The sequence below is a fragment of the Rattus rattus genome, chromosome 11 (assembly GCF_011064425.1).
Source record: "Rattus rattus isolate New Zealand chromosome 11, Rrattus_CSIRO_v1, whole genome shotgun sequence".
Classification (NCBI taxonomy): domain Eukaryota; kingdom Metazoa; phylum Chordata; class Mammalia; order Rodentia; family Muridae; genus Rattus; species Rattus rattus.
This window is the reverse complement of record NC_046164.1, coordinates 32,886,323-33,030,501: the sequence shown is the minus strand read 5'-3', so window position 1 is coordinate 33,030,501 and position 144,179 is coordinate 32,886,323. Positions and strand designations below refer to the sequence as shown.

Below are 144,179 nucleotides of genomic sequence, written 5' to 3'. Positions count from 1 at the left end.
AGGCAGTCTCAAATCTGCTTTGAAACGAGATCGTTGTGCTTATTTTCAGAACAATTGTGGGAAGATATAAAAAAGTTGACTATCATACTAGATAATAAAACTTCAGTGTATTACAAAAGTAATAATAACATGTGGCTGTCCCTGTTAGTGTAGTAGCTGTTAGTCATGTGTGTATAAATTTAAAGTAAGATTTGATACTCAGTTTTTTCCTCTCATTAGCCCCATTCAAATGTTCAGTGAGATCAATTGCCTGAAGTTGATTGCCTTTAGAACAGGAAGGAAGAAAGCCAGTTGAAGACTGAGTCAGCTGCGCCTGTACTCTTACAGCCGAGAGTCAACATACATATACGTTTTCATTCATTCATTTTTAACTGATACACAAACCTTAAAGTTACACATATTAATGGGGTACCATATAATGTCTAGTATGTGTGTATATCACATAGTATTTAATATATATATATGTATTATATATATTATATATGTATATATTCAAACTTTGTTTATGGTGGAAACATGAGATCTTTTTTGCAGCTTTTAGAATTAGTAATACCTAATTGATACCTGTAGTGATGAGTACTATAGCACCCCAGGGCTTCTTCCTGTCTAAACAGTAAATTGGTACCCGATAAATGAGCCCTTCTTCCTTCTTTCCCTGTTTCCTTAACCTACCCTAAGCCTCTGGTAGCCACTCTTATAGTCTGAACTATGAGATCAACTCTTAGATTCCATATAAGTGTGAAATCATGTAATACTTGTCTTTCTGTGCCTAGCTAAATCCAGTAACACCTGTATTAGAACAGATGAAAGGGTTTCTTTGTTATGGCTGAGATAGAGTCTAAGGATTCATGTATATCTTTTAAAAATCTATCTGTTTGTGGACATAATTATTTCCACTTATTGGTTAATATGGAATGAATATATATATATATTCATAGAAACATAGGTTTTTCTTTATCATGTCTGTGGTTCTTTTATATATAGTGAGAAATTAATGGATTATTGTTAATGTTTTGAGGACTATCCATACTGTTTTCTATAATGGCTGTACTAATTTATGTTACTGCCAACAGGGTATGAGAATTCTCTTTTCTCTGTTCCCTATCAGCACTTCTTAACTTCTCTTTTGATATTATTCACTTTTAATACAGTGAAGAGATATTTAATTGTGGTTTTGACTTATATTTCCTAATGAGTAGTGATGTTGAGCATTTTTCTATACCAGTTAGTCATCTGTATAGTTTACTTTTTTCTTCTCTATTTCTTTCTCTTCTCCTCGTGTGTGTGTGTGTGTGTGTGTGTGTGTGCGTGCGCACTCGCGTGTGTCTGAACCTAGGCTTCATACAAAAGAGGTGAGTGCTCTATCACTGAGCCATCCCGTCAGCCCTCATATCTTTTGACAAATGTGTTTGCTCTACTGCTTCTGTGTGGGTATGTGTTGAAGTTCATGTACTCTTGTGTCCCCATGCATGCTAAAATCAAAGGTTGGCACTGAGTGTCTTCCTCACTTACTTTCTACCTTACTCCTTTTTTCTTTTTTTCTTTTTTTTTCTTTTTCTTTTTTCCTTTTCTCGGAGCTGGGGACCGAACCCAGGGCCTTGTGCTTGCTAGGCAAGCGCTCTACCACTGAGCTAAATCCCCAACCCCTCCTTTTTTCTTTTTTATTGAACATTTTTATCCATTATATTTTGATCTTCCCCACCCCCCAAGTTCCTTGCAGATCCTCCCCATCTCTACCCACCCAACTTTGGTTCTTTCTCTTTTAAACATAAAACAAAACAAATTTTCAACAACACTTGCAAAAGCAAAAGACTAATAAGACACACACACCAAAAAAAAAAAAAAAAAAAAAAAGAAAAAGGAAAAAGCCAGAAAAACAAAATGAAACAGAAGGTCCACTCAGAAAAACCGAGTTCCTTTTGTGTTAACTAAGTACTCCTGGTGGGGTCTGCCCTGAAGTATGGTTGATATGCCCAGAGAGACTGCATCGGAGAACCTGACTCTCCCTCGACTGCAGACAGCTTCTTGGTAGGATAGGGCCCTGTTACCACACTGTCCTCTCAGTGCTGGGGTCGTCAGACTTGCACCTGTGGCAGTCTTATGTATTCTGCCGGTCTCCATCACTTCGTATGGCCTCAGTCCCGTTGGACCTGGAAGACACTGTTTCCTTGGAGTCATCCACCATCCGTGCCGTTTGAAGTCTTTCTACCTTCTCTTCCTCCTAGATCATTAAGCACCCAGGGAGGGCTTTGATGAAGTCGTCCCATTTAGGGCTGAGTATTCCAAAGTCTCTCACTCTCTGTGTTAATTCACACTACAAGAACTTGGAATTTGAGAATATACTGCCTTGGAAGTAAAATTAGTCCAAACTTCTGTGATTATTCTTAAGTCAAGCACAGAATGCTCCCTGAAGTACAGAAATGTAGCACTTGCTGAACGAGCTTAGGACACATCACACACTTCCTTTTCAATAAACACTTGATACTTGTTGCTTGCCTGTGTCTCTAAAGATTAGTGCATGGTTTAAAAGTCTAATAGTAGTTGTTTGACATTTAGCCCAAGTTAAATCTACACTGTAGGTACCAGCATTCACAGTCACTTTAAGGATTTGGGTTTAGTATTTGATGAGTCAGTGAGGCGTAATTGGAACACCTGGTAGAAGGACTTATTCCATTCTGACTGTTACCATCTTCTCCTCGTGCTCTAAAGAAGCTCATCTGTCTTCCCTTAGGTCCTCTCTACTCGTTATCTTTTGTTAAAAGCCTTGAGATTCTTCCCTAAAGAAGTTACTGGAGGGTTGGGGATTTAGCTCAGCGGTAGAGCCTGGGTTCGATCCCCAGCTCCGGAAAAAAAAAAGAAGTTACTAGAGTGCTTTCTCTAGTTACAAAAGTAAAGTGAAGTATGTGCCAGTCATAAGGGGCTTGGTTTTATCGACTTATAGACTCAATTCCTAAAATAGTTCCTGGCCATAGGATATATTCAATAATAATTTATATAAGTTATAAAAGTTTATAATTTATATAAGTAATTGTCCATATTAATTTTTCATTAATATTAATAAATTTATTGGCCTGTGGTTTTCTTATTTGTCTGGTTCTGATGGGGTAGTTCTGATCTTTCTAGAATGAATTTTTAAGACTCATTTTAAAGTGTCCTCTCTTCAGGGCTCTGAAAATTTGAGGAGAACTGGTAGATAATTCTTAGAAGTAGACCGATGTGGCACTGTGTCTTCTTTGTTGAAATCTACTGTTTTTTCTTGATATAATAATTTTGAATTATGTCTGTTTTACCTCCTATGAAAGTGAGACTTCATTTCGTCCACCATCATTCTTTGCTGTTGTTGGCGTCAGCTGCTATTTAACAGTCTCCTGAGTTCTGTGAATGGTGCCTCGGCCTTAATAATGGATTACTCACATTGCCCAGCACTGCATTTTAAGTCCTCTGTTTTGTAAGAGGGAGTAATGGGACGACTTTGCATTTCTTCATTTTATCTCTTTTCCTTCTCCACCTCAATTTTCTGCCTTTTGTTTTTGACCAAGTCAGTAACACCTACATCTGGTTTATTTTTGTTTTATTTTTTAAGAATGAAAGCTTTCAGGCTTTGCCAGTTAACTCTGAAAGCTGAATGTAGTAACCCCACTGAACCCCATTCCTACCCTCCAGCTCCTTCCCATCCCATTAAAGGCCCCTCTCTTAATGTTGTGGATCATTTTCTTTTGTTTCATTAGAATTTTAATGCTTATAAAAGCTTTGTAAGGAAAAAAACAAGTTCATAAGACATATATATACATATACACATTTTTATTTAAAATTTATATTGATCGCTTTTGATAACTTTGCAACTTTTAAAAAACGTCAGACTTAAGTTAGCCAATTGTTAGTTTAGGATACACTCATTGAAGTCAGAGGGCTTTGTAACAGTTTTACAGAAGACATGGGTCTGGTTGGCTTCAGAATGCTTGTTCTAGAAAGCTTGTTCTGACTCTGTTATTCTAACAAAATTGGAGAGGAGACTCAATGTGAGTCCTTCCAGGTCTGTTAGGGCCCTGATGGGCAAAGGGTATGACCCAAGAATTTGAAACCCACCGAAGCCTTTTGTTCAACCTACAGAAGCATTTCCTTTGCTTTGGCAGAGGATAGCATCCCCCACCACACACACAGGCTATTGCCTAAAGACTGCCATGGTCCCCAGTGGGGAAGGGAGTTGCTCTCAAGGTCTGTCCCTGTTTGCTTCTCATAGCCTTCTACCTAACAGCTGTCATCAGGAGCTTTGTACTGCCTAAGTGACTTGCAAGTCTTCTGTCAAAATTGCCTTAGGTACAAAATGATTTGTTAGACTTAAAAATGAGGGGAATTCAAAGAAACAGATATAGCAATGTTTTGAAAAATGTTGAGCTGAACAAAAACTTGGAAAGAAGGAAGTTCATTGACAAGTTACTCATTGATGACCAGAGACATTGCAATGTCTTTCAAGGGCACTGGAACTGGTTCTCTTAGTTCTTGTGTGTGTGTACGTGTGTGTGTGTGTGTGTGTGTGTGTGTGTGTGTGTGTGTGTGTGTGTATGCCTGTGTGATGTATATGTGGAGGTATACGTGTGCTGTGGCACATATGTGGAGGTCAGACACAGTAACTGTGGGTGTTGGTCTTTGCTGAGACATCTTGTTTAGACAGGTTTTTTTTTGTTTGCTTCTAGGCCAGCTGACCCTTGACCTTGTAGAGATTTTCTTGTCTCCATCTCCCATTTCACCATAAAAGCACTGTGAATCATAGTCCAGATATGCCATTGCACCAACTTCATGTGGTTTCTGGGGATTCAAACCCAGGTCCTCATACTTGTGTGGTGAGCGTATTACCCTGAGGGTCTCCCCAGCTCAGTTCTATATCTTAACCCTTTCTCCAGGTATAAAATGCCTTCGTCTTTATGATTTATAGAGACCAGCATGTCCGAGTGTGTTGATTGATTCAGTGTCTATTGACTTGTTTTCTGCTTCAGAGATGACGTCCTCCAAGCTGCTTTTCACATGAAGAAGAGAGAGAGCCATGCTCCTTTAGCACTTTGTATAAGGGTACTGATCCCACCCTGACTCACCTCCCAGAGGCTCACCCTGTAATACTCTCTGTCACAATGGGGATTGAGCTTCCACAGAAGAATGCTGAGGGGACACTTTTAGACTGTAGTACTGGTATAATTCTTTGAGGTCCGAAACAAAGTGAATACAGCCAACCTTTGCTTTTACTCGTTTGTTGTTTTGTCTGGTGTTGAAGTTGTTAGGCTCCTGGTGCTGGGATTATAAATGTGTACCATGTCTGGCTCCAGTAGTCTAACTTTTAAGCATCTCATAGAGGAAAAACTCAAATATTCAATACCCCATAAAGAAAAACTTTGGTATTTTCTTTGTCCTTTGTTTGACACTGGTCTGAGAAACTCTATCCCTTTCTCTTTCCCATGTTTATTGCAAACAGCTTACATTTTCTCATGGCTCTCTATCATGGTATAGATTTGTATAAAGCACCCTGCAGTCAAAATATAAAACTAGTTTACTAGATCTCTCAGACTACCTCATAACGTAGTGCTATGCTGTTACAATACTCTTTGCTTTTATCTCCTTTTTGTCTTCCTTTTCTTTTACTGTTATACCTTGTAGGCTTAGATTTTTCAAAACCTACTCTAATATGGGTTCTCAAATGCTTTGACACTCCCCTTCCCACGAGTCCACCATCCAGAGGCAGGGGAGAAAAAGTGGTAAATAGGACAAGGGGATGTGGGCCTGCTTAGAAGGAGTTCTTTGGGGCAGTTCCAATCTCTGTTGTCAGGTACCAGCAGTCCAGTTCAGTAGTGTCAAGATATCAAAAGTCCAGTTCACCAGCAGGATTCAGCACTGGTGTCTCCATCTAGCAAGCAGAAACAGCCAGGTCTCTGCTGAATCAGCATGAGTCAGCGGCAGCAACCAGAACCACCGGAATACCAGGCGAAGCTCTCTGCCATGCCTCTCTCACTGAAGTAAAGCTCAGTGAAGACGTGAGACCAGTGAAGCATTGCATGGCACGCAGTACAACCGCTCTGACACTGTAGAGTCCTATACTCTCCAAAATCACGTGTCCTCTCATGAGTCTTGCTTCACGTGACACAGTGAGATATTTCCACTTCATATCGTGCTACTGTACCTTTTCTTCTTGTTACCTGTGGCTCAGGCTTCCTCTTTTAAAGTTGAAACCAGCTTGCAGATTTCCTTGACCACAGTCTATATTAGGAATTATGTTTGACGGCATGATCTCAGTACTCACATTCGTTTTCAAACCTGTGTCTGTATTTAGGAAATAAGCCTTACTCTTACTAGACGACTTACGTTGCCCCCACTACCACTTTTGTTTCATTTCCTAGTCTGTAGCTTTTCCTTCATACTTTTTTACCCTATAAATGCCATCATTTATTTTATACTATTCTTTTTTTTAATTAGCTTTATATTCTGATTGCAGCCCCTTTTCCCGCCTCCCCTCCACACACTCAAACCCTTCCCCTCAGTACCCTCTCCCCTTTCTCTTCAAAGAAGAGGCAGCCCCCCGTGGGCACCGACCCACCCTGGCACATCTAATTGCAGCAAGACTAGGTGCATCCTCTCCCATGGAGGCCAGACAAGGTAGCCCACCTAGGGGAAGGGGATCCAGCAGCAGGCAACAGAGTTATAGACAGCCCCTGCCCCAATTGTCAGAGGGCCCACATGAAGACCAAGCTATACATTTGGGGTCTAGGTCCAGCTCATGCATGCTGTTTGTTTGGTGGTATAGTCTCTGCGAGCCCCCTCAGGCCCAGGCTAGTTGATTCCATGTCCTTGACCCCTCTTCCTCCCTCAATCCCCCCACCCTCAACTCTTCCACAAGATTTCCTGAGCTCTGCCTAGTGTTTAGCTGTGGGTCTCTGCATCTGTCCACCAGCTGCTGAATGAAGCCTCTCAGGAGACAGTCATGTTAGGCTCCTGTCCACACGTAGAGGAGAGGAATTAGTAGTGTCAGGAGTTGGCTGTCTCCCATGGGATGGCTCTCAAGTTGGGCCAGTCATTGGTTGGCCATTCCCTTGATCTCTGCTCTGTCTTTATCTCTGCATATTTTGTAGGCAGGATGGATTTTGAGTGGAAGGTTTTATGGGTGAGTTGGTGTCCCCTTCCTTCCACTGGATTTCCATCTGGCTGCAGGAGGTGGTCACTTTGGTTTCCATTTCCCAGCTGCTAGCAGTCTCAGCTAGGGTCATCCCCATAGACTCCTGGGAGCCTCCCATGTCCCAGGTCATATTCCAGAGATGCCCCCCTCTCCCACACTGATTTCTCTTCTCCCAGCCCTATCTCCCTCACCCCACTTCTGCTTTTCCCACATTCCTACCCCCGTTCCCCTCCCATCCTCTATTTCCACTTACTTGCTTTCCTCCATCTGCCCCCAGTGTCCATTTTATTTCCCCTTCTGAGTGAGATTCAAGCCTCCTCCCTCGGGCCCTCCTTGTTCCTCAGCTTCTTTGGATCTGTGGATTGTTGCCTGGTTATCCTGTACTTTATGGCTGACATCCATAAGTATATAAGTGAGTACATGCCATGGGTGTCGTTCTAATGATGTTTTCAAGTTCCATCCATTTGCCTACAAAGTTCATCATGCCCTTGTTTGTACTAGCTGAGTAGTGTTCTATTGTGAATGCAGCCCATTTGTTTTCATCCATTCTTCAGTTGATGGACATCTGGGTTGTTTCCAGTCTCTGGCTATCACAAATAAAGCTGCTGTGAACATAGTTGAGCAAGTGTCCTTGAGGTATGGCAGAGCATCTTTTAGGTATATTCCCAGAAGTGGTATAGTTGGGTCTTGAGGTATTCCCAGTTTTCTGAGAAACCACCACATTGATTTCCAAAGTGGTTGAAAAAGTTTGCACACCCATCAGCAGTGGAGGAGAGTTTCCCTTGTTCCAGATCCTCACCAGCATGTCCTATCACTTAAGTTTTTGATTGTAGCCATTCTGATGTGTGTAAGGTGGAATCTCAGAATCGTTTTGATTTGTATTTCCCTGATGTCTAAGGACATTGAACATTTCTTTAAGTGCTTCTCGGCCATTAGAGATTCCTCTGTTGAGAATTCTCTGTTTAGCTCTGTACCACATTGGTTATTTGGTTTGTTGTTATTTATTATTATCATTATCATTATCACTATCATTATCATCATTATTATTATTATTATTATTATTATTTTGTTATGTTGTTATTTTGTTTGGTTTCTTGGCTCTTAAGAGTCTTTTGTGGAACAACAGCTTTCAGTTTTGATGAAGTCTAGTTTACCAGTTTTTGTTTGTGATCATGTATTTATATTTGAAGTCGTGCTGAAGAACTACAAGTTTTGGGTCCCTATGATTTTCCCTGTTAGAGATCAGTGGTCTGTGTTTAAATACATGATATATCTGGAGGCTGGAGAGACAGTTCAGTGGATCAGAACACTCCCTGTTCTTCCAAAGGTCTGGGGTTTAGTGTCCAGCACTTACTTTGAGTGGCTTATTCCTCTCTGCATCCAGCTCCAGGGGTGATTTTCCTGGTATGTACACAGCTTCCCCCCACCCCCATGCAACCTTAATGCCACCCCCAATATACCTTTAAACGTAGATGTATTTTGAGTTTCTTGTATAAAGGTTGAAGGTCAGGTAAGGGGTCTCTTGATGGGTTTCTTTTATTTGCCTGTGGTCTTATGCCAGATTTTCTCTAGTACTAATGTTGAAAGGTTTTTCTTTCTCCCCTAGGCTGCCCGTGTTCCTTTTCAGTACTCTTGTCTGCTTTTGTGTCAGGCTTAATTTATCTTACTGTATCTTCTCTGCCAATCCCACACAGGCTTGATTTACTGCAGCAACAGAACTTGAAATCAAGTTGGAGTGACTTCTGACACTTACTCTTTTTTTCAAAATTGAATTTAGCTAACTTGTGTCTTTCCATTTAAATTTTGGAATCCTGTGTATATCTAAAACTATACCTTATTGGCATTTTGATAGGATTGTATTAAAATTACATACTACTCAGCTTTTTTTCTTTACATATTTTTGTAAAACCTTTGAAAATATGGGGCCAGAAAGATGGTTCAGTGGTTATTAGCAGTTGCTCAACTATCAGAGGGCCCCGACTGGGTCTCAACATCCACATGGTGAATGTGTAACTTTAATTCCAGGAGATCTGGCACCCTCTTCTGGCATCCGAAGGCACTGCACATTTATGGTACACATACACATACAGGCAAAACATACATGTAAAAAATAAATTTAGAAATAATAAAACTTTTAATACAGAAGTCTTATTCATATTTTACTAATTATAACTAATTATTTGGTATTTTAAGAGATTATAAATCATGAATTTTTTATTGTTTTCTGTGTATAAAAATTATTACCTGTTTGTGTAATATAATCATTAAAATTGTACTTAATAGACACCACATAGGGATGCTGTGAAGATTGAATATGTAAAGTACTCAAAACAATGCTTTGAACATAGTAAAGTCCTTGGTAACTACAAATTAGAAGTTGAAAATGTTGAGTTCCCCTCTCCTGTTTTTCTGCATGATGAGCCCCTGGGGCTCAGTTGATCAGTTTACCCACTTGCTGCAAGGCTGGCTATTCATCCAGGGCAGTGCTGACTCTCCCCGAAATTCCTCTCTAGGGACTTTGCTCAGAGCCTCTCTCCCAGTACACAGCTAATATCCTGTAGTCAAGGGTTGAGAGCCAGAAGAGTTAGACTTTTAACCCTGTGTAACTGAGGGCAATTTGCTTCACATTCTCTTTTATTTCCTTAATTTCACTTTTCACTTTCTTTTCTTGCCTACCTCACCCCCCTACACACACACACACACACACACACACACCAAAAACTACCTTAGACTTCTTTAATCTTATATAAATATACAGATGCCATGTTCTCTCTGATGATTGGCTTTTGAATATACTGTTCGTCTCTGGACAAAACCATATTTTCTGTCTTTAACATAGTTCCTTTCTTTATCAGACTTTAGAACCTGTCCATGTGTACATTAATGCCCATTCCGTAGGATACTTGGTGTTGCTGCCTTTGTATTGCTCTTCTGGGATAGGCCTTTGGCTTTTTAATGCATTTGAAGTCACCCTACACTGAAAGCCAGATACTGATGTGATCTGTATCTGATACATTCATTGCTACATTCTCAGTTGCTGGCAAACAGGAGCACCCTGCCATGTTCAGTCTTTTTAAATAGTAGTAATGGAATCAGTGTTCTACTTGGATCTGGTTAGCAACTGCTCTTGTTCGTGTACTTTTCATTTGGGGTAAAACCTAGAAGCTGATCTGTCCAATGACAAGATCCACGCCCCTGGGAACCTCTGCAGTCACTGCGCTCTGTCTTAAGAGCTCGATGGACTTCACTCTGTGTCTTCAGTCCTCTCTGAGCTCAGAGGCATGCTTGTTTCCCTCACTTGTAATATGGTGGGATTTCAATGTCCTCGTGAACTTAGACCAAGGGGTTATAAACATATTTAGGGCATGATCTGCTACTTTTCTTTGTAGATTTGAATTCAAATCTTTAAAATTTTCTTTTTTATACATAAGGAATGTGTATTAGTTTCCATCGCTATAACAGACAACAGTTTTTAAAGCAGGAAAGTTTTATTTGGCTCAGAGTTTTTACATGCTTTAGTTCATGTTTTACAGTTTGTTTTGTCGCTATAGGTCTGTGGGGAGGCAGACCGTCATGGCAGGAGGACTGTGTTGAGAAGGTGGCTTATGTGATGTCAGATAGGAAAACTCTGGGGAGAAGACCTATTTTCAGAGGCATATTCCCACTAACCTTCCAAGCAGGTCCCATCTCCTAATAGCCCATTTAGCTGTGGATTAATCCATTGATAAGGTTAGCATCCTCATGATGCAGTCAGTACCTGTCACTTACACCACTCATTGGGACCAAACCTCTGATACATGAGCCTTAGAAACCATTTATATCAACCTTGTAGCAGAGTAAAAATAAATGAAGTTCAATTTTTTTCTTTTTATCAATTTCTGAAAATGTCCCAATTCCCTCTCAAAAGTAAGAACTATAACTTTCTGTTTCCTGTGGCAGAGGGTTTATTTGCAAATGGCTGTGTGGTAGAATAAGAATTATTTGTCAGGTTTTAGACTTACAGCAGAACAGTTACCATGCCTTAAGGTTTTAATAGTTTACATGTAAATGGCTGTATCATTTGTACACTTTGTTTTTCCAGTGTGAAATAAGAACCAGTTACCGGGTGCAGCTTCAGTTCACGTCAGAGGTCTGCACACTGCCAAGTTTAGCATGCTAAATGCACATTTCTGAGACACATAAGCTAAGAGTAATGTTTTCTTAAAAACAAAACTCTTAAGAATCCTAGATGTGATACATAAAAGATGAAATTGGGATTTCAGCGTTGACGACTTTACTGAGATGTAACCAACCGCTCTCAGTTTGTGTGGACTGTGTGGCTGCTTTAAGCTGTATACAGTGGTGGCAGCAGAGACTTTAGGACCATTCTTCTGGATTGTCTCTTACAGAGTAAGCGCATCGACCCTTTGCATTAGTTACTCAGAAAGAGCAGAACTCTAGTGTTTACCTCTGTTGTTCCTCTGGAGAACTTGATAGCGACTGCAGGCACACTGACCACTCTAAATCCAGTTCCTTCTTGGAAAACAGAAAAAAGCAAAATGAAAACAAAGCCCTATTTTCTTGTGACAGCAGGTGTTTGGGGGTCGGCTACATTATGCATTGTGCCTGTTTTCTTCACCCCCATTGGTCTCCCACAACTAGCAATAACTTGGCACTTGATTGGACAGAGTATTAGTTGAATGAAAGAAAAAAGACTGGTTGGAGCTTGCGTCTATCAGATAGGCACGATCACAGTAATACCAGCCTTCTTCAAGAGTTTGCTTTTCGAGATTTAAGGTATTTTTGTTCACTAGAGTAGCATTTTGATAAAAATAAATTTTCTTTAGATCTGTTCTTTATAGAGCACTATCAACTCATTGAGTAGATTTATTGGTATAATTAATTATATAACATTATTTTCTAAAATCTGTTGAAGGCAAGGTGAACTGCCTTTCTAAGAATTAATTAGCCTTTAAGAAACATAGAAGCTGGGGTTGGGGATTTAGCTCAGTGGTAGAGCGCTTGAGACCCTGGGTTTGGTCCTTAGCTCTAGAAAAAAAAAAAAAAAGACAAAATAACAAGAAACATAGAAGCTACTTCATTGTTAAACCTTAGCACAGACATATTCACACACACACACACACACACACACACACACACACACACACACACACACACACACATCCAGAGAAAGAGGGAGAGAGAGAGTGCGCACTATTACTTGATAAGAAATTTGTATATATTTTTGTAAGTTTTCTGATCTTCCCCTAACTCTCCACCAAACCTCATTTTATAGTGAAACTTATCTACATAGTTTACTCAACAGTTCAACTTACAAAATCTTATTTTACAGAATATAAAGATTGTGTACAGGACTTTCAGTAAAGTAAAAATTGTTCCAGACTTTGAAAATGATTAGTAAATGAAGGTTAAAAAAAAAAAAAAGCAACAACAACCAATACTTATTTACCTGGGATTATAGCTCAGAATTAAAAGGGCTATAAACATTAAGAGAGAGTTACAGCTAAGAAGAAATGCTAGGAAATCTCAGACCTCTGGATGTTTGATCAGTGACTCAAAGATACTATGTAAAAATCGGTTGTGAAATGTGTAAAATAAAATTGACTGATGCAGAATACATAGACCTTCTGGACTGATAAGAAGTTAGAACTCTGGTTAGGAGACAGAAACCAAGCATGAAAACTATCCTGTAGGAGTCAGGTTGAGGAGGGAGTCAAAGCTGCCCTGCACGGGCAGGGGGTGCGAGAAGAGGGGTGCACTGAAGAGGCTTAGGACAGTTAGCAAGAACTCTGGAAAGATTTTTCTACTCTGAAACTCTTAGAATTATAGTTCTATTGCTGTGGTGGCACAAACATTCAAAATGTTTTAGGAAAAATGTCTTTAGCCTAGAGAAGTGGAAAAGCTCCCTGGAAGCTGGCGTGTGATTTGAGAATCCTAAGAGAACACAGCTCTGTTTGTGTGTCTAAGCCCCAAGGGCCCAACCACATCCAAGCTCCTTGAGTCGAGAACAGATCTCACAAAGCAGAGAAGTGGCCTAAAGACAATCCACAGCTCAAGCTGTGCATGTACATGGCGACCCCAAACAGTAAAGCGGGAGCTTTGAAAGTGGAGTGTGCATGGGGACCACCACCCACAGAAGGTTAACGAGAACCTGTGGTCTAAGCTTCAAGTCATCCCAGAGGGCGTTACTGGAGCCTCGAGTCCCACGGCAGTGTTTGCAGGGTCTGGAATACAGTGCACATTTTCTTGACATACAAAGAAAAAAGAAACCATAAGAAGAACCACAAAATAGAGTGATAAGAAAGACCTTAAATAAGCCTTGAGTTAAAGCTAAGCACTGGATAAGAGTGGAAAATAGGATTTAGGGTTTGCTTCTATTTGAAAATGCCATGAAAATTAGAATATGAATGAAATGGAATTTCAGAATTGAAAAATAGTAACATGTGAAGTATAAATTCACTATATGGGTTCAGCATCATAGAGATGACAGGAAAGAGTAAGTGAACATGACGGTTATCAGTGGACATCTCCAGACTGTGTTATGTACGTCAAGGTCAGCTTTCTAACAGATTCATGCTGAGATCTGAGTCTGTCACAGCTTTCTGCTTACCAGGGCAGTGTGCAGTCTGCACATTCGCATGATCCTCACACAGTTGCTTCTTAGTGGCTGCAAAGATCTGTGTGTGCAGCTTGATCCTCATCTGCCTGTCAAACTACGGATTGACACTGACAGATGGACTTGACATTGTCTCTTACTGAGTCACTCAAGATGAGGATTAAGTAAACTCTCTCTCTCTCTCTCTCTCTCTCTCTCTCTCTCCCTCCTCCTCCCCCCCCTCCCCCACACACACACACACACACACACACACACACACACACACACACACACACACACGCATGCATACACGGATGTAAAAGGCGTAATATGAAAAATAATCATATATGTAAATGGAGACAGATAATGTATGTAAGTCAGATTGTAAATATTGTATCTTTTTTTAAAAGATTTATTTATTTTTATTTCATGTATATGAGCACACTGTCTCTGTCTTCAGACACACCAGAAGAGGGCATCAGATCCCATTACAGACGGTTGTGAGCCACCATGTGGTTGCTGGGATTTGAACTCAGGACCTCTGGAAGAGCAGTCAGTGCTCTTAACCACTGAGCCACCTCTCCAGCCCTAAATCTTATATCTTAATGAGTTAATTTTATCTTAAGTACAAATAAGTGTAATAGTTATTTTAGTGAAAGGAAATATTTTATGACTTATGTTTTCTCAATAATCTGCAGTTCAGAGTGTTTATCTGAGTTAGTCAGATGGTCGTGAACTTGTTTGGCCTACTTAGTTGTGCAAAAGTGACTTGGCAATTAACTTAGGTTTTAATAATTCACGACAACTGTCCTTTTAAAAAGATAATTAATTTTACATCCCTACTGAAGTTTCGCCTCCCTCTTCTCTTTCCAGTCTTCTCCCTCCCTTTCCCCCTCCCCCCAAATCTACTCCTCTTCAGAAAAGGCCAGGCCTCCCATGGATGTCAGCCAGCAGTGGCTATCAGTGCTGTAAGACTAGGCACCTCCTTTACTATTAAGGCTGGACGAGGCAACCCAGTGTGGGGAAAGGGTCTCAGAGGAGGTAACAGGAGCCAGAGACAGCGCCTGCTCTCTCTCTGAGGAGGCCCACAAGAAGACCAGGCTACACAATTGTAAGGTGCAGAGGCCTAGGTCAGTCTCACGCAGGCTTCCTGGTTGATGGGTCAGTCTCTTTGAAGCCCTGTGAACCCAGGTTAGTTGAACCTGGGTCTTCTTGTTGTGTCTTTGACCTCCCCCGCTCCTACAGGATTCCCCAAACTCTGTCCAATGTTTGGCTGTGGGTCTCTGCATTTGTTTCTATCACGGTTGTCCTTTAGTGAAGTCAGTATACTGGGTGACATTTTAAGCATAGTGTCACTGATAGGATAGATAAGGAGATATGTTACTATTCATTATTACGTTATTGAGTGTGTGTGGTTTGTTTAGCAGCTCTGTGAGAACGCTGTGTGCCGTGGTTCTTCTTTAGTTTTCACTTGCAGCAGGAAGGTGTGTGTGTGTTTCTTTCCTTATGCAGAGCGACTTAAGGACATTTTCATGCAAATGTGTAATGTACATTGAGTATATATGTATATATTACATGTTTACACACACACACACACACACACACACACACACTTGTCTGTGTCATGAGCAAGTTCTAAGCCTTGTACTTTGGTAGTATTGCGACAAAATCAGATTTCCTAACAGATCCCCTGAAGATTTGTGCCACTAATGAAAGGCTATGCTTTTAAGTTTGTACAGTTTTTTTCCTCTCTCATTTTTTGGAAACCTACCTAAGAGATTCACACATATTTGGCTTTTTAAGTTAACGGACTTTAAAAAACAAAAACAAAACCTGTGGTTTTAGTTCTGTTTCGATATCTGTTTCATACTTTGACTCACATCACATCATTATTAATGTCATCTAGAAATTATGTCATTTTTAACATGGTATAGTAATGAAGTCATTTTATAGAAAATAGGTTCTCATTTATTTGAACACTATACAAACAGAGCTTAGATGATATTTATAGAAATGCATCAATTGAATTAAAATAGTCTTATGTTTCATTAAGAGAACTTGATACTATTTTTTTAGTTTTGATTAATAATACCTTAGAAATTATTGCTTCTCTAACATTGGGTAAGTCATAGCTGCAGTGTCACAGAGCCAGAAGCCTCTATGGCACCACTTCAGGACCTGATTCACAAACTGGCTTGGAATGTGGTTTTAAAGGTGTTGTGGTTACTAGTTAAACTTAAGCACTATTTTTGATTAATGTTTGCATCAGCAAATAAAATGCTTATGGCACCAAATTTAACAAACTGAATTCTAAAGTAGGCCATGAATCTGTAGTCTGTTGGGTTAGAAAAATACAGTTTTAATCTCTAAATTACTATAGAAAGTTTATAGTTTTAGTCTTTAACTTGTTTTTTTTCCGGCTCTTTATTAATTAGTATTAATTAAATCAAGTTAAAAGAATTCCACCCCTATAAACAATGCGAATAATACACAAGAAAGTAACTTTTGTTTTTTCTGGAATAAATAATATATATTTTATCTTCTTTCTTACATGTAGGTAGAGATGTAGTATTAGACACTTAATGTATAATAGGATAAAAAGAACACTTTTCTAATTAGAAGAAGAATGCATGTTTTTACATTATGGAGGAAATTTTAGAATATACTGAAGAGAATGTGAAAACCATTATTCATTAAATCTCTCTGAAGCCATCATAGCCTGTAGCCTGTTTTTAGGTCTTGATGTCACTATAAGTACGATTGGACATAGAATACTCACCTAGCTTTGTTTTAAGTATTATTGCAATGAGCATAAAACTTTGAATGCCTCTCTGATTGCTTATTTCCCAAAATGAAGTTATTGGGTCAAAAGACCTATACATTTCAAACTGTTTATGTGTCTCAAGCGTCCCTCCCTTTACAGGTCAGTCTGGTGTGGAGCTCAGGCTTTGTAGCTGAGGGAAGATGACTTTTAAACTCCCACCCCTGCCTTCCTTCCTGAGTGCTGGAATTACAAACATGTGTCTTCATGCCTGGATTATTTGATGTCACTAAACCAGGGTTTCATGCTCGGTAGGCAAGCACTCTGCCAGCTCAGCCACAGCTCTCCTTTAAGAAGAGCGAATTCCTGTCTGGGGCTGTAGCTCTGCAGGAGCCCTGAGGAGAAAGCCAAGGTCAGCAGAACTTGAGGTGGACGGTGACACTGCACGCATAGTAGGGAAGTAGATGGGGAGAAAGCCCTTTGCTCAGCTGCCTTTGTTCATCCTTTGTGTACAGCCGGGTTCTGGCCCAGGGAGTGGTGCTACTCATACCACAGTGGGTCTTAGTACCTAGTCAAACAAATGTAGATTCTCTCCTTGGGTAGCCCGGCTTCCCTCCTGGGTGTGGCTGCACCCTCTGAAGGTCACAGACAGCAGGTTCAGACATCGGAGCATAGCCGTATTGGACTTTCCTTTGTATTTTCTGTCTCCCTTTGGAGTTTTGTTAGGCAGATCTGTAAAGGAGGCAGTGCTGATGAGCACAGTAAAGAGAATGCTAATTTTAAAGAAAGATGCCCATGCTCGCAGGTTCCTGATGCTCACCTAGGTTCTTTGGAAGTTTGAGGAGAAAAGATGTCAACTCTTCAGGGTTTGATAGAATCAGTGAAGCAGTTTGGGTCTTTGTTTTTCTTAGTGAGCAGTTTTTCATCATTGTATCATATTTATATGTCCACTTATTTATGTGTTTTGAGTCTCCTCATGTGTGAGTCTTGATAGATTGTGTACTTGTAGCAGTTTACCTGTTTTCTGTTTGTCTTGTTTGGTGGCGCAGTCCTGTTTCTGTGGCTTCAGTTGAATTTTCTTCTATTTCTCATTTGATTTATTTGAATCTATGTAATAGAATTGAAGGCCTAACAATTTATTTGACATATGTTTTTAAAGGCTTAGCTTTTTTGGTTTTGGCGGTGAGTCTTATTTATTTGATATATGTTTTTAAAGGCTTAGCTTTTTTGATTTTGGGGTGGATCTTATTCTGATTGGTCTTATTTCCTTCCATCTGTAGACTGTGGACTTGATCGAGGTTTCTTAATTTTCATTTTTCAGAGCTGGTTGTTAGACCCAAGGCTGAGAACATAACAAGGCAAGTGCCCATCACAGAGCCGTGCTCTGGTGTGGTGGTTTTATTGTGGGTATTTAAATGCTGCTCTAAATCGCTAGACCTATGTATCTTCATGTCTTGTTTGTCTCAGAATACATGATAATGCCCTCTGGATTTGGTCGTTGTTAGCCTTTTGGTTTTGTAATAGTGTACTGTTAAGTTTGCACATTTATAAATCTCTGCTTTTATTTTATTGTGATTAGAAAGCATTCTTCAGACTTAAGTTTGTTAAAACTTGTCTTATGATCTAACATGTGACCTGTTGTACAGATTTTCTCAGTATATTTGAGAATAGTGTACATTCTGTGGCCTTTGCATGAAATATTCTTTCTATATACGTTTGGTCTATAATGTTATTCTCCTTCTATTTTCAGCAGGATGATCTCTCTGTTGTTTTATCTCCCTTCACTCTGTTTCCTATATTTGGATGCTTATTGGTGGACGTATGCATTTGTACTTGCTGTAGCCTTTGAGTGACATGCCATGGGCATATTGCGTGTGTGTGCGCGCACACACACATATCTCATGATAGGATTTTACGTCTTTTATTTTGTGTAGTGTCAGTATGACCACCTGTGCTCTGTGTGGAGCCCTTTGGTTGTAGCTGTGTGTACCTTTAAATCTAACGTGAGTCTTACTGGTACTGTATGGTTGTATCTTATTTATTTGGAGCCCATTCAGCTTCTCCCTTTCACTTGAGACCATAATTCTTAAAATTAGTATAATTTCTTGTTTTCCAGCTCTCTAGCTCTCATCCTCCTCTTCCCTTGCTGGTTTTCTCTGCATTTATAATTTTCTTTTGTAATTATTGTGCTCTCACTGTTTTTGTTTTTGTTTTTGTGTATAGGTAGAAATACTTGTTGTTGCCCTGGGTATTACATAAAATGTAACAATCTCTTTAAGCTGAAAACTTGAATTGCGTGCAGAAATTTGAGTCACTTACTCTTTCTCCTACTTTATGTTCCTGATGTCGTCCCTTACGTTTATTTATATTGTATGTTCATTAGAATACTTGTATGATTTTTAAAAACACTTGTGGTTCAATTTCTGTAGAGAATTAAAAGTAATTCATTTGCTTTTTTCTTTGTTCTTTTTTCCCTTCTTTTATTAAAATTAGACTTTTTTTCATATAATATATTATGATTTCCTATCCCTCAGCTTCTGTGAGATACACACACACACACACACACACACACACACACACACACACACACACCCTTCCTTCCTTCCTATTAGAATCCATACCCTTTTTGCAAACAGGCATCTAAAGAATAATGATACATAAGATAAAACAAAAACAAAGAGAATAGAACAAAACAAACAGAAGAAAAATAGCCAAAGAAAAAGCACAAGATACACATGAAGACACAGAGACACACGTGTTTATACACACAAGAATCCCCTAAAACCAACAAACTAGAAGCCATAATATATATGCGCAAGACCTATAAGATTAAAAGAAAGTCTTATCAAAACTTTATGAGACAGAGAACCTTCAAAAATGCCACAAGTTTATTCTCTGTTGGCCATCTTCTGCTTGGCATGAGGCCTACCCTTGAGGAGTGGTTTATGTTCCCAGACTCCATTGGAGAGGACTGATTTTCCATTATGACTATAGACTGGACGTGGCTTCTGGGTCAAGGAAGGGGTAGGGGATGCGTCCACTTCTCTGAGCTCTAGGACCTCATCTGAACAGACTTGTATTTGATCTTCTCCTAGGTCTCTGGCCTTGTTTGTAGTTTTAAAACTATTTTCTTTTTATGTAATTGGTTTATAGAATTTAAATTTTATTATACATTTTTGTTACAAAGTCCTAAATTTTGCTGAATTAGTTAAAATGTTTTTCTGATAAAATTGTATATAAGTGGGGTAAAGTTAACTTTCTTCTTTTTAAGAGCAGGGCTCTGACTGTCCTAAGGAGAAGGCCTTAGGTCCGTGGGTTTGGAGACTCCGTTCTGCAGACACAGAAACTGAAAAGGTAAAGGCAGCCATGGAGCTGCATTGCTTTGGTCTTACCCCAGGGCAGCGTGACAGGACCTGGGACGGCCTGCCATCCTCATCTGCCAGCCTCATCTGCCATCCTCATCTGCGGAAAGCATCATTTAAAACGGGCTGCTGCTGTGTGAACTCAGACCATTTGCTGTCCAGGACTTACTGTCTGCGTTAGGTTAATTAACGGTTACATGGTGAAGAATAGGAGAAGAGCTATCCATGTCTCAGGAAGATACTATCAAGAGAAGTAAAATGGATACTAGATATGGACGATGACTTTCATCAGTAGTGGAGAGAGGCTGTGTTGAGAAGTCGTTTTAGTTGCGTATGAAGCGGCAGGTCTAAGCCATGTAGCTCTGAAAGAGAACAGACGCTGCATTGGCAGAGGGGACAGGCATGACTGGGAGGCTTGAAGAGCAGGATATAAATGTGGCTGCTGCAGTGTGCATGTCCTAGGAGGTGCAGAGCATACGTGAAGATCGGCTTGCAAAAGAAAACGAGTAGAACAGATGGCTGAGGAAAGTCAGGGGCTCTCACGGAACGTATTCTATTTTGCAGTGAAAACTTGTAGAATATGGTGACTGGAGAGATGGCTCACGGCTTGCTATACAAACATGAGGGCCAACCCGAGTTCAGATCCCTGGCTCCCACATGAAAAAAGCTGTTGTGGCATTGTGTACCTGTAACCCCAGCACTAAGGCACGGAGACAGGTGGATCCCCAAAACTCCCTGGTTTACACAGGCATGTATGTGCAGGTACATGTGCATACACATAATGTGCATGCACTATATGCACATATGCATCTACACAAGCTATAGATAAGTCAGAAAGGCACTGTGATACAAAGTGTGGTGGCACATGTCTTTTTGGGAGGCAAAGTTAGAGGATCCAAAATTTGAGGACAGCCTGGGCCATGTGATAACCTGTCACTGAAAAAGAAAGAAAGAAAAAAAGGCAGTATGTATTTAAGGCTCTGAAATTAGAAATCTTGATTAAGATAATAGATTAGGCATAAAGTTTGGCATAAAAAAATACTTAAAGGTTTGTATTCAGTTATCTAAGAAGTGTGTTCAGCCCTAGTACAGACTAAAGTTTATTATAGGAGAAGCAACAGTCGTTAAATTGAATAGAAAACCTAGAAAGGCTCTGTCCTGGAAGTTTAGGAAGAAGTCATTAAGTCTGTACAGCAGTGATGGCTTACAGCACCTCCACCGGGATCGTGTAGACTCAGGGAAGCAGGCCCTGCATGTAGCAGTGCAGTACTTGTGATTACAACTGGCAGTTTCAGTGGTGATGAGAGTGAGGACTCCTAGACAGACGGCAGACAGTAGCCAGCGGGCCTGCTACCTCGTCTCTGTGAATGGTGCCTGACACAGCTACTGAAAGACAGACCTCTTGATTATTATTTTGGATTGTGGTTCAATAGACTATAGTTATTTGCTTTTGGGTTTCTGGGCTCATTGAGAGATGGAACATTATGGCAGCAGGAACATGAAGCAGAGGAGGGAGCAGGATACAGGAAGATGCCAGGACAAGATACAGCAACCACTATCTTGCCATCATTGACCTACTTTTGCCTCACCTCTTACCTTTTACCACCTTCCAATAGTACCTTCTTATATGGGTCTGTCAAATGACTTAGTCTGCTTATTATGTCAGAGCCTGTAGGATTCAGGTGACTCTGGCTCTGCCCTGCCTATACTTCCAGAGGCTGGCATCATTAGTCGCTTAGATAAATGTTCTCAAGCTCTCACAGAGTCACCTAAGACCATCCTCCATATCAGACATTTATATAATGATTGATAACAGTAACAAAATTACATTTATGGTGTAGGAACAAAATAATTTTATGGGTGGGGGTCACCATAACATGAGAAGCTATATTAAGAGGTTACAGGGTTAGGAAGGTTAAAAACCATTGTCTTAGATGTTTCTTAATCCAGTAAAGTTGACCAAGATTAACCAGTCACAGCTAAATAAAAATAAATAAATAAATAAGTTTGCAAATACTACTTCACAAGGACAAGAGAATAGGAGAAAAAAATAATAGCAACAAAAATTTTGCACCTTGAAAAGCAAAAGAAGTGTAGTGAGTTTCTTATGCTAGAAGTAGGAGGTCTGAGAAACTACTTGTGACCAGAGAGCTTCTGAATTTGTTGTGAATTGACCACACTCTTTGATTTCTGGAAATCAAAGTGATAGTGGTACTGAAACAGAGTAATTTGCTGCAGACATACTTAAAGATACCTTTAACTTTCTTTTTTTAATTTACATTTCAGATGTTATCCCCCACCCAACCACCCACTCCTTCCCACCTCCCAGCCCTGATATTCCTTTATACTGGGGATTCTAGCCTTGGCAGGACCAAGGGCTTTTCCCTCTGGCACCCCAACAAGGCCATTCGCTGCTACATACTCAGCTGGAGCCGTGGGTCTGTCCATGTGTACTCTTTAGGTAGTGGTTTAGTCCCTGGGAGCTCTGGTTGGTTGGCATTGTTGTTCTTATGGGGTTGCAAGCACCTTTAACTCCTTCAATCCTTTCTTTAAGTCCTCCAGTGGGGACCCCGTTCTCCGTTCAGTGATTGTCTGTGAGCATTCACCTCTGAATTTGTCATGCTTTGGCAGAGCCTCTCAGGAGACAGCTATATCAGGCTCCTGTCAGCATGCACTGCTTGGCATCAGCAATATTGTCTGGGTTTGGTGGCTGTATGAATATGGACTGGATCCCCAGATGGGGCAGGCTCTGGGTGGCCTTTCCTTCAGTCTCTGCTCCAAACTTTGTCTCCATATTTTCTCCTATGAATATTTTTGTTCCCCCTTCTAAGAGAAGGACTGAAGCATTCACACTTTGGTCATCCTTGTTCTTGAGCTTCATGTGGTCTGTGGACTGTATCTTGGGTAATCTGAGCTTTTGGGCTAATATCTGCTTATCAGTGAGTGCATGCCATGTATGTTTTTTTGTGATTGGATTACCTCACTCAGGATAATATATTCTAGTTCCATTCATTTGTCTATGAATTTCATGAAGTCATTGTTTTTGATAGCTGAGTAGTACTCCATTGTGTAGATGTACCACATTTTCTGTACCCATTCCTCTGTTGAGGGACATCTAGGTTCTTTCCAGCTTCTGGCTATTATAAATAAGGCTTCTATGAACATAGTGGAGCATGTGTCCTTTTTATATGTTGGAGCATATTTTGGGTATATGCCCAGGAGAGGTATAACTGAGTCCTTAGGTAGTTCTGTGACTAATTTTCTGAGGAATGTCCAGAGTGTTTTCCAGAGTGGTTGTACCAGCTTGCAATCCCACCAACAATGGAGGAGTGTTCCTCTTTCTCCACATCCTCGCCAACATCTGTTGTTGCCTGTGTTTTTTATTTAGCCATTTTGACTGGTGTGAAGTGGAATCTCAGGGTTGTTTGGATTTGCATTTTCCTGATGACTAAGGATGTTGAACATTTCTTTAGGTGCTTCTCAGCCATTCGATATTCCTCAGTTGAGAATTCTTTGTTTAGCCGTGTGCCCCATTTTTTAATAGGATTACTTGCCTCTCTGGAGTCTAACTTCTTGAGTTCTTTGTATGTATTGGATATTAGCCCTCTATCAGATGTAGGAATGATAAAGATCTTTTCCCAATCTGTTGGTTGCTGTTTTGTCCTAATGACAGTGTCCTTGGCCTTACAGAAGCTTTGCAATTTTATGAGGTTCCATTTGTCGATTCTTGATCTTAGAGCATAAGCCATTGGTATTCTGTTCAGGAAATTTTCCCCAGGTTCTTCCCCACTTTTTCTTCTATTAGTTTGAGTGTATCTGATTTTATGTGGAGGTCTTTGATCCACTTGGACTTGACCTTTGTACAGGGTAATAAGAATGGATCAATTTGTATTCTTCTACATGCTGACCTCCAGTTGAACCAGCACTATTTGCTGAAAATGCTATTTTTTTCCACTGGATGGTTTTAGCTCCTTTGTCAAAGGTCAAGTGACCATAGGTGTGTGGGTTCACTTCTGGGTCTTCAATTCTATTCTACTGGTCTATCTGTCTCTGTACCAATACCATACAGTTTTTAATCACTATTGCTCTGTAATATTGCTTGAGTTCAGGGATAGTGATTCCCCCAGAAGTCCTTTTATTGTTGAGGATAGTTTTCACTATCCTGGGATTTTTTTGTTATTCCAGATGAATTTGCAAATTGCTCTTTCTAACTGTGAAGAAATGAGTTAGAATTTTAATGGGGATTGCATTAAATCTGTAGATTGCTTTTGGAAAGATGACCATTTTTACAATATTAATCCTGCGAATCCATGAGCATGGAAGATCTTTCCATTTTCTGAGATCTTCTTCAATTTCCTTTTTCAGAGACTTAAAGTGCTTGTAATACAGGTATTTCAGATATTTCACTTGCTTGTTTAGAGTCACATAGAGGTATTTTATATTATTTGTGACTATTGTGAAGGGTGTGAGTTCCCTAATTTCTATCTCAGCCTGTTTATCCTTTGAGGAGAGGAAGGGTACTGATTTGTTTGAGTTAATTTTATATCCAGCCACTTGTTGAAGTTGTTTATCAGGCTTAGTAGTTCTCTGGTGGAACTTTTGGGGTCACTTAAGTATATTATCATATCATCTACAAATAGTGATATTTTGACTTCTTCCTTTCCAATCTGTATCCCTTTGACTTCCTTTTGTTGTCTGATTGCTCTGACTAGAACTTCGAGAACTATATTGAATAAGTAGGGAGAGAGTGGGCAGCCTTGTCTAGTCCCTGATTTTAGTGGGATTGCTTCAAGTTTCTCTCCATTTAGTTTGATGTTGACTACTGGTTTGCTGTATATGGCTTTTACTATGTTTAGGTCTGGGTCTTGAATTTCTTATCTTTCCAGGACTTTTATCATGAAGGGTTGTTGAATTTTGTCAAATGCTTTCTCATCATCTAATGAAATGATCATGTGGATTTTTTTCTTTGAGTTTGTTTATGTAGTGGATTACATTGATGGATTTCTGTATATTGAACCATCCCTGCATCCCTGGGATGAAGCCTACTTTATCATGATGGATGATTGTTTTGATGAGTTCTTGGATTCGGTTTGTGAGAATTTTGTTGAGTATTTTTCCATCTATAAGGGAAATTGGTGTGAAGTTCTCTTTCTTTGTTGGGTCTTTGTGTGGTTTAGGTATAAGCGTAATTGTGGTTTCATAGAAGGAATTGGGTAGTGTTCCTTCTGTTTCTATTTTGTGTAATAGTTTGGACAGTATTGGTATTAGGTCTTCTGTGAAGGTCTAATAGAATTCTGCACTGAACCCATCTGGTCTTGGGCTTTTTTTGGTTGGGAGACTTGTAATGACTGCTTCTATTTCTTTAGGAGTCACGGGACTGTTTAGTGGTTTGTCTGATCCTGATTTAACTTTGGTACCTCCAAGGCTAGTACCTCCTCATCCTCCCGAAATAGTGGTACTCACTGGGACCAAGTATTCAAACATGTCAAACTGCCACAGCTACTAAGTCCAGGGAAAATGCTCAGAAGGGGAGAGCAAATGTAGTATGCTAGAAGTCTGAGACTTAGCTTTGAATTGCAATTACAGGTGAAAAATGCAAACTTTAGAATTACAATATTGGAAAGTTGGGAGGAGGTATATGCTTATAATGTAAGAAAGGAAAAGAAGAAAACCAAATCCTCAGGGTTGGAAAGATTACTCTGCAGTTGTTTTAGGTATCTACTACTGCGACTAAAAACATGGCCAGAAGCAACTTGAAGAGGAAAGAATTTCTTTCAGCATAGAACTCTTGAGTTACTCTCTAACGCAGATGGAGATCAAGGTGGGAACTGGAGGCAGGATGAAGGCCATAGAGGAGTGCTGTTCACTACTGGCTTGCTCTCCATGGCTGGCTCAGAGTGCTTTCTTCACGTCCTAGGACCAACTGCCCAATGGTGGCATCAACTGGACCATCCCACATTAACCACTAATTAAGGAATACACATGTAAGTGTACACACAGGCCAGTCTAATAGTGGCATTTTCTCCTTTATGGTTTCCTCTTCTTAGATAATTGTATTTCCTGTCTAATTGACCAAAAATGAATAAATAAACAACCAGCCATGGAAGCAAATGATATTATTGGCTACTCTTCCATAGAATCCAGACTCAGTACCCACCACTGACTGGGCTTACAGTAACCTGTAATTTCAGTCCCAAGGGATTTTGTGCTCTTTTTTTGGCCTCTGAGGCACCTTGTTCATGTGGTGCACATACATAGGAGCAGGCGAAAGACCCAAACACCAAAAAGAAATGAAACAACTGAACTTTAAACCCCCTGCTCCCCCAACTCAATGAAATCCTCTTAGTAGAATTACCAAGATGCCTAAAAATCTATAAACTTTGGAGATCCTAAAAGGCTTATTTAAGTACATTGGGGCAATCAGTAAATTATATCTATCTAGGCACTGTATTTGTAAACAAAAGAGTCAGAAGTAACAGAGATGTGCACAGTAGCAGAGTTTATCACTGAAAGAGGATGGGTAGTGGAGGGCTTCTGATTTCACGGTCAGTTTCCCAAGACCACTTTACAGTAAACCTCATGTGTGCTTCCATGTGGGAGGCTGAATTGTAAGTGAAAGAACTGCAGGAAGGACCCTGTCGTTTTCCTAGGGAAGGGAAAAAACACAACAGTAGCTAAAGAAGGTTGGCAGGTTAAGAGAAGGGGGGGTTTTGTTTTATTTTATTGGTCTTTTTCAGCTAAGAATAATGATTGATGAATGGTGTTAATATATTGATCAGTGGCAGGAGTTGGAAAGAAGGCCTGAGGTGGGTGACAGGGGATGGGATTCAGAAAGACAGAATGCTGCCATTAGTAATGCTGCACAGGTCATTTAAAACAGAGTCCTCCTTACGGGAAGGACAGCAGCACTCCGAGACCCTCCAGAGTTCCCTAGACTGCTGGGTATGTAGTCAGGAGGAGCTGCTGTGCATCTGCCGTCTAACCTCTTATACGATTCCTTGGTTTAATGCTGGCTGCCCTTCTCTGGTAAGCTCACAACTAAAGCCAGTTTTAAAGTAGTGTTTACACAACAGTACTTGTGTCTCAGTACCCTGTCACCATGAAACAGTAATGCAATACAGGCTCACCTGCTAAATCTGTGACTTGGAGTTCAAGGGGCTTTTGCAAAGGAACATGTAATTCCTGGCTTTAACTTGATCCTTTAGCATTTTGGTGATCTGGTAAATTGCACTTAAGTAATTGCAGTTGATCCCTTTAAAGACACACTGCCTAGCATCCTGATCTGTTGATGTCAGTCCTTTATGAAAATAAATAAACCTTGTTCCATGTGAGTAGGCTGTATACTTGGAGTTTCTCTTGAGCTTGTGTAGGACATGGTATACTATCTAAAGCAGAGCCTTCCTGATGAGCAGGTGAACATAGCTTGCCATTTTGGATTGAAAGCCTGGGCTATTAGGTGTCTTCTGTGTATCTTTATTATCACAGCACTCTGTTAGACACTCTTCAAAAGGCTTGCTGTGGAGATGATTAATCCTACTCATTTCCTTTATTTTTCTCTTAAATAAAATGTATCAGTTGGCTGGAAAAGTTGAAAGATGTTGAGCAAGTGTGGGCCTGAGTTGAGCGTATTGGCTGTGAGTACAGTTAGAAGCCAAGCAACAATGTTCTGAAAGTTATTGTTGACAGTAGAAGAGAAGAGAATAGCCTAAGAGTGAGTCAGTTTCTAGGCCATTTTATTCATACCTTGTCAGAAGTGTCCTTATAGCTAGGACCCACTCACCCCGTGCCACCCCTTGTTTGTCCTATTTTCTCCTTTGTGACAATTAGACATTCTGATGACACATAAGTGACACAGATTCGGCCCCTTAGTTTTGAAATTATTTGTCTATATCCCTTCCACTGTCCTTTGCATCTTAGTGATAGAGCCAGCATCTGCCATTACCACTGCTCAGTCTTCTTCTCTAGAAGGGTGACTTAGGGGGACTCAGAGGTTCTGTAGCTGTGTATTCCCTCCTATGATATTAACTCAGACACTCAGAGTCACAGTGGTCTGTCATGGTACTGACCTGTCATTGTCTTGTAAGCACTCTTAGTCCTGAGTTGTGTTTTGTTAGCCTAAGCACATAGGCAGTGTTACATCACTTTTCAAGGGCTAGTTTCTCCTCCTCTTATGAAGGGACACATGAAACTAGTGATAGTCTTTTAGAATCTCCTGTGAAAATACCTTTAAACTTCTCTGGTTTAATAGAGTTAATATATTATAATATATATATATATATACATATATATATGTATATATATATACACACACAATATTTAATTATATTTTCTAAATTCTAAATAAAGGAAACGATAATATAAAACTCCTACCTCAAAACCTAGGATGTTTATAAATAAGGTCATCTGCAATTCAGTATTTAACTCATGGCTTGATGAAACTGCTTTGTAAGGAATTTTAGTCTTGTGACTCAGTTCGAAAGCAGCACATTTTAATTACTTAAATGTAGAAACAGTATAAGACATTTTATACTCTTTCCTCTCCTTGGTTTGCCCTCTCCTATAACATGCCTTGGTTTTCTCAAATGCAGTTTGTCCTATCTCACGGCCTATGCAGTTTCAAACCGTCACTCTGCTTCTTAGAATCCTCTCAGCCATTGCTTCTCAGACTTCTGTAGTCATAGAAATCAGTGAGGGTCTTGTGGATATGTGGGTTCAGATTCAACCAGAAGTTCTTCTCTGACCAAGAGGATGCTTCCTGCCTCTGTACCATGCTTTCAGGAACAGGAATCTTGACCCTGACAAGACTCTTTACCTCAGGCTTCCCTTGTATTGTTCACAGACAAGCTTGGTTGCTTCTTATCTGGGTGATAGCACTGGGCAATATAACTTCATCGTGTATTTTGTTTTCATTGTTTACATATCCATTTCCTTGGTCAGCACAGATTTCTGCCTATAGAGCTGAGCCTCTCATCCCTGTAGATACAAGGCCTATGTCCTGGTTAGCAGAGAGTAGAATCTCAGTAAGTATTTGTTAAACCATACTATTGCAGTCAGTTCGTAGTCCTACAGTCAAAGCATGTACTGAAGATTAAAAATTACATTATATTGCTTTATAGAAATATATGAATTTGAATTTTTCCATATTTCTTTTAGAAGAAAAAAGCCTAAAATTCTCCCCAAAGATAATTGCTTGAAAATAATATACCAGCTTCATTTGAAGTCTGCATAGAAACAATAGTATTCTCAAGATAACTTTGTAGAGGTGTTGTAGAAAATTAATAACCATTTCTATTTTCCTTTCTCTCAAGGAGAAGTACAAATGTCTACCACAAGACGAAAACATAATGTGTTATGTTGTTTACCGTAAGCTGTAGTAAAATGAGCTCAATTGTTGACAGGTATGTTTTTAAAATTCACTATTAGAATAATGATTAATGTAATTCCAAGTGGGTGGTTTAATACAGTGAAATAATTTCATACTGGTTTTATGTAGATTTTCAGTAAAAAAATTAAGAAAAATTCGAAATAAGATATTTAGACTAAATCAATTCTTATTTGGCCTGATACAATCACATAGCTGAATGTAACTGCCTTTAAAATTGATGCATGAACAACGTAAAATATAATTAACTGTGATCATACTGTGTTAGAAAGTAAGCTAACAGTCCCGAGCTTATATTTATTTGATACCTGAGGCACAGGGCTTGCCTGTCGCTCTGGTGCCTTCCCTATCCGCTGCACGGCCTTTCATTGTGTTTTTTCTCTTGTAGAGATGACAGTAGTATTTTTGATGGATTGGTGGAAGAAGATGACAAGGACAAAGCAAAAAGGTAGTTAGCTATGAAATAGAAAATAGTAAATAAATGTAATGCTTATATATATTTATGAAAATATAGTACCCACATGTATTAGAACATTAACAAAGTAGAAATCTTAGATTGCCAGTATGCAGGTTATAAATTATCCCCTGACCATTTGAAAAGTGAGTTTAAATAAGTTATGTCATGTCCAAATTGAACACAGTATTAAACTATTTGTGTACGTAAATAGGTTGTTTAAAAACCACATATTCAATTTCTTTTTTTTCATAGAGTATCTAGAAACAAATCAGAAAAGAAACGTAGAGATCAGTTCAATGTTCTCATTAAGGAACTGGGGTCTATGCTTCCTGGTAATGCTAGAAAGATGGACAAGTCTACTGTTCTACAGAAGAGCATTGATTTTTTACGCAAACATAAAGGTAAAGTACTGATTTTGTACAATGAGTATAGTTTTTACAGGATTCCCTCCCCCCACAAAACATAATGAGTTATATAGTGTTTAATAAAAAAGATTTCTAGTGTGTTTCTTCTTTCATTCAACAACCACTTGGTGAGTTCTACTTCTAGGTCCTTAGAAAGTTAAGATGATCTTCTTGGCTCTCAGCTTACGCCTGGGGAGATAGATGTGCTAGCGTTCAACTAAAATGCGAATGAGTAGTGTTCGTAGACTGTAAGCTAGGGAGCACATCTTGTCATGATTTTTCTTCATAAAGGAAAGAATATTTTAGGTGTACACAGATGTAATTTTTTAAACCTAGTCTTCTTTTTAGATTAAGTAAGTAAAACAATGTTTTGCACATGAGGTACTGTGTGCAAAAGCAGAAGAGCAAGGAGCTGGGATTGTAGCTGAGCGTGTTTGTGCTCGAAGGCTGTAAGTGCATTTGAGAGTAGGGTCGTGTCAGGCTGCTCCAGACCATTTTAAAGGATCATTTCAGTGTCTGTCTAGGAAATAAACACTACACCTCAAAACATTTGTTAATCAAAGAAAATTACCACTCATGAGAAGAAGTTGTTAATGTCTTGGGGTTTAGGTAGCAGAGATAGTAAACTGAAACTGGCGGGATGTATGCTTTCCAGCTACGGTAAAAAGCCTGTTCTTAGGAGTGCAGATGCTCACTGCTGCCTCTGTTGTTTCCTTGCCACCCCTTGTAATCCACTGGAACTGGCTTGGGCACCAGTACGCTGTGAAGCTTTGTCACGAATTTCATTACTGACATTACCCACCCATCCCCAGGACAGCAAGCGTTCTCTTCTTTACTCTCTGAGGAGTTGGAATTGGCACTCTTGATCTGCCTGCTACTGACTTTCTTCTCCTATGGCTTCCAAATTCTCTGCTGCTTCCCCTTCCTGTCCAGCATTCTCTCCTCTTTCCTTCTTGCTCTCTAAATGGGGTGTTTCTCAAGGCTTATCCTCATTTTTTTATTAATTCAACCCTCTTTCCTGTCGGTGCCTCATTGTATAATTAGAGCTGCTAAGCATCTGTGTTCAGCTACTAGTGAATCTTATTTTCAGATGCAAACGTTTCATCTTTGTGTTCCTAGTTAACTTATTAGACACCATTTTCCATGCCTCCAAACTCATTTCCTCTAAAATGTATTCATTTGGTCATGTCAGTTCCTCCTAAACTGGCTTTTTCTATTGTGCCATTTGATTCACTTCCCAGGGCTCAAACATGGAAATACTTTGAGAATGTTTTCACTCACACTAGCATCACATCACACATGCCACATTCTCCACTGCTGGTTCTTTAATAAATGTGTCAGTCACTTACATTGATCCCCTTGCTGCCTTGAACTCCCTTTGTTTACATGGCACACCAGATAAAATCAGTTCCTTAACCATTGTAGGAGCTCAGTAAATGATTGTTGAATGAAACAAAGTGAAATGCATACATTTCTGCCACCTGACAATACAATATTAATTTTGACATTAATTAGGTATGTTCCAAAAATTTGATGTATAATTCTCACAAAATGAAATTTGTGCTAAATTCAAGTATTTGTTTATCTAAAATACCCCTGTACTAACTAAAGCTTAATGACTTGTGTCTGTAATTGTATGTGTAGTTGACAGCAATTTGAAGAGCATGACTGCATTAGTCACAGAATTAGTAACTATATTGTTTTAGTTACTTGTCCTACGTAGTTCAGTGTAGTCACGTGTAATAAGCCAAATTTGGTATGTAAATGTGATACATTTAACTATTTGCTAGTGAAATATTAAAATAATATAATCCATACTTTTTACTACAAAGAGGGTAGCATACAAGCTGTCACATGGATCTCTAGTTTGGTTGTTACAGTCTACATTTAAAAAGAAAAGCAACAACAATATGAAAGTGCTGTGTACTCATTTATGATCATAGCACTTGGAAGCTGAGGCAGGAGGATCACAAGTTCGAAGCCAGCCTGAGATACATAGTAAGACCCTGTTTTTAAAAGAAAAGAAAATGTATTTGCTAAGCAAATAGTTCAGATTTCATTATGTATGATAATATTCTTATAATTAAATCTATTTGCTGTAGGGAAATGAAGTAGCAAAATGCAATAGCAATATGGCAAAATGCATGTGCCAGGAACCCGGAGGCTTTGGGAGGCTCTGTATGCTTTCAAACATTTAAAAGGAGACACTGACCAAAGTCACTCTACAAGTGATTATTAACGTGACGTTTTAGTTTAGTGTTCTGGATTAGCTAATATAAAGCACTGAGATTAGGAGGAATCTTTTTGCCTGGCAAAAATAGGTCCTCTTTTGTTGAGAACAGACCTGCTTACCCCACTGTCAACTTCCCTTTGTGCTGACTCCTTGTCTCTGCTCTAGATGTTGCTAGTTGAATAGCAAGAAAAATACATGGCAAAAAGTTTCTTCAAAGTGTTTGAGTCTTGTTGTAATCTGCTTGTTTTTATTCACTAATTCTGTCAAGCTGGAAGCAAATTTAGGCCTATCAGCCACAGAGCATATCAAAGCCGTTCCTATCTTTTCTCTCCAATAAAAACCCGGAAGAAATTATTACTAAAGTATCCAGACCAAGTCCTAGAAGGTAACATTTCACATTTTCAGAACCTGGCCTCCTGCTTAGTGAACCAATAACCCCGCCTATTTCTTCTCATTGGGTAGGAAGAACAGGCAGCTTGTAGCGTTTTGTGCTCTCCCACATTGGAGCATGCCACTAATGTGTCAATCTGTTTACAGAGATCACTGCACAGTCAGATGCTAGTGAAATTCGACAGGACTGGAAACCTACATTCCTTAGTAATGAAGAGTTTACACAATTAATGTTAGAGGTATGTCCAGATCTAATTTTTGAAAGTTTTTTTTTCAATTTTAACAGTAATTAATTTTAGTATAGTTTTAGCAGTATTACTAATATTGAAAGTCTTAATTCAATGTAATGTAATAAACTCTGTTTGTGTATATTTAACAACTGATCAGTGTATTGATCAAGTATTGTAAGCAGATAATGCCATGTCCTAGAGTAATACCAAGTTTTTATTTTCATTATTTGAAAGTTTCATATAATTCAGAAACATATAGTTACTGAGCCCTCAATCTGAGACCCTGTACTACATTCTAACAAAGCATAGCATATGTTCTCACATCTGACATTGTTATCAGTTGTTATCTACTCCAGCTGAGCTGCTGTGTCAACTTAAAAACATGGGTTGTAGTGCTGTGAACAGAACATTTCCGTAGTCCTAGAAGCAGACAGCCCAGTGAAGAGGCCCCAGTGGGCTGGTGTATAGCGAGAGCTCGAGTCTAGTTCATAGATGATCTTCTTCAGTGTCATGGCATGGTAGACATGCGATATAGGAGCTCGCAAGGACACTTTTATGAGGACACAGTTTCACTTTGGTGGCTTCATCACCTAATCACCTTCTAACCACCTCTCCCAATACAGCAAAATGGGAAGTTAGGCTTCAGCATGAATTTTACAGGACACAGTGTTTGTCTCTAGCAGCATCCTACTGGACACCTGCCTAAAATGAACACAAATGGTACTGAATGGTGTAGCTTTCAAATGGAAACGTGTTGAAAGGTAACCATTCTCTAAGTAGAAACTTTTAAAAGGAAATGAGTGATATTCTGTGACAGAATTGCTTATAAGAATAATTGTCAAGAATAGTTTTGGCTTGTATATAGGGAGTAACATCTCCCAGTCAAATATACAATAGACAAAAGTTTTGGAATATTCATACCTAATAGCCTTACTTTTCTACTTTTTTTATCTTTTCCTGGATAGAATAGGTTAGTTATCATTTATGCACTGAATCCAGTCAGATCTTAGTATCAAATGTCATGAAAATGTACAATAGCAAACAGGTGGTTTATGTTGTAGGTAACAGTGATAAGAAAAGTCATAAAAGCACTGATTCCAGTCCTCAAGAGGGTAAGGGAGAATGACTGGGATGCATTAGGGGTGTTGTAGCTAGCCTGGGTAGCTTATGGAGAAATCAGTAGATGAAATTTATCTGCATCATGAATGTGAATATAGTATTTATATCCCAGTGACTTTTTTATATTAACTAGGGTCTGAGGCAAAGTAAAACAGTTTCAGTGAGTACTCTGGGGTGTAACAGTTAGTGAAGTCTAGCTGTAGATGCACTAGAAATTATTGCTTAAAATTTGTAAAAGTATGACATAAGCGTTTAGACCTCTACTTTAAAATTGAAGGATAACTACTTTTCTCCTGTTATTCTCATAACTGGTTGCTTTAAGAGGGTGCTCCAGAAAAGGAAGTCTAGGGCTGTCAGGAAACTTGCCTATTTCACATAGGTGGAAGGTGCTTCTCCTACTCTCCTGGGATACACTGCAAGTGTGCTATGCCCTCAGCCACTGTTACTAGCCTCTGAGATGAGCTAAGTTAGGTACAGTTGACAATTCAACCAACAGTCTTAATTTGATTGGGCTTTTTTCCCTCTTAAAAGAAGTTTGACACTGTACACAAGTATCTCTTTAAATATATGTTTGTAAAAGGATATGCATAGCCAGCCTCTACAGCGAAGAAGAAAATTCATTCATCTCTATTTTATAATCCTAGTGCAGTAGTTCATTCAATAAAATTTCTGTGTTTATTATAAACCACTTACCTTTCTTTATTGGCATGAAAAGTTTGTTACAGATTAAAGAATACGTATTTTATTCATCTTAATGAATATAAGTGATTTACTAATAGGCTAAATAGAAAACTGTTAACTTCAGGTTTTTCTTCATAATAGGAAGCTTTTATATTAATTGCCAAGTTCTGTGTACTACATACATACACAGATAAATTTCAAAGAAAAGTAAACAAAAAATGTTGGTGATGTTAAAACATAAAAACAGAAATATATTTAAAAACTTGAGTATGTAAGGTAATTCTTTTGTGATTGTCCTCAGATTTTAGTTTCACATAACTGAACAGTGCTGTATTTACATTTACTATGTACAGGATATTTTTAGTTTTTATTACATTTGTTTGCGTGTGTATGTGTGTGAGTTTATTCTTACCTAGCACACGGGTGGAGGGCGGAGAACCAAGTGTGGGAGTTGGCTCGCTCTCTGTCCCGTGCGACTCTGAAGACTGAACTCAGGTTGGGCAGCAAGCACTTTTGCCCATTGAGCCCTCCTGGTGGTAGCCCAAGTATTTGAAAGGTTTTGTATGTATTGAGTAGATGTATTTTTTTAACACTAATAGGCCAAGATGAAGAATTTGTATGTAGTTATATATCTTATATCCTTAATCCAGATGTGTACACTCATGTGATTTTACATTCTTCAAGTCTGCATTTTCTGATTGAGTATTAAAATTTTAATCATAATAGAACTGGAGTTGTTCATGAGATAGTCTGGTTTTGTTTAGGTAAAGTCAAAGATACTGACTGGAAGACTATGATGAAAGTGCATTACTCTTAGGTAATCATGCTGACTATAGATGGGTAGGCAGACCCTTCCCATTTTCAGCTGAATTTCAGACATAGGCTTCATCTTAATGTTAGCATTGCTGCTACAGGGGCTTAGACCATCTACTTAATGTGTTAGTGTTGTTGGTACAGGGGCTTAGACCATCTACTTAACATGTTAGTGTTGTTGGTACAGGGGCTTAGACCATCTACTTAACATGTTAGTGTTGTTGGTACAGGGGCTTAGACCATGCAGCTCAACATGCTCAATACTCACTATGCCCAGAGGAATCGAAGCTTGTTTAACCCCCCAAAAAACAAAACCTAACTAATGTCCTAACAAGAGCCTAGCTCTCAGCACTCTCTCTCTCTCTCTCTCTTGCCCGAGATAATTTACTGGAAGAGGGAGTAGGCATGGCAGGACAAATGTCATTTTGTTGAAGGCCTCTCTGGTTATACATTTCTGGTCCCTGGGCAGCTCCATAGTTTTTCCTACAGTCTACAAGACAAGGGCTCACACTCTGTATCAGCCTCTTTGCTAATGATCCACAGGGCACTCATGTCCCCTTCCTTGTAGTTAGCACTCTAATTATCTACAGAGTAAATAATCACTGTTATCAGGAAGATATATCTAGGTGGAAGGCAGGAAGTTTAAAGTACTGAACAGCTTCCCTTCTTCCCTTTACTGATGCAGTAAAAGGACAGAGATAGCAGGATAGCATGCAGCTGTCCATCATGACATGGGACATTCTGCCACATTTCTCTAGTTATCCTTCTCAAGAGTCTTCTCTTCCTCAACTCAAAAGATTTCCTGATTTGGCAAGCTGTTGAAACTTTAATCTGCAAGGGAAAAGAGCAGACTTTACCTATAGAAGTGGGCTAAGTTACTAGAGTTTTCTTTTCAGTTCATTGTCTTAGAGAGAGAGATAGATGACCTGTGGATCCTAGCAGTGTCTTAACAGCAAGTCCCATAATCACAGTGACAGATCATTTGCTTCCAAAGTTGACGGTCTTTCGCATGAGAAAGCAGTTTCTTTCTTTGCATCAATTTGACTCTTGACAACAGTTACTGATTAAACTGTAATAGGGTAACACTGGAGGACTTGGCTTCAGTTATAGATTTCAAACCCCTGATTATCTAAAAATAGATTTGTTTCAGTTGTTCTGCAAAATAAACAATTATTCAAAGTAAGTTTTCTCTGGGACCCATCTTTCTCCTAGTAGTGTAGGGAAGAGGTAAAGAAGACTACCTTTATTCTACACTCGGCAGTTACACACTGGGCATATAGCTTTGTGACGGAGCACTTACTCAGGACTCTTGAGGCCCTGCATTCATTTGCTGTCACTACAGACAGCTGTAATAGTAGTAAATTGGAGCTGGACACAGTGGGTCACCAGAGTTCAAGGCCCGTCCGGTCTACGGAAGCTGTTTCAAGACACCCTGGTACACCTGCAGGCGCACACATACCCACCCCACAACAACAAAAATGAAGTGCAGCTTGGAGTGGTTGCCCTGACTCCCATCCCCATCCTTTCTGTGTCCTGCCTTCACAAGGATACAGAGACATGCGCAGTTCTTACCAAAGGCAGTGGGCCTCTAGGGGTTCTGCAGAGCTGAGTGCATTACTTTTCACTTCTGTTCTGGATCTTTCTCTCCTTTAGCCTACAAGGGTAAACATCTCTAGTTTTATGGTTTTCCATATGATCTTTGGTACACGAGTCCTTTAATTGTTCTTCCTCCCTTAGTTCACTGTCAGGCTTATAAACGAGTTGTAATAGCCTCTTCTTATCCATTTGTTTTAAGTTCACTGCAAGTGACTTGCCTTCCTGTTGACATCACTCTTTGAAAAAAATCACAGGATTTGCTCATTTTCTTGTCCCTTGTGCTGTCTGGTCTCCGTCCTGTCTCTCTTCCTTATCCAGCTCTGCTCCACACCACTTGCTTTTATGTATGGAATAAAGATAACTTTACCAAGAAATTAGGCTTTATAAGATTCGGCCTCAGCTCAGTGTTGGGGGCCTCAATCTCTGTCTCTTCGCTCTGTTCCTTTCATTCTGTTCCTATCCCTCAGGCTTACAGTTCTTTCTCGGTGTGTACTCTATGAGATGTGAGCATCTCCAGATGCTCGCTGTGCTGTGCTGTACTGCAGAGCATGTCATACAGTATACATATGCAGCTGTAAAGGCAGAACGTGAACCTTAGAAACTATAGCTTCCAGTCAATAGCCAGAGTGATATTTTTCCCTCAGACACATCTAAAGAATCACAAAAATTAATATACTGAAAGCAAAATGTCTGCCATTTGACCAGTGAGTCCTTTGTCATTTCTGTTGTTTCTATCCAGGAAAGTGCTTTTTTCTTTTCCCTTAACTGACCATTATGTTTAATTTCAGGCTCTTGATGGTTTTTTTTTAGCGATCATGACAGATGGAAGTATAATATATGTATCTGAGAGTGTAACTTCGTTACTTGAACATTTACCAGTAAGTATGAAAACCGTGTCATCTCTATTATTTATGTCTATATTACATATTAGAATTCACTAGGAAGTAGACCTTGGGGGTGATACTTGAACAGCGGTTGAAGGGTTGGGACACAGATCCCAGGTGTGCTGTTATATTAGTGTTGATGCTCTTAAACCAGTTCTAAGTTCTTCCTCCATAGCACCTGCTGATCTAACCTCTGCTGCTCTTCCCTCTGCACTGGATTGTCAGTTTTGCAGTGTTTTCCTTTTAGCCTGATAAAAATATTGTATCGATCAAAAAGAAGGAATCAAGCCAAATTTCTACTGAGATACTTCTTGTTTTAGGAGAACTCATAAGTAATTTTTTCAGGAGTGACTTACAGAGACTAAAAAGTAATCGATGCAGGACTCGTGTGCACTCTGAGCTGAACTGGCAATGTACTAACGGTCATTCCAGTTTAAAACATCAAAAGGTGCCCTGGGGTGGAGATCTGTAGCTCAGCATGTGTTAGAACCCCAGCTAGGAGCAGTAGGGGACTAAGGGAAGGACAGACACACACAAATATGTACAGTGAATATGGGATCATTAGGGTTCTGCGCCTGCTCCCTTCATAACTTGGAACCCTGGGTACAGAACTAGGGAGCAGGAGGCTGGTCCTGGCTGATCCCTTTAGTAGAGCGGTCAGTCTCAGGCTGTAACTATCCAGGAGGAAGCTGAAGTTACTAATCCTAGCCCGTGAGTGTAACAGATTTGCCACTTCCCCGTGGCAGGTGCTATGTCAGAACACACATCTCCTGGGCTTCACTCATTGAGGGCTTTCTCTGCTTCCTCAGAAAGTAAGGAATTAGAAGGACACTAAAATTTTGATGACATAGTAAATACCTCAATTGTGTGTTTGCTTTTTTACTCAACCCATAATTGTTGAGCATTCATTCTGTATTGAACTCTAGGTTAAATGCTATCTACAATTAAAGGTTTTTGAAATGTATTCAAAACTTTTATATAACATGTATTTATCTAAGATGGGCTTCTGATATAAAAATTCTAATATTTTAAAATTACTCCTGAAATGTTCTTTGTTTGAAAATTTACAACAGTACAAAGTAAACCAATCAGTAAATATTTCTTTTTAAGAATATTTTTAAAAAGCACATAAAAAACAGCATTCCCTTCCCTCTGATTTCTCTGCAACTCATTACCATATTATATAGAGAATGGACTCTACATTTAAAAATGCAAGACAGTACAAGAAAAACTTTTTACTGAAGGTCAGGCAATAAACATTGTACTCTTTTATTATTATTATTAATTTTAAGTTTTATTGATGTGTATACGTGTCTGTTTATATGCCATTCTCTTATGGGTACCCACCAAGGCAGAGAAAGGTGTTGGATCCTGGAGCTGGAGTTACAATGGTTGTGAGCTGTCTGATGTGGGTGCTGGGAACTGAGCTCAGATCTGGACTCTGGAAGAGCTGCAGTAATGAGCCGTCTCTCTAGCCCTGTGTACTTGTCTCTAGAAGTGGCTTGACTTTACTGATTTTCTGAGGGCTTTCTTCTAAAGAATGATTTGAGAGTGAAGCAAGAGACTGTGGTAACATAGAAGTAATTTCTCATGGAAGTGTTTTACATGATGCTAAAGCCAGGAATTTTTATCTCCTTATTTGTAAGAATACTGGCTGGATTTTCCAGAACCATTCAGTAATTATTTATTGAGTAAATAAAAATGAATTAGGTAGTTGGCCATCTTAGTGAATCCTTTTAATAAGTTTCCTAGGGCCTTGAGAGATGGCTTCTTAGAGAAGCGCCCTTGATGTTGTTGCAGAGAACCCAGGCTAGCCAGCACTCACACCAGATGGCCCACAGTTCCAGGGATCAGCAGTGCACACATATGGTGCTCATACATACTACATACATGTTCTTGGGCACACACATACCCATTAAATAAATAATAAATAAAACTTAAAAATACTTTCCTAATTTGAAAAGAGGGCATCAGATCCTCTGGAACTATTGTTATAGACATTGTGAGGTGCTCTGTGGGTACTGGGAATTGTACCTGGATCCTCTGGAAGAACAGCCAGTGCTGTTAACCCCTAAACTATCTCGGGTCCACTGCTGGGGGATCTTCTGTGTGGGACAGTTTAGTTACATTTTGAAATGGTCATCCTGACATGTATTCCATGTTAGTAGTAATCCCTCAGTACAACTTCACTTTCCCATTCCCTCCTGCTTTTCATAAAGTTTTTATCCTTTAGAACCAAGTTTAGATTTACAGAGAAGGGCACCAGGTATCTTTCGTGAAAATAATCGCAGGAGTGAAGGATCCAGGGAGCCGGTGTTTTCTTCTCTTCCATTTGAGTTGTACGTGGAGGGGACATAATGCAGTGAGTTTTTTATGTCAAATGTGTCAACTTGAAGCGCAGTGAACAGGACATGAAGAATGGTAGTTAACGGAAAGTCTGGCGCTGCGAGAAGCAGTGGCGAGGTGAGCGCTGCTTGGGATTGCAGTCTTGGCGCTTCCTGCATTCATGGTCTGATCTGTGAGGAGGAGGCAGCTAATGCCTGTGTGTAGCTAGAAGAGTAAGGTTAGAGAAATGGAATCATTGTGTGGAAAAATAAAACTAGAAAATGGTGGTTAAAAAGAAAGAGAAAACTAGTTCTCAGTTGACATTTTAGTTCTTATTTCAGATTTATTTTTTTATCAAGACTGTGTTATACATTCTGATCTATGCTAAAATACTTTGCCAGTAAAAGATGAATTTCTAGCATCTTGTTATTGAAATGCTAGAAATGTCCATCATTCTTTTTAGCATTAGTGGCTTTTTACTTTTCCAGAAGAATTCCTCATTAAAATACAAATGTGATTTTGGTATGCTACCCCTTAAGCTATTACCAGATGACTCCTTGGTCCGGATCATTTTCTTTATTTATACCCATTATATCTAAGGCACAGAGTTTAATGTACCTTGATTGGCAGGGAAGAAGATAAAGGTGTAAAAGATAGGACCTGTTTATTCATTACGGGGCAGTAAGATACATACATTTAAAGAACAAGTACCCCCCTTTGGGCATAAATATGAGTCATCAGTTCTAAAGGAATTTATTTGTATTTGTGGTTTTGTATTTGTGGTTTTGGGTGTTAATGGTATGCCATTTTGAAGGACATGATTATTTTATTTTTTAAAAATTTTTATTTAAAATAGAAACACATTTCTCCCTCCTTTCTCTTCCTTTAATACTTCCCATGACCCTGCTTACTCCATTTCAAATTGATGACTTCCTTTTTTTTTATTGTTATTGTTATACACACACACACACACACACACACACACACACACACACACACACACATAAATAGAACTTGCTAAATTACCTTAGTGTTATTTGTGTGTATATTATCTTAGGGCTAACCTTTTGGTATTGAATACCAACTACTGGGCTCATCCCTGTGAAAGACTAATTCTTATTCTCTCGGTTATCATTTGTATCTTTTTATTTTTTTAAGATTTATTTATTTATGTATATGAGTACACTGTAGCTGTCTTCAAATACACCAGAAGAGGGCATCAGATCTCATTACAGATGGTTATGAGCTACCATGTGGTTGCTGGGAATTGAACTCAGGACCTCTGGGAGAGCAGTCAGTGCTCTTAACCGCTGAGCCATCTCTCCAGCCCAGTCATTTGTATTTTTATAGTTCTCTTTAGAAGTAGGGCTCTATGAGTTCTCCTTTCACATTAGCACGTCTGTGGTGTTGCCAGTGTACAGGTCTTGTTTAGGTATCAATAATATGAGGATGTCATTAAGTCCTTTCTTCTGAGATGTTCTCTGAGTCTCAGGTACAGGGGTCATATTGTAAATGTATCCATTGGAGTTGAGCATACCACAATGAATTGTTGTCTGCATTTTGACACTAGTTTTTATAATAGTTTCTGTCTGCTGCCACAGAGAGACTCTTTTTTTTTTTTGGTAAGGGGTGAGAACTACATTAATCTGTGTATAAGGATAAGTTTTAGAATGTAGTTAAGAACTATTACTGGTCTGGTCTAGTGATATGGTAGGTTCTCCAGTAAGCTCCATGACCTCACCAGCTGGGAGCGCGTGGTTAGGTTTTTAGTACCAGGCATGCTTTCTTGAAGGAAGCGATCTGAGTTGGTCTCGGAAAAATGCAAGATAGAGATGTGGAGTTTGCCAAAGCTATTCCACTTCATGTAGTAGAGAAGACTTTGATCATAGAGAAAAGCAGAAGTCATGTAAATACACAGAGGTAAATTACCCTTTTCTTCCATCATTTGTTCTTCTTCCGTGTTTTAAGCATTAAAGCTATTCAGATAAATCTGTGCAGGTGTATAAAATATAAACAGAAGGAAAGCGCAACTGCTTTGCCACCACGTCTTGTCCTGTAATCAGAACTGTTTGGAAAGTGAGAATCCCAGCAGGATGGGTTGGACTCAGTAGGAAGGGTGATGTTGCTAAGGGTCACTGCTACTTAAAGATAGGAGCAGTCGTATTCTTTGAGTCAGACTACTGCCGATTACTGGGTAATAAAGGGCTACAGTAGTGATGGTTACGTGATGGCTGTCCACCTTACACAGGACTTGGCAGTGTGATGCAGAATGGATTCGTGGAAAAGGTGAAACAAATGGGAGGAGATGGTGGTGCCAGATCTCCTTCACGTGGCCTGTCATCGTTTCTGTATTCATGTGTGATGTCACCATTTAACAGATGTTTGCATAAATTACAAGGCTGTGGCTTAGAGCCTATAAGTTTCTTAAATTTCTCACTTCCTTTACATTTTATAATTTGATGAAACTAAGGTTTTTGAATACTGTCTGGCTTTCAGGATCACATCAATCATGAATCTGATGACTGGTATGTTAGCCTTCTCCAGGTTCTCAATTTCATTTTTTTAATAAGTTTATAGCTTGACTTTATTGAGTTTTATGGGTAATTCAAGATTAAGCACACCCACCTCTGTTACTTAATTGCTATTAGATGTGTTAATAGATAATAGTACTCTCAAAGTACTACTGTGTAATTTTTTAATTTTTTTTATTTTTCAGTCTGATCTTGTGGATCAAAGTATATTTAATTTTATCCCAGAGGGAGAACATTCAGAGGTTTATAAGATACTATCTACTCACCTGCTGGAAAGTGACTCCTTAACCCCCGAGTACTTAAAATGTAAGTTGGTCCTCCTCAGCACAGATGCAGACTTGGCAGCCTGACCCTTCACTTCTGTGAGCCTATGAAAACATAACATCCTTAACTAAAACAACACTACTTCATGAACTCTGTTTAAAGTGCTTAAAAAATCGGTGTGGTGTGAGTGTGTGAGTGTGTGAGTGTGTGTGTGTGTGTGTGTGTATTCTAAAGGAATTGTGTTCATTTTAAGATACCAGATTTATTCTAGTGTACAATGAGGTCTCATCTTGTTTGTTATAAGAAATTGATCACAATTATGCCACAAAACTGTAGTGTATAAAAAGATCGAAATTGGCCACATTTTAAATGAAATCTTATTATATTTAATGAAATAATCTTTGGTGGATGTGTTTAATACGAAAGCACCAAATATAGTAAAAACAAATTAGTTCCTGCCATCAAGTAGTGAGAAGTCTCTATAGACTGGGCTAGGGTTGACTGGAACGTTGCCTGCCTTCACTCTTGCTGTACTGGTTACCGTCATCACCAGTCTTACACACTAGACACGGTGACAGGGGACACATTTATTTGGGTTCATGGTTTAGAGATGTCTCACATGCTGAGGAGGACTTGGTAGAGCACAGCTGTTCACAACATTACAGCTGGGAAAGCAGAAAGAGGAAGGAAGGGCTTAGGGACATACATGTCTGCCTGCTGTGGCCTGTTTGCTCCAGGCCGCCATCCTCTTATGGTTTCCAGAGCCTCCAATGGTAGCACTACCAGCTATGGGCCTGTGTGGGGACAGTGTTGAAGTCCTTGCCTAGAATGCACATGCTGGGCTTGTGTGTGTGTGTGTGTGTGTGTGTGTGTGTGTGTGTGTGTGTGTGTGTGTGTGTGTTTGTGTACCATTAGCTATGAGATGGTCTCTTTATTATTTTTAATTATTTTTAAATTTTATCTGATAATAGTGATATTAATCAACTTAAAAATTCTGTTTGTGTCTTCAGAGTCTATAATATTAACAACTAAGATATATATATGCTTATATATATAAATATGTATATGTGTATATCCATGTTAAGAATGGGTATTCTTTCAGAAGTTATTATAAAAAGTTAGAAATGGAAATTTACTTGGAGCCTGTATATAATTGTTTACAGTCAGATTTGCTTTACAATGGTCCTTAGACCATTCTAATATATACTTAGAAGAAAGATTTGGGCTGGATTTAACATAGAAATCAGTTTTATGACTTTAAGCAGTATTTGAAGTCACGGAACGAATGGTGTTACTTGAGGCAAACATGTAGAGAAAGGAGACATAGACAGTCAGCACTCAGGTCCCAACAGGACAAGGAGCAGGACCTGGTCAGAGACCTCAGAGGAGCAAAGCTGTTTGGAAAACTGCATAAGACGCTCCTGCCAGGAAATAGATCTCCTGCTTTCAACATGAGAGAAGTCATAGCTCAGTGGCTTGCTGATGGCCTCTGAAAGACCTGGTACACAAGAGTTCCTTCCCCAGGAAGAAAGGCAGTGGGTTGAAACGCAAGGTACTTTGCCTAGAAAATTTAGTAGGCTAGTATATCTATAATGACAGGGAGTTGGTACAGGTGATGGGAAGTTTGTGAAGGAGATGAGGCAGAGTTGTATATTCATTCTATGCTGTTTAATTTTTATTCCTCACACGATAGAGAAATCAGTGAAGGCCATTTGGTAGGTTTGTAGCAAGAAGGGGATATCAAGGTTGAGAATTTTGAAAAGGGCATGTGTGTACTTAACAATAGCAGTAACAATAGAGAAAATAGCATGATTGATACAGGGTAGATCCAGTAGAGCACGTTTTAAGGCTAGGTAGCAAGAAAGAGAAAAACCACTGGAGCGGCTTTCACAGTTTGAATGTCAGTAATATTTGAAAGAGACATTGCTCCGGAGGTAAGAGGAAGGTAGAGAAGTGAAGACACAGAAACCATGGTGCATTTAAAATGGATGGAGTGAGTTCTCTGGTTCTGTAAGTAGAGTAGCATGAAAAACAGTTGGTGAAATAATGGAAGAGTGGATCAGACTCAGAAGTGTAGGCAGTAAAGAACCACAGAGTTTGCAGTTACTAAGGGGATGAATAGCAAGTGGCCTGGCCCTGGTCCTAAAGGAGATGAGAGACTCTTCAAGGTGACGTGGGAACAGCTGTCCTTCATCACCTGCAAGCCGGAAGCAAGGGAGCTGCATGCTCCAGGCCGACTGCCACTGGGAGAGACCACCCCAGACAACAGTGACAGAAGAGGAAGGTAGCCATTAGCTTTAAATAAAGGAGAGCACTAGCTGTAAATGGAGAACCAATGTTTTTGTGAAATTAGAATGAGAAGAGGTGAAAAGGTTGAGATTGGCTGTTAGCCTGTGCTGACTACAGTCGTCTGCTGCAGGGGCTCTGATAATGGATTTGATGAAGTAGTGTAACACGTCTGTGGGAGAAAATGATTGGCAATTTACTGAACTTTTTATCACTTGTTTCAGCAAAAAATCAGTTAGAATTCTGTTGTCACATGCTTCGAGGAACAATAGACCCAAAGGAGCCATCCACCTATGAATATGTGAGATTTATAGGAAATTTTAAATCTTTAAACAGTGGTGAGTTAAAATGTTTCTTTTATAATGTATTTTAACTGGCTGTTTTTATTTTTCCAAGTTCTTAGATGCTTAAATATTAGCAGCAATTTTATGTTACTGAATTAACCAATGATACATGTCTCCTTGCTGTTTTAGTATCAACTTCAACACATAATGGTTTCGAAGGAACTATACAGCGCACACACAGGCCTTCTTATGAAGATAGAGTTTGTTTCGTAGCTACTGTCAGATTAGCTACCCCTCAGTTCATCAAGGTATGTTTCTGATTTTAATTGCTCTAGCGTGTTCCAGTTCGTGTTAATGAGACGCGGTCTTGTGAGATTTCTGTTGTCTTAGAAGGCTGAAACTTATACCAACATTGTAGTAGTGGTGGCCAGTGAGCTACTGAGTATGTTTGAACTTTGTATTTTTCCACAGTTAAGATACACCCTTTACACATGTAACTTCCTGCTTTAGTGTATTCCTTGCAGGTGTGCGTCCCATGGCCGCATGTTACTGTTTCTCTGCTTTTATACTGAGTTGAGTGTAGTTTACTATCAGGAAAGAAGTCTGAAAAAAACTAGGTGAATTTTTTTTTTTTTACAAAAAGAATGCAGCTTTACTGGGTATAATTTGCCATTTGATTCCTTTTTTTGTTAGTTTTATTAACTGGAGTTACATATGGTTGTAAGGTACCATGTAAGTACTGAAACCTGAACCCCAGTCCTCCTGGAAAGGAGCCAAGGTTTTTAACTGCCGAGCCACGGCTCTAACCAGCCTCTGCTTTCTGAATTTTAAATTATGTATTTTTATTTCTTGCATCCATAAGCAGATGTTTAGTAGGGAAATAGAAAAGTGAACTGCTTCAGTCTTTAGAGACAGAAAGAAGCCATGGTGACATTTAAATTTGGGTGACAGCATAGTACAAGACAGAGCCCTGAGTTAACAGAAGACCTTAGTCTTGCTCTCCATGTTTTGCTCTTAGGAAATTAGAGGGCAGATACCTGCTTTTCTCATATAATTCTCACTCTTCAGAGATAGATGCTATTATAATTTTTTATATTTAAACTTAGGGAAGTTGCTTGCTGAAAGTCTTATCTAGTAAGTGGGACTTGATTGAAATTATTTTTCTTTGAAAGCCCTGGCTTATAACTGTCATTGAAGATGACGAAAGGATGGAGAGGAGGGAGTGTCATGGATTGCTCTGTACAACAGAAACTAGGTTTCATGTATATGAAAGGAAGAATAGTTAGAACTTCTGTCAGGGAGGTAAGCCAAGGCCAGGCATCAAAATTTGTTCTGTCTATGGTTTTCTCCATGAAGAGATTTCAGCATGAGAAACCATAGAAGAGTTTTAAGCAGGGAGGTTGTTTGCTCATATTTGAGTATTACTAAGGTGATGGTAATGGCTGACCCCTAAATAGAAGACAGATTGAGGGGTGGGAAGATGGATGAGAGGCTATGGCGATGAGGTGAGCCAGTGAGTGTCACTAGAGCTAGGTGATATGGGGGGATTCTACAGCACCTAGAAGGTTAGACTAGAAGTGTCTAGGGGCTGAAGAGATGGCTCAGTGGTTAAGAACATTTACTATTACTTCAAAGAACTTAAGTGTGCATGGATGGTGGCTCACAGCCTGCTGTAACTCCAACTGTAGGGGATCCAGTGCCCTCCCCTGCCCTCCATAGGCACACATGTGACATGCAGAGAGACATATGCATACATACACTTATACACAAAAATAAAAACAAGTCTTTTTATTAAAAGAAAATGTTGTGTGGCTACTTCGACTATTAAAGAACATGTTGAGTCTAACTCTGTGAGGAAGCAGAAGTGAGGCCATTGATGAGATGGAAAGTTGTGGCCATACATGAGGTTTGGCCTGTCGGCTTAGACCCTGAGACATGGGAGTGTGAATCAGAAGGGCGATCTGGGTGTCTAAGTAGGATCTTAGGCGTGTGACTGGTGAGAGTGCACCAGACCGTAACTACTGACCTGGGGCTGGCATCTGCTAGTGCCTGTGCTTTAGTCTGGTTTTGTCTCAGGTGATTAGAAGAATTGTTGGGGATCAAACTTAGGACTTCACAAACTCCAGGCTAGCACTTGTATCGTCAGCTGGTTACACTTGTGTTTAATCCTAAAATCTAAAATGTATAAAAATTTGTCTAGATGAAAGTTAATTTAATAATGACTTAAGCTAACAATATTTAATGTTTTTGCGGGCACAGGTAATTACTTCTAAACTATACTTGTTAATTTGTTTGTAGGAAATGTGTACTGTTGAAGAACCAAATGAAGAGTTCACATCTAGACACAGTTTAGAATGGAAGTTTCTATTTCTAGATCACAGGTAACATCACCTTTAAAAAGAAAGGCAATAGTCGTGAAATTCTGGACAGTAATGGGCACCAGGAACATAATGGGTTTTAAAATTCATTATCCATTTTTGAAAAAAATAAAGCCTTTTCCCCAAGCACATGTGTCTGTAATGTAGCCTGTAGAAAACTGAACTGGTGATATCTGTGATTACTGTGACTTAGGGCGCCGCCAATCATAGGCTATCTGCCGTTTGAAGTCCTGGGAACATCAGGCTATGATTACTATCATGTGGACGACCTAGAAAGTCTGGCAAAATGTCATGAGCACTGTAAGTAATCTTAATGTTTCTATTGAGAACTATTTTAAAACACAAGTAGATGCTCTGTTCTACTCATGAAAGACACAGAAAGGATTTAGAAGTGTTTTTATAAATGTATACAGAAGGTACAGGTTTATACTTGATCTTGGTCTTGCATACAAAGGAAAATCTTACAGTGTAGTAAAGAAGAACATAAAGTTTCCCAAGTCACTTTAACTACAAAGCCCAATTTTTGCTTAACACCAGTTAAAATATTTTAGAACCTAGCATTTGAAATAGTTTGGGAAGCATAATTTGGAAAACTTTACTGAACAATAATTTCAGACAATGATGTTATTCTGGTTTTTGGTTAATTAAAGCTTTAAAAATGAAAAGCCCCAGAGATATCATATGTAACGGTAATTTGGGAAAAATATCATGTTTATTAACTGTTCCTTCCTAAGTGTTAAAGATCTAGGCAAGTTAACAGTATGACTTCAGTATATAGAGTTTATTATGAATGAAAAAATGTATAACAGCAGTAACTGACTGTAATGTTAGAATCTAGACTTCTGGTTATTCAGGGAACCTTAAACTAGTTCTTAAAAAAATTTTTTGTAGTTGATACATATTTCTGAAAGCCAGAAAATAATTATATCTTTATAAAGAGTTAAATGTAAATGCCAGCTTTTGTTTAAAAAATTGAGATTTTTTTCATAGCTAAGTACAGATCAAAGAAAAATATTCATTTCTTTCTGTTTTCTTTTTTCTTTTTCTTTTTTTTTTTTAGTAATGCAATATGGAAAAGGCAAATCATGTTACTATAGGTTCTTGACCAAAGGACAGCAGTGGATTTGGCTTCAGACTCATTACTATATCACTTACCATCAGTGGAACTCAAGGCCAGAGTTCATCGTTTGTACTCACACTGTAGTAAGGTAATAACTTTAAGAAAATGTGTAAGGGATACTAATAGCCAAAGAGCGTTTTTATGAGGTTTTTTAATGAACGATAGTGTGCCCCAGTTTTAATACTTAATATTTTTGAATATTAAGCTTACTTAATAGGTAGAAATATGATATAGATAGTGTATAGATATGTAAGGCCTGACTTGAGTATTGTGCTGTGTAGCAAAAGTTGTACCAATATTGAAATGCCAGTGCACTTCAAGCAAAGCAAAAACCAGAAAACTGTGCCAATCATTATTTTGTCATTTAGTTTCTGTTCACTTAACTGCTTTGCTCCTTCAGATCATTTGTAGGTCACCTAATTGTAGAATAGAGATTGAATTTAGGCAGTAAGCTGTAGGTATTATTGGGTTTATTTAGTGTATACAAAAAGCACAAAATTCCTAATGGTTAAGGGAGATTCATAGCAAACACCAATTGATTGCATCTCTGTGTTTTTTTTTTTAAATAAATGACCAAACATTTAAATGTGGTTCTTTCCATTTGTAGTTATGCAGAAGTTAGGGCTGAAAGACGGCGAGAACTTGGCATTGAGGAGTCTCTTCCCGAGACAGCTGCTGACAAAGTATGTTTCTTACAGTGTCTTTATTACCTTGTTCCTCAATAATTTGTGAGAGATATTTGAGTATCCTCAATTTTTATTTTGAATTCACTATTTTAAAATCCCATTTGGATCTAAAAAGGAACCAAAGATTTTGCTATTTAAAAGTTAATTAGGTGAAAGAATATTGAAATTAGCAGATAATCGGGAAGAGTAGTTAATATGGCAGGTTTTGGTCAAATATGAGGGTGCATGAGTCAAGATGATGGACTTAAGATATGACCAAGAGTTAGTGACTGAAGAGTCGTGGAAGATTCCGAGTGGGCAACACTAAGGAATTGCTGCTGCTGTGGCTCGAGCAGAGGCGCTTTGGGACACTGAGCCAGAAGTCACCACAGGATTGACCCCTGACCACAGGTCACAGACCATGGGACATAGCTCCACACCTGGGACTTAAGGCAGGTGGGGATGGTTTGCAGCAGTAGCAGGAGGGCTTGTCTTCATCCTGTGCACTTAGGATTTCAGTCTTAAGACAGGAAACCCCCACTTCTGATGGGACCTACAAGGAAGTTGGTTCTAGTGTTTCGAGCAGATGAATAAAGAAGTATTCAGAGCCAAGGTAAAAATGCAAGGTCATTTGTTTTATGTACATCGAAGGTACATGGAAGGTTCTAGAGGCTGAGAAGCAGTGAGGGGTGTGCGCAACGATACAGGCTGGGTAAAGCCATGTTAATGAAGAAGGAGATAAGGCATTGGGGCTCATGCCCTCCACCCAGAGTGAGGACTGTGAGATGAGATGTTTTGCATTTACACATATTGGCATACATTCAAGCAGTCGTGTATCGCCCTGAAATAAAGATGCATGCTTGGTTCTCGTTCACTGCTGCATGTGGAAGGCCGCAGGGAACACTGATTCTATTTTAAGTGTGGGGTGGGTGAGGAAGCACTAGTATACTCTGTCCAAGGTAGGTCTTGCTTTTGGTTGTGGTGAAATAAGTATTCTCATCTCTATACGGAAAGACTGTCAGTTGAGAGAGGGACCACAGTGATTTATGCACAGAGGGAAAGGCTTGGGATAATTAGGGAAGTGAGGCCATTGTACACTTGGGCAACTTTGCTGACGAGAACTGAGCAAACATTTGAAGTTAGTGACTATCATAGCCACCTGCAGTTGTTTCCAGGCTGAGCCTGTGGTCTGTCGGAACAGGAAGCGTGGTTTTCGGGGTCACGGAAAGATAGTAGGGAAGGGTAGGGCAGTGGGTACTTCATCTGCATGTGAAGTCCTAGAGAAGTCAAAGCTGGAGATCAGGAGCAAATGTCGAGTTCCTACGATTTTACAGAACGTAGTAAAATAAAGCACTCTTTCTTCTGTTACTTATTTGTAAAAATATGTGATAAAATGACAATTGTAATGATCTTAAGAGCACACTTCAGCATTGTAATATCCACTTTATATATCTGTCACTGCTGCCCACGCACAGAACCTCTTCATCCTCAACATAAACTCTGTTATTAAACAGCTTTCCGTCCCTTTGCCTCCAGCTCTTTCCAACTACAGTTTTGTTTACTTGTTTCTAGTTTGGCTACTCTGAGTGCTGTGAACAAACTCCTGCAGTACTTCCTTTGTGACTGGCCATTTTTGTTTGGTACAGTGTTCTCACGGTTCATTATGCTACAGCTTGTCACCGATGTCCCTTTGTTTTGAGGCTGAGTAGTAGTCTGTCATGGGTGGATCCTCTTGCTAGCCTGTGGAATCCTGGGTTGCCTTTACCACAGATACCGACTAGAGTTTCTACTTCTTTTCTTTGGGTGTATACCAAGAAGTAGAATACTGGATCATATGTTATGTTACTCTTTGTTGAAATTTGAAGGAAGCTACCATACTCTTTTCTGTAGAGGCCATAATGTTTTACAGTCCCAGTGCCAAGCCATGAGGATTTTCTTCACATCTTTACCACACTGATTATTTTCTGAGAAGTGGGGGGGTTGTTGTTCTTTTTGTTTTGTTTTATTTTGATTGAGACAGGGTCTCACTGCGTAGCAATGAGTAGCTGGAAGCCGACATACAGACTAGGCTGGCTTCAAACAGGTATCTTCCACCCGCGTGTCCTAGCCGTGCTAATAGAACACAAGTCAGCATGACTGGTTTTGATTTGTATTTCCCTGGTTAGTAAGGTTGAGTAATATATCTGGTGAGGGTTTTATATCCTCTCTGGAGAAGTATTTATTTCTCCTCTACCTTTTTTACTTTCTTACTTAACTACTCATTTATTACCCTTTTTTATTTTTTATTTTTTTGATCAGGTTGCATATGGCCCAGGCTGTCCTCAGGGTGATTATGTACTCAAGAACAGCCTTGAACCCCTGATCATCTTGCCTCTGCACCCCGTGTGTTTTGAAGTGCCACCATGTCCACCTTGTCGTTTTGTTTGGGTTTGTTGTTCCTTGACAGAGAATCTTGATGTGTGGTCCAAGCTGAGCTTGGGTGGTCTTCTTAGTCTTTGCCCACTAGGTGCGGGTGCAGCTGGGGAGGATTGTCTCGTGTTCACGGCTTGTATGTGAGACCTCGCCTCAGCCAGAAACACAAGTACATCTCAGTACATGGGATGTGATCGCTTCCCCTTTTCATAATTGAGTTGTCATTGTAGAGAGTTTTGTAGCCTAGATATTGATTACTGATCAGATAATGATGTATAAATACCTCCTCTCGTTCTTGTCGGTTGCTTTTATTCTATTGGCATTGTCTTTTGGTGCATAAATGTTTTAATTTTGTGAATTCCAGTTTACTGGTAAATCCACTGTCATGAAACCATTTCCTTATGCTTTCTTTAAGAGTTTTATAGTTTTAGCTCATAATACTTGATCTACTTTGAGTTAAATATTTGAACTAAACACAAAAGTCTAACCTGAGACTTTTTATTTTTTAAATAGAGAATGAAGACAAACTTTAACAGTATTAAAATAAGATTTTTTTTCTTAATTAGTATACAAACACACACTTTTCAGCTTTATTTTAGGCAAAAACTAAGAATGATTTACTCTCTCTGTGTGTGGGTGTGCGTGTGTGTGTGTGTGTGTGTGTGTGTACATGCATGTCATTCCTCACAGTTCACCTCATGTGAGGCACCCTCTTCTTCGGCTGTGCACACCAATCTAGCTGTCCCTTGTACTTTGGGGGAATGCTGCCTGTCCGTGCCTCCCATCTTGCCACAGAAGTGTTGAAATTACGAAGGCGTGCTGTGGACCCAGCTGTAGGTGGTCTCTGGGGATTCAGATGTAGGCACGCGCTTCTACACACTGGCTGTCTCTCCAGCCCCAGAGATCAGTGAGAAAACATTGATTTTCCTCCTGTCCTTAGAGCCAAGATTCTGGGTCTGACAATCGTATAAACACAGTGAGTCTCAAGGAAGCACTGGAAAGGTTCGATCACAGCCCAACTCCTTCCGCCTCCTCCAGAAGCTCGAGGAAGTCCTCTCACACAGCAGTCTCAGACCCTTCCTGTAAGTGCCGTAGCTGAAAACAGATGTGTTTCCGAGCGGTCTTGTCCTCTCAGTTATGGTGCTGACGTCAGTGCTTTGGTCAAGCACATCTTCAGATGCCAGGCTTTTCCAGGTTTGAAGTAAACTTCCATTGAGAAGCAAATTACGTCTCTTTAGAAAAGCGTTAAGGTGATGAAATGATGATAGTAGGTGGTAATATTCTGCTTAACTTAAATTATTCCTCGAAAAGAGAAAATTCTACCTTTCATTGTAAAACCAGGTAATTAAGATTTATGAATGTTTTGCCTGCGTGTGATCTGTACATTGAGTGTGCCTGATCCCCATGGAGGTCAAAAGAGGTTTTCAGACCCCCTGGAACTGAAGTTAGGGATGGTTTTCAACCACCTCATAGACGATGGGAAGAGAACCTTGGTCCTCTGCAGCAATAAGTGCTATTAACCACTGAGCCTTCCCTAGTAGTGAAGTCTAGCTCTAGCCTTTTCCTTTAATTTATGAAGACTTGGTAACTGTCTTTATTTCAACAGTAGCTGTATGTACAGCCATATGATAGAGCATGCCTCCTCAGTCGTCTCTATAGGGAGCATGTGTGGCTTCTTTGCTCGCTGTATCTTCTAAGCAGTGCTGCTGCTGTGTTATCCCGTGTGCACTGTTAGGTACTGGAGTGGATTGGAGTTACCCAGAAGGATGCACCTGGGTGATAAGGAGCACTGACTGTTTGTTACTGTGCGTGGATTTTTATATCTATAGGGAGTTCTGAAGCCTATCCCTTGAGGGTGATGAGAGGAGCTGTTTTTAAAGTTTGACTATCTCACATGTTTGCTTTGTCCTTTAAAAAGTAATTAAAATTAATATTATAGGCATGGATTTAAGTTTTATCTAATAACTTACTCAGCTTTTCCATTTGTTGAAGCATCTTTTGAGATTAATCATTCAGATTGTTTGTAAGTACTAATTCTGTTCTCCGTTGACTGGCTTCAGCAACGCCGACAAAGATCCCCACTGATACTAGCACTCCTCCCAGACCGCATCTGCCAGCCCATGAGAAGATGACACAGCGGAGGTCATCCCTCAGTAGTCAGGTGAGCGCTCTCGCCAGCACCACAGCCCTTTAGTGATTCTCTCATGTCCCTTTCTGGGAGGACTCAAAATCATTTCCATATTTGAATAAAATACTATAATTTTGTTTCTAATTGTGGAAAACTGCTGAGCAAGAACTACTATTAAATTCCAGTTGCCTTCAGTTCAGTCCACTCAACTTGTAATTGAGTGTACCTCCCAGGGCCTGTGCTAGGTACCACGGGAAAGAGAGAGTAAGAGTAGAAAGCCTGGCTCCCTTCCGACACAACAGAGTGTGAGGTTGATCGTCACTGAATGATAAGACACTGTATTGTATTGTGGTGGAAGTACTCAGGTGAGTGTGAGCGTCACCTCATTGTCATCTTTTATTTTGCTTCTAGTCCATAAACTCCCAGTCAGTTGGTTCATCATTAACACAGCCAGCGATGTCTCAAGCTGCAAATTTACCAATCCCACAAGGCATGTCACAGGTATTTTTGTTTGTTTTAGTTGAGCATTTACAAATGATAATTGCATTTAAGCAAATATGGTTTTATATATGTATATATAAATACATAGCGTTATAAAAACAGTGAATCTTAGTTGGAAGTATTTAGAATATGTAGTGACATTTTTGTTTCTTACAATGATTTTGGGTACCTCTGGACTCTTATGAGATAAAATCACAGGTACCTGTGTCTTTAAAGATGAATGACAGTCCTATACCACAGAGAACCTTCTTGCTTATTGTGCTATAACATCTGCTGTATAACAACAGCCTACAGGTATGATAAGCTTAAACATGAATATACCAGTGCATTTTGTTCTTCCTTATGGATATTGGAAGACTTAAGTGTATTCTGTTGGCCCATTCGTTTGCACAGAGCTATCTATCTAGTTATCTGTATACACTCAGTTCCACGCATCAGGTGCCAACAGTACTTGTTTGTCTGTGTTCACAGGCATTTGATCTAGAGGGAATGACATCACTAAGACGCCATGTCAGTTTAGTCTGCACCCTGGATCCTTAAATACAGCTTAAACAAGTGGAAAAAGACAAGTATGGTAGTGCATATCAGGGGGCGGGGCGGAAGCAGAAAAATCAGGAATTCAAGGTCACCCTCAGCTATATAGTAAATTCACAACCAGCCTGAACTTGAGAACCTCAAAAAAAAAAAAAAAAAAAAAAAAAAAAAGAATGAAGGAAAGGTGGAAAGGTCTTTAGACATGGAAGATGGCCTTAGTCCAAAGGAAGAGGTGTAAATGCAGAAACCAGCAGAGAAAAGGGGTTCCCAAAGCACTACTGCGTAGTTCTCGTGATTTAGAGCACATTCAACATTCATTTTATTTGACACTAAATCCTGATTTAAGCCACACTGACCTACAAAGAACTATGTAACAGTACTTATTATTAAATATTAAATTGAATCTGCACATCTTATTTTGAAGTATAGGCAGTTTTTATGTAACATGCAGACATTCAATATTCTTTAATCTTGGGTTGTCACTTAAGCATCGTTAATGTCTTTATAGAGGTGTTTTCTTGAAATATATACTATATCAAAAAGTACAGCTAAGCATCCAGTCTTCTGTTCATTCAGTCTACACTTTGCTTTTTTTTTCTTGTTATCTTGTATTCTGTGTTTGTTTCTATTTTTCTGGTTTGTACTTATTAGAAATGCTTTAAATTGTGAAAACATTTACATGTAGAAAAAAATAACTTTTTAGTTATAATAAAATATATTTGTAGGACATAAAAATAAACATTTTAACTACCATTTTTTAAAGGCATGAGAAAATAGAAGTACTAAATTTCTCAAACCTAATAGAATTTAATTCATGATATCAGTTGGTCATTGCATCTTCAAAATCTGGTGGTTTTTGCTTTAAAAATTAATATCCAGAAGTCAGGGGCGATGGTGCAATACCTGGGAGGCATAGGCAGGAGGATCACCAGAAGTGTGACATAGCCAACCTGGTCTATGAAAGAGAGTTCAGTGCAGCCAAGGCTACAGTGCAAAGCCATTTTAGAAAAAGAAGAAGAGGAATCGGTATCCTTAGCACAAATTTCAGAAGAATTCATCTAGTACAACCTTCCTGAAGCCAGAACATGGAAGGTAGGGTGGGCATTGCCCACTTACCGGTGCAGTTCACTGCAGGAAACTGGAAGTGGATTTTCAGTACAGGGAGTGCTCTGCTCCTCCGGAGTACAGGATACTCGTGGGAATGCCCGCAGGAGCAGTGATGGTCGTTGTCTGCACTGTAGCTCCGTAACTGGCCGTGACAACCAGAAGATTAAAACTCTGAGTGTAGAGTAGCTCGTGTGCGCTCACTCACGATTTCTTAGAGTTGCTTAGCTTTTCAAAACTACATTTAAGCTGCTGTAAGGATAGTATTAGATAATAAGTATTATAAGTTTTTTCAAAATAGCACCAGAATAAAATATTGGTTGTCAGTCAGATGAAGATTAGTGATTTTAATATGTGGGGAGGAAGGAGGATACAAGGAACTGAAACTTGGGGTCTTGAACATTCTGAGCAAATGCGCTATCTGTGAGCCCTCAAGCCCTTTCTTTTTACTTGTAATTCTGAGACAGGGCCTTAAAATGCTGCCTAGGCTAACCTTGAACTCACTCTGTATCCCAGGTAGGTCTTGAACTTGTGATCCTCCTGCCTAACTTTGGATAATTCTGCGATGTACACACAGAGGGGACTCTAGAGATGACAGGATTTGCTATGGAGTCGTTCCAGGTGCTGGGTGCATTCTCATTTGGTAAAATGGAGAAGAGAAGTGAGCAACTGAGGAACTCATGCTACTAAATTGTTAAAGTGCGACATAAGCTTGGGATGTCGGCTTTCTCTCTCTTTCTGTCAGGGGCTCACTCTAGCTCTGGCTGGCCTAGAAATTTCTGGCCTTGACATCACAGAGATTTCCCTGGCTCTGCCTCCTCAGCGCTAAGAATAAGGAATGTGCCCTCACACCTCAACACTCTCAGACCGTCTCACTGTAATTTCTTCTTGTAATCAGGCAAGAACGAGTCAGAAATCAAAAGCATACCAGAATCCAAGCAGGGGTAATATAAAAATATATCAACTAATAACTTAAAGAAGAATCTCTGAGAACTATAATAAGAGTAGGGGGGCAGCCAGATGGACAAGTGGGTAAGGAAGGGCGCCTGCTGCCAAGCCTGACAGCCTGACCTGCATGGGTAAAGAAAGAACCGACTCTTCCAAGTGTCCTCTGACCTACACACATTCTGTGGCGTGTGCCCCTTCCCAGATACTAAATTGTAACTGTAAAAAAAAAAAAGAAAGAAAGAAGAGGAAGGGGGAAAAAGCAAAAGTGTGAGAGCAACCACTACCCTAAATCAGAGTGAGAAGAGCCAAGGGCGCCATCGACGCTAACCTCCTAAACCCTGCCCCTGCTGCCCCAGGAGGGGTTATGAGGCAGTGCTGTTAAGAAGGGAAGCTCCCCACTGGCACTTGTGGTGGAAGAAAGGCACAAACACCGCTGCCAGGAGCCTGTGTACCTTCCTTGCAGCACCCCCAGTGGCGTCTGTGCAGGTTCCTGGGTGTCTGTAGCAGAAACTGACTGTGGGCCCCAACTCCAGTGCAGCAGAGCCGAGTAGAGAGGGAGTTCGGGAAGGCGTTGGCGACTGACTCCCAGCACCGCTCACTCCTCACACTGCACAGCTGTCTGCCAAGGGAGTCTAAAGTGTGTTGTGCTGTCTTTCCATGTGTTGCTCCAGTTTCAGCTTTCAGCCCAGTTAGGAGCCATGCAGCATCTCAAAGACCAGCTAGAGCAGCGGACACGCATGATAGAAGCAAATATTCATCGGCAGCAAGAAGAACTAAGGAAAATTCAAGAACAACTTCAAATGGTCCATGGTCAAGGGCTACAGGTAATTTATTCTGTCTGAGCACAGAGATCTCTTTCATGTTTTGGGTTCCTAAAAATTGGCATTTTTTTTTTTTAAAGGAAAGCTCAGGCAAGAGGTCTATTTTTCCCAGTTTTGAAAACATTGGCTACCTGCTTAATAGTATAGAGCCCCAAAAAATACTCATGCTAAGGACATTTCTATCAGCATCACTAGTTTTTAGACTAATGAACTTGCAATTTTAGTAAGTTCAAGTCCATAATATAAAATTATATTTTATCAAACATTTAAGGTTGGAGTTTATAATAGTTTTAATAAAATTCCAATAGATATGATTCTTGTTACTTGACTAAGACACTTACTATTTAACCAACAGGGCCGCCTAGGGCACTAGGGCTTTGCTGAAGGGAAACTAAGTGACCATTTCTTCATGGTTACAAACTTAGAGTGAGTGAGGACACAAGCTGCCAGCAGCAGGCCTCTGAGCAGCACTGAGTAACACGATTGATGGATGTTGTGTGTGAGTGGAAATGTGAATGTGTAGCTTCATATTATATTGTTACTATTGTTCGCGTGCAATGTCCTCGTGACTTAACTGTTAAACTGCACTTCGCTTGGTTTCTTTGAGTGTTCTCTGGGTTGGTTGGTTGGTTTGTTTGTTTTTAACTATAAAGCATATTTAGGCTGGGAATGTAGCTCGTTGGTAAAATGTTTGTAGCCCTAAGTTTGATTCCCAGCACCCCCCCCCATGTAATTAAAAATTATTGTGTGTGTGCATAGATGTGCCAAGAGTATATGTGGCGGTCAGAAGAAAACTTTGGGGAATCTGTTCTTTCGCTATGGGATCCAGGAACCAAACTCAGACTGTCAGACTTGTGCAACAAATACTTGTACCTACTAAGCCTTCTTTTTTAGTTTTTTTTTCCTGTTGAGCCTTCTTACCTGCCAAAGAAATTTCATTAAAATGTAGTCTTTATTTTCAAAGATGTTTTTGCAGCAATCAAACCCTGGACTGAATTTTGGTTCTGTTCAACTTTCCTCTGGAAATTCTAATATCCAGCAACTCACACCTATAAATATGCAAGGCCAAGTTGTCCCTGCTAACCAGATTCAGAGTGGGGTGAATGCTGGCCATGTCAGCACAGGCCAGCACATGATCCAGCAGCAGACTTTACAAAGTACATCAACTCAGGTAATTGACTCAAATACCTGGTTTAAAAAGGCTGCAGTGTATCAGCGTCTAAATTTTAATAAAAGTTAGAGCATAAACTATTGATCATTAAAATATTTTGTAGAAAACATTACTGTTAAATATTTTTATATTTAATAATTTTGTAAAATGTTTAGGCCTAGTTTAGTAATTGTGCCCAAGCTTTTATAATGTGCAGACTTCCCATATATAAAGTCTTTGACTTGCCAAAGAGCATGAGTGGCAGACGAACTGAATAGACAGACTGTTGGGGAAGCACAGGCAGTTTCCTCACGCTCTAGGTTTCTGGCAACTCATTACTGTGTATCTGTGACTACATCTGAACAACACGAGTGTGTGACCGACTGACCTGCTTTTAACCAGCAACTTGTGTGGATAGTTTTACTTCCTTGTGAAGAGCATGCTTCTTTTAAAGTCCTGGTTTACATGCCATCACAGCATCCAGACTAAGCCAGTTACTACAAGTCAGTCTGGGTTTCTCTCAGAATAATATATTTTGCTAGTCCTTTTCTGTTCTGTCACCATTATTGGATGGTGGCTAGTAGAAGCATGGTCTCCTGTAACTTAGATAATCTCCATAAAATATTTTCTAGCAGAGTCAACAGAGTGTAATGAGTGGACACAGTCAGCCAACGTCTCTTCCAAACCAGACGCCGAGCACTCTGACAGCCCCACTGTACAATACGATGGTGATCTCTCAGCCTGCGGCTGGGAGCATGGTCCCGATTCCATCCAGTATGCCGCAGAACAGCACCCAGAGTGCTACAGTCACCACGTTCACTCAGGACAGACAGATAAGGTAATTGTCATACTTCATTTATTATTTCCAGATTAAATTGATTGATTAAAAACCTAGGACTGGAGAGATGGCTCAGTGGTTAAGAGAACTGACTGCTCTTCCAGAGGTCCTGAGTTCAATTCCCAGCAACCACATGGTGGCTCACAAGCATCTGTAATGGGATCCAGTGACCTCTGGTGTGTCTGAAGACAGCCTCAGTGCACTCACGTACATAAAACAAATAAAACAGATATTTTTAGAAAGCCCTGTATGGTCTGAAGGGATGCCTCAGCACTTAAGAGCACATGAAGTTCTTCTAGAAAGAGGAGTTCAGTCCCCACCTCCAGCTCTGTGGGGTTTCATGGCTTCTGGTCTCCTCCAGGCCTGCATGGATGTGGCAGACACAGTAAAAGAAAATCATAAAAACAAATAAATGAAAATGTATGTTTAGGGGCTGGCTATATAACCTAGGAATAGAGAGCTTGCCTAGCATGGGTAGGTCCCCTCAGTTCAGTCCTTAGTATTATGCTTTTTTCCAAAACCAACAATTTTATTTTTTGCTGTAAAATTTTAGTTGGTTGCTTACTATAGACAGTTTTTTAAATTTGAAATAAATGCCTTATCTATTATTAAAGACAGCAGAGTAACATTAAATTTTATTTTTCATTCCAAACTGGGCTGTCAGATAAAGAAGCCACAGTTGTAGTGCACTGTCACACACAGCTTTTACAGGCTCTGTACAAGTGTGCCTTGGGTCCTTTTAGTGAAGATGTTAAGAGAGCAGCAATAGGATAGCTTATCTTTCTGCTCAAAATTTTAAATTATTTATTAGTATCATCCTGTATTTCTCCATGTCTCAGATGAGAAATCGTATGTTTTTAATAGTTTGGTCAAGTGCTATGGCAGAGGGTGACCATGAGCCAGTGGTTTCAAAGCTTAGATGACTTAGATGCCTAAATAGATGTGTCTATTAAAGAGAAAGGTATCTGGGTCTTGAGTGAGAAATCTGAATAGGTGAATTAACATTTTTTGCATAATTACAGTTTACTGGGAAGCTTTTTAAAATTTTTTATGTATTTACATTTTAAATGTTATCCTGTTTCCCCCTCTCCCATGCCCCCTCCCCCTCCTCCTGCTTCTATGAGGATGTTCCCACTCCCACCCACCCACTCCCACCTCCCGCCCTGGCTTCCCCTACTCTGGGGCATCGAGCCTTCACAGGACCAAGGGCCTCTCCTCCCATTGATGCCCAACAATGCCATCCTCTGCTACATATGCAGCTGGGGCCATGGGTCCCTCCATGTGTGCTCTTTGGTTGGTGTTTTAGTCCCTGGGAGCTCTGGGGGTCTGCTTGGTTGATATTGTTGTTCTTCCTATGAGGTTTCAAACTACTTCAGCTCCTTCAGTCCTTCCCCTGACTCCTCCATTGCAGTCCAATGGTTGGCTGCAAGAATCTGCCTCTGTATTTGTCATACTCTGGTAGAGCCTCAGGAGACAGCTATATCAGGCTCCTGTCAGCATGCACTGCTTGGCATCAGCAGTAGTGACTGAGCTTGGTGTCTGCATATGGGATGGGTCCCCAGGTGGGAAGCTTTTTATAAACTATAAGATCTCTGTGGTCTTAAGTACATGATATGAAATAGTTCATGTTCCTTCACAAGTATGCTGCTGCTTACATATTTCGCAGTTGTCTTGATAACAATAGTTGTTCAGACCAAGGAAGCTACAGGATTTTATATAGGCAATGGAGCTCACCTTCCTCACCTTAAAAAGTCCAGTCACCTTGTTGGGGAAGTTTCCTGGATACACATGGGAATGCCCTCCGTGGGCTGACTTTTATTTGTGTTTGATTTTGGTCTGCTTGTTTGTTTGCTTCTGGTGATTGGGCCCAGAGCCTTCTGCATGCTAGGTATGCATGCTGCTATGATGTACTCTCCCAACCAGAAGATGGTTTTAAAGCCTGAGAGAAGGACTGACATGAATTTCGGAGGATGTATTTTAGCAATCATTTGTAAATACATTTTGTGGGGGAGGAAACATATTTCAGCAGACATTTAAGGGCTCCTTTTTTTCACAGGAAATAAAAGATTAATAAAGATAAAAAGATAACTAGCTCACAAATATTTGGTGGACTTTCTAGGAGAGGAGATGAGTATTGTGGGTTGAAGCAAGCATATGAAAGCATGGTCAGGAAAAGCTTTGTGGACAAGCTTGTTGGCCTGTTACCAGAAAACATGGTCTGAGCTTCTGTGCAGAGTTCAGAGAGTCATTGTAGCAGACAGATGACTGTATGGCCATGGGAGGTAAATCAGTGTGTATTAAAGAATGTATTTGGTGCCAGAAATGGCTGGATTATGTTTTGCATTTATTGGTCGGGGAGTGGGTGGGGTGGGTGTTCATCGTTGCAGAGAAATCGAACCTTAGTTCATCTGTGTCTTAGTATCCTGTACCTGTTGTTTCTTTGAACTTGATTTAGAAATTTTGAATTTCTTTGGTTTGTTTATTTTTCTTTCGAACCCATGCATTTGGTCCTGAAGTTTATATTCTATAAAATTTAAATTTTAAGGTCTGACATGAACTTGATACACATTTTTAAAAGACCGGGAATGTGACTCAGTGGTAGAGTGCAGGTAACCCACAGTTCAATCTTTGTCACTGCAAAACTAAATAAATAAATTGTTTTTATCATGTGGACTATATTAATAATAAAGTCCATATGTGTACTGTCATCTCTGTTTGGAGCAGTGGTGTCTGTTCTGCCGTCATTATGTCAGGAATGAACCTTACTTACCTCATAGGAATGGTACACACAAGGAAAGTCATCAGAAATGAAAGGAAAATTCACTAAATTCTGACAAAGGGTAATATGCTGTGTTGATAAATTACACTCTGATTTATCCTTAAAGTGCCATTTCTTCTTAAATTTATAAAATAAAACCTTGAATATAAGTTTTTTTTATAAATATAAGTTTTAACATTTTTTTTTTGTCGTAGACTTAATTTGGTCATGAATTAGTTGACAGTGCAGTAAATTAGCATGTTCAACTCATACTCAACATCTCAGTACCTTGCCATTTTATAAAAAGTTTGCTTTTAAAATTTTTAATTGGTAAAATAACATATAACAAAAATTCTATATTAACCATTTTAAAGTGTGCTGGTCAGCGGCCTTGAGTACGTCCATGTGTGGTTTCAGCTGTCACCACAGCCATCTTCAGAACATTTTTCATCTTACCAAACTGAAATTCATTAGACAGTTCTAACCTTTCTGCCTGTTGCGTTTGGCAACACCATTTTATTTCCTGTTTATATGAATTTGACTCCTGAAGTCACTTCATGTAAACGTACTACCTAGTTCTCACTTTTTCGTAACAGGTTTATTTCACTTCACATACTTTTCTCAGGGCTCAACTGTCTTTTCACACATCAGATCCTCTCCAGGGACAAAGACTCCTCCTTATGTAATGTAGAGATAGCATTTACTGCCATCCCACCTGCAAATCCGGGGGCTGCCTCTGACTTTTGACTGCTATGAGTAGGTGCAGCTGTGAGCCAAGTTGGCACTCTGTGTCTGAGCACGGCTGTTACTTTGCCTTGGCTCCGTGCTGTATTCAGAGACAGGACTTCTTCCTGTGGCCCTTGAGAGACTGTTACAGGATTGTCTGGCTTAGTTGTCTGTCTGCTGGACAAAAGCTGGTTACCTGGGAAGAACCCCACTTGAAAGAACACCTCCTCTAGACTGTGGAGTCAAGTCTAGGTATTTCCTACTACTCATGTGGAAGGGCCCTGTACTGTGACAGTGCAGTCCCCTGTCAGGTGGCTCTGGGATTTACAAGAGAGCCCAGAAGAACAAACCAGTAAACAGTATCTCTCCCCGATTTCAGCTTCAGTTCCTCCCTCCATTTTCCCTGCCTTGGCTTCCCTCAGTGCCCTGTGACTTGGGAAGTCTAAGCCCTTTCCTCCTCCTCCTATCATAGCCATAGAAAGCAAATCAAAGCAACCGTTTTCCTAGTCCTGATTGGTATGCAATGGCTTCCTATTATTTTCATTTTCGGTTCTCTAATGATGAGGTCTAGTGAAGATTTTTTCTGTGTCTGTTGTCTGTAGTTTTTTGGAGGAAAGTTTTAACTACTGTCCAGTTTTTTTTTTTGTTGGTTTTTGTTGTTGTTGTTGTTGTTTTTTGGTTTTTTTTTTCCCCCCAGAGCTGAGGACTGAACCCAGGACCTTGCGCTTGCTAGGCAAGCGCTCTACCACTGAGCTAAATCCCCAACCCCTTGTCCAGTTTTTAAATGGGTTGAATGTTGTTTGATTGTAAGAGCCCCATATATGTCTCTTTACATGTTAAACTTACTGTCGTCCTGTTGATTTTTTTGTAAGGTCAGCAACTCCATGTACTTTCGTGTTGTGGGTGAGGTCATTGCCAGGTCCAGTATCATGAAGCCTGGGTACTGTCGTGTCTAAGAGTGTGGTGTTTGCATTTGTTTGGATCTTTCACTCATTTCAATGAGGGTTTGTGTGTGATACGAAAGGCCCCATCTTGAGTATGAATATTTTTAAAGGTTGTGTTTTGGCTGTGTCTATTTTTGTTCTAATATGCTCATTATATTATACATTTTTTGTTTTACTGATATCTCCCCAAAAAGGTCTTTTAAAATTAGTTTTGGTGCTGTGCTCTCTACCACTAAGCTATATCCATAGCCTCCAAGGACAGTCTCTGAAAACGGAAGCTAAGAGCATATGCTTTCCTAACATAATGAGCCATTTCACTGGGGATTATCTGAGATGAATGCTCCAATGGCAGGCTGAGTTGTGCATTGTCATTTGACTCCATTTTGTTTTCTCTCACAGGTTTTCTCAAGGTCAGCAACTTGTGACCAAATTAGTGACTGCTCCTGTAGCTTGTGGGGCCGTCATGGTGCCAAGTACCATGCTTATGGGTCAGGTAGTGACTGCCTATCCTACCTTTGCCACACAACAGCAGCAGGCACAGGCCTTGTCAGTAACACAGCAGCAGCAGCAGCAGCAGCAGCAACAGCAGCAGCAGCAGCAGCAGCAGCAGCAGCCGCAGCAGGCGCAGCCGCAGCCCCAGTCACAGCAGAGTTCCCAGGACCAGCCGCATCCTTCAGTTCAGCAGCCAGCTCAGCTGACCCAGCCACCACAACAGTTCTTACAGGTAACTCCCCAGGGAGACGCTGCCTCCCTCCAGGTGATTGGCTCTTTCATAATCAAATAAGATGTTAAATGAATAGGTTTGTAAAGGATCTGGGAAATTCTTAAAAGCTTTCTGTGTGATTTAAGTATCTAAAAAACACAGAAAACAGTGTGACTGACTGTTGTGCCTTTTCTTCAGTCTTGGAAAGCTTTTGAAGTCTTGCCTAGCCACACTGAGTTATCTGAGCTTCTGGACAGTGAGCTGCTGCCCACCCCTGTCAGGTCACTCACTGAGCCTATTTTCCAGAATTCAATAAAAAGAACCATTTTTTCTTCTTAGATACCATCAAACTGTACTCTTATTGGGCAGGTACATCAAGAAGGATCCCTCTTTTCGGCCTAGGAGTGACCTGACTTCTCAGATCAATTTTTATTAGACTGTGATTGTTTTGTTGTGTTTCTACCTGGCCTGGAACTCAGAGATCCTCCTGCCTCTGCCTGCTGAGTGCTGGGATTACAGGCATGCATGCACGACCATGCCAGCTTATTAGAATTTTCTTGTTAGAAATTAATGTCAGAGGCGAAATCCAGTGTTGATGCAATATGGGTTATCATTAGGATGTGAGCTCTAAACTCAGGATGTCCTTAATTGAGTCATTGCTTCACCATATACATGTGACCTCTGGCATAGCACTCAAAGTTGTCAGACCTCATGAATATATTGGACATAATAATAGTTCATACTTCATTCCTTTTTTTAAAAAGCATGTAAATTGCTAAATATACTGTAAGGTATGTAGCTAGCTGGCATTGATGACCACAATATTGGCAAATATAATACGACATTCGTATTCCTGACAAAACCACCCAGATACCATGTGGATAAGTCATACAGAATGCCTATCCGGAGGATCCGGAAGAAAGTCGCCTGGATGGGATCCAACAGAGAACCAGCAGAACTAGTTTCTACAGACTCCACTGCTAGGGAACCTGGTGGGTTTCTGTTGGAGTCCATCTGGCTGAATGAAATACTACCTAGTCATACCCACAGCTTTTATAGGGCTTAAGTCTGAAGTACTGCAGTTAATAACTGGTTAACTATAGTAAAACTAGTCACAGACTGTTCTTTAGGTGAAGATAACATATATTTGATATATATGGAGATATATATATATATATATCTGCTGTGGGAATTAAACAGAAACTTAAAATGTGATATGCCTTAAGGTCTCAATGTTCTAAATCTGTTAAAGAAGACAGACCCTTAAAAAGAATGAACATTTGGGGCCATGGAGGTGGCTTGGGAAGTAAAGTGCTTTCTACTGAGCCTGGCATCCTGAGATCAATCTCCAGCTCCCACATGGTGGGAGAGGAGAACTGACTGCAAACGGTTCTCTGACCTCCACAGGGGACGCTGGCAGGCGCACACAGAAACACAGTAAATAAACGCTAATACAAAGAACAATCTCTCCTTCCCTGCCCCCACCACAAAAATATACCCCAAACATAAGAACCATAAAGATAGTAGATGTGTAGTGCTTTTCCTAAACATACTCTTTGTCTTACTAAGAGTTGTACAAGTAACAAATCAAGAAGAACTATTGGAAAGGGCCTTGGCAGATTTTCCTGCCTTATGTTTTAAGGCTGTCCTTGGCTTTGTGTGCATAGGTTTCCTTCATACACACTCGCAGATGTCAGTCACCCACTCTAGCTACAGTTCAGACATGTTGTAGCAAGTGTGTTGTCTTCCAAAAGTATTTTCCTTGAAAATGCTCCGGTTCTCTCAGCTAGTCTCTTTTTGTATACCAGAGTTACAGACTAACAAACAGCCAGTTAAAACATGGTGGAAGAAACAGTCATAAAATTGAGACTTTGAAGGTCAGACATGGGAAACGATGCCCACAGTATATCCGGACTGGTGATGGGGGCATGTTTGCGCTGCTTTACTCTGTGCTCCTACAGCTACACAGGACGTCGGCCTCCACTGTGTCCTCCTTTTTCTTTAGTATTAGTGAACATGACTGCTGTGCTGACTTTGTACAGAGTTAAAAGGCCAAGGCTGAGAGAAGTGGGCAGCCTGACCGAGTCACACATCTACAGATGGAATAGCGCAAGTTATCCCAAGTCTACTTAAGACCCATGCTTGCTGTCTGACTCTACATTGTGTGCAAATGTATGGAGGCCAGTAGTCAACCTCAGATGTTGTTCCTCGGTCTACCTTGTTATTTTGAAAGAGGGTCTGTAGTGAGAATTTTGGTTTCTTTAAAAACATAGAACTATTATAAGAATGTGTTTTCACTTGAATCTGGGGTGTGGGGTCTGAGGCTGCTTCAGAGTCCACAGCAGCTGACTGTGATTTGCCTCATCCTCTAGCAGGGGTGTGACGTGACCAGCTGCAGATGCATTCTGTGATTGTGTGAAACTCTGGGGACTTCCAGAGGTCTGTAAATGCTAGGCCCCTGAGGTGTGGGGTCTTGGTTGGTTGCTATTGGTTGAACTTTGTTAAGTAGTTGTGCACAAAGGAGAAAGAAGAAATCAGAGATCCTGACGGTGAAGCTCTAACTTGCCAAGGAACTCAGCACACAAAGTGGTCCAGTGATACCATTGCCTTCCCATTCCCTGACTTTATTCAGGGGTCTTCCTTTCCCTTCCATCCTTTCCTCTCTAGGTTCAGGGGATTGAAAGGGTAGAAAGAGTGGAAAAGGGTGGAAGAAAGAAGAAGCCCCAAAGTAGCAAATGCCCTCTACAAGGGTCTCATGACACCCGTGGTTCACTTATTAGGTTAGGTTGGTTGACTGATGGGCCTCGCAAATCCTCCTGCTCTGTCTCTCACATGCTGGGATTAGAAGCTTGTTTCTGATGAGGCTTTTTCTGAATCCCTGACTTGATTCCTTACCAACAAGCAGACCTGTGTGTACTGTCGGTCTGAACAGGCAGTGTTCATTTCCTGTCCAGACACAGCTGGGCTCTAGTTTACTGCTTAGAAATTGGGCCTGTAGGAAATAAAGTAAAAATATGTGGTTTGTTTCAAGACAAATTATACTTTATACCATGAAATTCCCATCAAGAATTCCTCTAAAAAAATAAATTTTATTATGCTTTCAGAAAGAAGGCAAGGTTTCTGTTTTCCAAAAATAGTTTTTAGAATAGCAAACAAAATGAGAGTTTAAAGCCCTTGTCTCTGTGGAGTGTGGGCAGTGTGGACGGACAAGTGTGAAGGCATAGAGCCACGCTGCATAATCCTTTTTGTTTTTAGACATCTCGGTTGCTCCATGGGAATCCTTCGACACAGCTCATCCTCTCCGCTGCCTTTCCACTACAACAGAGCACTTTCCCTCCTTCGCACCACCAGCAACACCAGCCTCAGCAGCAACAGCAGCTCCATCGGCACAGGACTGACAGCCTGACTGACCCTTCCAAGGTCCAGCCACAGTAGCACATGCTTCCTCTGACACTGGAGAGGAAGGGGATGGCCAGAGAGACTCGCTCAGATGGCATGCGGTCAGAAGTTCAACAGTTTTGTGAGGGTCGTCTTGAGTGCTCCAGTTCCTTGAGTAGTTGGTAGGGAAATGCTGCCCGGCGCTTCAGAAGTCCATTATATACCAGCCAGTGGGAAATGGTTATAGGGACACAGCCAATTCTGACAGTTTCTTTGCCCAGGTATTTTTTGATAGAAAGAGTATATTGCCAAATGCTAACAAGCTATCAACCATGTTCTTTACTGAGTCGGAAAAGCACTAACAATGTTGGTAGCTTTAAGTGGGTCTGTGCCTGTATCAAATATTACAGAGGACACACCACTGCCAGGGGTTTGCTTCGAATGCCATGGAGATAGTCCAGTAGTTAGTAGTCCCACCCCAAACTCCTCCCCCTGTTCCGATAATGATGGAACCGTGATTACGTTGAGAATGTTGTGCAGGTTTGAATTCTCTGTGTACAGATGCTGTAAGATGTATCGTGTGTCTGGATGGAGGCGAGAAAGCAGCTTTGTGTGTGCCGCGTGCCCTCCCTCACAGGTACCAGTACATTTCATTAGACTCACCACCGTGTACAGACTGAGAGCAGCCTCTCGTTTCATCTTGTTTACAACACTGTAGAGTTCTAGTTACTTTTCCAGGGCACAAGTCTTTTTGTCCGTGCTTTGGCTGTGATGTCACAGTTTGTTCAGTGAGGTATAATGTGCTGCTGGGAATGGATTGTTTTTAAGGTTAAATTATTCTACATTTCCATTTATTCAGAAATATCCCTTATTTCATTATTTTTCAATTATGCTTGAGAGAATTGCACTGCTTTATTATTTTAGATGGTTGGTTGAGAGTTTGATCTCATATTTTGATATATTTCATAGTTGGAATATTTATGTAAATGGTTTTCAACAAGCCTGAAAGTGATTTCAAGAATGTTTCAGTTATAAGAGTAAAGTTTGCACACAAAACATTTTAGGCACTTTTTTAACATTCTCAGAGGTGGGAATTTTAACTTTTAGGATTTGTTGGAATCTTTTTTATTATCCTTAAAAATTTCAATGCTTCTTTTAGTCAGAAATGATTCAGGGTTATTTGAGGGGGAAAAAAACCCATAGTGCCTTGATTTTAATTCAGGTGATAATTCGCCATCTTGAATTCATCGTCTGGTTTCAGCAGCAGTTTTGAAACCTTAGTACATTTTTACAGCGTGTGGTCTCAGTGTCACTCTCAAGTCCCCTGAAGACGGCTGAGCCTCGTGGATTACCCCACAGCACCACAGAATTATTCCCTGGTTGCATCTTCCTTTAAAGCTAAGTGAGTCTTTGGAGAATCACCAGTAAATGCGTGCTCAGAGAGAGGGGGACACGTTGTCTTGAACCCTCACCGCAGCACTAGAATAATGTAACTCACAGGCTTTTAAACATACATTAAGATTTCATTTGGCAATATCCTTCTCTACAGGTAATAAACTCCAACAATGCTACATACATTTTAAAAGCATTTTTTTAGATTCTATGGTACTAATAATGGATTTTTCAATGATGGGAAAAAAGATTGTAGAAAATAGAGTATGAAGTGCTACAGAGAAAGGGGGTCGAGTGTGGCAGACGAGAATTGACCTAAAAGTGAAGTGTGTGATGCTAAGGCTGCTAACAGAGGTGTTCAGATACCCAAGGCACAGTTGCTAGGTAAGGGCCCGGGAGCTCGGAGTCCCTGTCTGTCCTCAGCCTCACTCTCATCCTAAGTCTTTGCTTCCCTGTTCGCCTGGCTGCAACTGAGTTAGAAAGTCAGTGATGAAAAGTAAACAACCAAAGAATATTGGTACCTACCTTCTGCAAAAGAAGTGTGGCTAGATACCAGTCAGTAACTCACATATCACAGAGTCCTCCTAGCTGACATTCTTATGGACACCAGGAGTAGTTGTGAGAATACGTGTTTATGCAGGTGTGTACACACATGATGACGTCATGTAAGTAAAGCACCCACGTTGCTTTTCTCCCTTCCAAATTGCCTTCTTCTCTTACGCCATTCCATGTCATCTGAGTTGTGCCTCATTTGTCTTTTTGCATTGCATAGTGATAAGCATTTAGCTACAGGAGATACAACACGCTAGTTGTGTAATTCCTGTTGTTCTTCACCATTCAGCTTCCTGCTTACGAGTCGCAGTTGATAGAGGCGCTCCTAGCTGCTGATGGTGCTGTGCACTAGGCTGCACACCAGTTGTGTGCACGAGCTGCCGCTTAGCTCCTTAGCTCTTGGTTTCTTTGGATGGCAAACTGTCTCTGTCTGCTCCCCACAAGACTGCAGTATTCTGACAAAAGTTCCTCTTCTGCCTGTTCATTTCTGTAGCCAAAGCTGACTGAAACCCCAAATCTAAATCATGAAAAGATACCAAATAGAAACACTTCTCAGCTTCTTAGAAACTTTAACTTGCCCTGCTCTATTTCATGGGGATTCAAGTTTTTTTGAAAATTTTGGTTCTGGGCAGCGCTTTTTAGTTAAGAAACTGTTAGGGTAAAGGCCACACAGGTTCTGGTTGTCCTGCTGCAGATTCCTTGCCTGGACTGCTTCTACATGGGGTGACACAGGATTAGAACAGGAAGCACAAAGCTGCTCTTGAGGCTGGCATCAAACCAGAGCCTCGATATTGAAAAGTAGTCCTCCTTTCCTCCTCAGAGGCTGCGTGGGAGGACAGCAACTGTGGCCGTGGGCAGGCTTGCAAATGAGCACCAAGGCCTGCCCAAGCTCAGTCCTATCAGGGTAGCATTGAGTGCTGTGCTCTGCTGTCACTAGACAGGGCTTAGGCGGGTACTACTAATAAAAGATGCCAGTGCTTTGAATAGTTTGTGATAGAAGACTCCATGCTAACCAGCAAGTGTTTGAATTCTGTGTGCTGTGTAGTTGGTCCTTGCCTTAAAGCAGTCTCTTGGAAGTTAGGAGCACTGGGGCAGTCCAGCCATATGTGGGCATCATGTTGAGGGAGATGAGCCTTGTTCAAGCCTTAGAAAGGACCCTTAGTCTACACAGGTAGATTCTTTTCACTTGGGTATTACTGTGTTTAAAATGTGTCCACTATGTTGAGGCAATTTAAGTGGAACACAGATAGCATTTTTAGTATTTCTTTTTTCTGTTTCTTTGGTGATTAAAGGTTTGTTGGTAAACATTTGTGTAAAAGTTGTTCAAGCCTCTCATCTTTCCAGTACCTGTGGTCCTGTTGTTAGTACCAGAATCCACGATGGAAAGTATAAACACTGGATATTAACATTGCTGAGGGCGCATAGCCAGGAGCGAGCTGACTGCAACTTCTCAGTGGTGAAGAAACAGCACAACACGGCACTTGCCATTTTCATAGTGATTGCATAGAGACCTTCTAAGATTGTCTGGATTGAGTGCATACTCTTCTAAGAGGAGCTTCTCAAGTAAATGCAAAGGAAAAGAGTTGACTATTTTTATAGCATATTTAATATATTTGTATATATCTATGAGTGTAGTAGGAACCCTCCACAGGCCTCCCACTTTTCTAATCCCCTCCCCTTTTACCATAGCCTAGTACAGCCTCATCCGCATGGGTAATGTGCCTATCGTCAGCCTACCTACCAAAAGATAGTGCTGCTGCTTTCTGAGACAGGTGAGATCAGACTCTCATGCCTGGGGATCCTTTATGGGAGGAATAGCACACTTAGAACAACACACCACAGTTTAAAAGCATCATTTTGAAAGGTAATAAGCACTTTATTGCAATTATTCATTTAGATAAAGTTTGTATCTTAGGCATTAACCATTTTTAAAGGATCCCCTAATCATCACTTAGGTGAAATTATAAATGACACATTTCTGAGAAATGTTTAGATCCAGTGAACCGTAGCAGGTTTATGGGAGTGATTTCAAGGTAGCCAAATAAACTCGGACTTCTGTTTTGAATGTGGTGGAGTCAGGAGATTGTAGTTGCGTAGTTTGATTTAAACACTATTGTAAACCTATCTTGCCTATTGTGTGGACACCAAAAGAGACCAATGAGCCTGTTTATTTTCAGAGGTCTAGGAATATGCATCTGTCTGAGTAGATATACAGAACTAATCTATAAACGGTTGGTAGTAATATTTTAGGATACAGTAATTTCAAGAATTATTGAGTGTTTTAAATGTGCCCTGAAATGTTGGCATGTCATTTCAGCGTTCCCATTTGAGTTGCTCTTGTAACATTTTTGCACAAAAAGGACTGAGAACAAGACTGCTTTGGTTGAAGAAAACTATAATTTGGTCTTATTTTAATGTCTCCTGTGGAAACACTGGAGGTAAATTGGTTGGCATAGTTACTAATTCAGGATATTTAAAACAGTGTTGAACAGCTCATCAGAAATTAAGCAAACTTATATATTTAAAAATTAAAATTCTTTTTTTCCACGTGACTGTTTTGCATATTTTTTCCGTTGTCATACCACTACATTCCTTGTTTTTCTGATATAATACTTTGTAAAACATTCGAGTATTCAACAGTACTTTGTAAGATGCCTGGGTTCTCCCAGGAAGACGTCCTAGTGAACTGAGTTATAGCTGTACAGTCTGTGAAGACTGTTGAGATTCCATCACCACCACCAGCAAACACTGAGGTGCTGAGCTAAGCGACAATCACCATTGTAAGTATTTACAGGACGTAGGAGAGGCTGTGGGAACACTTGTTCCCAGAGCAGTTCTCTGGGTTCCTTACATAAAGTGGCATGTATTTGTATCTACATTGTCTAGCTAGTGATTTGGTTTCCTGTATTTAGTTTATTGCATCATTATCTTGTCCTGGGAGAACTGGCTCTTGTTTGGGGCAGTCACTACACCCCACCCTCCAGTGACTCTCCACTGACAGATCATTGGGGTCCATTGTAGTCAGGATGGTGGTGCGGGGTCAAGGTGAATGCCCCTGTACTTCCCTCCTGCTCTGAACTCATTTGAGGAAAGAACACTAAAAGCTAGCTTCTTTCAGCTCTGCTCGCACTACTCAGCCTTTTCTAGTGTCACTTGTGGCCTTCCCTGATTTCATGGGCACTTTTTATATGGTTGTTCCCCCAATAGTCAAAGGCCAGTATGACAGAACCAAGGGCATATGTTGCCTGTTTTTGCCCATTTGGGGAAATGCTAGCAAAGTAATATCTATTAATGGCTGCCAGTCATCCTTATATCCATACATAAAAGTCCTTATAGATATAGTTTAACAATCAATGTATGCACACTGAAAACTGTGAAAAGTTGGCTATCTTTAGATCCTCCATAGTCCAGCAAAGTGGTGCTTCATCATGGGAAACCGAGCGGAGGGGCTCCTTCCTGCTCACACTCACTGGGGAGTGACCCTCCGTCAGCACTACCGCGGCTCTGGAGCCCCACAGGACAGTCACTAAAATACTGTCAGACACAAAATGGGTTTAATGACTTCTAAGGCATTTAACTCTGAGGGGGGTAAATTCAAAATATACCATTTTTTGATGTTTGGTTTTAAATCCGAGAAAACAAACTGTGACATCGCTTTAAGAAATGACATTCAAATGTTTTATGTTTGAGTTGGCTTGTACTGGTTCACATTTATTGCTGGCAATGGTTTTAAGAGTATTACAAAGCTAATATACAGAGGAAACTGTTAAGTTGTATAACTAGACAATCAGCTTCAAGCAAAGACATTGCCTTCAAAAAGTCCATTATTAAGCAATGGGTGTGTCAGCCAGAACTGGAATTTACACCTTTCTAAAATGATTTTAAATCTATTTTCCTGTGGTTTAAGTTGGGGAAAGCTCCAGTATAGCACTTTCATATTCACCCTGTGTAAAGATTAAAGCCCAAAGACAAATTAGTGCTGTACTAAAACCAGTTAGTGCAAAAAAATATATATATGTTTTATCTTTGTAAACTTTGTTAAATCGGTTAGTAGTTGTACAAACATGCACCAGGTTTTTCTAAGTTCCGTGTGTCTTGCTGTGCTGTTCTTGACATTGCTGTCCTTACTGCTTGGTTCTGGGTGTAAACGGTAACAAGACTAGACAGAGCCCATCGTTTCCGGCGGCCGATCTCGGATAAGCATTCTTCCCCTCCTGAGCAAACATGTGATTGAAATAAGCTTAGTTCATAGAACTGAGACTGCCGTTCTTCCAGGTATCACCACTTTGCCAAAACCAGAACTATGAAGGGTTAGGAATGGTTTCAATGGTGCTACATTAGGTTCCCTGGTTTTCATAAGCTACGTTTGGAAATACAGTATTGAATAAAATGTAGACTCTTGTTAATAGCTGAATATTGCCATTTTAATTGGGTCCAATATAATTGGTTATTCTTATCAAAGTTAACCTTTGGAGAAGTGAAACTGTTACACCAGCACGCCTCACTCAGGCCTATGCTGCATGACGGGCACAGCTCTAACTTAGTCTCAACATGCCATCTAACACCGTCTTCTCTAGACCTTCGAGTGTGTTCAGAACCTAAAGCTACAGCAGAAGAGCCAAGCAGTAGCAATGTTTCTTTGTTTTATTTATTTTTTTTTTGTAAATGTAAAAATAACTAGATCCAGACCTGTTTCCTTTGATTTAAAATAAAGAATACCTCAGTGCTGCTTCTCAGAATCACCTGCTTCATGTGGCACATAATGTGTAAGAGTCCCATTTGGATTTACGGAAAGACTATTAAATGTTTTTAAATCTGTCAGTGACATTTCCTTTCTTTATTCAACACTGGGGCCTAATTGTGTTAATGCTTACCGTATAGCTTATACTTTCCACTTTCTTCAAGAAATGATTTTCCTCCTCCAACAACTTCTTACCCATCCTCATCTTCCGCTGGAACTAGGCCGTGGGGCTTAGCAGGTCACCCTGCTGCCAGCTGCTTTCTGCAGTTACATTGTGTCTGACCAGTCTACAGGTGAGTATGGGGATGTGACAGAATTCCTTTAAGTGTTTTAACTCACAGGAATTATTTTTCTATCCTCTGATCCTGCATTTTTATTGAGTTTGAAAACTCCTTAAAAACTTGCAGAAATGACTTCTTCAGTTTTTGCTACTGCCTAACAATGCCTGAGAAGAGCTAACAGCTAAAGTAACTCTCAGCAGTTTTCAGGACAGTGTTAGGAGACTTAACCGGCTCTTCACAATCACTCAAATTACAAACTACATTGTGAACATTGGTCATCATTCAGGAAATGTGAATTATTCTGTCGTGTTCTACACAGGGAAGGAATGTCTGGATGTCTCTACAGAGGAACTGGCCTTCACACTTAAGACTATTAATGGCCATCTGCCACCTTACACTACAACACAGGTTGGGAGAAAACAGCCTTTGCTCCGGGTGCACAGTGTAGTCACAATACACTGACTAGATGACTACGGAGGCTGCTGGAATCAAGGGACTCAACCTTAGACTACGGAATGACTCAGGCTTTGGATTATACTGCATACATTAGTTCTTGTAGGAAGTAACAGAATGTGATAAGTAAGTATTTTGTATAACACACAAGGAAAACAAGTACTAGTTACACCACTTTTATTTACATTGTTACACTGTTTATTCAATATAGAAAAATATGAATACATTCATAGTATTCTCTTTTAATTTGGTAAGTCCTTGTTGTCAAATATTGACTATTTTTATATTGGGTATCCTACCCAATAAAAAAAAAAAATAAGAACGGACCTAGCCAGCAAGTCTTCCTGTTTGTTACTGATACAGCGGTAATACTCATTCCTCTGTTTAACCCTAATTCCCAGAGACAAGATAAAACTACTGATTACTGTACTGGCTCAAGGATATGTTTTGAAAAGCAGAAATAATTCATTCTTTTCCCCCGAGGAAATGCTTAAGGTATACATTAAACACCCCAGGGACCAAGGATATAAAACGTGTTTATAAAGGGGTCATCATGCTACAAGAGAACTCAGCGGTCAGCCTCACTTCAGTAGACACGCATGTCAAGCAGAAGTGGGGCTGAGGTGTCAACATAATTAGGCTAGAGAGAACCCACACTTGGGAGTCAAACTTCTTTTTAAAACTTTTTACAAATAAAATCAATGATTATATCTTTTGGGCATAATAATTAATGGGTCAAACTTACAAATTAATGCTACAAAATACAGTATTTTCCATTACTTTTAGTTGTAATGTACACTATGTACAGAAAAGAGTTGCATATCTTAAGCTGAAGACACATGAACAGCTTTTTAAAAACCAGACTCTGGACTTATAAACAGAGCAGAAAATGCAAACGCCAGAAACACGATGCCTCCGATGATCGTCACTGGAAGAGAGAGATAAGTGAGTCAGCATTTCTTCCACTGTGACGTGCAAACAAAACCAAGTGTCCCTGCTTTTCCTAACTGCTCTTGCAAACAATGTCAGAGGCACAGCCTTCCTGAATCTTTCCTCTTCCCTTATAACCAGACCTGTTCTCTGAGCGCTGCTTACAGAGAGGTAGTGAGGGCACATGCTGGCAGGGGGCAGCTGGACTGTAGTCACCCACACCTTAACAACCCAGAGGTGGCACAGCGTGTGAGCTGCTGCGAGCCTGCTAGTCCACAAGCCCAGACTCCAACCAGCTTCAATGTTGAAAATGTTCAGGTCTCACACAGGCTACCTGTCAAATACTTCAGGCCAAAATTCACATACTTCTACAAGTTCTTCACTGGCTTACAAAACGAGTCTGGCCATATTTTAGATAAACTTGTGGTTTTCTAATTTGTCCACATAGACAAAGAAAGTCAGTGCACAGTAACAGGCAGTGTGTGCTGAGGCCTAAATGGGAAGCAGAGACCAGGTGGTCTCTGGAAAAATGGTAAGAGCTAGCATTTCGAGCATTATAACAGACGATGTTTGCATTTTCATTAAAAAATGAGACCTTACCAGTTCTGACAGAGATCTTTTGTGCTATCATCCTTCCTCCAATTACTGCCAATCCAGTGCACAGGCAGTGTCCCACTGTGCCACCCACTGCCACACCATAGGGATCCTGGAAGCAGATGTAGCTAGTGTTAACTTGTTAAGTTGGAGATATTAAGTTTGAGAAAGGTCAGTATTAAATAGAACTAACGGGATATGGGATCTGAACCACAAACATCAGAAGCGCTTGTATAAATCCAGGTACACTGTAACTTTATTACTCAGGAAATAGCTGCTTCAAGGAATGTGGACAGGACAAGGATAGGTCTGAATGTCTAAACCTTGTATTGCTGTGCTTCCTGAGGGCAGAAACCCTGATCCTTAACCCTCTTGCTTTTAGCTGAAGGTAAGGAACAAATACTATTAAATGAACAGGAAGTCTACAGAAAAAGATAACCAGAAGAGTAGGGAAGAACCCCACATATGTTTGGGAAGGAAGAACAACACAACATTGGGATGTTTCTACGAGAGACAAGGAAGCCCTAGAGAGGAGCCCTTGAAGAGTACGTCAGGAAGGGTGGGGGCCAGTTATGGGGGTGTAGGGCTGTAGGTGCCATGCCTGTGCCAGAGGCCAAGATTCAAGGCCTAGCTACAAGAGGTCCCCAGGAACTCTAAACTCATCCTTTGTCTTGAGACACTAGCTGTTTTAACACAAGCAGATTTCCGCTTTCAAACTTTAATGGAGACTGAATTAGATGGGAGTAAGCCCAAGGAGAAATCTCTGCTAAAAAACAGTGCTGATGGGATTGGGCTAGGAGATGGAGGCAAGAGAAAAGCAGATGGACAGGAAGGACGTGGGGTACTGTGAAAGCGACTGGGTGTGACAAGTGAGTAACTGAGAAGACACATGATAAAGATGGGGACCAACTACCAGGTGATGGCCTCAGTGGGTCTGGTGAACACCTCTTATGTCTTCTTTGTCCTGGTGCTGTAGTAAGACTGGAAACGGCAACTGAAGTGGTAAGTGTGTTTGGTTCACAGATCGAGTTACAGTTCAGCATGAAGAAGCATGAGAGCAGCAGCTTAGGACAGCTGGCCAGTGCTTAGGAAGTAGATGGTAACGAATGCTTGTGTTGAGCTCACCTAGACCTGGGAATGTTGTCCCCAACTCATAAGAGGGATCCACCAGAACCTAATCAACACAGATCTCAAGCTGAATCCCACCCTGTGAGGTCAGCAACTGGGCAGCAGAACAGTCCTCTTAACCAACCACAATAATGTTTTTAAACTTTGGGAAGTTAAGAATACAGTGCAGGACAGAAGGACTAAGCAAGGGGTTTCATTTCACCCTTAAAGTCAGAGTGGAGGGGTTGGGGATTTAGCTCAGTGGTAGAGCACTTGCCTAGGAAGTGCAAGGCCCAGGGTTCGTCCCCAGCTCCAAAAAAAAAAAAAAAGGACCAAAAAAAAAAAAAAAAAAAAAAAAAAAAAAAAAAAGTCAGAGTGGAGCTGAGAGAAAGGCAAAGATCTACGTTATAAGGGAGTGGGGTGCTGGGGTCCAGGAGTGCACTGTGGCTAGCTGGGATGAAGAAAGCTGGGCGGGTCTGCAGCCAGCTGCTGTGAAGTTAAAAGGCAACATATAGGGCTGGAGAGATGGCTCAGTGGTTAAGAGCACTGACTGCTCTTCCAGAGATCCTGAGTTCAATTCCCAGCATCCACATGGTAGCTCACAACCATCTGTAATGGGATCTGACGCCCTCTTCTGGTGTGTCTGAAGATAGCTACAGTGTACTTATATATAATAAATAAATAAATCTTAAAAAAAAAAAGCAACATATATATAGTCTGAACCTGAGAATGTATCACCACCACATCCTCTGCTACTCCAGAAGATGTTTCATTCCATCTGAAAATAAAAAGGCACTAAGAAAAAAAAATCACTGGGTTAAATAAAGTTATTTTAACAAAGATCCTTCAAAAGCAAAACAGCATGATTCATAAAAAGGAGATTAGTGTTACGGAACATAGCCAGGCAGTTAAGAGGTCTTTAAACACTGCTACAGTGTAGGTTATGTGGAGGGGTGCTAGACCAGGAGTACTGGGTTGGGGACTAGACCGACCTCTGCACTGCTGTATCCCCTCTACAGACAGAAACCCACAAAATGGGTAACTGCAGGGCAGTGCCCCACCAACTGACTCTGGCAGGACCTCCTTCACACAAGGCCTCATTTCCAAGGCCCTATTCTGAAGTTCTAAGAGCTGATGGAAAAACATGAATGAAGGTAGGGCGTAGCCATTAAGGAGTTTTTAAAGTTTGTTCTATGAGAATCAAATGGGACAGTTCCTTTTTAAAAATTTTTTCCATCTCCAAATAAAGCATTTTTAAGGTTTTCTGACAAAATCTTTCTCCATAACTTCAGGCCTAGCCTGGAATGCTTCCTATTTTAAACTGCAGGGCCATGTTAAGGAACTTATCTTTTACATAGACATTTCTAAGGATTTAAATGTTTGCGAGTGCAATAATATAACTGGTATGAGATCAAGAGCATGCAGCTCCTCAGGACGTTGGCATCTGTGAAGAAGTGACAGCTCCCAGGAGAGGACAGTGATCCATCCCTACCCCAATAGCAAACCAAGAGGATCTTTTAAATACATGTACTCAAAGGCAAGACAGAAAGCAGCTCACTTCTGGCCCTGACACAAGGCACCCATCTCTAGCCTCTGGTTCTTAGCTGCTCAATCCGGGCTGGACAGTGTCTTCTAACTTACACTGCTGCACCAGCACTGTAGAGCTCAGAGGACGAGAGCTGCCCTACAAGAGCAGGGTGGAGCAGTCCCGAGATGAGCCCTGTAAGCATTCTCATGTCCTTAAATCTGACTTGTTTTCTCTGAATTTTAAAAGTATCCCTCTCTGGGGGAGGTCAGTGAGAGAACTCAGCAGGTAAAGGTACTCTGGAGATTTCCTGAGCCGTCAGAGCCATGTTGAGAAACGAGTGATCAGAGCTGCTCAGAGTGTAGTGAGAGAGTCAACAAATCCCCGACACAAAGCCTACTGTGTCTCTACATTTTTCTTTGTTTTTAAGACAGTCTTAGTATGCAGCCCAGCTACAGACTAATTCAAGATCAGCACTTGTAAGAGTCCACAGTGGTAGGATAATAAGCAGCATGTGATATATTAATTTATATTTCCAATAAGCATACAGAAGTCATGAGCAGAAAACCCAGAAGCAAAGTTTTAGTTTGGCAAAATACAGTACGGCAACTCAGCAAGACAAAAAGAAAAGAACAATTAAATTTGGGTTCAAGAACGAGCGACACAGAAAACTCAGGAGGCTAATTCTAGATCGTAAAATGAAGAGATGTGCCAAACGTCCAGTGTGGGTAGCCCCGTGGCCCCTGACTGATTAGGGCCTCGCTATGGAAGCTGTCAGACACACTCACCTCTCTGGCTGCCAGAACAATGGTAGTGAGTTGAGAGCGATCACCCCATTCCGCCAAGAATGTTAACGTGAGTGCTTGGACAAAAATGGGTGAAATAAAGTGTAGCCATTTTTTCTGAGGTATAGCTGTGCTTGTACCAGTTTCAACATCTGGCCCGTTTAAGAGTTTGGTTCGTTGGAACTGAAACAAATAAAAAATACCAATATCCCAAGTAAGCCTATCAAAATCAGCATAAAGTCACTTTTAAATCATAAGGTGTACTCTCCAAAGAAAATACACGTGTATCCTCCAACTGCCCTTTAGCCACCAGCCTCACATACTGTCAATTTTCCCACTCTTTAGCAAACTGTGCAGATGCTTCAGAAACATAAAGAACAGCTCCCAGATCCCAACATATGCCATCAACCTAAAGAGCTGGCTGTATTTGGTGGACACTTCCCTCCCTGCCGCATTCACAGTACGGCATACACAAAGCCACATTACGGTACGAGCGGGAACCCAGCTCGTCTGCATGTACACAATGCTTCCCAACTTACTTCTTCATCTTTCTTCTTCAACTCTGCTTGTACTTCTTCGAGCTCCTCCTGACCCTCGTCTGGGCTCATCTTCAAACCTTCCCGAAGCATTCTAATGCCAAAAATGGCAAAGAGTGCAGTTGAGACATAGTATGTGTACACCCTGGGGATGACTGTGGTGGCATAGCCAAACAAAACTGTAAGGGAATGCCAACAGTGTTACACAGTGCTTTCTGCAACAGACCAAAGAACAGTTAAATCAGAACCCATAACTTACATCATGGATGGAAAACTGGTTCATATTAGATACATCACATATGTAATGACCTGGAATACCTCTGGTTCTTTCCACAACTTTAGAATGGCACAGTCCACTGGCTTTCCAAGACAGGCATGGCCTCATTTCAATGGCACATGCATCTGCTATAGGGACATTGCTTGATATGCTGACTGGCTCTCCACTCATACTCAACTAATGGCTGCTTCCCCTCTATCTGTGCTAGGCTGACTATGATGTCCTCTAAGAATGTCAAGATGTTATAAGCTGGAAACCTCACTCTACTCCATAAGTACATGCTTCTTTATCACAGATAGGAAAAGGTCGAGGACAAGATTCTCTCACAGCGCAATTCACTCTGGTCCTTTTAACTGTGTAACTTTAGTACATCTTATGAAACAATACTAAAAACCCCTTATAGGTACGTGTAGATGCACCAATATGACATAAAGTTTCTATCTCTTACCTTCTGAAAGGGCCAACAGACAGATATTTTACTAATAAAGAACATTTTGGGGAAACTTCCAGAAGATGTGAAGCAAGCACAGAATGTACCTATAGGATCTTATTACTAGAAGTTAAGAAGAGCAAGAACCAGCCACAAGAACAAGGCAGGCAGCCAGACAGGATCCCACAGGCCAGTCTGGACAATGTCATCAACGTGAGCTGGAGAAAGCGCACGCGGGTAAGAGCAGGAGGAAGGAATGTACAAGGCCAGAGGTCATTCATGTCTGGAACACATACCACAATTAGGAAGCTAGCATTTTTGAAAGCATCAAGGGAAATATGCATGGAATTACACTAAATCTCTGGGGAAACTTTAGAGCAAGGTACGTATTGTGTTTCCTTGTCTCTTCACAGGCATGTATTAGCTGCAAGAGAAGACTAAGTAAGAAAGTCCTGTACTGGGTAAGCTACACGAATGAGGCAAAAAATGAATGCCACATCATTTCATGGGACATTCTTCTGAGGGCATGACACCATTGAAGCTCCTAGCCAAGAATCTGTAACGAGCTTTAACCATGCAGAAACATCCCACACAAAAAGGAGGAGCCATGGGCTATGGAGAGGGCGTGACATTATTCTCTAAAGCCTGTTGATATCATAAAGTATAGTAGTAGTTCAGATTTAAAAATAGAAAATCAAACACTTGATCTTACTTGGACTGTACAGGTGGAAACAGGTGCCACAAAGCCTCAATCGATCGATCTACCTACCTAATCTCTGCATAATATATAAATTAAGTGTGCATAAGTACACATTATTTACCTAGACACAGAAATAATATATAAAAATACTCAATTTTTTTTACATAGATTGTACCCAAATGCTTAAGCAATCGGGGGAAGTACTAATAGTAAAGGCATACCAGTGTGCGTTACACTCTTTATCTGTATGGCTTTATGGATTTAAAACTACTTCCGCAAAGTCTGGGGAAATGGCTCAATGGGTAAATAGTTACTGTGTAAACATGAGGATCTGGGTTTGAATAAACTCATAAGCCAGACACAGCTGCACATATCAATCATCTTAGTGCTCATATGGGACAAGGGGGATGAGCGTCAAAGGCAGGAGAATGGGCCACCTGGGATCATACACACAGTGGTGAACAGGAGACTCTGTCCCAAGTGAGAGGCAAAGGCCAAGGCCTCTAGACTGTCTTCTGACCTCACACGCGCACTGTAAGCATAGACATCCAGTCACACAAGCATACACACACAACAGAAAAAGAAAACGACTTCCATAAAAAAAAATTAAGCATTGAAATAAAATGTAGAAAACCTTTTGAAATCCACTAAATTTATTCTTTTTCTCTTCAGATAAAATATCCTCCCAACCCACACAGAACCTGTGATGACCACTTGCTTTCTAAGGTGTCAGGGGTTGAGTATAACAATGGTTTCTAAAACACAACTGTGTTACCATGCCAGACCTGAACATCAAGGTGACTACTAAATCATGGTATAGCATGTAATGTAGGTCCCCACTGGACAAGGAGCATTGTGTTGAGATGATGAGAGTGATTTTACCATACCACACCATCTGTGTGTGGAATAAACGTATCAACTGTGTTTCCCTGGGGCTTCCCATCGGATACTAGAGAACACTGCAGACTGCAAACTGAAGTGAGAGCTGGGGTAGGAGCACCCTGGCAACGCTCCCCTTCTAACTAGATCCCTACCGAGAGCAGACCTTCTGGTGTTTGTCACACCGGGCCTTTCTCCCTCCTTCCTGCTGCTCCTCTGGTTTCCTTTATTAAAAACCATTTTCCAAGCCAGGTGGTGGTGGGGCATGCCTTTAATCGTGGCACTTGGAGGCAGAGGCAGGCAGATCAATTACTTCTGAGACAGCCAGAGCCACACAGAGCAACCCTATCTCAAAACACCAAAGTGTAAACAAACAAACAGACCAAACCTCTCCTGGCACCCAAACATCTAAGTCATAGCAGTTCACTCAAGTTAATATTTCAGTTTTTTCCACCACTGCTAATATAACAGTTAGGATACTTAAAATTCTGTATAAAAGACTACCATGTATAAAAACAGTGATTTGATACACTTCAGAGAAATGTCACTGAGCTAGCTACCACTCCATGAATCATTAGAGGTAAGTTTTCACCATATGATTGGTAACACTGACCTCAGGAGTTCTGAACTGAGAAACATGGCTTTAACAAAATTCCTTAATATTTATTTATATGTGTATAATACCTCAGCTATTAAAAAACTTTTTCAAAAATAAATCAGTGTTGATATTGTATCTTACTTCACTCTAGCAATAAAAATTCATCCACAAACTAATAGGGTCAAGTTCCCATTTTAAAATATGATTAAGCTTGTGATATATTTACTTTAACTATATAATATACTAAAAACAACCATAATAATTCAATCTTTAAATACTTAGAGACCTAATAATAAAAGAAACCTTCAACAGCTTTTAAGCTCCAGCATCCTATACATACTTTTCTTTTGTTTTAAAGATTTATTTATTTTATGTATATGAGTGCACTGTAGCTGTCCTCAGACACACCAGAAGAGGGCATCAGATCCCATTACAGATGGTTGTGAGCCACCATGTGGTGGCTGGGATTTGAACTCAGGACCTCTGGAAGAGCAGTCAGTGCTCTTAACCACTGAGCCATCTCTCCAGCCCCCGTGTACATACTATTCTTACAGGAAGACAAACAGGTATGATGCATACAAAGCTCTAACAGTTACTGGAGCAGAGCTCAATGAGGAAAACAATACAGGAAGAACAGAGTTCCTGACTTCCAACTGTTGAGGTTATGTGTCTTCTCAAAGGAGTGATGGTGACAGCACAGGAAGCTAATGGCATTTAAGATTCCAGTACATCTTATTTTATTCACCCATTCATTCATCTTGTTTATGTGTTTATTTCATGGATGCCAATGTTTGTCTGCATGCATGCCTATCCTGAGGAGGTCAGAAGAGGACCCTGATAGATGGCCCTGGACCTGGAGGTAGGGATGGTTATGAGCCACCATGTAGGTGCTGGGAGTCAGACCTGGGTCTCTGCAAGGGCAGCGAATGCTGTTAACAGCTAAACCCTCTCCAGCCTCAGACTTGATCTTTCTATCTTTGGTGTGTACATTCATGAGGTGAAGTGTGGACACCTAGAAGCCACAGGAGACATCGGGTGTCTCACTGAACCTGAAGCCGAGCAGTTTCAGTTGTTCTGTGAACACCACTGTCACCACTCTACAATGCTTGGGTTACAGCACAGGTAGTATGCTCTTTATGTGGATGCTGGGAATTAAACCTCAAGTCTTCATTCTACACAGCCAGTGCTCTGACCCACTGAGCCACCTCTCCAGCCCTGCATTGGCTATATTGTAAAATTACTTTACAAAGTGTTTTTACTTTTATACAGTATATACCAGAAATGAGATGTTTTCAACTCCTTAACTTTACAAAACTTAAGATAACATCAGATAAAGACTAGAGCAATCAGAACCTGCCCCATGGCTGCAGGAGGTAGGAGAGGAAGAGAGACGAACAGCAGACCGCAGAGTGAGGCAAAGGACTAGGCACACGCAAGAACTGGAGGGGCTGACAACGCTATGGAGCTGCTCTGCAGCAGGGAACGTGCTAATGAGGACGTCAGCACCAGTGTGACACCTGACAACGTTCAGACAACAGATCCCAAGTGAAATCACGTTTCAAGTCTATTTCTTGCAATATATTTCTTTCAAATATATATCATATATAAATAAAAATGTGTATCTTTATATGAAATATATATGAAGGGTTCACTGTTAAAGAACTCAAGACCATATATTCCTGGCTATGAAGTCCTCTACTAGAAATGGCTGGTCTACCAGAAGCTACACTCTTAAAGAAAATGGGTTCTCCTTCCACAGCTCCTCGGTGTGGAATGGGGGATTATGAGCCCCTTCCTGGTTTACCCAAGTGAATGCTGACAGGTTTGATCTTGTGCTGGCCACCACAGCTTCTGTATGCTCATGAGTGCAGGGGTCTGTGACGTCCAGGAGACATTGTCCTGTAAGACCTCTTGTAAGGGCTCTTACAATCTCTAATCCCTTCTTCTGTGACACATCACTTCTAAAGAGAAAATGAGTTGCTACTCTATCAATACTTACACTTAATTTTCAAATGGTGACTAGTATTGAAAATATCTAACACAAGCTTTAATTAAGTATCAAGGCAACAGAGAATCAGAAATGTACCTTGCTTTGCATTTTAAGAAATTAGTCTCTTTATGGTAAGAGGTCACCTCATCACTATACAACAGAAACCCTAAGGCAGGGAGGAAACTATTAAGTGCACTTTACAGAGAGGGGAGTTAAGATTCAGGGTCAGCTGACTTATTTACTAGGGTAAACCAAGGGAGGTCCACTCAGCCCCAGCTGTGGCTCAGGAGGGGTACTGTGCTCTAACTCAGGTGTCTCTGACGTACCAATTAGGTAGTCATCAGTCACTCAAGTGAGCTGACTTTCTTGTGATTCAACACCTTACTTAACATTACACCTAAAAGCAGTAAGCCAAACAGTAACACAAATGAGAAGACTACAGAACGCTGGACTCCATGTAAGCAAGTAAGGAACTCAATGAGAATGCACTGAAAGCTGCTTCTCAGTGAGGCTACCTCATGCCCTTCAGGAAGAAAACATGCAGTTTGTTATGGCCTCTTGAATCCTATTTCTAAAACTGCAATTATAAATAAATTTATCTGGACTGAAGAAAACAAAATCAAAAACCAAAACCACTGAGGTAGAATAAAATTAAGGAACTGAGAATCAAGGCTAGAAAGACAGTTCAGGGGTTAAGAGCACTTGTTGCTCTTACAGAGGCCCAGGTTCAGTCCCCACACCCAGACGGTGGCTCACCACCATCTGAAATCCTCTTCCTGAACTCTGCAGGTACCAGGCATCTATGATGCACCTACATACATGCAGGCAAAACACTCATATACACGGAATAAATCAACCTAACACATATATAAAAATTAAGGATAAAAACTACCAGTGACAAAAACGTTAAGAGTGTGTATTTGGCGCTGGCTCTGAATAACTAAAAAGTCCACCTGAGTAAAATCTGGGTTTTAATAATGTAATATACTGAAACCATTTGCCGTTTAATGACTTCTGGGGATAAGCAGTTCCCAATGTAACTGGGCGAATGACTCAAGCCACACATATGCTTTCCCTCAATTCACTGTGCTCCCAAGAAAGCAGCCTTACCCGACAAGCACGTCATCAAGGCCAAAGCAAGCATGGCGCCGGCCAGCACAGTCAGCCGGTTATAGCGCATCGCCATGATGGCAGCTATGAAAAATGTCTTGTCGCCGAGTTCGGACACTATGATGACCGATATGGCAGCAACAAACGCATGGATAAATCCCAGATTTGCCTGGGTAGCTGCATCTTCTCTGTTGGTATGAACTGGGGCGGCCGGTGTAAATCCTTTCTGAAAATTAAAAAAAAAAATAAATATTTTAAGTCATTTAGTTGACATTCTTTTATTTTAAATGAGAAGAGTGGTTATTATTATTGGTGGTGGTGGTGATTCCAGTGATATACTGCTTTATCTAAATGCCACTAGTAATAACAGCGGCCTGTAATTCACAAGCATCCACTGCATCTAGTATCCTAATTACCCTTTCTAGGCATGCCTTACAGTCAGTTCATGCTCTCTCATTCGAGTCTCACTAGTAATGTGGGTTGGAGACTTGGTGTGTTTATCTACCATTCACTGGCACTGCAAAGGGCTAAAGAGGATCCAGAAAGTTCCAGAGGCCCAGCCAGAAGTGGCTTTAGCCGAGACAAAGTTTAATATAGCTACATGTGCAGATGGTCCGATGATGAACTCTAAAAATATCCTGAAATGTCATTTGGTAAAAAAGGCAAAGCAGTCTCTGTCGGTATTAACATGAAAGTGTCGCAAAACGTAATCGGCCTCCCCATTGTTCACTGGACCATTTGAAGCCCTGTCCCGTAAAAGCCGCTGATCTCTGGAGATCATCTGAAATGAAGAGATTCTAAAACAGGGATTGACAAGCTAGGAGAGGCCAGCCCAGCATGTTTACAATATAAAGAGGTTATAAAAGATAAAAAGAGGTGGGAAAGGGGAGTGGAAGAAGAGGGAAAGCCGTAAGGAAGACTATACAGCAGAGATTTTCTGTAGCGAGGATAGAGAGATGTGACCTGTGAAGTCTAATATTTTAGTTCCAGGCTCATTACTAAGAAACTTCACTGGCTGGAACTCTAAGGTCACGTGAGACACCAGGAAGGACATGGAGTATAAGTTTCATAATTGGGAAAGTTATGTGGCTTTATGAATACTATATGTAACAGCTTCAATTTTTATTGTGTACATCATTCCTTAACATATGTTATACACTGGACTTCAAACACTACAGGACACAATAGGACTGTAAGAATTACCCAGACTATTAAGTAAGCAAGTACCATTTTACAGGCTGTCTCTCCATCAGCACTTCAGTTGTATCTATGCTGAGATTCCTTTAAAATGACCTCCTAGCTGGTCCAATAGCCTATGAGCATTAAGCACCCCAAAACACACAGGTACTTTAAGTAGGACATCCTAAGGCCATTATTTACCTGCCAGATTGCCTCACCCTTCCTCCCTACACTCCCCTCTGTCTATATGACACACGAAATAGCTGTCCTGCAGTCATCATCCTGTTGCCTCGTCCTCCTAAGTACTGGGATCGATTACAAGCATCAGACACTATACAACACTAGTGTTTATGTGAAAAGAGTTCTCAAAATTTCAGGCTGTGAAGTCCACGAGAAATTTCAGGAGTAAATATGTAGCATTTAAGATCATTTAGCTCCAAAGCTTGAGAAAGAGAAAACTGCATTTTAAATCAAATTACGATAGAAATAAATACTTTATATTTCCGTGGTTTATAAGCTTTAAGTCCTTGGCCAAATTATTTAGTCTTATCTTCTATGAAATAAAGAATGAAAATAGCCTGAAGAGTATAATAAAGGAAGTTGACAAAGACATGTCTCAGTGCTCTTCAAAGGGGCTCAGGTTTGCTTCTCAGTATCTACATAAGGCATTTCATATTATTACCCTGTCTTAGTACCCTTACTACCCTGTTTTACTGCTGTGAACAGACACAGTAACCAAGGCAACTCTTACATGGACATTTAATTGGGGCTGCATTACAGGTTCAGAGGGTCAGTCCATTATCAAGGCAGGAACATGGCAGCATCTAGGCATGGCACTGGAAGAGGTAAGAGTTCTCTACCTTCATCCAAAGGAGGCCAGAAACAGACTGGCTCCCATGTAGATAGGAGGAGGGTCTCAAAGCCCACCCTCACAGCAACACTTCCTCCAACAAGGCCACAGCTCCTCATAGAGCCACTCGATGGGCCAGATACATACAAATCAGCACATACCCTCTCCTGGCTTCCATAGGCATGCATGTGGCACACATTCACAACTACACAAGATACAATACACAAGTATTTTAAGGGTAAGTCCAGCAGATGGCTCTGTGGGTAAAGGCACTCATTAAACTTGATTACCTAATTCGATGCCCAAGATTCATGGTGGAAAGAGAGAAGACCAACTCCTCCAAGCTACCTTCTGATTTCTGCATATATTTGCATGTCCACAGAGAGAGACAGAAAATAATAAATGAAAACAAAATAATAAACAAAACAAAAGAATGCAACAAAGTAAAACAAATAGGATCCTTCATGTTCTTAAAACTTTCCATATAGAAGGGAAGAAAACTACATCTACGGCTCCTTCCACTTACCAGGCCAGTCCTGGATGGCTAAAAACTATCAGGATATTGTAAAGACAGAGGTGTTTAAGAATTAAATAACTGCCCTGTTTGGGGCTGGGCCACCCACAGCACTTATTCTCTGCATTCTAACCAGTTCAGGTGTCTATGGTGGCCTCCGACGGCTGGGAAATGCTTCTTTGATGAGCAGTGAGCTGCACTCACCTATGGATGAAAGGGTGAGCATTTAGAAGTACAGACCAACAACACTAACTGGACTCAGTAGGTTGAGTGTGTAGTCATATATTTGTGTGTGTATATACACATACATAATGTACAAACAACAATGTATAATTTGAGAGAGGACAAGAGGAGTCAAGAGGAGGAAGTGAGGGTGGGGGGGTTAGAAACTATGCAAATATAGTATGCTCCTGTGGTGGTTTGAATAGGTGTGGCACTATTAGGAGCTGTGGCCTTTTTGGAGTAGGTGTGGCCTTGCTGAAGGAAGTGTGTCACTTTGAGATCTCCTATACTCAGGCTCACTCAGTGTGAATTAGAGACTCCTCTGGACTGCCTGTGGAAGGCAGTCTTCTCCTGTTGCCTTCAGATCAAGGTGTAGAACTCTCAGCTTCTTCCCTAGCACCATGTCTGCCTGCCTGCCTGATGCCATGCGTCCCACCACGATGACAAAGGACTTAACCTCTAAAACTGTATGCCAGCCCCAATGAAATGTTTTTGTTTATAAGAGTTGCCTTGGTAATGGTGTCTCTGCACAGCAATAAAACTATGACAACTCCCATTAATGGCTCAATTTTTTAAAAAAATGAAATATTAATATTAATTAGATCAGAAAACAATTTGTTAGCATTTATCTACTGGTCACATGGAAGGACTGGCTCCTTGGTCTGGTAATCTTCCACAGCACTGAAGTCAGACTGCCTGGGTTCACATCCAAAGCATTACCAATATGACTACTCAATCATCTGCCAACTGAAGCAGCCGTGACATCCAAACTGTTAAGTTTCAGGTGAATCGAGGCTCAGGAGTCGCCTAGTATACAGCAACACTCAGATCTCATAACACAACAGAAACAGCTAACTAGACTTTCTGAAATGAACTACTCCACATTACTTCACTGAAACTGTAGAGAGAATATTTTATGCCTAAATACAACATGTAAACCCTTTCCTGTATCTATTCAATTTCAATACTTCTATCTAATCATACTAGTTCCTAAAATAGATCTCCTTTCTCCCAAAAGAAGCTAACACAGCAGCACTTAATGCAAAACACAAGCCAAAAATTTGCCTCATAATGGTTTAAATTTCCCATTTTAAAAAATAAAAAGCAGGGGGTTGGGGATTTAGCTCAGTGGTAGAGCGCTTGCCTAGCAAGCGCAAGGCCCTGGGTTTGGTCCCCAGCTCCGAAAAAAAAAAAGAATAAAAAAATAAAAAAATTAAAAAAAAATAAATAAATAAAAAGCAGGCAAAAGTAATTGAGAAAGCGAGGATGCAACATTAATTTATAAGCAGCAATTTTTAAATTGCCAAGAAATAGTTTACCTTTTTCTTCATCATCTCTTGTAAGTGGTATGTTCTATACTGACTCCTCCCTCAGCTCACGGGCAGTGCAGCCTGAGAGCTCACCAGGCTTCTGCTGACCACAGCCTCAGTCAGTCAGAATTCCCTTCCCAGTGTTCTTCATTACGATCCATCAGTCCAGACGTCTCAAACCAAGTCCAAACCCTTTTTATCCTCAGTCCCTGACAACCAGCCACATGGACGCCGTGAAAATGTGTCACAAAAGGATTGAGAGCAGCGAAGGTGAGGACAGGAACACTGGGAAGCTGACAGTTCTGAAGTAGAATCCTGCATCAGTGAAATGCTGATACTCAAGAGACCAGTCAACTAAGTGATCTAGTAATATCCATATGAAATACGCTGGCTGGACAGATGGTTTAGAAGTAAAGGCACTTCCAAACCTACCAACCAGAGCTCAACCCCTAGGACCCTCATGGTAAAAAGAGAACTGACTTCCACAAGTTGTCCTCTGATCGCCACATGTGTGCTCAGGCACACAGGTGCCCAAGTACATATAAACACATAGATAAATTGTAGTTTTAAAAATTCAAGATTATGGAGGTATAATATGGGGGGGAAGGAAGTTATATATGTGATTATGCATCCTGATCTCAAGAAACACTGGACATTTCCAGAGAAAGAATCAGAATCAGAAAGGGTGAGACACTTTTCCTCAAAGAACCAACTACTTTCCAGCTGTGTGGACTGCACAGTTCCTGTGGTAATTACAACTCTGTTGCTATAACTTCAGGGCAGCTCTCAAATATTTTATGAAACAGCACAGCTCTGTTCCAAAGGAACTTTACTTAAAACGTCAACCTGCCAGTGGTAATCTGGGCTCTTGAGGCATGGATTGAAATATGAAAAGGCAAGGCAAAGCAGTCCTTCTCATCATACAGCCAGAATTATCTGGACCCTCTAGACTTCTGACATTATGAAACAAGGTACTGATACCTTGTAACTTGTGTGCATCACTTAAAAGACCTCTCTGAAAAAATCTCTCTCTCTCTCTCTCTCTCTCTCTCTCTCTCTCTCTCTCTCTCTCTCTCTCTCGTGTGTGTGTGTGTGTGTGTGTGTGTGTGTGTGTGTGTGTGTATGTGTTGGCGCGCACACATGCGTGTGTGCTCACATGTGCACATGCTTATGAAAGAAAGTACCTACAGAATCCAGAAGAGAGTGTTGGATATCTTAGAGCTAAAGGTACAAGTGGCTGTGAGCTACCCTACATGGGTGCTTGGAACCAAACTTGAATTCTTCACAAGAGCAGTGCCTTCTCTTAACACCTGAGCCATCTCTCTAGCCTCACCCTAAGACTGCCAACTGACCTGCTACTCCAGCAGGAGATCAGTTCCTCACAGCAGGCCTCAAGCAGACCCCACCAAAAAGTATATGCTCTGCATGCACTCATTCAAAGGTCAGGGGGCTTATACCTGTGGGACAACCTCTGCCTGAACAAATGGAGTGTGGGTGTAAGGTTCTTTCTCAAGTTCCGCAGGATTCAGAACTGGAAGGCTAACCAGAAAGTACAACAGTGCGTACTTTCTGCCAGGTCCTGACCAACAAATGAGAAAGAATAAAGCTTGTGTGTCTCAGACAGTAACCCACTGGATAAATGCTTGAGGTCTTAAAATTAAAAGTATACATGATAATGATAACCTATCTCAGAGGCAAGAAGAAAGCCCCTAAAAGACTCTGAATGTAAGATAAATATCGGCGAGGGACTGTGGCTAATAATCAGGGCAGTGGGGAATATCTGCTTCTGGGCCTATCAAAATGTGAACTGCTTGTGAGCAATGGTGAAACTGACCAGCAGGAAATATATGCACGTGACAGAAAGGGGGGAAAAAAAAATCAATAGATCTTAGGAAGGGCAAGGCTCATTTAAGGATGGTGGTAAGACTAGGGGCTGGGGATGCCTGATAAGGTCATGCTCCTGAAAGCAATGGGGAAAAGAAGAATCGAAGCCAGGAGTGAACTTTAGTATGTTTGGTCCCAGGCGTAAGCAAAGCTTCACAGGAAGGTTCCCAGAGAAGGGCTGTCAGAAGTGGTTCAGAGATGTGGCTAGGCCAGACTCTGGGGGTAGACCTGGTGCTCAGCCTAAATTAGCCAGGGCTGTTTGCAAGTGGATGAGATTCCCAGGGGAGAGGGCAAACAGCTAAAGCTCACAAAAACATGAACCTTACAGACTACCTGGTGCTGTCCACCAGAAATGGAGAGCACAGAGAAAATTCACACACTGCCCCAGCCCCAGGTTATCCCTCACTTGCAAAGTCCAGTCTACACTCGGGTGAAGTTCTAGCTGTGTCCTTTCCTCGGCCTCTTTCGGAGCATACCTGCATCATGGACTCACCTGCCTTTTCATTTTTATTCCCAGGTGCTTTCTCATTGGTCTGAGGATGGCTGGGTGATGGTTTCTATATGCTTGGGCCAGAGAGTGGCACTATTAGGAGGTGTGGTCTTGTTGGAGGTGTGTCACTGTGGCTGTAGGCTTTAAGACCCTCGTCCTAGCTGCCTGGAAGTGAGCATTCTGCCTTCAGATAAAGATGTAGACCTCTCAGCTCCTCCTGCACCACGTTCCTGCCATGATGATGACAGACTGAACCTCTGAATCTGTAAGCCAGCCCCAATTAATTATGAGTTGCCTTGGTCATGATGTCTGTTCACAGCAGTAGAACCCTAAGACAGGCTACATTTTAACACTTGAGTGGCAACGTTGCTGAGTGTTCAAAAGGAGGCATCTCACTCAAGGATGCCTCACCATACATATTAATCTAACTTATTCCCCAGATCTCCATGCTTGCCCAAGTATGTGTAATCTAATAGAAATATTGTATTCCTATAGCTTTTCCTTGCCATCCTAACCACATACAAAGCTACCAGAAGGTTGGGTTTTCTTAATGTTCAAGGTAACATCACAGTCATATCCTTCTTTATACAAACCTTGAGGTTGGGAGGAACCTTAGAGCTAAGAAGCCTGAAGAATAGGAATATTTTCAGAAATTCATTCCTCAATATTAGCTTCATGCTTCTGGGTTCCTATACACATACGATGTTACTCTGTAGGACTTAACAGACTACGATTACACATGCACCCATGTTCTACATGGACTGGTTTTGCTTAGTAAAGCTGTTTTCTGCTCCAGTGAAAATAAGGTCTGTGCTGCTCTCCCCACAGGACTCCAGTGTACCACTGTTGTCTTGGTTTCCCCATACCCAGCAAAAGAGCTCATGTGACTGATTCACGATGTCCTTAGCTGGGCTCTAGGCTCCCCACTTGTGCACATGAAGTATGGTGTTGTAACACAGGCAATCTTCAGATGTGGTTATAATTTATTACCAGCTGCCTTTAAGTAACAGACTCCTGGAATAACATAAGCAGCACATTCAATCATTCAAAAAGGGATAAGGCCAAGGTGGGGGGTGTTCCTACAAAGCACAGAGTATGCTGCCAAAGTGTGCTAAGGCCATGCCTGAGAGAAATTCTCTTGCTTGTTGGATAACCAACCTATCTGTAGATAACTAACTAGCCAGGTCAGCCTCCACATCTGTCAAATCCCTACAAAACCTCTCTCTAAAAGGAAGAAGGGAGAGAAGCAGACGGAAATGAGAGGCTGAGCTGTGACAGTAGAGTCTTGATTATTAGACTAACATCAGGGCAACCAGCAGTTACTAAGTGGGCCCCTGAGTTACCAAGTAGAGGCCACTCATTTTCACATCATTTCACTTGACTGGCAGAAAACCACAAAGGCTGTGATCCTAACTGAACCTGAGATGTTAGGCTTAAAACTTTAAGACAGGAGGCAGTCAAGTCAAATGAGGACAGGAAAAGATCTCTGGACTTAGTAATCGGCTCGGTTACAAGTGTGCTTCAAAATGATGGGGCGGAGGCCTGCAGAGAAGGCTCCGCAGGTGAGAGTACAGCTGATCTCAGTATTCTGTAGAAATAAGTCTCAAAGGGACAGAAGGGCAAGGAGGAGCACAGGCGATGAGAGATTAAAGTAAAGATTAGCCGACAGGTAACCTCCAATGGAAGTGGTTTTTAAAATAGCAGAGCAGAAACTGATGGGGCCAAGTAGTGCTAATAAAGGCCCTCATCTGTTCTCCCCTTCTCAAAACAGGAGAACAGTGTGAGTGGGACTAAAGGAAACAGTGGGAGGAGGAAGAACGGAAAGGGCAAAGGCAGAATGCACTGGAGGTCAGAGGAAAGCAGAGTAGGGAAGAGCTGGGGCTGAGGCTGAATGATGGGGCACTTTCTAATAGGCACAAGACCCTGGGTCAGTCCACAGCACTGCCCCTCCTTCCAAAAACAAGGATGGGGAGGGGGAGGAAGAGGAGGAAGTATATGCAAAGGATGACAGTTTGATCCAAATCGTGAAAAAGACAAAATGAGCACAGAAGCCAACCAACATGCTGAAGGAGTGCAGTTTCAGCCCAGGCACTTCCCTTCTCAGTCACACAACATTACACCACAAGAAGACGCGGAACACTGGAGTGTGTGCTCAGAGTATTCCAGAAACATCACTGTGTCAGGATTTTAATAAGTGAAACACAAACTGGACCTTGAGAACAGGATCCACAACCTGTACTTAAACAAACAAAAAAATCTCTGCAGAGGGCTGGGGAGACAGTCAGTCAGTCAGTCGCTCCGCTGCAGCACAGGCCTGGAACTTCAGTGCTCCTTTGACAAGATGGGAAGTGGGGACAGGAGAGTCCCCGGAGGCTTGCAAGACATCGGGCATGGCACACACAGCATAGAACAGGAGACCCTGCCTCCAACGGTGGACAGTGGAAATCCAAGACCACAATAGTTGCCGTTTCACTCCATATACATATCATGGCACATCTGTGCCCGCTCTCTCATACTACACACACACACACACACACACACACACACACACACACACACACACACACACACACCCCCCTACACAGAAATCTTCAAATCTTCATTTAGGAAACTCTGCTTCTTGGAGACCAGGCCTCACTACAGAGCCTAGGCTGCACTCAATTTGAAGCCTCCTACTGTAGCTTCCCGAGGGCTGAGATTATAGCGTGTCACCCACCACACCATTATCAAGAGGAAATGACAACAAAGAAAGACGCAGTTCCCATTCTAGCCATACAGTTTGATGAACACAAATGTGACTGTACTGTATTCTCCTTTTACTCATGATGAAACCAGGAAGAATGCTCGCTTTGAAACAAAATCTATGGCTTGCCACCAATAGATTGATTCCATCCCTCTCAAAATTCATATATTGCTTAATAAAAAGTTATTAAGCAAATGGTGGCATCATGTTCAGAGCTATGGAATTGGAAGCAATGCTTAGAACTAGCTAAGTCTCAACCGTACGGACAAAGTCAGAACAAGCCTTTCCAGAAAATACTGAAATATGCAAAAAGAGACAAGATGAAAAGTCATGAAACTTACAATGCCCTGTGGACAAACCTAGTTTTAAAAGAGCACAGTGATTAGAGCCTTGGGCAGGGGTAGCACCTTGCTATGGAGCTGTGTCTATAACAAAGTTCTAACTAACACAGCCCAGACTGACATAAAACTCAGTCCCAGAGTCAGGCGTGCGCCTCCGTGACCTGATAGAACATTCTACTGCAAAGTGTCATCACAATGTCTAAGTCTTTCTGGGGGCTTTCACTGACCGCAAACATTATTTTATTTTTACTAATGATACATCTGACTCCTATCAGAGTATATTTAACAAATATATTTTCATAAGATGTATTTTTGATTAACTTTTAGCAGCTCTGTTTTATGGACATAACCATTCTACTGTGTATTAACGTATTTAAATCAGATTACTTAGTTTCACTGATTTTTCTTAAGCATTCTTTTTTTTCCAAAGCATTCTTTTGATGACATAATAACACCAAATAAATGGAGTACCAAAAGCATCATTTCATGCAGAAGTCACCTTGGGAAACTCAGTCTTCACAGCTCAAAGCATCAATCACAACCATGAGGAGGCTGAAATCTGGGTGCAGAAAGAATGCAGTGGGGTGAAACGATGGCTTCTGGGGAGGTGCCCTCACAGTGAGCAAGCAAAGGACAGCAAGGAGACCAGAGAACCAACACTGATCGGCAGAACAGCTCCAACATCAGAACACACAGGAAAAACACAGGAAGAAAACAAGACCACACTAAGGTCACCATTTGCAGCATAAAAACTGTAGCTTACTCATAACTGTGTGTTCAAAGGGAACTCTTCTGCTCCAGTTCCCAAGGGCAGGGACAATTCTAAATCACCACTGCCTGCTTTCTTAGTGACCAGATTATACAGACGGAACACTCCACACACAGAGAACCCTGTCTCAGGGTTCAGCCCTCACTGAACCCAGTAAGATACAACCACTGGTCTGCACCATTCCTTCCACCTGAACATGTGCCGATGAAGACACTTCCCCCTTTATTCTCACAGTTCCCTCTCAACATGGTGGCCTCAAAAGGTTACATTTAGATATCCCATCCTTTGAAATCATCCCCTGCACACAGGTGCAAAGTCAGCTGAAACCCAGATACTCAACAAGTCCAAAACCATTTATATTGTTGTTAAACTGTCCTTTGATCATTTATATAACTGCAAAGAAACAAGAGATACTTTTATTAAACAGTTTAAGAAACAGGAAAGAAAAAAATTTTTTTCATTGTACTCTATGTGAAAAGTTATATAAAACATAAATAAAATGAGACAATGTTTTGCTATTAAGTGTAAATTCTCAATTCCTAAATGAAAAGAACCACCAAAATACATGAAAATATTAAAACAAACATAGTGTCTGCACCAGCATGCCCTCCAACCCCTTAGTTGTAAAGACAAGAATCAGTGAGACCACTTAACCGAGGCCAACACATCCTGCCTTTACCACTGTGACCTTTACTTAACATGGTTAGATTTCCTCCAGCATCCCAAAAAGGACTGTAATAAATATAGCTGTGCCTCCCGGTATTTGCCTCAAAATTGTAATATGACTACAACCTCCATGAAATGCCTAAAAAGTTACACACTCATAAACTGCACTCTGGCACCCAGGGCTGTGTCACTCCCAGCAGTGACTGGTTTAAAGCAAGCTCCTGATGCAGGGCTATGTGGCAGCGCTCAATGACGAGTCAGCATTTCAGAGCAGGTTACGGAGCAGACAGACCAAGCCAGACACCGTCATTTGAATGGCAGCAGTGCTGCTGATTCAAGGTTGAAGGAGGTAGACTGGGCAGAGAAGGCCCCTCCACCCAATGCTTCTATGCCAAACAACTAGAGCCCTGCATTCTCATGGCCAATGACTCCCACTTCTGCATCTGCCACCTGATTTGTACTGTACAGAAGGCCACTTATTACTCTTTAGTTCAAAGACTTCTGATCTCCCCACATACTGTGTGTGTGTGTGTGTGTGCGCGCGCGCGCGCGCATACGCGCTTCTGTCTGTCTGTCTTAAACTTTACAAGGGTCCCAGAATTAACAACTAAATAATCAGTTGGAGTTCAATTTTCTAAGCTAAAACCAATAAATTAATGAACAACAAAAAAAAAAATCACAGGTGGCAGATAATAAAACCTGAGTTTTTCTTAACTTCATCTAGTAAAACTTTTAACAAGTAAAAGGTAGCTGGATATACTCTTAAAAAACATTTTTTTTCCTGCTTGAGTTCATTTTATAGTTTTCCATCAAAGTATTCAAAACCTGATAAGAACTGAAATGTAAAATTTCAGAATTTTCTCATAGAAAATTACTTAGCAAATGCCAACAATATACAAGGTCTTAGGAAAGCAGCAGAAAAGAGTAAGATACAGCAATGCTCTCACGACATCTACACGCTGAAGAGCAGACAGAACATGTACACAGTTTTAAGAAACCAAGTCAGAAGCAAGAGTGTAAAAACAGATAAAGCATAAAAACCCTCAAAAGGAGTGGGGTGGGCATCAAGAGAAAAGGCTTACATCAACACTAAAGCCCATCAGAATAAACAAATGGTGTCGGGGAGGGGGGCTTTCAAACACAAGAACTGCAGACAGTACCTGGCAGGGTGAGCCACGGTAATCTGGTTTCCAGCTCTGTTCTGCTAAGAATTAGGTTCTGGCTCTGAACACTGAACCACCACTCTTCTCAAACCTGCCACTGCCCCTCCACAACTAGGAAATGTCACCTGCTCTGCCTGCTTAACAGCTCTCACTGGATCTTAACTCTACATTAACTAAATCTCCTAACGGGTGCCTATTTACCTGACTTCTTCCTGAGGACTTCCAGTAAGGAGAGTTTTTCCTTATTTCTCAACACCATTACTAACTACACTCTGGACAGGCGATTCTTAGAAAGTACTTCCTGTGTAAAACCAAACTCAGAATCACAGAAACTCCTGTCTTCTGATACTACGTAGAAAAACAAAATACTGGAAAGGCCAACAGTATAACATGAACCATGAAGAAATTAAAACTCCCATTACTAAGAAAGTGCTCCTCTAACAAGGGCATCTTGGGAAACATTCCAGACGCTTCTGCTGAAGACTGAAAGGGTTCTGACCTACAGGCTTCAAGCTTGGATTCTGTCTGGCATGAGAGCACATGTCAGGTTTCCGTTCTGGAAGCCACTGTTTTAGAATACAGTGAGGCAGTGGCGAGTTCCTAAAAGACCTGGGGTTCAGCAAAATGGTGAAGAGAACATGATTATCTATCCTGCTGTCACCCTGATGTGTACTAAAGTCAGGACAGCCATTCTCTCAGAGGGCAGATAGGGATGGCAGTAGGAATTTGAATGCCAAAATGGACCCTACTAAGAGACTAAAAAACTCTAGAATGTAGGAGTCAAAATTGGAAATAGAGAGTCCAACTCGGAGAAAAGTACCCTAAGAAAGGAGAAATTCTATGAACATAGGTTAAAAGGTTAATTTCTACCTATCTAGTAAAGGTTAAAGAAACTATGAGGCTCTGGTTTACTTATAAATGCAGTCTTGGAATCCCTCTCTATAGAGCACTCTACCATCAGACACAAGTCTCTGCGTTCAAGGGCAACTTCCTTCAAGCCAAAGCACGTTTTTTAAAAAGGGAGGGTAGCAATGCATAATCTCTAGACACTGTATCTGGCAAAGAACCACAGGGTGTGTCGAGCTGAACTCGGGTGAGCATCTCTGGTTGGGTTGCTTCAACAATGACACGATCAATGTGATGATACTTCGAGAAGCCAGTCTCCCAGCTGCTTGTACTAAAAACTTTCTGCTTGGGATGACTATTTTCAGTCTTTTCAGTAAGGCACACGTGATCAGCAAGACGAAGAATCCAGAGCAAGCCTTCTGGTAGCGGGGATCTAGAGGACCTCCCGGGACCCCTGGCTGGGGCTCTCATTTTCCCTTCCCCCAAGCAGCGAGGCAAGGCCAGGCCGCGCCTGGGAAGGCAGTCTGTCACCCTCCTCCCAGCGAGGCTAGCAGGGGCCGGCTCCCCTCCCCCAGCCGCTTCGGAAAGAGGGCGGCGCCGCCAGCGCCCGAGCCTGGTACCCGGCAGCCGGCTCCGCTGCCTCCGCCCGCCCCATCCCCACCAGCTCCGGCTCTCACCTCGGCCCGGGCCGGCTCGAGGCCCTGTACTGCCGCGGGCTGCGGCTGCAGCTGCTGGGCGGGCGCCGGCGGCTCCTGGTTCCGGTGGCTCAGGTCTTCCTCGGGGCCAGCGCGGACCCCAGCCGGGGCCCAGAGCAACGGAAGCAGCAAGAGCACAAGCAGCCGTCGCGTCGGCGCCCGGCCGCTCCCCCCGGCCGAGGCCGCCATCCCGCCCGCCCAGCCGGCACCGCGCTGCGGCAGGAGGAAGTGCAGGCGAAGGGAAGCGCCGAGCCCGGCTGCCGACAGGCGCGTCCGTCAGGCCTTGCCGCAGCTCAGCGGGCAGCCTGCAGCACGCGGGACACGGGGACCGGGACAGACCGGCGGCGGGCTCTCCGAGGCAGTCGGGCAGCAGAACCCACACACTCCTCCAACTGCCTCGGCGGCCCAACTCCTCCGGCCCCGCCCCCTGGCCAAGACAGCCTCCCATTGGTCCGACGTCAGCCCGGCGTCGTGACGTTTCCGGCAGGTTGAGGTGCGGCTCCCGCCCTGGTCCTATTGGACCCGGCGCTCCTGGGGTACCTGGAGCTGGATGATTGACTCCCTGCATCCATCCTTATAGACCCCGCCAGAGACCCCCTCGCCTCTGGGCCCTGTGGAGATCAGACTGCAAGGCACTTACCAGTACTTCCTCAAGAACCTTAGGTCATTAAAACCTAAGCGGCCGCCGCCTCCACTTCTATTAAATGTCAAGTGAGTCCCAGCCCCGCTACCTACGTGGCACTCTTCGCAGGAACTGCCACACCTTTAAGTTGTGTTCCACCCACCATCACCAAGTCCCTGTGCTGCCTGCTCAGAATATTCTTCGGGGATCCATATGCTGGTTTTTTGTTTGTTTGTTTGTTTGTTTGTTTGTTTGATTGGTTTTTTTTTTTTTTGAAGGCTCTGAAGTAGGATTCCGAAGTAAAAGGATGAAAACCTCCACGCTTTATTTTAAAACATTGTTGAATAGCCTTCGGACCAAAAATCATCGAACACTGCCCTGGCTCAGAATGCCTTACCCTCTCGGATATCCTGAAAAGGTTTAGCTTTTGGAGTTGAGTGGTTAGGACTTTTGTGGGATGGAAGCCTTGGGTAGGCAAGACTAGAAGACAGGAAAGAATAGTTAGGCTCTAGACAGGATTGCATTTTTTTTTCTCTCCTAAAGAAAAGCTGAGCTACCTAATTACCAGAGTTACACACAGAAATACACACACACACACACACACACACACACACACCCCAACACACACCCCAAATTGCTAATCTCAAGAGCCAGGCACTATTCTAAGTCGCACTACGGTTTTACAAGCCGTTCTTGCAACCTCTCTTTAGCCTACTCAACATTGCTCCTTACAGAATACACCGCTGGGCCCTTCAAGCTATAGCTCGTCCATGCACTCAGTATGGTGAGGTAACCAGGATGCCTCCTACAAGCAAACTGTTGTACCTCCAAGTTCGCTCCTGGAGTGCGAATGTTCTGAGCCCTCGTAATGCAACAAGACAGAGATCGGATGTCTAGACTCCTTCAGCCACCTCCTTTTTCTGCAAAGATTTGCCTTGCTCGAATGGGCCTGCAGAGGAGACTGGAGTGTCAAGTGGAGAGAATAAAAGAAGCAGCCCAGGAGATCGAGGCTGAAGGGTTGGCTGCTACAGATCCTTGAGTTCTGCTAGGGGACTAGGTTTATTTACTTATTGTTTTCTGGCGTTCTCTGGTCTATGACCATCTCAGAGGAAGGCCTCCTGGCTAAATTCTAGTTAACCTCACACACTGATAGAGCAAATAGGCTCCAGGACTACAGCTGCCGAGGCCGAGGCTCTGGAGCAAGACAGGAAGTCTGTTCAACAGAAGCTGTTAGGCAATGGGGCTTTGTTCCCAGAAGGGAGCTGACATGGCAGTGATACTGGGGCAGGGTCTGAGGAGAGTGCCATTTTCCCAGCACCTCAGTGGTGCCCACCTCCGTGGCCTCCCTGGGGCTTTGCCAAGTGAGCTCCAAGCATCAGATTCCAAAGTGAGTAGCTCTTCATGTTCCACACACAGCTCCATCCCCTGGGGCTGAGCTTGGCTCCGAATCAAAGGTAGATCTAGCTTTAACTCCCAGAGGACTCAAAACCATTATCCTTCTAATAGTGACTTGAATAGTATCCTTGAATAGTGACTGACTCCCTTTGGGGGGGAAAAAAAGCAAAACAAAACAAAAAAAATCGAAACAAAACCAAAAAAAAAAAAAGTTAAAATTTCTTTTTAATTTTTTTATTCTGAAGTGCCTAGGCATGCATACAGGCCTTGAGCCTATCAGGAAAGTGCTCTGCCACGGAGCTACACCTCCGGCCTTTTTGGCATCCTTTATTGAAGAATAGCTCGAGCTGTTTACCTGACCATACTAAGCGTATAGGACACCTAGACATTTCAAGATCAGTTTCCTGGTATTGCCCTACTTAGATATGGCGTCACTGAAGTATGATCACTAGCAAGCACCTAACAGCAAGAAATTCTGCTGTGTGGGCATTGCCATGTGTGTAGTGTGTGGGCTGGGGATGAAACCAAGGACCAAGGATATGCTAAGCAGAAACTCTGTCACAGGGCCAGTCCTGTCAGCCTTTTAAGGTGTTTTTTATTCCCGTGTTGTGTTTATTTCCCATTAGTGCAGCAGACACCAAAGACAATTTTTTTAAATTTATTTATTTATTATATATAAGTACACTGTAGCTGTCTTCAGACACACCAGAAGAGGGCATCAGATCTCATTACAGATGGTTGTGAGCCACCATTGGGTTGCTGGGATTTGAACTCAGGACCTCTGGAAGACCAGTCAGTGCTCTTAACCACTGAGCCTTCTCTCCAGCCCACCAAAGACAATTTATAAAGAGGAGCAGTCTGTGTTTGCTCACAGTTTTGAAAATTGCAGACCATGATCCATTGCTCCTGTTATCTGGGGACTTGCGGTGAGTCTGCACAAGATGATGGGGCACGTGGGATAAGAAAATGGCTCACCTCATAGCTGGAAAAAAATTTTTTTTCCACGTGGAGAGGTTTAATGAGAGAAGAAGAGTAGAGGAGAGGAAAGACGGGCCATGAGCAGGTGGAGGGAAGGGGTGGGGGTAGAGAGAAAGGACAGGGAAGAGAGGAAGAGCAGGGAAGAGAAGAGAACAAAGAGCAGAAAAAAAATTTTTTTAAAAAGAGCCTAGAGCTCTTCTATCCCCTTTGAAAAATATTCTTCTTGTTTTCATAAATATGTACAATGTATCTTAATTCCCCTGTTCACTCCCTCTAATTTCCTCCCAACTCATCTACCTTAGAATGTCATTTTCTTTTCTTCTTCTTCTTCTTCTTCTTCTTCTTCTTCTTCTTCTTCTTCTTCTTCTTCTTCTTCTTCTTCTTCCTCTTCCTCTTTCTTCTCTTCTTCTTCTCTTCCTCTTCCTCTTCTTCTTCTTCTTCTTCTCTTCCTCTTCTTCTTCTTCTTCTTTCTTCTTTCTTCTCTCTTCTTTCTTCTTCTTCTGTATAATCCACTGAGTCCACATCCGCTGAGGCGTGGGCAACAAACCGGTAGCCATGCGTACTTGACAAACTAGCCAACATCAGGCTAATGGGGAAACCTACAGCGTTCCCATGACAATCAGAACTAGACAAGGTTGTCCACTCTCTCCACCCCTAGTCAATTTAGCGCTGAAGTTTAAGCTAAAGCAATAAGACAAGAGAAAAAACAAATGGGGGAGGGGTGGGCAGAGTGTCTCTATGTGTAGAGAATATGATTCCATCTATAGGAGATCCTAAAGACAGACTGACAGACACACACTCGCGCCCCCCACCCCCACACACACCTAGGAGTAACCTAACAAAGGAAATGAAAGACCTCTACGATGGAAACTTGAAGACACTGAAGAAATAAATTAAGGAAGACACTAGATGATAGAAAGATCCTTCCCACGCTACCCTTTTGAGAGGATGCTCCCAGGCAGACCTCTCCATAGGCCCCAGTTCTAGTCCCTCCCAACACCGCTAAGCCGACCCCACTCAAGGTCCAAGCTGCGCAGCGTGCTTCTTAAACTGCCCTGAAGGCTTTCATACGCTGAGACGAAAGCTTCTATCTGCAAAGTTCCAGCACCCAACACTAAGGAGATAGCAATCTTTATCAACTCTTTGTTCCGACCTGGGCAGAACAGTTCCGGGTAACCACACAAGGTGCTACGGACCTCCTTTTAAAGTTTTCACACATGAGGAATTTAGAACAAGGAACTACCCCTGAACGCCACTGTAGGAGGTTGATCTGGTACTGTTTGTATTCAAATGCTGGACTAGGGGATGAAACCAAGATCTTGTTGCTCCAGGAGTAGCGAATCTTCACTTATATCAGCTTTTGTTGTGTAAACGTTGACCCCCCCCCATCCCTGATTGGTTAATAAAGATGCCTGTAGCTGGGCAAAAGAGAGGTGGGCGGGGCCTCAGGTCCTGGGCTTGGGGTCTCAGGCAGGAACCATAGAAGAGAAAGGAGGAAGAAGTTGCCATGGCTTAGGTAGATCATGAGAACATGGCCGTGAGGGCCAGCCTGTTGGAGAAGGAGCAGCCCAGGGGGAACGCGGCAAGTGTTATCTGGGGGTTATTGACAGAGAAGTAGACAAAATAGCGCAGAGGGTTGATAACGGCCCAGCTCTAATGTTTTAAGGTTTATTATAAATCTGAAATTTTCCATTACCTGTCAAGAGGATGTCCTCCTTCCACTTTAGGTTTTATGGGAAGAGCTCTTTCCTCGCCTCCTAAGCTGCATCTCTGGGGATATAGAATCGGGACAGGAAATCTGGGTGTACTAGACTCCTCCCACTGTGTTGCTCCTCTTGGGAGTTGCAGTCCGAAGGGAAAGATAGTATCTGCTGCTCTCCCAGGCCTGGCTCAGACCTAGTGCTGTCTTCCACTGAATGAGGAAAGCTCTTGAATCTGAAGGCCATTATTATCCCAGCCTATCTGGCTACCACACTTAAATTGTAAATGGTCCCGTCACAGTAAAGGTCCCCAGAATCCATTTAGTGAAAGGAGAAAACCAACTCCCCCAAAATTGTTCTATGCCCTCACACACGCGGGCACACACATGATAAAAACAACAGTAGCCACTCCCTCCCATCTGGCCTCTTATCTGCCTGACTCCTTGTTTCCATGCTGAAGTAAGGAAAGAAGCACAGCTCCGGCAACCCGGATTCGGCCATCAGGTGAACTAAAAGTCACTTCGTTTGCTTGCCTCTTTAAATACTCCATGGAGTAAAGACTGGTTAGAGAAGATACCAGGTAGGCACAAAAAAAAAAAAAAAAAAAAAAAAGGAGGAAGCAGAAACTGGAAATGTCACACTGAGTCAGCTAAAGATCATCCCAAATTAAAACAGAGACACGTGACAGACTGAAGCATAAGAAGAAGACAGAGAGCAATTTCTAAATGTCCGACCTCACCTCGCTCACGCCTACCTCCTAGGAGAGAGAAAGCCTGGTACCGGACATGTAGAACCTCGTAAGTCCAGCTGGCCCATCGGCACTTCAGTGAGACTGAGTAGAACTCAGAGAGCTTCCATTCGATGCATTAAATGCAATCCTGAAGTAATTTACAGCATTTCCCGGGCGGCTACCTAAGAAAGCAGGCTGAACACTCAGAAAGAGCACCAGGTAATGCTCGCCCCCCCCCGGGGGGGGACTGTTTGCCCATCCTCTCTCAGGTCGTTTCAAACATGGTGTGAGCTAAGGGGGCTTCCACTTGCCCATCAAAATCTGTTCTTCCTCCTCCTCCTTCAGCCTTCCATATGAGTGAATGGAACCAGCCTCAATGCCTTCAAGTACGTATCATGTCCCCAAACTCCACATCTAATCTGCCAGCAAGTTAGGCTGTCTCTACCTCTAAAATTGATCCCAAAACTCACTTTCCAAAAAAAAAAAAAGGTGTTATTTCTCGTGGCACTGTTAAAATCTTATTATATGGCCTCCTTCCTTCTGTTTTTGTTTGTTTGTTTGTTTGTTTGATTGTTTTTCTGTAGCTTTTGACATTTGCTTGGTTTTGTTTTCGAAACAGGGTTGTGTGTAGACCAGGCTGGCCTCAAGCTCCTGGCCCTCCTGCTTTTACTTCCCAAGGGGGACGACGACAGGCGTGTGCCACTATACGCAGCTCATTCAAGTCTGTAATCTACGGGGCAGCCAGCATAAGGTTCTAAAATGAAAAAGCCATTTTAGTCGCCCTCGCAAAATTCTCTAATGAGGACTAGGGAGTTGGGTTGACTGGCAAATGTGCTGGTTACACAACCTGAGCCTGTCTGCCCAGAATCAATGTAAAGACAGGACACGGCATGTGTCTGTACCCTCCGTGCTCCTACAGTGGGAGCGGCAGGCAACGGCAGGAGAATCGGTCAGAAGCTCACAGGCCATCTAGTCTGGAGCCACCATAGCAAGCAACAACAAACATCTGTCTCTATGATAAGATGTAAGGGCCAACAGCTGGAGTTGTCCTGTGACCTGCACACGTACATCGTGGCAAGTGCGCACCCTTGCACACGGGTAGGTCCACATCACACATGCACAAATGAATAAATAAAAACCCTCTAATGACAGCTAAACACGCGTAGGATAAAGACCAAAGTCCCTGCCTCTGGAGGAGAGATTATGCAACCCCGGCCTTCTCACAGGAGTTCTTCTTTGCCTCTTCCACCGCGTGTGGACCACACCCAGTCAAACTTGCTTCCACTTCAGAACCTTTGAACTTGCTGCTTCTATATTTAGAACATACTTTTATCTTACCTCTAGGAACCCAGAGGAAGGAAATGGACTTGGTAGCCCCTTCAGCTCCATCTGATACAAGTCTCTCTTCTTCTGCCATGATTAATTGCTCTAATAGGGAGCGTGACCTCAAGTTTATCAAACACTCCATATGTTTGGGGGGAACAAGTCAGAAATCCAAATTCTTACGTAAATTTTCCATTTTTAAAAAGTTTGGCAATGGTTTCAAACTAGAACCATGTCTGCATAGGTTTAAAACAAGCAACATCAACAAGAAAGGGCATTCTTCAGAAAAGCTGGTTTAGAACCAATCCAGCAGACCCGTGGAGACTAGGGATCAAGGTTACTTCGAGTCTTGTTGTGGAGAGCTCTTGGTACCACCTTTAAGGATATTGGCAAGAATTTGGCATTGGGCTAGGACAAGAAAGTAACCTGAAGGGGTTGGGGATTTAGCTCAGTGGTAGAGCACTTGCCTAGGAAGCGCAAGGCCTTGGGTTCGGTCCCCAGCTCCGGAAAAAAAAAAGAAAAAAAGAAAGTAGCCTGAAGATTTTGATTTTTCTTGATAAGTCCCTGAATACCACAGGACCTATGTTTATACCTAGTTTGTTCCTTGACTACTTGGTTTATTCCTTAGAACCGATCGTATTCCTTGCATGTAACTAGAGTGATATAAAAGCAGCTTGGGAAAAGATAAACTGGCTTCAGCACTTGCCCGAGTCCTACTGTAGTGTTGTCTAATTGTCTTTTCTTTCTTTAATCCTCATTCCCTCCCTGGAGACCCTGTTGACTGAGTCGGCATGGTCACGTGGCACCACACCTCGCGGCTTGAGTATGCGGGGCTCCCTGAAGCACACCGCAGGAAAAGGAAGCACGCTGCAAGGAAAATAGAGAAAATTTGGGCCAACGATGTGTAACAGGAGGATGCTTTAGTACGTACGATTAGAGATATGCTAAAATCTAGAGGAGTAAAGATAAGTTAAAAAGAGCTTACCCAGTTTCTGGTTTTTTATAGAAGAAATTTGGTTCCCCAAGGAAAGTACGATAAATTTATAGACACGGGAGAAGGAGGGAGAGAGGATAAAAGGGTACTGTACAACACAGGATCCTGAAAAAAAGTCCCACGCTTTTAGCCTTTGGACTTTAATTAGAGGTAATTTAGATGCTAGACTAGAGGGGGAAAAGCGGGTTTCAGAAAAGCCGTCCTCCCCACTGTTCGTGGAAGCTTTGACAAAAGAGAAGGAATGTGAAAATAAGCCCTTTGGAGCTCTCCTAGGGTCAAGAGGAGGTCAGGAGAGGTCCTGCTTCCTCTGTGGCTCCCACTGGGGGATGCCCGGTTCTGGTCCCTTCCCTCTCTGTCTAATGTCTGTCCTTGACGCACCAGTCTGTTCGTGCCTATCAGTTTATGTCTGTCGTTTTCTTTTCGTTGCTTGATTGTTGCTCTGTGTTTCATATTCAAAGGGAAAAAAAATGCTTAAAACATTTTCTGCTGGAACCATTTGATTACAGGTGCTCCTCCCTTGAAATCACAGCTAGAAAAAAAATTAAGAAAATTTCGTCTGTCTAGTCTAAATATGGAAATATGTGTAGCCACTTCATGTTTGATTCTGACTGGTCTTAAATGTATAAATATGTTCTGCCTGTCTTGGTTATAGACTATTGCTTATGAGTTATAAATTATTGGGCATGTTTAAAAAGTTGCAACATCGGTAACAGAAAGTTGGCTTAAAACTGGTAACTCGGGGTTGGAAGTCATTCTGGGCAACAACACAGGGCATGAGCCAACCCAGGGAAACAGGTCTCTAAATACCTCTAAAATAGGATAATATTTTATGTAATGCCTGTCCTATAAACCAGACTTATATAAGACAGGATTTAAAACAATGTTTCTTTAATGAGGTATTAAGAGATGCACCATCATGCATCCACATACAAGAACGGGCAGCCAAGCTTTGTCACATGAAAATAATGCAGTTGGTATTGATTTGAGAGAGAATTGTTTACCCTGTCAAAAATTGGTTTTGCCTTCCAAAAATTATGGTTATGCTCTGGAATTGCAAAGGAAACTTTTAAAGATTAGAGTTAAATATATATAAACCTAACGGAACATTGGCAGTTTACAATTCCATCACAAGCTCAAGGTTTTAATTTCCCTATGGTTGTCCTCTGAATGTCGACTTAACGGTGCTTCTCGCCATGCTAAAAACAGCTCTGTCCAATCTGTCTGTCTAGCCCTCTGGACTGAGGAAAAAATGGTCTGTGCCTTTTAACCGAAACCGATAGCTTTTACTAAGTCTACTCCTGTTGTCTAAGAGACCCCTGTTAACCATGTTTCTAATTTTCATGTCCTCGAGGGTGGGGACTTAATGGAATGAGTCCATGGAGCACTAAAAAGAAAAAAATCAGCCACATAAAAGGGGTTGTGCGTGGCAGAGGGAGTTGTATATTCCTTCGACACAAACTTTTTTTTTTCTTTTCTTTTTTTTTTTTTTCAGAGCTGGGGACCAAACCCAGGGCCTTGCGCTTGCTAAGAAAGCGCTCTACCACTGAGCTAAATCCCCAACCTCGACACAAACTTGTATTCTGAACTTTTTTGACCTTAGATGCCAAGAACTCTCTGCTGTAATGTCTATGGCACCCTACGACTTGGCATATGTATGCCTAGGTGAAATGGAACCATCTGCTTACTGGCACAAGGCATGGTCCTGGCCCAGTATTAACATGGGGAAGGGGGCATGTTTGTGGGGGGTTTTGCAGGATACTGAAGGAGTGTGGTGGCTGCTAGGGTGATTGGCGAGACATGCTGATGCTGGGACAAAGAGTGATGCTGACTGTGAGCTTGCTGAGTGCTCTGACAGTGGTGGCAGAGAAGCTGTGCTGGGCATATGTTCCTGACCCACCACTGACACGTCTAGCAGTGTGCTCCAGGCTGGAGATTCTTGTGACCAGTAATGATGCTCGACTTCTTGGAGATGGGACTCCTGTTTGCTTTGTGGAGAATAGCATAAATGATGGGTGTATTTCTGTGTTTACTCAAATTTGGAGGAAAAAAGTTTCAAAAACTCAAAACATAGAGATAGAAATGCCTGAATATTATGAGGGGTTTGCCCCTGGTCCTTGTGAGATACGACTCTGTGGGTCTGAAATCACAGAGAGTGTGGAACAAGCATTTAACAAAAGTGTTAGGAGGAAAGAACGTTATAATCAACCCCCAATGTCTCCAATAATATGTGAATTATTGATTGGGCTGGGAATCAATCAAATATTGGCCAAAAGAAGATGTCTGTAGGTCTTTGGCAGTCAGATTCAGGTCACTTTCAGTAGCATATTTGGAAGTTAGCTGCGGCTGTCTATGAAGTTACATTAGCAATAGACAAAATTAGGATAGGATCTGTATTTCAGATAAATGTTAGTGTATGTGTTAAGGCTTCTAATCTTTTACTATTGGCCATGTTGAAATTACCTTTGTTTCTTCTATGGTATTTAATGTAAGTTGTATTGATTGTACACTTTCTAATTATGTTAGTGAATTGAATTCCGGCATGTCTGTTATGGTGGTTTATCAACTAGTTTTTGTTTTATTGCCTGTGAATATAGCCGGACCTTGGTATTCTGAAAAAAAGCAAATATTGGAAGGAGCGAGTCAGACTTCAAGAGGAAGCAAGAGGGTAGTGGGCTTGATGATTGCTGTTATGGCAGCATTGATTACATTAATAGCAAGCACCACTGCTTCTGCAATTGCTTTGATGCAAGAAGTCAAGAAGCCACTGTGTTAATCACTTAGAAAAAAAAAGTTACTAGTGCTTTTAGTATTTAAGAGGATTTAGGTAGGCATTTGGAACGATCAATCAATGTTCTTTATGATACTAATATTCAATTTATTTATGATATTCAATTTATTGGAGAGGAGATTCAGAGTTTGAGAGTAAGGAGCCATCTCGAGTGTCTTGCTAAATACCAGTGGACTTGTGTCACTTCTAAAATTTACCACGACAGTCACTATAATTAGGAGAAATTCAAAGACACTTGCAAGGTATTTGGCATAACTCGAACACCTCTCTGGATATTTTAACTTTGCATACTGAGATTATGAATTTAAAGAATGCTGTCCCGTTGAGTTTTGATGCTGCAGATACTGCTGATAAAATTATTCATGGCTTAAGGTCAGTATTTCCATCTTGGTCAAGTTTCAAGAACGCCTTATATAGTTTGACCATGTTGGCCCTTCTTGTCCTGGGAATACTTTTATTCCTGCTCATTTTGATAAAACTTGCCTTTAACAACATTGACATGTTAACAGCAAAAAAATACACAGCTTAGAACTTAAAATGGATCCCCAGACAGAGCCACTAGCTTAACAGGCTGGTAGTCATTGATGGGTAAGATTCTGCACAGAGCCTGACCAACCTAAGAAATGCATTGCCTTGAATAATACATTTTCAATGAAGGGTAAGGAAGGCATTCTTGTCAGAACAACCTAAAAGACATCGTCTTGTTCATGAAATAAAAAGGGGGGAAATGTAAGCTTATGGTGCCACTTCAAAAACATTGGCAAGAATTTGACATTGGGCTAGGACAAGAATGTAAGCTCAAGTTCTTGGTCATCTTGATAAGTCCCTGAATACCACGGGACCTATGTTTATACCTAGTTTGTTCCTTGACTACTTTGTTTATGCCTTAGCACAGACCATATTCCTTGCATGTACCTGGAGTGATATAAAAGCAGCTTGGGAAAAAAATAAACCGGCTTCAGTACTCGCTGGAGTCATACTGTAGTGTTGTCTAATTGTCTTTTCCTTCTTTAATCCTCACTCCCTCCCTCGAGACCCTGTTGACTGACTGAGTGGGCTTGGTCACTTTGTGCTATCATTCTTGGGGTGTGGCACTTACCTTCATGCCTCAGTATGTCCTCTAGTCTCTAGCTCCTAAATTCCAGGCTTCAGGATGCATTTCTGGCTGTTAAAGTAGGGACAAAAGGGTACGTTTTATGAAGCTTCCCCATTGAGCATCTGCTTACATCTTATTGCCAGGGTAGCTGGGAAATGTAGTCTTTCTGTCAGGAGATTTTAGTACAGAAACTAAGGGGAGTAGGCCTACTGGGTTCAGAAATTAATAGTCTATGTCAAAGTAACAACGTCAGTCAGGGTTCTTTCTCCACTGACCTAGAACAAATCTAAACTTTAAAGAAAAAAAAAAAAGCTGGAAACTAAAACAAGAATTTTCTGTTATGATCCTGAAGCAAAATTCCTTCTTCTCAGATTTTGCGCTTAAGACAGTCAACCAATCTGATGAAACCATCTATTTGAACTCCTCCCCTGAAGATGGGCTATTAAAGTCAACTGACTACAGATGTTAATTACATTTATAATATATTTTAAGAGCAAACTAGTTTTGTGCTTAAACAACAACAGCAACAAAATCAGTTTGACACATAAAATTCATCATCACAGTGGTTCAAAATTTTAATTTCTTAATCTTTAAAGAGATTTGTTTAAACATTTTATGCGCACATCTGTGCACCTGAGTGTGTGTGCACCATGTGCACGCAGCTGCCTATGGAGGCCAGAAGAGGGCGTCAGATCCCCTGGAGCTAGAGCAATAGGTAGTTGTGAGCGGCTGAATGTGGGTGCTGGGAGCCAAATTCAGGTCCTCTGCAACAGCAGTAAGTGCTCGTAACCATGGAAACATTTCTACAGCATCAATTTAATTCTATAAAACACTGCAGCAAGAGAGTGCTGTGTCTGGGCTGCATCTGCCTTGCACCCTGCCTCTTTATAATCTATCTATATGGTTGAGCAAGCAGATTAGCTCCTGATAGGCTTACAGGGTAAATATCCTGTAACGCTACACCCTGCATAGAACGAGCATCTCAAGCACCGTAACAGGAGCTCTGCAGCAAAGGCACAATGCACCGCCCCATTTCTGTGCCTGATTTCAAGTAGATGGCCCTGATTCTCTTTGGGTTTTGTTAGGTTTTATTTTGTCTAACCACTCTGCTGGTAGATTGGAGACCATCTTTAAAAAAAAATCAAAAAAAAAAAAAAAAAAAAAAAACAGAAAAAAAAAACAACTTTTCTCTGTGACCCTTCTCTAAATTCTTCTCTTTGTAAAAGCCAAACTTCTGGAGCTATCTAATAATTTAGAGAATTGGTAGAAGGAAGGAGGAGATAATTAACTGGGGCCCACAAAAAGCCACGGCCTTTTCAGCCTGTAATTATCAGTCATGCATGCACACTGTCCCACTCCACCGAGGAATGTGACTTCTATGCAGTTCTCAGTTGTCTTTCAAAGTTGGCCTGGAAACACCCTGATAAATGGAGGCAGGGCCAGAGCTGTCTTGTCACAGATCTGCAGACAGCCATTGTCACCTTTTCTCTTCCTGGGTCTGCTGTAATTGTCTTCCCTAATTGTAAAGCTTCATGCCTGACAAGCTTTGTCGTAACACTGCCCATGCCTGTATGGTTTTTGAGTCATTTCGAGCAGTTTACGGACTAGATAAAGGACAAAACAGGCCCACGTTCATTAGCTTTGGTAAATAAAAAGTCCTTCAATTTATTGGTTTTGTACAACAGCCATCACACAAAAATAAAAACAAGTACAAATAAACACATCTGCACTAGCTCCAGGAAACAAATGTGATTTGTCTGCTCAAAGTTATCTCATTTTCAAATGCAAGCCATCTTTATTGTGATTTTTTTTGTCTCTACTGTAAAGTCCATTAAGAGTCATTGAGTTTTTAAATTTGTGTGTGTGTGTGTGTGTGTGTGTGTGTGTGTGTGTGTGTAACCTTTCGTGTATGTCTGTGTATCACGTGGGTGCTGATGCTATGGAGCCAGAAGAGGTGTCAGATCCCCTGGAGCTGGAGTTATAGGCAGTGGCGAGCACTGGGAATAGAATCCAGGTCCTCTGGTACAGCGGCAAGCACTTCTAACTGATCGATTATCTTTCCAGTACCTGAGAGTCATCATCTCTAAGGAAACACCCAAACAGAAATTTGTCCCACATAATTGCAGTCACCTGTCTGCTCTTTGGGGGAAAAAATAACAAAATAGCACTGCCTCCTTGAAAATTATAGACTATTGATCCAACGGGCCTGCTGTAACTGAATTTGTGAATGGCATTTTATCCATATAAACTTACGGTTTGTTTGGTTGGTTTTTTGTTTTGTTTTTATGGCAAAGCCATAACCTTAACAAGAATGCCACTCTGCAGGCTTAGATTTTTTTTCCCCAATCTTCTTTATTTAGGGTTCTTAAACTCTTCCATTTCTCTTCTAGCCCACCAATGAAAGGTAGAGGAGAAAGAAGGTAAATAAGAAAAGGGGGTTGCAGCTCTGTGTAGAAGTAGTTCCTTGGGGTGACTACACTCTTTGTTGTCAGGATATCAGCAGTTCAGTTTAATAGCAAACACCAAACATGAATCAGTCGTGGCCGATCTAACAGGAACAGCAACGTAATCACCGAGCGTCAGCAGAAACGGCCGGAATCAGCTGGAACACCACAAGAAGTTCTTTGGTGCATTTCTGTCTATGAAGTGAAGACAAGAGAAGACCAACGAAGACCAAGGAAGAAGCGAAGCGTTGCACGACGTACAATGCAAGAGCATCCTCTCGCTGTTGGTGGGGTTCCATTCATACTCCTTCTAGACATCCTCTCAAGTGTCTGTTTCCAGCAAAGTATCACATGATTCCTCACAAGACAGCGTCCAGAAAAGCATGTGACACAACTGACTTGTTAAGAAACCAGAGATTTTTCACTTGACTGCTCATTGAAGATAGTACCCTTATTTCCTTTCCCCTAGTGGCAACTCTAGCACGAGGTAACGCTTATTTTATGACTAATTCCCTACTACAACCCCTCCCCCCATCGTTTTCCCGTTAAGACAGACGAACTGCTCACTACATGATTTCATATGCAACGTTTTTAGAGCATGCATTCTCTTGCATGCCTTACTCTTTTCCTACACCTCCTCAACACTTATAGTAAGCATTATCTTCCTTCATGATTTAAGAAAACACAGTGAAAACCTTGCCTGAGGTTAGGGCTAGCTGTAAAATTTGCTAAGCTTAGCTCAAAAAATGTGAGCTCCCTGCTCAAAAGGCTGGAAAGAAGTGCAGTAAAAGATGCTACTGTAAGACAGGAGATATTGATTTATGAGAAAACACATACACTTAATAGCTGCCCAATTACTATTTTATCTAATAAATGGTATATCAATAACCTTAATCAGGTGTTACATTTCTTTTTGGCTCATGTCTTACTTAGGATTTTATCTCTATGAAGAATTACCATGACCAAGGCAACTCTGAAGGAAAAGATTTAACTGGGCTGGCTTATAATTCAGAGGTGTAGTCCACTATCATCACGGCAGGAAGCATGGCAGCACGCAGGCAGACATGGTGCTGGACAGGTAGCTGAGAGTTCTGCATCTGGATCTGCAGGCAGCAGAAAGAGAGAGAGAGCCTCTGGGCCTGGCTTGAGCATTTGAAATCTCAGAGCCCACCCCCAGTGACACACTTCATCCAATAAGGTCACACCAACTCCAGGAAGGCCAGTCCCAATCCTTCCAAATAATGCCACCCCATAGGAACCTATAGGGGCCATTTTCATTCAAACCACCACAGCTCACTCTTGAAATTTCATTAAACTATGCTTTCAGTTTCCAATAGATATGAAATTCATATCATGCAGTTTCTTTCTTCAGTAGATGTGACTGAAAGCCATGCTGGTCATTCTTGGCAAATGTGAGATCAATTTTGTCAGTTTTTCATTTTAAAGAGGCTCTTCCTGTTGGCCCTGGTGATAGAGTATTTATAGACTGCGATACCACTGAGGTCAGTCCCCTGCCCCGGGACACACCCTCTCTTCACTCTCTCCTGCTTGCTTCCTGACTCCCAACCTCCAGTTTCTTTCTTTTCCTTTCAATACTGAGAACAGAACCCAGAACCCCATGCACGCCTGGTAAGCACTCTACCCCTAACTACATTTCTGCGCCCCTACTACTAATTTCTGATAAATTCGTTCAAACCGAAATTTTAGTTATTTCTATAGTTGCGGATTCTAGTGGGAAAGAATTTCTGGGTGGATTTAACTCTTTATTCAAGCTTGTTTTGCCTCAGTGTGGATTTAATTTTAAGTGTAAGTACACACAGTGCCATTTTTATGCTCCTGCTAAAATGAAGAAATGTTTCTTTAAAATTATGGCGATCACAAAGGAAACTGAAGGCACCCTCATGATGTAATCCGAAAGGATTCTGCCATTGCACCTGCAATTGCAAAGAAAACATTTAAATTGTCTTTTTTTGTGAACAGTTGGTTCTTCGTATAAAAGTAATGAATGCACTTCAAAGAGAAAGGCCAGCAGGTACGAGCACTTGCTGCTCTTGCAGAGGACATGAGTTCCATTCCCAGCCCCCCCACATCAGGTTGCCCACAGATGCATGTAACTCCAGCAAATCCTTGACATTAACTCAGAGAGAGACAGTTGATAAATCTGCATCCTCCTTTCTGCCTCAGTTCCCCTCGTCAGAGGCAGGAGCCCTCCCCCTTTTCGTGTTAGAGGTGGCAGGCGTTTGGTTTCACACATACATTGCTGCTCTTTTGTCTCAGGACACAAGTAGATTTGAGAACTAGTATTCCTTTAGTCAGACACTGAAGTGACCGAGATAGGCACAAAACCTGTTGGAACTGCTTATCTGATCGTTAACATCATTAGTGCCTCCTGCTCACGCTCCACAAAAGTGCCCTGGGGTAAGCTTCCTGAATGTGGTAAGAGTGGGCCTGCAGGGGTTTTCCTTCTCTTCAGAGACTATTGATGACTTTCCAGTTCCTCCTTTTGCCCCTTAAGAGAAGTTCTTTCCAAGACCCAAGATAAAAGAATAGCTTTTTTTTCTTCCAAGAGTTCCTAAAGGTGGTTTTGTAATAATATGTTGGACTACCCTATGAAATATTGCTGATTAGAAAGTCAAATTAGAACATACACTCTAAGGAGGGAAAGGGTCAAAGGCAGAGAGTAAGGGTTCTACCACAAATACTAGCTTTCCGGTGTCAGAGAGCTCTCACTCTGCCAAGTGGCAGAGAGAATCTTTCTTGTTTTACTTGTTTGAATTTTATGGTTAAGAGAACACATTCTGCAGAGTCACACAATAGAGGCCTGGCTACCCTAAGGCAAGTGAAATGACTGTTTCCTCTATAGACAGGCATGTTCTTCAAATACTTTAAAAATGTCCCCACCCGCTGTGCATGGGTGAGTGCCTGTGTGTGTGTGTGTGTGTGTGTGTGTGTGTGTGTGTGTGTGTGTGTGTGTGTGTGTGGTGTGTGTGTGTGTGTGTGTTGTGTGTGTGTGTGTGTGTGTGTGTGTGTGTGTGTGTGAGAGAGAGAGAGAGAGAGAGAGAGAGAGAGAGAGAGTCCCTTATTGCTTGTCACGTGGTATGCTAGGCTACTTGGCCAGTGGGTTTCTGGGGATTCTGGTGCTTCTACCTCCCATCTTGTCATAGGAGTGCTGGGCTTATAGACACCCTACCTCACTTGCTTTCTGTATGTTCTGGGTTTCCAGGTTCAAATCCTCACACTGACATGCTGTGCCCACTAAGCCTTCAAATGCCTTTCTGAACATCAGAGTATATCCTACGAGGGCCAAAAATTATGTATGGCAAATCGAATGTTACTTATTCCTTCTGACACACCCTCAGACCCTTCTGCTTCTAAGCAATCACATCCTGTGACAGACCTTGCAAGGAGAGTCAAATGAAGTGTGTGTGTGTGTGTGTGTGTGTGTGTGTGTGTGTGTGTATTGAAATCTCATGTTCTTCTTGGAAAAAATAAAAAGCAGAAATGAGACCTAACCCCTTGCCAATCTGAAGTTGTCCTCAGAGGGAAAGGCACTGAACCACATTAAACCGCATTGTGGCTAGAGGAAACTTGTTTGGTGTGCTTTGTAATGCTGGCACACAAAGAACATGCCTGGAGGATAAAGCACGGAGCTGTGCAGTGCTCTGGGAGAGAACAAGGTCATCAGAGACACAGCTAACGAACATTACAAATGAGGCACTCAGGGTGACTTTGGTAAGCTACAGTAGGCTGATAATTAATTTTTTTTTTAAAGTCTTAGGTTCTGAGGTTTCCTCTGTCTGCCTGCGTTTTAGCGTGATCACTGGCACTCCTGGCAGAAGGTGTCCGGTGGGGAGGAACCATTCCCCTCTCTCTGCCTCTTTAACTCAATTGTTTCATGTTCTGGTTATATGAGTGTCCTAAAACCTCTCTAAACTTCCTTGTATGTCTTTTTAAAATGACGTTTATGTATTTATTCATGTGTGTACCCATGTGCTCACACGGCGTGTGGAGGTCAGAGGGACAACTTACGGGAGTTGGTTCTGTCTTTCCACCATGTGGGCCCTCAGGTCATCAGGATCACGAAAGGGAACCGTACAGACAGTTTCAGATGAAAAGGGAGGAAGATGAGTTGGAGGTGCAATCTGGTCACAGGTACGTGGGAAGGAGAGCTGAAGCCGAGGCTAATCCTGATGAATTAAAACCCAACTTTAAAATCCCTCACGGTGGGCCAGAGTCGATCAGACCTTAAGTGTCAAGGGGATGAGAGACTCCAGCGAGAAGTCCAAAGGCTTTGGCTTTGTAAGTTACCAGAAACGCGAGGATGCCAATAAGGCTGTGGACGAAATGAATGGAAAAGAAATGAGCGGGAAAGCTGTATTTGTAGCCTGCACAGCAAAAAGTTGAATGGTAGGCTGAGTTAAAATGGACATTTGAGCAGCTGAAGCAGGAGAGAGACTTAAGATTCTCAATAAAGGAAATAAAAATCTCTATAAAACAAAACAAAACAATCAAACAAACAAAAAAAACCCCCAACTTTGTCCTTGTAGCCCAGTCACAAGCCACATTCCTACCCTCTTACTAGGTTACACAATTTCTCCAGTGTGGGCTGTTTTTAAACCCCAAACGTCTTATACAATCTACAGAGGTCAGCAGGCCACTGGGAGCAGCTCTCGAGGTCAGGAGATAAGAATTCTCAAAATGCTGACCTTTTTTGGTTTACTTTATGTGGGAACGAATACTAAAGTTACGGGCTTCAAGTTAAAGACCAACCACTGTTCTCTTCAACAGACATGTTTTAATGTTAACATTTTGGAGAGGTTTCGCTCAGTCTTCCATGAATGTTGCAGTCCTCTTATGAGAAGCTGCTTTTAAAAATGTGGGTGCTATTATAGGTCTATTGGTTCCTATTGACAAAGTACTTAACTGTTCAGCTTTGATTCCTTTCTCAAAAACGATTTCAAGATTCTTGGTAGTCTGCACACCCACACAGAAACTGCTTTTTACATATCAATATAAACCTCATTTAATCTTTTTAAAAAATTAAATTTGCATTTATGTATTTGGGGGAGGGGGCGCGTCACAGCTCATTTGTAGTGGCAGAGGACAACCTGTGGAAGTGAGCTTTCTCCTTCCGCCATGTTGGTCGTGGGACCAGACTCGGGGCTCTGCTGCTTCTCCCTGCCCCAGCCCTGGGATTACAGATGCACTCGTCCATACCGGGCTCCTTACATGGGCACTGTATCTCCAGTGCAGGTCTTCATAATTCAGTTCTCACTTGAATAGCCAGATGTTGCTTCGCCCGAAATGGATACATGGCTTTCTAGGAGAGACTTGCTATTAGATAAAAAAAAATTAATAAGGTTTATATTTACAGGCATTATTTAGATCACTGTCATCTCCACTGTGCCTTGTCCATTTCTTAGAAAAACTTAGGTTAAACTAATTATAGAAAGAAGCCCAGCAGGCTGTATCCTCTTGGGGGCCAGGTTGACCTCTGTGGCACTTGTGACCACTGAGGACATGCGGGTGTGCATGGTCTGTGCTGCAGCCTGAAGCCATGTAGATGTCTGTATGCCGTGCTGCTGCTGCCGGGAGCCATATTGATGTGAGTGCGTATCGGGTCTCCTGAGGTGATGTCCGGCTCCAAGCTGCTGCTGAAGAGCGGATCTGGGTCCATGATCCTGCTGTGACTGGGGTCTGTGTTGATGACTGGGCCTTGTTGCCGAGAGTCATATTGATGTGAATGACTTGTGCTCCACCTGAAGCCATGTTATCTATGGTCTCTGCAACCTCCAAAGGCCTTGTCTGTGCTGTCACCAGAAACCGCATGGAAGCCCCATGATCCATGCGTCTACAGACTGTACAGAGCAAAGAGGCCATTTTTGTTGTGGTATTGGTGACTGCAGACACACATTGAGAGGGAGAGACATGGGGGGCTTTGTGACAACCCCTACGAACCCAAACCTCCCCACTACAAAGTAGCGGCCTAGGCAGGACGTCACCAAAGAGAACTCTTACAAAGTGTGATGGGGATTCTAAAGTGCAGCTCCCCACAATGATGGCTTCTGGTGGGGGCGTAGGAGGGGGAGGATACGGTTCTATTTAAGGGGGAGGCCCCAGGGAGTTTGACCATGCTCCAGTGAGTATATAGATGACACAAATTAGACTTTCTTTTCTTATTTTTCTTTCTCCTTTTTTTGAGGGGAGAGGAGGTCACAAGAAGGAGGTGGATGGGGTGCATGATGTGAAACTCCCAAAGAATCAATTAAAGCATTATGTGTGTTGGGGGAGTCATGCTAATTAATGAATTTACCCAGTCACTGTATTTGAGAGTGACATTTTCCTACACACAAACCAAACTGGATCTCTCTCCCCCCACACCCCCTTCTAAAAAAATTTGTATTCTTCTCCCACATATTACATCCTTTCACTCCCTCACCCCGCAATCTACCCATCCCCACCAAACACCCGAGCAGAACAACTTCAAGAAGAAAGAATATATATCTGTACACATCTCTAAGTTTTTCGGTCCATGGCTAGCTGGCTTTAAGGCTTCCAGGCCCACCATAAGTTAGCCATTTCCTCTTAAATCAGAGCAGCTCAGGAGATTGGTCCTATTAACGCTCCCTCATGGAGGAAGCAGGAAGCTCACACAACTCTTTAAGACCTGTAAGACTTCTCTCTCCCCCGCGAAGTTACAGAGGTGGTTAAAATAGATCCTGGGTCAGCGTACGAGGCCCCTTGGTACTACAGCCGTCTATAAGTGTGACCCGCCAGCCACTTCTCATGACTCCTCTCTGCACTAGAGTGGCAGAGTCGTGGCTTCAGTAGTGTGGCTTCTCAGGAGCATCTGTGCTGCAGGCAAGACGCTTCCGCGGTGTAGCCACCTGTAAGCCACCCAAGGGACTTCCTGGTGATACGGCTGCCTTTGACTCTGTCACCCCTGCCCTGATAGTAACCACAAGAGACTTACCTGGACTTGGACAAAGTAATAATTTTGGTCTGTTGTGTCCTCTCCCGCTGGGTGAATGCACATTTCTTTACGTCATTCTGTGAAGTCTGGTGCCTGAAGGCGGACTGACAGAATCAAGGTCAGTGGCAGTGGACGTCTCTAGGCGTTGGGAGGGATTGTAGGGCCGCTGTGGTCTTCCTGGGGGTAGGAAGGCCTACCATCTCACGGTGGCAGCAGTTGTGTGCGTGGTAAGACATGCTACTGAGGGTGGGAAGGATACTTCAGTTGGTAAAGTGCCTGCCTTGTGAGCATGAGGACCTGAATTCAGAACCCATGTTAAAAACAAAAGCTGGGTATGGTGCTGTGTGCCCATAATTCCAGAGTTGTAGAGGGAAAAAATAAAGAAGGAAAAGAAAAGAAAAAAAAAGTAGATAACCAGGGCTCTCTGAGAAGCTAGCACAGACAGGATCCCTGACCAGCCTGGAACTTGCCTATCTCAAAAAACAAGGTGGATGGTGCCTGAAGAATGGTACCCTAGATTGTCCTCTGCTGTATGCATGCACATACACGTGCTCATATGTTGTGTGTGTGTATATATGTGTATGTGTGTATATATATACACACACACAGTAAAAAAATTTTTTTTTCTTTTTCTTTTTTTTTCAGAGCTGGGGACCGAACCCAGGGCCTTGCGCTCGCTAGGCAAGCGCTCTACCGCTGAGCTAAATCCCCAACCCGTAAAAATTTTTAAAAAGACATATTTTGATTTTGAGCTGTCTGCTCAGTGAGGCAAGAGATCTTGTGGGGTGAGAGCTACTCCTCCAACACTGTGAACAAGGTTGCCTGTAGTAGTGATGTGCAGGGCAATTGGAGACCCCAGCTGAACTGCAGATTTGTTGGGTCCTGCGAGTGTTCAGAGCACTTGGGTACGGACGTTGGAGCAGCCCTCCAAAGCACAGGGCCTGTGGGGGTCAAGGGCTGCATGAGCAGATGATGGAGTGGTAGAGGTGAGGATTGCACCAGCCCCGGGTGAGGCAACTCTATATAGCCCCTCCCTGCACAGTACATTGAGTGCATTTCTTTCCTGTGAGGAGGTGATTTGGGGTGCATTATGTTTTCAATGTGAAGTGTTTCCAGAGGCTCATGTATTAGTTAGTTAGTTAGTTAGTTAGTTAGTTAGTTAGTTAGTTAGTGTCTTAGTCAGGGTTTCTATTCCTGCACAAAACATCACGACCAAGAAGCAAGTTGGGGAGGAAAGGGCTTATTCAGCTTACACTTCCACATTGCTGTTCAAGAACCTGGAGGCAGGAGCTGATGCAGAGGCCATGAAAGGGTGTTACTTACTGACATGCTTCCTCTGGCTTGCTCAGCTTGCTGAACTCAAGACCACCAGCCTAGGTATGGCACCACCCACAATGGGCCCTCCCCGCTGATCACTAGTTGAGAAAATGCCTTACATCTGGGTCTCATGGAGGCATTTCCTCAAAGGAGGCTCCTTTCTCTGTGACAACTTCAGCCTGTGTCAAGTTGACACACAAAACCAGCCATTACAGGTGCATTATGGTTTTAATGTGAAGTGCTCCTGGAGGCTCATGTGTTAATTAGTTAGTTAGTTAGTTAGTTAGTTAGTTAGTTAGTTAGTTAGTCACTCGTTTTTTTTGAGATGGGATTATCTCTGTGTAGCCCTGGCTGTCCTGGAACTTACAATGTAGACAAAGCTATCCTTGAACTCAGAGATCTACCTGCTTCTGCAGGGATTAAGTACTTAAGTATGTGGTCCCCAGCTGCTGATGGTGTCCTGAGAGGCTGTAGAACCTTTAAGTGATGGCACCTCAAAGGTGGAAGTCAGGGAATGGGGTAGCCTTTGAGGCTGACAGTCAGGCTTGCTTCCTGTCCTCCCTGTTTCCTGATCTTCTGCGTGGTAAATGGGTATCTGCTGCTGCGGGTTTCCACCATCACAGAGCCACCTGCCACTATGTCTTCCTCACCACGAAGACTATCTCTCTTCAAATTGTGAGCCCAAGAAACCTCTCACGGAGATGAGGAAATAGAGGACGGCTCCTGATGCTTCACACTTCTCATAACACCCATCAGGGAGTTTTGCCTTAGGATGTCAACTATGGGGATAGTCACATGCTTGGGAAAATGAACCTGTGAGTTTGCAAGATTATTTGTCTAACCTAAGGCGCCAATGGCCAGTGGTAGCCCGTGAGGTCAGACAACTTGTGGAAGCTGACTCGGTTGTGAAGGGCTAAATGGGGTGATGACTCTGGTCTGTGCTTCTGTGCCCAAACATTGCTCTTTTGAAAGAACAATGAATGCTCACAAGAGGATCTTTTCATCTTGTATTGGACCCCGCTAACATTTTGCAAGCATCCTCTTAGCTGCTGAATCCGGAGACCAATCCGCACTTCCTTAGGACAGACAGCCACAGACCTCCAGAGAGCCTGCTCAGCCCATGAGAAAGGATTTCATTATGCAATGCTAGCCTGTAAGAGTCTTACAGATCTGGAGGGCAGTTAGAAGAACAACAGCTAAAGGTTTAAAAACAAAGCTTCTCTGCTTGCCTCTCAGGGAGGACGCTGCAGGGGCTGTGGAATGAATATCCCAGTGTCAGGTGCCAGGTTACAACTACAGTTATCAGGGCGGTTCCTGGGGCCCACCTGCTCCTTCCAAAACAGAAGTGCCACTGCTACTGTTTGCATGCCAGGAGGCTGGATGGAACGTTCCTATTGCTGGAAACCTTGCACACTCTGGTTGAAGGTTCTGGATAAATCCGTCTGACACTGAAGTGGAAATATTCATTGATGGCTGGTGTTCACCTTGCTGTAAGATACTGTGGTAATTGCTGAGGGGAACAATGGTCCTACTCAGCTGTAGACTGGCTCCTGTATTAATGCCACCAGCGTGCCAGGCAAGATGTGCCCCTAGGAGCAATAGAGGCACAACTGTCTGGGCACAAACAACTCCTTTCCAGCTGGATTTAAGATCCACACCATAGAGAGAGAATCCAGGATTGACAGTTCAAGCCGAAATAAAAACGTGTGGCTGAGGAGAGTCATAGATAGGCTCAATGGGGACGTTACTACTATTTTGTTAATGGAATGTGTGGTGCCTGTGTACTTTCTAAACACTTATGTTTCTGGCCATAGATCATCACTGCTGTTGACCTTGGTCAGGGTAGCAGTTATTACATAAGGTCAGAACTACTCACATTGCCTAGAATGAATGACTGTTATGGTGGTAGAGTAGTTCAATGCTCAGCCCTCAATGGAAGAAAATAATTTACATGTTATCACCTCTCCAGGGCCCTCGGAACATTGTGTCTTGAAGGGAGTGGAAAGAATGTAGGAGCAAGACGTAATGGCATTGTGAAGCTTTACCCAGGGGTTTGGATGTCCTCCCTGCCATCTTGATTCAAAGCAACTGAAGTCACCCATATGAGATCCTTATACGATTAGGCCTAGAAACATTCCCTCATGAAGGCCATCCAGGAGGTTTCCCAGACTCGCAGGTTCACAAGGCCATCCCTTCCCCAAGTTTACATAAAGGTTAAATAGTGGGCTGATATAGAGATGGCTCAGAGGTTAAGAGCACTGATTGCTCTTCCAGAGGTCCTGAGTTCAATTCCCAGCAACCACATGGTGGCTCACAACCTTCTGTAATGAGATCTGATGCCCTCTTCTGGTGTGTCTGAAGACAGTGACAGTGTACTTACATACAGAAAATAAATAAATCTTAAAAAGCAAAAAAATAAACAAAAAACCAAAAACAAATAAAGGTCAAATAGTCACTTGTGGTAGGCACTTTTTTATTTTTTTATTTTTTAAGACAGGATTTCTCTGTGTAGTTCTGGTCGTCTTGGTACTTGCTTTGTAGACCAGTGCTGGTTTCAAACTCACAGAGATCCGCTCGCCTCTGCCTCCTGTGTGCTGGGATTAAAGGCGCATGCAACCACTCCTGGCCGTAGGCAAACTCTTTTAGTAGTTACTCCTAAGTTGTCCAGGGAACTTTTCTATGGTGTCAATGTCACGGGTAGGACTTGGAAGTGGTACAGCTTCAAGCTGCCCCAGGACTGGTGGTGGAGACGTCACCCAGGTTCCTATAAATATTTTCCCCAAATCAATGGCTCACAGAGTGAAATTTAGACATAAGGTTTTTTAGTCTGTTGGTGTCTTTTCTATCTGGGGTGAATAAATGCATCTTTACATCTTCCTAGGAGAAGTCCCATCAGAGCAAGCCATAACCATTATGGTGGGAGGCCTGCCAGAGGTAATGGACTCACTTTAAAGAAGGCAGGAAGCAGACAGAGTTGAGAAACTGCCAAGGGACAGATAAACACTTCAAAGACTCCACCCATTAAAAACCCATTCGAAGAGCTAGTGACTTAATCAACGGACTAACTTATGAGCCAATCATCTCTTAAATTAAAAAAAAAAAACTGTATGCATGGGTATGTTTGTATATCTTGCACATGCCTGATGTCTACAGAGTTCAGAGGACGGTGTTATATGACCTGGAACTGGAGTTACAGACAATTGCGAGCCATCATACGGATGCTAGGAATTGAATCTGGATCTGCTAGAAGAGCCACAAGTGCTCTTAACTGCTGAGCCATGTCTCCAGCCATCACTTAAAAGACCCAATAGCTACAACCAAACTTCTAACACGCAAACCTCTGGGGGATACTTGTCTATCCTACCCATAGCAGAGTGCAGTAATAATCACACATTGTACTAGAAATAAGTAACAAAACACAACACTGTGCAGACCAGTAACTCATGCTCACTCTAAAGAAGATGTGTGTGGGACGAGTTACAGCCCAAAGCAAAGGCTACTTTTAGCACACTGCTGTAGAGGATGCAGTTCTGACGGTGTTGCCGTTACATCATAGGAGGTGAAGAGTTTGCACATTAAGCTGTTTCCGAGTCACCCATGTGAATAATTTATAAATCTGTATGATACATGCCCTTTTGGGATATTTTCAAACACACACACACACACACACACACACACACACACACACACACACACAGTGCTGATTTTGGCCCCTTTAGATGTAGCATGGTTCTCAGGTATGCCGTACTGTTCAGGCCCACTGTACTGTTCAGGCCCATCCAATACCCTTGCTACTTTATTCGGTCTCTCTCTTCTCTCTCCCTCTTACACATACACTCTCTCTCCCCCTCTCCCTCTCTCTTCTCTCCTCTCTCTCTCTCTCTCTCTCTCTCTCTCTCTCTGTCTCTCTCTCTCTCTGTCTCTCTCTCTCACACACACACACACACACACACACACACACACACACACACACACACGAATGCCCACTGTTGTTCTGAGAAGTTTCACATATCCCAAGTTGGCCTTGAATTTTTTATGTAACCAAGAATGACCTTGAACTTCTGATCCTCCTGCCTCTGTATTCCAAGTTCTGGGATTACTGCATTCATGACTATATCTGGTTTTATACCCATGTTGGGAATCGAACTCAGGGACTCATGCAGCCTAGGCAAGTGCTTTAGGACCTGAGCTACATCCCAGCTCTGTTCTGAGCCCTTCTCTATCCCTTCTTCATCTCCACCTACAAGTGACATGCTTGGGCAAGGAAAAAGAGGACGAAAGAGAGAGTTTACTGTGCAAGGGATAGCCAGGGGCACTAGGGTAGGATCTGCAGCTCTCATAGACTGGCAGGGCCCCACAGATGGACCCCAAAGTCCAAATCCTCGGTTGAAATTAGGTGTAAGGCTTCATCCTAAAGCAGCACACACGTTTCGGTTAGACTATCTATTTAAAATCATGTGTGCCGTTCGTATGGGAGTTAGACCAAATGCCATACAACTTACACCCAGCTCCCATGTTGGAAGTGGTTTGTTCCTGAGGCCTAGTCCCAAAGATAGCAAGTTCTAAATGATAAATGATAAACCTCATGTATATGAACAGACAGAACAGTCTTGGTTAAATGATGGTTTAATTGGTGGTAGAGAAGAGGCAACAGAAAGATTCACAGAGGAGCTTAGGGGTGGATTTTGTAAGCAAGTGAGCTGGATGGTAGTTTCCTCCAAGGTTTAAACCTTCCACTTTCAGGGAGGCTCATCAAGCACAAGATGCTACAGGGGAGGCGAAGCACCCAGATGTTTCGAGGGGAGTTGGCAGATTCCATCCCGAAGGGAAGCTCAATATACAGGAAAGACACAATTCCATGGCTTCAGGAACTTCCCAGAACTGAGCAGATTCACTAGGCTCCGCCTCCTCTGAAATACATAACCTGTAATACCGATGAGAGACACTCAGGTGAACTAAGCTGACTGGAAGAAGCAGAAACTAGCTGAGCTACTGGAGAGGACACTGTATAACCTGCTGAGCTGCCTGCAGGCTGTGCAGTGAGCGCCAGGTTCCCAGCTTTGTGAGCTGTCACCCATCCTGGGGTGCGCCTTGGTCATGCAGCTGTCTGAGTCGCTTCTGCTCCTGTTAGATTGTGGTGGTACCCTTATCCAGTCTATCACACATTCCCTACCCAAGGCTAGTCTGGTGTCACGTGGCTTTAACCCCAGCATTGGGATGTCTTACTCAGTAGGGTATATGACATCTGTATTAACTGCGTATGATGAAGGCTGGAGACACAGCAGAGTGTGTAGGATACAAGAAGCGCTGGGCTCAGGCCACAGCACTGGACTGCACACACCTGCAATTCCAGCACTTGGGAGATCGAACCAGGAGGGTCAAAAGTGGAAGATCACCCTCTGGGACATAATGACTTCAAGGCAGCCTGGGCTACATGAGACCCTGACTTAAGAAAAAAAGATAAAAGAAACAAACCAACCAAAAACCCCATGTACCTCAGCTAGCAAGCAGTATGCCCAAGCTTTTTTCTCTTATGGCTGGCAGCTGAATTCAGAGCCTTATCTACTCCAGGCAAGCCTTGACTATCAAATTGCACAACAGCCCAGAAACTATTCCACTGCAGGAATGTGGAGGTTTTCCTGTTGCTGGGACAACAGTATGTTCTTTCTTGCTTCAGGCGTTCACCCCATGCCTCTGCTTCCCAAGGACCTGACTGGGTATCTCCTTTACTATAAGCTCCCTGAGGTGTAGATTTACTCCTAGCTATCCTTTGGGTTGTCTCTGTAGTTGAAACGGACCCAGGCGTATGTGAACACAGTAAGGCGTAGAGACCCCTTCCCTTCCATGTTACCCAGTCCAGGGTGTGTGTGTATACATTTGTATAAAAAATACTTTATTTCTCCATGTTTTCAGTACAAATGTCCAAAGCGAAGTCCATCAAAGAGGTTTGCAAACTTGTTACTAGGTTGGCTGCAGGGCAAGCGAGGCAGTGGGGATATAACTGGGGAGACTGGTGAGAGGACGCAGAATGTTAACAAACTCCAACAAACTCCTTTCTCCTGGAACCAGTGTTCTCACCCTGTACACTCGTGTTATTTTCAGAGGTTCCTGTTTTTATTTGGCATGTAACACATTAAAAACCTATGACACCACAGAACTCAGTGCCGTTCACTGTTTCCAAAGCTATCCCAGACACAGGTAACCTTTTCTTTCTTGTATGGTGGGGAGAGAGGTAGAGGCGGAGGAGAGGGGAAGGGGGAGGGAGAGGAAGAGAGAGCGAGCCAGGCATGCATGTGTACATGCATAGCTGTTCATACTCCTGGTTAGTGTGGCAGAAGCAGTTTGGAGACACCCGTTTACATCACCCTGACATTAGTTAGTTGGTTCTGTAAAGCTCTGCTCTCCAAAAAGCAGACCCTGCAAGCCCAGGTCTGCCGGGAATGTCTTCTCCATGAGCAACACCTTGCTCGGTGAACACTGTTGTTAGGCACTGACATAGACCAGCGACGGTCGGTCAAACACAGTCGGTCAAACACCGCTGCAGAAAGTGTACTTCAGCCTGTCTCAGCGTCTCGAGGAACGGAACCTGTCACCTGGGCTGCGCTCTTCACCATAAAGCCCGCTCTAAAACAAGAATGGGAGGAAAGCCTTTCTATGCTTTGGGTAGGACACAAATGTGCTTTTGTAGAACCTGTGGTTGAAGAACGCAGACAAGGCTTGGCTGAAGAAGACATAGGTCACCACCAGCCACCAGGTGACGTTGTGGAGCCCGAAGGTGACAGCCATGGAGATGTAGATCATCAGCTCTGCTAGGTAGTTAGCAGAAGACACGTACTCGAACCAGTCTCCAAAGGGGATTCTGTGCTGGCAGTGGATGACCACACCTGAAACGGAAGGGCAATGGCTTGTTACCGCTCCACTTCCGAAACCGCGGACAGAAACTCTACCGAGTGTCAAATCCTGTCACGTCCCCACTGTCCGTCAATGTTAGCCAGGCATGAGTGACGCATGACTCCAGGGCTTGGGAGGCAGAGGCAGGAGGATCTCTGTGAGTTTGAGGTCAGCCTGGTCTACCTAGTGAGTTCTAGGATGGCCAGGGCTACGTTAGGGTGACCCCATCTCAAAGCAACAGCAATAAGAAACCAAAACCAACCAACCAACCAACCAACCAACCAACCAACCAACCAACCAGCCAGGCAAAACCAAAACCAAAAAACAAGTCAAAAAACACAAAAACCCTCGGCTCGGGTTTCCCATCAATTCCCACAAGCACACAAGGGCTCAGATGCCAGAGTCAGGAGGCATGAGTTCAAATCCTGACTCTCCCAGTTGATCACTGTGTAACTTCACGTAAACTGCTGGATCTCACTGTGCCTCCATTTCTACAGAACACGACTAATGCAAACTGTGCCCTGATGCGTCAGGCCAGGCTAACTCAGAGGCCAAGTGTCTTTCCTTCAGCCGGGGTCACGTGACTCCATACTCATATGAGTTTTCCACATCCCACCAAATGCATGTGGGCGGTGCTGTCCCCAGAGGTGGGAACAGGACGGAATCACAAACTGTCAGCGCTCGATCTGGCAGGGAGACCTGGCACCTCATTTTACCAAGCAGAGGATCATGATTCAGAAAGGTGTTCAAACGTGAGTATTCGATATCGCTGAGGGAGGGAGGGAGGGTGGGAGGGAGGGAGGGAGGGACAGAGATAGCCAGCCTCTGAGGGCGAGAGGCCATTTGACAGGCTCCAGAAGATACCTCACCTTTCTTATTTCTCCTGAGATTGCTGAGAATGACGTGGCACTTATACTGATGGGCAGAGGACCAGAAGAACATCATCATTCCCAAGATGTGGAACCACCGAGCTTGGAGCAGTAGATTCTTCCCCAGAGCGTACACTGTGGGAATCGGAATTGTCCCATTAGCCAGTGTTACAGAGTTGCCGAGTTCCAAGAATTAAGTCACCGTGTCATCCTTCCATAATGGCCTCTGGACAGAAGAGCTGCTTCTCAGTCTCTGCAGCTCTGGTGGTCACAGGCAGAGACTGCAATGACATCCTCTCGAACATTCTTCAAGTGCTTCTGGAGCTAACTTGGTCTCCCCCCGAGTGACTTACTGTGTGGTGAGACTGCTTTGTGCGTCTATGATTGAGCCTTCTTGTCAGCGTTGCCCATGCAGAAAACATTCTCTAAAGAAATGTCTCTCTGAGCTGCCGCCAGAGCCTGGCCAGGGAGATCCTCAATACAGAAAGCTGAGCTAACCCAGGGACGGTGGTTACATGCCTGTCATCCTAGTACTTGGGAAGCTGAGGCAAGACGATCATGAGTTCAAGGCCAGCCAAGTACATAGGAGTTCAAGGCCAATTTGGACTACAGACATGGGAGGGAGTGGGAGCGGGAAGAGGGGAAGGGGAAAGGGAGAGGGAGAGGGAGAGGAAAGCATGTGTGCCCTGCTCAGTTCTGGCTAGCAGAGAGATTTCCTGAGGTAAAGGGTGAGTGGCCTCTCATAAAGAGAAGAGAAATTTAAAGCCTGAGAAGAGCAACAAAACAATGCCCTTTCTGGATCAGAGAACCTAGCCTGGGATGCTGTTCCCAAAGCAGAAGTGTCTGTAGCGCAGCCTTCCTTTTGCCGTGGCACCAAGAAGGGAGGGCAGGCTGCTGAAGAACTCACAGGGCAAGCATCAGCCCTGGGAAAGTAAAAGGAGTCCTTACCGTCATTAGCAGGATTGACTTCCCTGTCTTCACTGAAGGAGCAAATGCTCTCCACTGAACACTGGCCAAAGCCTGGGGCCCTGAAGCTAAGGCAAAGCCCTTAAAAGCTGTTTAAGTCACAGCACTGAGGATCACAGCACTCTACACAGAGACCCTCAAGTGGGAGTCAGGGGTCACCTGGAGTCAGCTGGAGCCAGAGTTAATGGCTGACAAGGATCCACCAAATTCACCTGTGGCGATTTCGGTTCTCAACCCGGTTCTTCTGGGCCACAGACACTCCTTACCCTTGCATAAGGACCCCGCAAGATCTGTCTGTGCCCTTGATCACTGACACAGGTTCTGAGCTCAGAAAAACTCAGTCGAGTGGACCCAGGCCCAGCGGACACTCGGACCTACAGGATTTCTACCAGGTCCTACAGACAGCAAATGCAGCTTTTCCCAGTGTGGAGGCGACTCCTGACTTGTCTTTCTGAGATAGGGTCTTGCTGTATAGGCCTTGCTGGCCTGGAATTCAGTACATGGACAAACCTGGCTTTGAACTTGAAGTGTCTACCCTATGTACTGGGATTATCAGTGTGAGGCACCTGTGTGCCTGTCTGACACGCAAGCGGGGCAGGTGCTCTCCCACTTAAACCCCTCTTCAGGAAGCTGCTTCTTGTCAGTGTTTGGTCTCCACAGTAAGGGGAAGTAACATCATACTGGGGAATACAGTCACACTGCCCCAGTAACTCCAGGTGACCCCATGAGGGGTAAGCAGCTAAAGTGAAGGCTGTTTCACAAAAGAGTGCTTAGAGAGATATTTTTGTGGGTGTCTTTTAATGAGGCGGAAGGCAGAAGCTGGGCTCCAGCCACTGAACAAAGTTCAGAAAAGTGATGTAAGGCACTGATAGAGAGAAAGCAAATGAGCAATCAAGGAGTCTGGAAAGTTCTCTGGCCAAACAGCCACAGATGACGGCTGTGCATCTGAACGTCATGGGGCAGATCTGGGCGTGAAGACTGACTTGATTAATGATTAATATGGATTCTTAAGTGAGAAGTGTCCTCTGCAGGTTCAAGGATTTGAATGCTTGCTCTCAAGTTGGTAACCCTGTTTGTGCAGCCTTGGAGGGAGCACAGCACTCGAGGTGAGCCTGGGACTGTACAACCTCTCTCGACTTCCTGTTCTCTCTTTCTGCTTCATAAATATGGTTGAGATGTGATCTCTCAGCTCCCTGCTCCTGGCGGATCGCTGCCACGCCCACCTGCCTGTGATTCTCAGCTCTCTGTGACTGTGAACCAGAATAAGATCCTCCTTCCTTCTGGAAGTTGTCTTGGTCACAGTGCTTTATCACTGCAACAAGAAAAGTAACCAGTACAACAGAATCTGAAGGAATTAGAAGAGAAGCTGAGTGAATAGCTGGGACCAGTAAATAATTCGAAAATCGAGGAGCTATCTGGGCCATATGCCTACCTTCTTTCAAATAATCCTTCCAGCCTCAGGAAGTGTATTATAGCCACAGAGCAGACTTTAAGGAGCACTGTGAGACTGAAATCAAACGAGAAAAGGCTCAGTCACTGGTAGTTGTTTCCAACTATTAGATCTCTGTCTCAACTTATGACATATGACATGGGAAGAGGGTTCCCAGAAGATCCAGGCTGAAAGCCCGAGCTCCAAGATCAAGTTAACCTCCAAACATTCACCCCAATCACCCAAGAGGATAAGAGGTCTGTATTATCTGCACACATGTTTTATGAAGCTGACATTCACACACAGAATGCAGCTCCCTGGCTTCCATGTAAAACACCAACCGACTTCACTTCCTTCTCATACACAGACGTTGGCTTCCCTCCTCCTGGCTGGAGAGCACTGGGAAACCTTAAGGCAAGTTTTCCTCTTCCCTCGGGCTGCCCCGCGTGAAGAAGGGCTTTGTTGTGAGGGCGGCCATCCCAAGAATTAATGTCAAGAACAGTTTGCATTCCTTCTCCACATCAGAGCTACTCACCTCAAGTGCCTTTGTCTCATTTTCTGTGATTTAATACCTAATAGTGACTTCTCCACCCCTCCTCTATACCCCGAGACAACGGGGCTCTGCAGGGGCCACTTCCTTTGGTGGCGCTTTCTTTGGAGTCTCCCACCTGCTGTTCAGAGCTCAGCCCTACTCCCTCCCTCCCTCTAGATCAACTCCACACAACTTAACTTCCTTATCCTTAAACAGCCCCAGGAATGATCTGTACTTTCCTATTGCCCCTGAAGGCTGATGTGAGCATCCCTAGGTTTTATTGGTTACAGTTAAAGTATCTACCCGTTGACACGATGACTTTGGAAGCTATTGCAAGGGCCACCTACCGTTCTTGTCATCCATGGGCACTTGGCTCAGTACGGTCAGGCCAACGAGGACATAGTAGACCAGCCCGAAACAGTACTGCACGACGTGAATGGCTGCGTTAGAGAAGACGCTGACGTAGAAGCACTCGAAGAGTCTCCGAAGACTATGGACCCAGAGGAACACCAACACTAAGAAGGTAGACAGAGCCAGCTCGCCTGCTGCAAAGCAGGAGAGAATGGGACACGGTCAGCGTCAGTGTCTCCTCAGGATTAAGTCAAGGGTTGAGTTTACCCACTGTGCAACCTAAAACCAGAGTCAAAGGGTTATAGAGACCATTTGGACTAACACCTTCCTCTTTCAAAGTGTAAGGACACAGGCCGACTGGGTTACATAGTAAATTAGTGGCAGGGTGCTGGGAAGGGGGATGGCACTCATCTCTAACTCCCTCATTTAAAAGCCTTCCAGAGCACATGGGCATCACCATGAAGGGTGGAGGCACTCAGGACTCAGGGTCCGTTGATCTCTAGTTCCTGTACCGACTCCTGAATGTCTCAGGGAGAGACCCATGTTGATGTTGGATAAGTCCTATCTGGTAGGCCCCCCGGTCCACACCTACCCATCAAGGCACAGACAGAGGCAGGCATTAAACAGGTGAATATTCTTTTCCAGACTTAATTAATAAAGGACAGAAGTTGGAGTTGAATAGGGAGGCACTTGCCTTGTATCCGAGAAGCCTTGGACTCCATCCCCAGGGCTGCCAAAGGAAAAACAAAGGAGAAATGACATGCTTGGAGAGAGAGTGGCTCCACGACCCACCTTCCTGCAGGTCTGTCATTAAGGGCTCCAAGGACACAGGAACAAAAGCTCACTTTTAAAATAGTATAAGCTCTGGTCCCTCTTTTTAAAACGAGTAATGCAGACATGCGCACGCACACACATACACACACAAACATACACACACGCACGACAAGACAAGGACACAGACACACAGACACACACGCACACACAGCAAGGACACAGACAGACACACAGACACACGCATACACACACGCACGCGCACACACACATACACACAGCAAGGACACAGACACACACACATTCACAGACACACTCACAGTCACATACATACTCACACACACACTCACAGACACACACATACCCACAGACACACACACACAGACAAACACACACTCACAGACACACACACAGCAAGGACACAGACACATACTTACAGACACACGCACACACACTCACAGACACACACAGAGACACATACACACTCCCAGACACACACACACACTCCCAGACACACACACACACATACACACTCCCAGACACACACACACACTCACAGACACACACACACACTCACAGACACACACACACACACACACAGCAAGGACACAGTCTGTTGAGTTTTTATTCCCAGGTATGACTGGCATCCAGGTTAAGAATCTGACCAGCACCCCATAGTGTTTCTCTCTAGTATGACCCTGTCCTGAGGTTAAGGACTCCATTCTAACCTCTATCAGTATAGATTCGCTTTGCTCTTTGTATTTTAAGTAAATTAAAACCCAGTTTTCAATTCTTTATGAACATGTTAAAACAAATAATAAAAACTCCTCAAATCTAATCTTCTAAATACATAAACATGGTAAGCAACAAAGGGACACATGCATAAACATGGTAAGCAACAAAGGGACACATGCATAAACACAGTAAATAACAAGGGCATGCATGCATTAGGACCCCAGCCCCTTCTATAGAGCCTATCACTGCTACTCAGTTTCATTGTTTAGCCAAAGACTCATGATATAACATTTTCCCTTAATTTTAATTGATTTATTTACTCTCTTGAGAGCATGTGGTGTTTGTGTATGTGCGCGCGCGTATGCACGCACCAACTCGTAGGAGTCGTTATTTCCTCCTTCCACATGTGGGTCCTGCAGATGCACCTTGGAGCACCATGCCCAGTGGGAACGCCTTTACCTACTGATCTACCTCATCAGTCCCCAAACCTCTCTAAAAGTTTACTGAAAAGCAATTTTCAAAGTCAAAGTTCTGGGAGCCGTAAGGCATGATTCTGGCTGCAGCTGTATAAATGATAAATGTGTCCTTGCAAACTTGAGGTGTTCCCAAAGCTTCTCCAGTCTGGGTGAGGCTGTCTCCATAAGATTATCACACACTGATAACATCAGAAGGAGAACAGCCAGTCCTGCATTCAGCACAGGCTTCCGAGACAGCAGACCAGAGCCTGACCCTGGGCTTGGCCACAGCTCGCTGAGGACTGGGGACCGACTACCATGCAAATTCTGTCTACCCTCCGCTTACCAGACCTGCAGAGGGACCCCATGGGTCAGAGTATGGGCAGGAACCAGGAACAGGAGAGGGAGCCAAATTACCTTGGAACTGCGTGACCCCAAGAGTTCTGAGCAAAGCCCAAAGCCAGCTTGGAAACGGCGCTCCCAGGAACAGAGACTGAGACAGGAACCAGAGCAGGGAGCCATTCCATAACACTGAGACGACGTAGAAGTGAGAAAAGTACCTGCAACAGGTCGTAGAGTTAGGCAGCGGCCAGTAAGCTCTACAAGTCCCAGGCCCCGCCCCCTCCACCCACATCCCAGGGCAGCTTCAGTTTTAAACAGAACCTGAATCCTAAGTGGGGGTAGGAGTGGGGGCGCATTTCAAAATGTGCTTCCGAATCATGAGACCCATTACATTGGAGTAGAAAAGGGATCAGTTAGCAACCTCTCATCTCTGGGTTACAAGAATGGTCCCCGGATTCTCACATAGGAACTAGATCCTGCTAACACCAGCGAGATCTGTGAAAGTTAGATCCCAAACTGGATCACAGTAATCGAACCTGGTTCTCTGAAACAGCAGCCAGCACTCTTAACTGCTAAACCCTCTCTGCAGTCTTATACGCCTCATCTAAAAATTTATTATCATTTCTATACGTGTGCGTGTACACGCGCTGTCGCAGAAGACCCAAGATCGATTTCCAGCGCCCATGTCAGAGAGCTTGTAACTTCAGCTAAACTAGCGGTCACTAATTCCCGTCCCCCCCACTGGGATTGTAGGTGCATGCGCCACGTCTGGCTTCTGTGTGTGCACTCGGGATCGAACTCAGCTCCTCATGCTTCTAGGGCAGGCGCTTTACTACCTGATCCATTTTCTTTCTCCTCAAACCTTCCAAATTAATTTTTTTTATAATATGAAGAAGATTGCAACAATAATGCCAGGTGGTGACTCCTTATGATTCTATTTCTCCGACTACTAAGACCATGGACCACCTATTTCGCAACGAATTATTTACAAAGCAAATCAACATAAAGGCACAAAACCAATGAAAGGAAACCAGCGATGCCAACTGAATGCAAAAGATGAAGTCAATGTGATAAGACAAAATCACTTAAGATTCAATGAGGCCCCCCTGGGTAGTTGGTGGTGGCACACTCCAGCAATCTTGACTGTACCAGTGCTGCAATGTGGATGTGGACTGCCTGCAAGTGGACACACCCACTGTGATGGTTTGAATAGGTGTGGCCCCCATAGACTCATGTGTTTGAATGCTTGGCCCATAGGGAGAGGCACTACTAGGAGTTGTGGCCTCGTGGGAGTGGTTGTGGTCTTGCTGGAGGAAGTGTGTCACTGTCCGGGCAGGCTTTAAGGTCTTCTATGCTCAAGCTACACCCACTGTGACAGTCTCTCCTTGCTGCTTGGGGATCAATAAGTAGAACTTTTGCTCCAGCACCATGTCTGTCTGCCTGCTGCTGTTTCTTGCTATGACGATAATGGACTAAGCCTTTGAAACTGTAAGCCAGCCCCAGTTAAATATTGTACTTTATAAGAGTTTAGTGTACACGACGTCTCCTTACAGCAATAAAACCCTAAGACTTCCCTTACTTAATAAAGCATACATCCTAAGTCTAAACACTCCACATGAGATTAAAATCTTGCAGGAAAATGGATGGACTTTAAGCGAGGAAGCTTGCACACTTTCCAAGCAGAGGGAAAGGCTACCAAGACCCGGAGAGGGTTTGTGCTGGGTGTACTCCATCTATGGCTCCCTTGTGGCTCTGTAAACATAATCTGGAAGAGAGGGCAGAGGACACCGAACCCTGTAAGGATGCTGCCTTTTGTACTGGGGAATCCATCTAGGCTTACCAAAATAAAGCATTTTTTAAAAAAGAAAATCATCATTCAATCCTTTCCAAAGTTTCAAAATATCCATGTGGCTAGCACCACATGGTGGCTCACAACCATCAAACCCATCCTGTTCCAAAGGATAAGTCTCCCTAGTCCAGCCTCCAGGGGCCCCTGGCATGCACATGGTGCCCAGACATATATGCAGGCGAAATATTCCTAAACAAAAAGGTAATGAGACACATTTAAATGTCCGTCAGCGGGTGGCATAGAGACTGTTTACTTGTGACATAAAGGCTGGGGCCTGGGAGCTAGGGGGAGAGGCAGGATCATGAAATTGCATCTTTACAACGATTCCATGGTTTGCTTTCTTTGCATGGCACCTGGGAAATGACGGGTTTCTTATCCAAGGGCACCTCGGTGGTGGCAGTTGGCTCCGGATGCAGCTAGAAAGACTGGCGTTTAGGTCACACTGTTGCTCCTTTGCCTGCAGACGAGGCTTGCCTTGAATTCTTTTCCTAGCCCTGTATCACACACAGCCAATTTATGGGGGACCTGGCAGGTGGATCAGTTGTTTCGAATGAATTTCAGAGCTATGCCTCACACACGGCTCAGCTACTTCTGCAGGGGTCTGAGTGTCGATACACATCATTGTTTTTTAGCCTCACGTTTTGTTCTGCTGTCTGAATGTCTTCATACAGGAAACACTTTTGAGTCTTTATGGGAGGTCCTGTCTCTTGCTTGTCTTTAAAGACTCAAAAATGCAGATCCTCAAATCCCCACCCGCTTCTGGGCTAAGACACATTCCTCCTTTTTTCTCCTTCTGTAACCTGCTTCCTGGAAGTGCCCTTTTCCAAGTCCTGGGAGTAGGGACACAGCAATCTTTATGGCTGTACATGGTTTGGTGTGGGTACTCCTTTGACCAGCAACCACTTGGGTAATTATTATGGGCTGTGGCTGAATGCAGGGAGAAGAAGGACTGTTGACAAAGGCCCTAGCCCTTTCTCGAAATGTCACCACAAGTGCAAGACACGTGGAAGATACTAAGAAGATCAAGTTTATGGACATCTAGGTAATCCACTTATTAAAGTCAAGCTTATGCCATAAGGAACCCATGCATATCTTGCGTAGTGAATAATGAGATCTCATGGTGAATGATCACTGGTTGTTCTGTGTTATAGAAACAACACCGTTTCAAGGAATCTTCAACGGTATTGAATATAGTATATTCTACCAAGACTTGGAGACGTTGCTGTTGTCCTGTGGTCTGTCAATGACACTCATAAATAAGGAAATGCGAACTCCTTAATACATAACCCGTGTATCCAATCTACAGATCCCCTGACTGCTTCTGATGCTCCTGGTAAGACCCGGCAGCCTCTGACCCGCAGAGGCTGGTTCAGTGATAACAGTTTCCATCTACCATGGAGCTATTTTGAAATGTTAGAAACAAGCGTTTCTATCTGCTGTTGATGCCAAAAGCAATGAGACGCTTGGTCCTGGGTATTTACTTATACACTTTTCCTAGGGATTGAATCAAAACAAGAAAGCAGGTGTTGCAGATGCCGAGTGTTGTGTGTGGTGCACACCTTGGATTCCAGCACGAGGGAGGTAGAGGCAGGTGGACCTCTGTGAGTTCCAGGATAGCCATGGCCATACCCTGTTCCAACAAAAACAAAAACAACACACAAACAAACAAAAACAACCCCAAAACTCAACAAACATTGGGTCCCAGGTTGGAGAACAGAAAACAACATTCCAGGAACTGACTTAGGTTTTACTCTTGCTTCCTCGGGAGAAAATAATTACAAACACAATGACCTAAATACTACCATGGGTGCAGACATGGGGCTCAGCGCTGCCTGTTTGTAAGTGTGGACATCACCAAGCTTAATGTTCATTTTCACTCCTGACGATGTCATTACACTTCGCACAAGGAGAAACTACTCAAAAATATTTAAGTCCTAAGCACATTAGCTAAGGTTATCAAATACTATAAAATCTGGATTAACCAAGATATTACAAAGTGCCTTCCTCTGGGGTAAATCCCCTGCCATTTGATTTTTCAGACATAATTCAGGTCTGCATGGTGCAAGAGCTTGCCAAGGCGTCAACAGTCCCGCATCTTACGAAGGTCTAGCCTCCACCCTCACTGGTACAACCAGTCTGAATATGTGCACACGGGGATGAGAATGAAGATGGTGACAGGTCCCTCACCGGTCTGTCACGGGGACCAAAGGAAGAAAGGCTTTCAAGTCATTAGCCTATACGAGCGACTCCACTGTGGTAGTCGTCTCTAACTCACTAATTATTATTTCCCCATGATGAATGTGCTAAACACAACGTCAAGGGAGGTACTCTGGAAACAGGGAAGTGAGAATCTGGCAATAGGACGTTATTTTACCCAACCCCAGTCACCCCCCTTTTATATAGGGGGAGGCAGTCATTACAAAGGACACTGTTTTGATGCAAGTTTTCCCTTTTTTTTTTTTTTTTTTTTTAAATCTTTGTCGAAATTAAAAATGCCTTCCCTTATTGGCCTGGATTTGTTGGACCTTCTCTGGTACTGAAGAAAAGAAACAACTCAATGTAGGAAAACAACAACAGCCCCATCACCTCAGAGCACCCGAACACCACAGGAGTTCTGCTCTAAGCTCTGGAAGAAGGAAAGAATCACTCTTTCCCAATGCTGTAAGAATTACAGGAAGCCAAGGGTTACAGGGATGAGTACAGGGAAGGCACACCTCTTTCTTGGCTGTTGCATAAAGACAGACTTGAGTGTAACAGCTGAGGAGACAGAATGGGGAGAAGTGATTTTTTAGAGTGCTTTGAAATCCTGGGATACTACGGCCTTTTTCTTTTCTTTTTTCTTTTTTTTTTCAGTTCCTTCTTTTTATTAACTCATACACAACTCCTTGTCTTCTGGTTTGTTGAAGCAGTAAGTCAGACAACACTTGCCACAGGACCTTTCTCAAAATCCAAATTGCTATATAGCATAAGGGATACAGGCCAATCAAATCCAAGGACAAGAGGACGGCAGGATCCGCTCAACTCCTTAAAACTGAGCCTCTAACGAAGAGTTCTTCCGGGCCTTATCTCATAACCATTCATTCTTCACAATGACATGGGTCTCAGCTCTCACACTGAACCCCTAGATAGACCTCGTCCAATAGCCAAGAGAGAGCTGGGGCCAGTTGATAGTCCCACCGCCATCTGCAGAGGTGGGTAAAGTCTACAGATTTCGAAAACAACTTAGATGACTCCATTAGAACCCATCACATTCCTTCAATTTCAGTTCTAAACGCAAATGCACGATGCATTTCACGGAAAACGACACAGCTTTACTATCTAAAATAATAACAAATAGAATAGTTAAGATGGCTTCTCCATCTACACACTGAATTCAACGTGGAGAGAGAGAGAGAGAGAGAGAGAGAGAGAGAGAGAGAGAGAGAGAGAGAGAGAGAATGAGAGAGAATAAGAGAGAATGAGAGAAAATGAGAGAGAGAATGAGAGAGAGAGAGATGAGAGAGAGAGAGAGAGAGAGAGAGAGAGAGAGAGAGAGAGACAGAGACAGAGAGAGAGAGAGAGAGAGAGAGAGAGAGAGAGAGAGAGAGAGAGAGAGAGAGAGAGAGAAAGCAAGCAAGCAGTGTAGCAGGTCTCACATATCCTCAGTGGAGTCTATATGAGCCCCGGAAGAATTTAGTATTTCACAACTTGGTGACTAAACCTTCCTGGATAGGGATGGGATGGGGCATCCCGGGCCAGTTTAACAGCGCACTTGTGGAGATGCAGGATGTCAGCACAACTCCGGGAGAGCACCCTCTGGACCTCTTTCTTGAACTGGGACAGGTTGGGCTGTGAACTGGGGAAATCGAGGAAGAACTTGCCTCCATGTCCAGGAACTTCCTCGACCTCAAGTTCTGGGGAAAGGAAGCGGAAAACTGGGGATAAAGAAGCTAGGGCGGCTCCCTGGGGCCCGGGCCAACATTGAGATGCTCTGTCACTTCCGGGGACAGCTCGGGGCAGCCCCTGGCTCATGTGCCCGCGCCACTTCTATTGCCCCCTGCCGGGCGCGCCCGCCACCGAGGTTACCTCTTGGGGACGTCGAAGGCCCTGCAGACGGCGGGGCGCCGCGAGCCGGACTGCTTGGTCTTCCCGTAGCGGATGAGGTCCTGGAAGAGCGCGCAGCTCGGTAGCAGCCTGGCGGGCGCCAGCTGCAGCAGCAGTGCGAGCAGGAAGGCGGCGGCCAGCAACAGCCACAGCGCACGCAGCGGGTTCAGGACCGAGAGCTCGGCCCCCGCCCAACCAGCCATGGCCGGGGAGCGGGCTACGCACGCGCGCCGCCGCGCCGCCCTCCCTCTCTACCTCCCTCCCTCCCGCCTCGGCGGCGCGCTTGGCCGTGACGCGGCTCCTGGGCGGGACGCGCGGCCCCGCCCCGGGCTAGGCGCTCCTTGGCTGTTTGTGCTCCTGCTCACCTTGGGCAAGCAGGCTGCGCTTTAGACTCTTACTGCCTGTAATCTAATTCCTAGATGCAACTCCAACTTGAAGTTCTGCAGGAGCATGCAAGAACACGTGCTACTGTACAAGTCTTAAAGAAATACGTTACACCTATTTATAAAGTGGAGTAGGAATATGCCAAGAGGTATGGGTGAAAGCCTAAGGCAGCTTGGGGAAATTGGTTCTCTCCTTCCACCATGTGGCACATGGGGCAATCCAACTCAGGTGGTCAGGTTCCCACCAGCCCAAGTTTCTGTAAACTTTGACTGCGGGATACTGCTGTGAGAAGGTGTAAAGAGAAATTTTGGTTGAATTCTTGGCTGGGTTCCCAGACGGTCCCCCAGGAGTCAAGATCTGAAGAATCTTAGTACCATGCTGGGCCCCCAGTAGCTCCAGATTCATTAGCTTACTCCAGATGGGGGGTCACTGTGTAAATTCAGGGCTGACCTCTGGAAAGGCCTTGGAGGGAATTTTAAGCTTTGTCAATTGTAGGTTGGATCTTGGAGTGGAAAAAAAAAGTAATGCCCTCCACGGACATAAGTTTTTCATTCATCTGCTTCATGAACAAACTGTTTAACTAACTGTGTCTGCTGCCTATACTGCTGGGAACGAAAACACAAGATTTGGAAGACTCATTGGCTTGAGTCCAAGGGTCAGTGGTGTGTGTGTGTGTGTGTGTGTGTGTGTGTGTGTGTGTGTGTGTGTGTATACAGGTGCCTTCAGAGTTCCCAAAAGAAGTCAGTCAG

At 42.4% G+C, this 144,179-nt stretch overlaps 3 protein-coding genes across 6 annotated transcripts; 1 reads left to right on the top strand and 2 right to left on the bottom strand.

Annotated features, from left to right (window-relative positions):
* Nucleotides 1-28,241: 28,241 nt before the first annotated feature.
* On the top strand, nucleotides 28,242-73,357 carry Clock (clock circadian regulator). 3 transcript variants are annotated; one of them, XM_032916769.1, is made up of 20 exons: nucleotides 28,242-29,272; nucleotides 29,645-29,704; nucleotides 29,966-30,114; nucleotides 32,888-32,979; nucleotides 37,968-38,057; nucleotides 43,105-43,225; nucleotides 45,694-45,807; nucleotides 45,943-46,061; nucleotides 48,052-48,134; nucleotides 48,325-48,431; nucleotides 49,192-49,339; nucleotides 49,859-49,934; nucleotides 53,269-53,410; nucleotides 54,389-54,489; nucleotides 54,868-54,957; nucleotides 58,215-58,367; nucleotides 59,329-59,535; nucleotides 60,150-60,352; nucleotides 65,180-65,504; nucleotides 68,739-73,357. In XM_032916769.1, the coding sequence occupies exons 1-20, from the start codon at nucleotides 29,226-29,228 to the stop codon at nucleotides 68,916-68,918; spliced, it is 2,607 nt and encodes an 868-aa protein (XP_032772660.1). In that variant the 5' UTR covers nucleotides 28,242-29,225; the 3' UTR covers nucleotides 68,919-73,357. The 3 variants fall into 3 exon arrangements, with proteins under 3 accessions (XP_032772660.1, XP_032772659.1, XP_032772661.1); XM_032916768.1 differs by having other exon boundaries at nucleotides 60,147-60,352; XM_032916770.1 differs by lacking the exons at nucleotides 28,242-29,272; nucleotides 29,645-29,704; nucleotides 29,966-30,114 and having other exon boundaries at nucleotides 37,990-38,057; nucleotides 60,147-60,352.
* Nucleotides 73,358-76,440: 3,083 nt separating this feature from the next.
* On the bottom strand, nucleotides 76,441-101,831 carry Tmem165 (transmembrane protein 165). The gene is made up of 6 exons (XM_032916772.1): nucleotides 101,396-101,831; nucleotides 87,742-87,967; nucleotides 81,761-81,936; nucleotides 81,225-81,404; nucleotides 77,811-77,916; nucleotides 76,441-77,208 (listed from the first exon to the last, which is right to left on the bottom strand). The coding sequence occupies exons 1-6, from the start codon at nucleotides 101,600-101,602 to the stop codon at nucleotides 77,132-77,134; spliced, it is 972 nt and encodes a 323-aa protein (XP_032772663.1). The 5' UTR covers nucleotides 101,603-101,831; the 3' UTR covers nucleotides 76,441-77,131.
* Nucleotides 101,832-129,645: 27,814 nt separating this feature from the next.
* Srd5a3 (steroid 5 alpha-reductase 3) lies at nucleotides 129,646-143,307 on the bottom strand. Of its 2 annotated transcripts, none has more exons than XM_032916726.1 (6): nucleotides 143,029-143,307; nucleotides 137,190-137,332; nucleotides 135,506-135,541; nucleotides 134,808-135,005; nucleotides 131,534-131,668; nucleotides 129,646-130,657 (listed from the first exon to the last, which is right to left on the bottom strand). In XM_032916726.1, exons 1-6 carry the CDS (start codon nucleotides 143,247-143,249, stop codon nucleotides 130,398-130,400), a joined length of 993 nt encoding a protein of 330 aa, XP_032772617.1. In that variant the 5' UTR covers nucleotides 143,250-143,307; the 3' UTR covers nucleotides 129,646-130,397. The 2 variants fall into 2 exon arrangements, with proteins under 2 accessions (XP_032772617.1, XP_032772618.1); XM_032916727.1 differs by having other exon boundaries at nucleotides 134,808-135,002; nucleotides 143,029-143,293.
* Between the last annotated feature and the right edge of the window lie 872 nt (nucleotides 143,308-144,179).

Excerpts from the sequence above, each read along its gene's own strand:
- Clock (XM_032916768.1), top strand. The coding sequence starts at position 29,226 with ATGTTGTTTACCGTAAGCTGTAGTAAAATGAGCTCAATTGTTGACAG. Across the intron at positions 49,935-53,268 it reads CCGAGACAGCTGCTGACAAA|AGCCAAGATTCTGGGTCTGA; the intron begins GTATGTTTCTTA and ends TCCTGTCCTTAG. Across the intron at positions 60,353-65,179 it reads ACTCAGGACAGACAGATAAG|GTTTTCTCAAGGTCAGCAAC; the intron begins GTAATTGTCATA and ends TTTCTCTCACAG.
- Tmem165 (XM_032916772.1), bottom strand. The coding sequence starts at position 101,602 with ATGGCGGCCTCGGCCGGGGGGAGCGGCCGGGCGCCGACGCGACGGCTG. Across the intron at positions 87,968-101,395 it reads TCGAGCCGGCCCGGGCCGAG|AAAGGATTTACACCGGCCGC; the intron begins GTGAGAGCCGGA and ends TTTAATTTTCAG. Across the intron at positions 81,937-87,741 it reads CTTGATGACGTGCTTGTCGG|TTTTGTTTGGCTATGCCACC; the intron begins GTAAGGCTGCTT and ends ATTCCCTTACAG.
- Srd5a3 (XM_032916726.1), bottom strand. The coding sequence starts at position 143,249 with ATGGCTGGTTGGGCGGGGGCCGAGCTCTCGGTCCTGAACCCGCTGCGT. Across the intron at positions 135,542-137,189 it reads TGGGGTCACGCAGTTCCAAG|CCCTGGGGATGGAGTCCAAG; the intron begins GTAATTTGGCTC and ends TTCCTTTGGCAG. Across the intron at positions 135,006-135,505 it reads CAAGGCTTCTCGGATACAAG|CAGGCGAGCTGGCTCTGTCT; the intron begins GCAAGTGCCTCC and ends CCTGCTTTGCAG.